General features: G+C 41.0%; 11 protein-coding genes and 1 non-coding gene across 18 annotated transcripts; 4 read left to right on the forward strand and 8 right to left on the reverse strand.

Annotated features, from left to right (window-relative positions):
• Window positions 1–658: 658 nt before the first annotated feature.
• rab30 (RAB30, member RAS oncogene family) lies at window positions 659–6,830 on the reverse strand. The gene is made up of 5 exons (XM_086216472.1): window positions 6,672–6,830; window positions 4,085–4,183; window positions 3,913–3,996; window positions 3,602–3,785; window positions 659–2,286 (listed from the first exon to the last, which is right to left on the reverse strand). The coding sequence occupies exons 2-5, from the start codon at window positions 4,175–4,177 to the stop codon at window positions 2,036–2,038; spliced, it is 612 nt and encodes a 203-aa protein (XP_086072598.1). The 5' UTR covers window positions 4,178–4,183; window positions 6,672–6,830; the 3' UTR covers window positions 659–2,035.
• A 340-nt stretch (window positions 6,831–7,170) lies between these two features.
• On the forward strand, window positions 7,171–8,675 carry ndufc2 (NADH:ubiquinone oxidoreductase subunit C2). Its single transcript, XM_086216474.1, has 3 exons — window positions 7,171–7,426; window positions 8,003–8,146; window positions 8,484–8,675. The coding sequence occupies exons 1-3, from the start codon at window positions 7,288–7,290 to the stop codon at window positions 8,531–8,533; spliced, it is 333 nt and encodes a 110-aa protein (XP_086072600.1). The 5' UTR covers window positions 7,171–7,287; the 3' UTR covers window positions 8,534–8,675.
• Window positions 8,676–8,758: 83 nt separating this feature from the next.
• On the reverse strand, window positions 8,759–9,368 carry thrsp (thyroid hormone responsive). Its single transcript, XM_086216473.1, has one exon. The coding sequence runs from the start codon at window positions 9,296–9,298 to the stop codon at window positions 8,888–8,890; it is 411 nt and encodes a 136-aa protein (XP_086072599.1). The 5' UTR covers window positions 9,299–9,368; the 3' UTR covers window positions 8,759–8,887.
• A 521-nt stretch (window positions 9,369–9,889) lies between these two features.
• On the reverse strand, window positions 9,890–12,767 carry guca1c (guanylate cyclase activator 1C). The gene is made up of 4 exons (XM_086215244.1): window positions 12,448–12,767; window positions 11,885–12,034; window positions 11,390–11,477; window positions 9,890–11,247 (listed from the first exon to the last, which is right to left on the reverse strand). Exons 1-4 carry the CDS (start codon window positions 12,640–12,642, stop codon window positions 11,111–11,113), a joined length of 570 nt encoding a protein of 189 aa, XP_086071370.1. The 5' UTR covers window positions 12,643–12,767; the 3' UTR covers window positions 9,890–11,110.
• A 5,680-nt stretch (window positions 12,768–18,447) lies between these two features.
• Window positions 18,448–22,068, reverse strand: c15h3orf52 (chromosome 15 C3orf52 homolog). The gene is made up of 7 exons (XM_086216475.1): window positions 21,719–22,068; window positions 20,838–20,921; window positions 20,537–20,620; window positions 20,126–20,258; window positions 19,509–19,669; window positions 19,037–19,107; window positions 18,448–18,960 (listed from the first exon to the last, which is right to left on the reverse strand). Exons 1-7 carry the CDS (start codon window positions 21,776–21,778, stop codon window positions 18,780–18,782), a joined length of 774 nt encoding a protein of 257 aa, XP_086072601.1. The 5' UTR covers window positions 21,779–22,068; the 3' UTR covers window positions 18,448–18,779.
• Window positions 22,069–24,327: 2,259 nt separating this feature from the next.
• LOC147254904 (capZ-interacting protein) lies at window positions 24,328–39,284 on the reverse strand. 2 transcript variants are annotated; one of them, XM_086216478.1, is made up of 6 exons: window positions 39,064–39,284; window positions 27,446–27,529; window positions 26,973–27,044; window positions 26,602–26,670; window positions 25,586–25,789; window positions 24,328–25,055 (listed from the first exon to the last, which is right to left on the reverse strand). In XM_086216478.1, the coding sequence occupies exons 1-6, from the start codon at window positions 39,067–39,069 to the stop codon at window positions 24,642–24,644; spliced, it is 849 nt and encodes a 282-aa protein (XP_086072604.1). In that variant the 5' UTR covers window positions 39,070–39,284; the 3' UTR covers window positions 24,328–24,641. The 2 variants fall into 2 exon arrangements, with proteins under 2 accessions (XP_086072604.1, XP_086072603.1); XM_086216477.1 differs by having other exon boundaries at window positions 27,446–27,532.
• Window positions 39,285–45,780: 6,496 nt separating this feature from the next.
• Window positions 45,781–50,007, reverse strand: mlnr (motilin receptor). Its single transcript, XM_086216476.1, has 3 exons — window positions 49,947–50,007; window positions 48,554–49,338; window positions 45,781–46,088 (listed from the first exon to the last, which is right to left on the reverse strand). Exons 2-3 carry the CDS (start codon window positions 49,335–49,337, stop codon window positions 45,781–45,783), a joined length of 1,092 nt encoding a protein of 363 aa, XP_086072602.1. The 5' UTR covers window position 49,338; window positions 49,947–50,007.
• Window positions 50,008–52,721: 2,714 nt separating this feature from the next.
• fndc3a (fibronectin type III domain containing 3A) lies at window positions 52,722–103,120 on the reverse strand. 3 transcript variants are annotated; one of them, XM_086216479.1, is made up of 26 exons: window positions 102,666–103,120; window positions 97,077–97,220; window positions 85,285–85,360; window positions 74,594–74,670; window positions 74,158–74,404; window positions 73,722–74,018; window positions 72,961–73,019; window positions 71,075–71,241; window positions 70,927–70,986; window positions 70,701–70,839; window positions 70,190–70,243; window positions 69,978–70,102; window positions 69,578–69,752; window positions 67,781–67,867; window positions 65,424–65,562; window positions 64,771–64,839; window positions 64,549–64,667; window positions 62,762–62,867; window positions 62,416–62,591; window positions 62,157–62,270; window positions 61,315–61,464; window positions 59,237–59,580; window positions 58,543–58,755; window positions 57,521–57,687; window positions 56,433–56,557; window positions 52,722–55,140 (listed from the first exon to the last, which is right to left on the reverse strand). In XM_086216479.1, exons 2-26 carry the CDS (start codon window positions 97,185–97,187, stop codon window positions 54,817–54,819), a joined length of 3,720 nt encoding a protein of 1,239 aa, XP_086072605.1. In that variant the 5' UTR covers window positions 97,188–97,220; window positions 102,666–103,120; the 3' UTR covers window positions 52,722–54,816. The 3 variants fall into 3 exon arrangements, with proteins under 3 accessions (XP_086072605.1, XP_086072606.1, XP_086072607.1); XM_086216480.1 differs by lacking the exons at window positions 97,077–97,220; window positions 102,666–103,120 and adding an exon at window positions 87,969–88,033; XM_086216481.1 differs by lacking the exons at window positions 97,077–97,220; window positions 102,666–103,120 and adding an exon at window positions 87,472–87,603.
• Window positions 103,121–104,889: 1,769 nt separating this feature from the next.
• On the forward strand, window positions 104,890–114,532 carry rcbtb2 (regulator of chromosome condensation (RCC1) and BTB (POZ) domain containing protein 2). 2 transcript variants are annotated; one of them, XM_086216483.1, is made up of 12 exons: window positions 104,890–105,099; window positions 105,790–105,977; window positions 106,988–107,138; window positions 107,717–107,883; window positions 107,959–108,117; window positions 108,662–108,769; window positions 108,850–108,992; window positions 109,599–109,789; window positions 110,393–110,519; window positions 112,064–112,203; window positions 112,317–112,447; window positions 112,561–114,532. In XM_086216483.1, the coding sequence occupies exons 2-12, from the start codon at window positions 105,852–105,854 to the stop codon at window positions 112,699–112,701; spliced, it is 1,584 nt and encodes a 527-aa protein (XP_086072609.1). In that variant the 5' UTR covers window positions 104,890–105,099; window positions 105,790–105,851; the 3' UTR covers window positions 112,702–114,532. The 2 variants fall into 2 exon arrangements, with proteins under 2 accessions (XP_086072609.1, XP_086072608.1); XM_086216482.1 differs by having other exon boundaries at window positions 105,844–105,977.
• A 3,756-nt stretch (window positions 114,533–118,288) lies between these two features.
• On the forward strand, window positions 118,289–121,172 carry lpar6a (lysophosphatidic acid receptor 6a). Its single transcript, XM_086215245.1, has one exon. The coding sequence runs from the start codon at window positions 119,033–119,035 to the stop codon at window positions 120,131–120,133; it is 1,101 nt and encodes a 366-aa protein (XP_086071371.1). The 5' UTR covers window positions 118,289–119,032; the 3' UTR covers window positions 120,134–121,172.
• A 7,569-nt stretch (window positions 121,173–128,741) lies between these two features.
• On the reverse strand, window positions 128,742–135,702 carry nek3 (NIMA related kinase 3). 3 transcript variants are annotated; one of them, XM_086216485.1, is made up of 15 exons: window positions 135,421–135,702; window positions 135,018–135,111; window positions 134,835–134,932; window positions 134,658–134,741; window positions 134,295–134,362; window positions 134,119–134,205; window positions 133,338–133,392; window positions 132,985–133,185; window positions 132,598–132,712; window positions 132,352–132,504; window positions 132,150–132,281; window positions 132,001–132,036; window positions 131,460–131,577; window positions 130,869–130,959; window positions 128,742–130,414 (listed from the first exon to the last, which is right to left on the reverse strand). In XM_086216485.1, exons 1-14 carry the CDS (start codon window positions 135,535–135,537, stop codon window positions 130,899–130,901), a joined length of 1,419 nt encoding a protein of 472 aa, XP_086072611.1. In that variant the 5' UTR covers window positions 135,538–135,702; the 3' UTR covers window positions 128,742–130,414; window positions 130,869–130,898. The 3 variants fall into 3 exon arrangements, with proteins under 3 accessions (XP_086072611.1, XP_086072610.1, XP_086072612.1); XM_086216484.1 differs by lacking the exon at window positions 128,742–130,414 and having other exon boundaries at window positions 130,709–130,959; XM_086216486.1 differs by lacking the exons at window positions 128,742–130,414; window positions 132,001–132,036 and having other exon boundaries at window positions 130,709–130,959.
• Window positions 135,703–136,147: 445 nt separating this feature from the next.
• Window positions 136,148–136,220, forward strand: trnak-uuu (transfer RNA lysine (anticodon UUU)). The gene has a single exon. It is a non-coding gene; the product is annotated as a tRNA-Lys (tRNA).
• The last annotated feature ends 5,594 nt before the right edge of the window (window positions 136,221–141,814 follow it).

Raw genomic sequence — 141,814 nt, forward strand, 5'->3', positions numbered from 1 at the left:
TGTGACGTCTGCTTTGTAGTTCAGTAGGTTTAGTGAGCCTCTGTCAAAATGAAAACGAATGTGACTGTGTATATTTTTATTTAACACGGTTAATGTAATCACGTTGTCCACTGAGCTGAGAAACAAGTGTAAGGTGATCAATTACCTTGAGAGCAAACATAAATGAGTGCACTTTTTACATTACTCCAGTAGCAGAGTGTTTAAACTTGGGTGCAACCGCTAGTTATCCATAATAGTTCATTAAGATACCTTCACCCAGAAGGCCTCCATCCGGACCAGGGATGGGCAGCCATGTACCATGGAGGGCCGTGTGTATGCAGGTTTTCCTTCCAAACAAACACTTTAACAGGTGATTCCACTGATTAACACTCCTCTGTAGCTGAAGGAGTGTTAATCAGTGGAATCACCTGTTAAAGTGTTTGGTTGGAAGGAAAAAACCTGCATACACACGGCCCTCCATGGCACATGGCTGCCCATCCCTGCCTTATAGGATTCTGGTGAAAATAATCATTTTCATATATAACAATGATGCAGTTACACAATGTGACCACTAGGAGGAACCGCACATCCAGGGTTACAATGCCCTCTAATCATGGAAAAACCCTGCTAGTCAGACAATTAACGAGACCAGTTGAAAGAAATAAGAACATTGGACGATATGTTTAGTGTAATTATTTAATATTATAGAGTAATTTTAGGGAATATTTTGTACACATAAAGGAAAAGGAACATGTCCATAGGATTTGCCTATTGCGTTAACAGGAAGATCCGATAGATTCATAAAAATGAGTAGTAACAGTTGTTGAATCTAAGATTAGAGGTCAAACAAACAGCTCGCCTGCTTACAAAGGAATTACTGAAAACAAACCCATGTAAAAGCAAAGTGCCATGATGTACTTAGAGTCACTACAACAAAAGACAAAATGTTACATTAAAAATAAGTCTGCAGTATATGGCATTGTGCAATACAGTACATTACAGTTATGGTAAATATATTAAGGTTAGACCACTACAAATGATGGCAAAACATGCTGGACAATCAAGAGATTTCACAATAAAAGCATATGAAATACAACAACTTCTATATGAAACTACATGAACAGACCCCCTTCTATTAAATCAGAAGTGATACAGTTTCATGGCTAGGCAGCGACAACAAAGGCAGATCTCTTCACGTCAACGGGTAAAAGAAGCACCTGACAGTCAAAGAAAAAGGTCAGTCGATTAAGTTTAGAATATCTACTTTTAAATGATCATTTCAGAGGCAATCTCAACTGCATCATACTAATCGCAAGCACTGCAAATATGCTAAAGGAAAAAAAAGAACAGAATACGATTCGAATGTAGTATTTATATGTGTGTTTCAGTTTGCCTTTTCTGACATAAAAACATATTGTAGCAGCAAGTAAAAATCTCTAAATGGGAACAAATATTTCACAGTTTGTAATGACTGGTGCAAAGAACTACTCAGAAATGACATACTGAAGGTCAATAAGATGACGAGCAACTCTCAGAGCATCAGAATTAGTGGGGAAGAAGTGATTGTGCGACAGATTTTGCAGCTGGATCACATTTAATTAGTTGAAAAATGTGTTGTAGGCAAAACAATTTGTCACCTTTGACTGACAATATCTGGTTATCTCGACACTTTTGGTCAGTTTTACTTAGTCGACTGTAACAAAATACCTGGTTAAGCATCATAATGGCATAATACTGCTGGTGAATATTAATGAAAACGGATGTCATCTCACTATGAAGAGGGAGCCCTGTGCAGATTCCTGGATGCATTAGGCCAACATACTTTACATCCTGTTGCACCGAGGACAGCGTTCTCCATAATGGCAGCATCTGACCATGCTTGTTCATGGAAGGACGGCCAAACTAAGGCCAAACCCTTGCACAGCTTAAAAAAGGCATGGAACTTGAAATGAAAGGACTACGAAGTGGCTTCGCGCCACCTTAGAGGGACGGAGGCATTGGGGCTCAGCCATCTGCCATCTACAGTCCATCGCTACTGAGTAACCGTGAGCTCTCTCTAATTGAGGCTACAGCAGCTCAAGTAGCTGATGGTTTTACCCTCGCCAGGCATCGGGGCAGTGTCATTGTTATCCAGCTTGTTCTGCTTGGCCTCTCGAATGAGTTCGCAGGCCAGATCAAGGAAAAGTTTCTCGACATTGTCTGACTCTTTGGCTGAGGTCTCCAGGTACAGCATGCTCTGAGCTTCGGCAAAGTCTTCAGCCCTCTGTCGGAGAACCTCTCTCTTCTCTGCCAGATCGATTTTATTACCTGTGAGACACACGGAGGAATGTTTAAATGTCATGATGTAGGATTCATGTGTCTTGCCACGCATTCTCTCCGAACAGTGGTGTGTGGGTGTATGTGGAGGAAACAGAAGGAAGTGTGTGTGTGTGTGTGTGTGTGTGTGTGGGATCGGTGTTATTTCATCTCCTGACAAACAAGAATTTCACAGAAATCCCAACAATAAGACAGATACCAACAAAAGAGAAACAGCTTCTTTTTATTGCTAATCCTTTCAAAAACTACTTCAATTACGAGGCATTCAATTCATTTGAAATCACATTTTTTCATTTACTCTTGTGTACATATCTGCCCTGTAAATCACAAGTCCTGTGTGCTGCTAATACCGTTATCTCACTGCGCACACACTCACACAAACACACACGTTTGCGCAGGTTTTATAAACCATGAGCCTATATTGGTCCTTTCCCCATTGCAAGAAAGGAATGAGCTGCCTGCCTGTTTTTTTGTTGTTGTTTTTTTTTCTGGTGCATCACTACCACAGTCAACACACCGTAGAGAAGTAAACGGTGTTGAAACAGCACTGGAGTGTTGTATCTAGTTCCAGCCAATTACTGTGCGCGTCTGACACCAGAAGCCCCTGAAACAGGCCGCGAATTACCACGGTCACCTAGATTTTGTGTTCCCATCAATGCAGATCAGCACTGTAACCAACAAACATGCTACAGAGCCATGTGACCTGGGAGTGAATGCTGACTAAAGCTGTTCCTGCTGCAGACAAAAGCCAGATGTTGTTGGGTGTTGGCAGGTTGTTTTTTTTTGGTTTTTGTTTTTTCTGGCCAGTGAGAAAAGAGCTTAAGAGGAGAGATCGCTTACCAAACTTCCATCAAAGTAAATTCTCTCATTTTTTCTCTACAATTGAATAATTCTGTGAAAATCCTGTTCTGTGATACATCTGCACACATGAAAACCTAATACAAATATACAAACTAGTCAATAACAATGTGTTTTACACAAGATCTGCAGACGCTAAACAACAAGTTTCCTGCTTATCTAACGGACAAACGTGCCTTCGCTGGTTGAACATGACACAAAACAAACATTTAACAAGTAAACACGCAGAAAGTGCTCTCCTAACGTCTGTTTAAAGAAAAAGGTAGCTAATTTGTTGCATTTTAACAGAATTTAGATATTTTAAAAAGCTGGTGACATTGCTTCTGCTCACAACCTCTGTTAGCAACAGGCTGTGCTTAGCTACGATCGCTTCGCTCCAACAGGGAGGAATGGCAGGATGACATGAGAAAATACAGGAGTTACTGTAGAAGGAATAAAGGCTTCTTACCGACTAATATAGTCACCACCTGGTTGTTGGCATACTGCTCGATCTCCCTCAGCCACTCGGGAAGGCACCTGAAGGAGTCCTCACACGTAATGTCATACGTAAGAATGAGAGCATTGGCACTACGGTAATAACTCTGAGTGATGGAGCGAAACCTCTCCTGTCCAGCCGTGTCCCATATCTGAAGCTGGAGAAACAAAACATCTAAAATTGACATTCAAGTAATTAACAGACAACAAGTGACGCACATTTTCTGTGTCTGAAAATTAAAACAAAACAAAACAAAACAAAACAGTAGTTGAGTCTTTGCACACCTTGACCTTCTCCCCCTTGATTTCCACTGTTTTAATCATGAAATCTACACCAATTGTAGCCCCCTGTCCAGGTGGGAAAAGGCCCTAAAATAAGCAAAAACATATATAAACTGATACACAAATATTTTTTAATTCAATAATTACAAACATTTAAGCAGAGGCATATACAAACCTGAGTAAAGCGGCGGACAAGACATGTCTTCCCTACTCCAGCATTTCCAATCAGAACTATTTTGAACAGGTAGTCATAATCTTCCATACTCATGCTAATCTGGGAATATAAAAAAAAAAGCAAAAGTATATTTATCACCACCACATTACTTCATTTTACTACATTACCGCTGTCAAAACTGCAGTTCAAATCACCCAAAATGCACTCGGATATATTTGTTGTTGAGGAGGAACGTGGAATAATGTGAACTTTTCACCCACGTTCAAACAAATGTTCAAGCTTCTAATAAAAAGTGACAGTCCTATTGTATACACACGCATGCACACACGCATGCATGCACACACACACACACACACACACACACACACGCACACACACCTTTCCTTCTCTTTCATTAAACCTGCTCTCTAGGTGTGGGCACCTCTTTTTCTGCACTCACCATAGAGATTTGGTGAAAATGACTTTAAGACGTTCACGTTAGCTCACGGGCACATCCCGAGCTGCTGATATCAGCCAGCAAAGTTGGCTGATTTAATCAATAAATAATTAAGAAGGCATTACGGCTGCAGCAGAGAGGAGAGTCTCTAAACTTAAGCTTATTAAGATTTTCCTGAGGTCGACCATGACACTGAATCCCCTCAGTGGTCTTGCAGCGCATTAATATCAACGACGCGGTTGCTGGGTAGATCATGATGAGGTCATCGATGATTTAGCATGAAGGAAGAGCAGGAGGTTTCAGGCTAGGAGAAGAATCTCCAGCTGGCTCCTGAGTGTTCACTTTGATATTTGATTTGTATTTTTATTCATACCAGGAATGTTCATGCTGGTAAAAAAAATACATAAATCTATACACAACCTCAGGTTCAATACTAACATGGACCACCTTTTTCTTTTGGTTCAAGGAAGCAAAAGTTATACTCAATTGTGTGTATCTGCTGACACAGGCTCACGCGCATGGATGACTCATTAGCTCCGCCCTCGCCGAGAAAGTGCATAGAGGAGCACAGGCCCTCGCGTTTAGCGACCATAAATGACAATAGAACACACGAGAGGCTTTATTTGTGTTATTGATTCATTTCAGCTCATGCTGGGGATGTTGTAGCATTTTAACCTACAATAAAAGTGGTGTATAATACTGCATGTTAAATCACAGGTAAATCATCTGATCAGGTATGAGATTGATTCAGTTTGGTAAAATGAAATAAAATAAAATAAAATACACAAGAAGCACAAAAACACATCAAAAACTACTCTTTTTTTATACTTTAAAATCAAGTTTTCTATCTGTGTTTAATGTTTTGGGGGGAAGTGATCGGGAAAAAAAATCATTTCGGTTTTCATTCACTCAAGGTTCTTTTTAATACTACTAATAATAACTGTGTAATTGCGTAAGAGCAGAAATCTGATCAGAGGAAGGACTGAGGAGACATCTTGTGCCCTGCAGTTAAACATGTGATTTTTTTTAAAAAAATTCAGATATTCATGTAATCTGGAATTGGATAAGGAACAAAAGCAGATGACTTTCTAAAAAAAAATTATGTGGCGAATATAATTTTTTTTAAGCACAATTAATGTCACACATAGTAGCATTTGCTACGAGTATTTCCTGTATACCTTATTGTGTGTGTGTGTGTGGGGGGGGGCTTTAAGTATACAAACAGCACTGACAGCAATAAAGCTGAACATCTTAAAGTCTCTTCTCCTGAAAACTCAGTTTAATAGACTGTTTTATCAACGCTGCAAAACCATTTTTGAATCTCTGGCACTGATATTGAAAACTGGCTGGTCCTCAGTGATACATCTCCAGGGCTTCAACAGCAGACTGAAGTGTGAACCATTAGAAGACAATTTTTTTTTAAAAATATAATCACAGAAAAGTGGACGAGGGGTGTTCCCTAATATTGCTGCAGTTTAAGGGGCCCCTGCATCTCGTTGGGTGGATTTTCTTGACATAGAGCCTCGAAACAGTGCGGGACATTGCTGGATAATCTTCTGAATTATCAACCCCCCAAAAAAGGAGCTGATTACTTTGTTGTCAATGAACACACACGACACATCTGTGTGGGATACATGTAAACACGGATTATAAGATTCCCTTCTCTCTCTGCAGCACCGTTATATCTGCTCTGACTCCAGCAGAGTGAATCGGGCCTTCATGTGCGTGATTCCAAGATATCGCATTGTTAAATCAATTTTAAGAAATCAAACTGTTACTTGAACAATGCAGCAATCGCTTTCAATCAGCCAGGACGAGATTAACCATGTTCGCGGGCTACATTAAACAGGAATGTTATAATGCAAATTTATTTTCGCCGTGTCGCATTTAATTTTCCGCCCCTTTACCCTAATTAGAAATGCAAAGCAGCACTGTTGCATGCAGTTCTAACTTAATCAGGTCCAATGTTAGATTTCGCCTCTGCGATATTTGATGATTGGACATAGTTGGAGCCATTAGGGCGAAGCTAGCAGCGGTAGCAACTAGCAGCTACCGTGTGACTCTATAGCCATTTTGGCTGAATCTGGAGATGCAGGGCGCAGAAATCAAAGTCAGCGAACCGATCAAGCCTGAAAAAAAGTTTGCACTTACCCCAAAAACCGGGGATATCCCCGGACTTACTACTACTTGGTATGCATAGGTCACCTCATCAAATAAGCAAAGCTACTACTGGGCAGGGCATAATTCCTCTGGCTGTGTATCCTCAGCAGCCTGTGTGGTAGAGGAGGAGGAGGAGGTGGAGGAGGAGGACTGCACTTCAATGATGTCACCGGTTTACTTTCAAATTAAATCAGTAACGTTACTCTCAATATATTTTTCATTATTTTATCTTCATAAAAATCCCCTTCCTATGCCGTCATAACTGCAATAAAATGTGCATAACTCAGTAAAATAATGCTATAATGTTACCACTGTTTCAAAGCTAAAAGTACACAAGAAAAATACCTCATGTAGCTACGAATTTTCCAGTAATATTTACGTTTCTACATGAGACAAGTAGCGTTTGTTATCTCTTTAATGTGAAATAAAAAAAAATGAACCCAGTTTGAGGTGGAACTAAAGCGCTTGTAGTGTGTTGTTCTTGGTCGAATGTTTCACGCGGTTGCACACCACGTCCTTGGCTTCCTCCAAGAGGTTACAGCCGATGAGCAGAGTTCAGTAGCGGGCACTGCAGAACCTTTCAGGATATAACGCGAATCTTCTCAGCATGGGGATGCTACCCGACGAGGCAAAGGGTCTCCCTCCTCCGGGGATTGTAAACCGGTGCTCGGTGTGGCTTGCCGGTGTAGGTTGGGCGTCCGCGATGCTCCACAACGCCCTCATTCACAGGCCGGCGCTAAAATCAGGTTAGCATGTTTGTTAGCTACTAACAAAACACCACAGTATCTGCTTTGATTTATTACACATTCGCTGAATAAAAAAACATTTTGCATCTGTATTAAATACACCATAACCTACATTCATATTGTCCACGCAGTTTCAGAAACTTGAACCATGACGGAGTAATACAATACTTCTAATGAAGCATTTATCGCTCGTAAGTTATTCCTCGGCTCATTGATGGGTAGGCTGATGCACAGATGGTCCAGTCACAGAGCATGCAACTTAAGTATTAGTATCTGTAGTATTGACTGCTGTTGGACACTGACAGTCTCCAGGCTATCGTCTCTCCTTTAGTGTAACTCTTCTACTACACCTTAGTTATGTCTTTATTCTATTTTAGTCTATTCCCATTTTAAGTTTTGCTGGTTCCATTACAAAATCTAAGATTGGATTTTCTGAAACATGTTGCTCTTCCCCATGAAAAGTGAATCGAGCACTACATTCGTCCTTCATATTTTTTTCTAGAAACTTTACAAACGATACAATCTGCCTGACAGTCGAATCAAAACACATTCTCTGACCTCTTTTTCCTCTTTTAGGTGTTCATCGACAGGTTCTGCTGGCAACAATTGGATGGTTCCTGGGCTACCATCTGACAAAGAATGAAAATTACAGATACGCTAAACTAGATCGAGACATGAGGGAGTATGTGAAACTCCACCCAGATGATTTTCAACCAAAGGGTACGTGCTGCTGCTTTTTGTTATATATTCAGCTTTGTGTTACTTGATGAATTGTTTCAACATTTGTCCACTGCCTTTGACCACTATACAAATTTCTAAGGGTTTTAGAAGGACAAGGATTATCCCTCCTCCATCCCCCCATTTCTTTAAGGGTTGAGCTTTCACGCTGTTCAAGTGCCCTGTAGTAGATTTGAACACAGATGACTCACTAATAATCTTTATGTGTGTCTTGTCTCATTCTTCACATATTTCTGAAATAAGTTATTGCTGGGATTTAAGACGTGATGTCCCTCGTTTGACTCTTCAAGTTGTTTTTCTTTGTCTTCTGTCTCACCAGAGCGAAAGACTTTTGCAGAGATTGTCGAACCTTTCTATCCTGCTCGCTAAGGATCAAAAACTTCCGTCTTGGAAGAAGGACGAGACAGAAACAGCTTGCAGACTATGACCTGTCTTCAGTTGTCTTTGTGGGAGTTCTTCCTGTCAGCTGTGTGATATGTTTCCATGTATATAATAAAGATATCTTAAATGATTGAGTGAAATTGCTCAGATTCCTCCTGATCGAGAGTTTTTCTTTTACCTACCGTGAATTAAAAAACAAAAAAATACCAATAGTATTTTTTCACACTTTTATTACGTTAAAAGCATTGGATCAATAAATGCAAGTTTTTTTTCAAGCAGATATTCAGGTGACAGCTACTGAACGCTGTTTTTTCACGATGTCTCAGAAGTGTCACATTTTATCTAGTTTACACCACGGATGATTTCCATATATTTCTCTGTCAGGCTCTGCGTCTTGTCAGTGAGATTGCTTATCAGTGAAAACAGTCCCCTCAGGTGGAAGTGGAAAAGGGCTTCCGGATCCGAGTCCAACAGAGGCTCCAACGTCTTGTTGAGGTCAATGTTCTTCTGATCCTCCAGAGGAACCAAACCGTTCTCCACTGCGTTTCTGAGGGCTTTGAGCATCAAATAGCTGCTGTACAGGTCTCTGCAGGACTCCTCTGCTGCTTCGGAGTCGTACACCTCATCAGTCGGCACGTCTCGCAGCAGGCTCGGCAGGAGGATGGTCTGCTCCATGTGACTGATGGCTAAGCTGTATTTTCTCAGAGTCAACAGCAGGTTGTTTCTGTTGAATTTGGCATCTGCGGTCTGCATGGTTCCAGTTGGCTGTGGGCTGTACTGTGGTGGAAGACAGTCTGTGGCAGAGCAAAGCCATGACAGCAAGCACCAGTGAATTTATACCATGTGGTGTAGGTGGGTTGATCACTGCACTTGCGCAAGTGCATCATCCGATGAATTTAGGATTGGAGTGCTATGTCGAGTCAAATCCTTATCTTTGTTGAATTTACATAACCATTGACTTCTCTTTCATAATATTGTCTAACTGGTGGACACCAAAATGAACCTGTGGTATATGATTCACCAACCGTACACACCACTATCTTTGTCAGACCTGGAATAACATGGTTTAATATTGATTATGAACTTGAGAAATGAGCTGAGGGATGTACTGAAGCGTTTATATCAAGGCAAGGTCTCCTGTGTTGAATTTGCAGGGTATCTTACAACAGTGGGGCGAAAAAGAAATATGTTGAAATAATCTGATGTGTGCAGGAAGAATCATCAGTCTGACCCGCAAAAGCGTGGGGGGAAAAAAACAGTAATGTAAGTGTTGCAGTAAAATAAACAGAAATACATTAACATGTAAAGTGATGTTCAAGCAGTACCAAATAAAAGGGACTGACAATATTTCAGACAAAAAAAAACAGCAAAGCACTTTTTTCTAATAACGTTATAAAATAGATGAGTTTTTGTGCTTATTGTGAAACGTTTTGATATTTTTGGGATGGGTTATATGCTACGTGACCAAAGGACTCCAAAACAGCAGACATATGAATTTATTAAAGTAGATTTCTTCTTTTGATATTAGATCTAAAAAAAAAAAAAAAACCTCCCCATAGCCTCCAGGTTTTATGACCTATAGCAACTTCAAATCAACACCTGATATTAGCACTAGACTTGAATAATAGGACTCATCTCTTATAAACATTTTATTGCCTCCAATATTTTTTACGAATATTTTAATTCAAATTTCTTCCAACAATATTTGATAGGAGGAAAAATCAAAGACAAATGTTTCAAGAGCAAAGTCACAGTTAAATGTATTCTAAATTATTTATTTGTACTCCTGCAACTTTGGATGAACAAAGATGAATCATACAGGAAAGTGTACCAGTGTAAAAACTTTTTTTTTTCTTGTAGAAACAATTGCATTCACATTAAGGCAACACTGTAATTAAGCAATAAAGCAAAATACAGGAAAACATGGCAAACATTTTTACACTCAGTCACCATATGGGCTCAGTTGTCACCGAGTTTTTCCAAGTAGATTTTACAAGAACCAAAGACCAGTGTTGTAGATATCAGCAAGCGTTTGCATGTAAAAGCCCAAATTCTCTAATCACCCAACAAACCACAGAAGGAAATGGCCGCAGTGCATTATTTTCTATTATTTCTACTCTGTCTGATGCTATGTAACTGTTACTTCAACGCGCTCATTTATACATCTCTTCAAATAATATCCAAAATAGTGCCAAAGCCACCGAAGAGACTTTGGACTGAAGTATTTCTACTGTTGTGGCTCAGTTAGATCCAGATCCATCTTTGAGCCATCTCCTCCATCCACAATGGCAATGCGAGGTGGATTTCCCTTCTCCGCTCCGTTGATTTAGGGCCATCCCGCAGGGGATGTGAGAACGCAAGAGGCAGGAAGAGGAGAACTCTCTGCTTCCCTCAGGGCGACACAGCCCATGTCTGCATGGTGGGACTGCTCGCTCAGGTATTTCGGTTCACCGAGGTGGGATTATCACCGAGTGCATACACTTGTTTCCCAACACTGCTGCACTCCTTAAAAATCCACTAAAAATTATCTCAAGTCCTCAGACAGTCCACTTGTTGATGTCAGATTCAGTTCAAGCCTTTTCTTTGTTGACCCCTTATGATGATCTCCAGCACGTTGGTAAGGTCCATCATCTTGCCGAGCATTTCCATGATGTCAGGATGTTCCCTTGCTCCACTGATGAATTCCTCCAATGTCAGCTCACCTGAGAGAGCGAGTAACAAAGATGAAAATGACCTTTTATAAAATAAGGTTTGTCATCATGCATTGGTTCCGCTAACCATTCGTCTGAGCCGGCACAGTTCCCAAGTTGAGGGTTTATCAATCACCACAATGAAATTTGTTACCTTCTCGGTTGACGTCAATCCTATCATATATAAGAGTCACAATCTCCTCCGGGGGGATGTCGTAGCTCCTGGTGATATCTTGAATAGCCTGATGGAAAATATTACACATACAATTGTTATGCAACAACATTTATCCGTTCAATTTTTTTCTGTAAATGTAAATGTGTGAGTTTTTACATTAATATATAACTGTAAACCTGCTCCAACTACTTTTGCGCCGTATAATGCAAGACACAACTCAAAATACAATCACACCGATTTACTTTAAATGTATGTTGGTGAAATGGCGCTATGTAATCTTTAGTATGCATGTGCACTTCTTTAGTGAGAGAATTAGGTATGAACAAGGCCATATATAGACTCAGGTTAGATAAGAAGCCTTGGATTATATGTTATGTCTTAATGTAAACTCAGTCCTAAGCCTTATGGTTCAGAGACCTATGAGCTGACCTTTTCTTTGTCATTATTTTTTCCGAAAAAAAAAAAAAGATATACCTTAAATATGGTCTCCATTTCCTCCTTGTCAATTTTGCCATTTCCATCTTGATCAAAGAGCTTGAAGTACCATTTTAGCTTCTGGTTAATTTCTCCTTTCAGTAGTAAACTTATCGCTGCAATATATTCGACAAAGTCTATGTAGCCATCCTGCAATAGAGCAAATAAAACATACAGTTAAGATATGATGCCCACAACCAGTTTTTACAAAAAGTTTTACTATTTGCATCATTTATCATTGTATTATTTATAACTACTTATTATTTGGATTGAAGCAATTTTGAAGAAATAGTAGCAGATATTTGCAGATAGTTATACAGATACTAAATATTTCAATGTACATGTACATGACTTGCTCATCCTGAGCTTTGTGAGACAACTAAGGATTCACCAAGTAGATCACTACGGATCTGCTCTCTTACTTATGATTCCATGGTATCGATCTAATCTGTTCATCAAGGGAGATTCCTCAAGCAGCTGAAATCACTGGATCGTTCACCTCTTTTTGAAGGAAATGTAGAGTTTCTCCTTCATACAAGCCAACATGTTGTGTGTTTTCTTACCCCGTCCATGTCAAAGGTGAAGAAGACCTGGTCCACATAGCTGCTGGCCTCTTCTGTCATGCCATTCATTTCAAGCATCGTCTTGAGCTCAAAGAGCGTGATGAGCCCTGAAGGAGACTCCTTCATGAATTTGGTGTACCAGTGATGCATGTCCTCCTCCAGGATGTCATCCAGGTTGGAGCTGTGTGCACCCATTATTCCTACGGATCCAGTCCAGTATCCTGCAGAGCTGGAGGTGCGGCTGACAGGAGCAAGGACAGCAGTGCACTGGCAGTACTTTGTTCTGGCTGAAAGTCCATGCGATGACAACCTTAATCTCTTAAGTCTTGAAGAAGAGCCAAAATGGGACATAACCCTTTAATGGGATAACTGCTGAGTTCTTCCAAGAACATCAGAACACTGCATGCACTCTTCACGACTGATAAGAAGTGCTACTGGATGCCAATGACCAGGGACTTGGCACTCAGCCCAACAAAGGAATCTCAACTAAACTGACTCCCGTCTCAAAAACAAGATTAATTAAACAATTCGATAAATGGCTTTAGAGCCATGGGGACAAAGCAGCTTTTGTGACTATGTCAGAATTTATTTGCTATTTCTTTTTTATGTTGTTCATTTGTCAAATATGTCCACAAGTATTTCTTTTTTTTTTTTTTGTATTCTCACCTGCTTAAAAATATTCTATATATGGAAGCAAATATTCTAAAAGGGGTCCAGGAGCTAAAGCAGGGATTTCTCTGGGAACAGACAGTCTGTTTATAGTACAGAGAGACCACATTAAGCCTCTTAAAGTACAGAATATTACATAAACGTTGTCATTCATAATATAATAATCAATATAATGCACACATATATACATAAGCAATGCATACATGTGAATACAAACTTTTTGTACTTAAAATTTGTGCAATAATTCCTGCAATATTTATAATACAGCATGTCTTGATGGGTCAAACTATGTCAAGTATTTTAATAAACTATAAATAGACTTATATTAAAAAAAAAAGGTAAATGCTCAGGGAAAAAAACTAAAGGAATGAAAAATAAATAAAAAAAATTGCATGAATGATAAACACTGAATCTTCCTTTAAATTTTAATTCCCAGAATATGCTATCATGATATCTGAATTATACAAGACGCAATGTATTTAAGAGCTTGTGTGCATATCTTTAAATGGATAAATACAAGTTTAACCAGCGCTGTTGACCTATGACTGACCTACAGTAAATGCGGGTTTTAAGATCTCAGGTTATCAAAGCTTGCCATGCTTATTATAGTAAATCTGGCTTTAAAATGATTATCGCTCTCAAAAAAGGGTCGAGAAGATGGATCTCCAGACGGCTGAAACCTCGTAGTTCGACAAAGCACCACCCTTGCTGCTGCTACTGCTGCTCACATGATATTTACTGTGGAAAATACTGCTGGGATAAAAATAGACCGGGCTAAAGATGCCCCGTCTGAATCAATAAATCGAGACTGAAATGTGCATCTTTACTCTGACTGAACCTGACTTTTGCAATATCAGGGAGTTGCAGGGAGCAGCTGGGGTGAGTTGGTTTTATGTACATTAATAATCTGTTGAAATCACTTGGATGCTGCACATGTACAGCTGGTTAAACATGGCCTTTTGACCAGCATGTGACAGTCAAGTAGCATGGATGTTTGAAAGTTGCACACTTTGATGTACACACATTTTAAAAGGAATAAAGCCCATTTAAAATCCCAAAATATTTGAATTATTTAGTCCTCTAATGTGGATTAATTCACTTTTAAGTGTTATCAATGACCAATAACTTAAATGTAAGCAGCAATGAAAAATTGTACATAGAAAAAGAACTTTAATTCACAAATAACAGGCTTTTCACATTTCTCAGATCAGATTATTTGAATTAAAGCAATACCTGATTGCCAGCCTTACTACCAGAACAATACAAATTCTAATTAGTGTTGTAGCTCACTCACCGTTCATGATGAGAGGACAAATAATACACACCTGGCAGAAGGGTGACTCTTCATTACTCACAGCAAGAATCTAATTAGAGACCAGTCATTTTGACATAATTGCTGCATGAAAATAGACTGCAACCTGACATACTTGCACTGCGCCAGCGGTATTCTCTGCAACCACCTGCTGCTCAGAAATATAAATGAAACACTTAAGTCACACATCCCAGATCTTGATGAGTAAAATATTCTTGTTGAAAATCTTTATTGAGTATATAATGTAATTCTTTTGAGAACAAAATAACAAAGAAGGATCAATAGAAACCAAAATCATTGACCTCTTGAGGACCGGATTCAGGATCATACTCAAAATGAAAGAGGAAGAACGAGACCACATGCTGATCCAACTTCTGAGAATTTCCACAAGACAACTCATAATGTGGCTCAGTGGCGTGTACGACCTCCACATGCCTCCATACCACGGCTGGGCTGACACGTCGGATTGTCTCCTGGGAGATCTCCTCCTAGACCTGGATCAGGGCATTATCAGCTCCTGGACAATGTGATGACCCCTATTGCAGGGGAAGTAGCATGCAGCCAACGCAGAGTCCTAATCAGTGCCATTGGTGACCCCTGGGCCCGGTGTCACCAGCCTATAAAACCCGGCCTCACTAACACTCTGTCTCTCTCTCCTTGCAGATAAGACATCCTGTCTGGTGATGTGCCATCCTTTGTTCTTAATGAAGTCCTTCTGATAATTGAATGCACCTCACACACCTCAGGTTTATGTATGAACACACAATCCATGTTTTCCTTTGTTGTACTTATCCTTTCAATAAGTAAAGTCAAACACTTGTTGACACAGTATCCTTGACTCTATTCTTGTTATGGCTGTAGCAAGTGAAGGCTCATCCAGCATCCAAAGACAACTGTTTAGGACAGCTAATACCAACATGCTACACGGTGCCAAGCCCCACTTGTGGATGCCAGGCCCTCATGTCCCCTTCATGTAGTCTCTTTCTGACAACAGAATCATGCGCACGAGTAGCACACTGGCCACTCTCTTGGGAGGGACAGCAAACCTTCTGACTACAGCATATCGGAATGTGCCATCCCGTAGGAGTTGCACTTCTTCAGCAACTTCTGTGGGCTGCAGATACCACCTTGTGCTACCACTAGTGGCAAGGGCACTGGAAAAAATGCTCAACTAGCTAAGAAGTAGCCAGAAATGATAAGAGGGAAATGGTCTGTGGTCAACACCTGCATAACCATTCCTTAGTAGGGGTTGTCTTGCTAATTGCCTATCTTTCCCACCTGTGGTCTGTCCCATTCGTACAACAGCAGGTGAAATTGATAATCAGTCATTACAGTTCCTAACTGGACAGGCTGATACCTCAGAAGTGTGACTGACCTGGGGTGACAGTCTCATGATTATGTAAGCTCTTTATTTTTTTGAGCAATGTATAAATGGGAACTCTCAGTGGTGCACAGTGACAAGAGAAAGGGGAAGCAAGTCAGGGAGCATATGAGGGACATGCTGTCTCTGCTGGTCAGCCAGAGAGAATGTTGCAAATCCAGCAGGTTAATAAAACTGAGTGAGGGAATCCAGTATATTTCATTTTTTTTCTCTATGCCCAGAAAAATAATTTTTAATTTTTTTTAAATGTATCCTTTATTTAACCAGGTAAGAAACCCATTGAGATCAGGATCTCTTTCACAAGTGTGACCTGACCCAGAGGTCAGCTGCTCATGTCAAAAAGAACAGTTTTAGGACAGTATAAATTAACAACATAGCATTTACAGCTAACAAAGAAAAAAGTGGGGAAGCTGTAACACAACAATAAAACAACAATTTAAGATTTCAAAAACACAGGCACTGTTCAATGGTCTTTCTCTGTCTAACCCTTAGGACAGAAAGGAAGGCTCCAAGTGTAATAACGTCAGGGAGTTTCAGTTCAGTCTGTAGCGTATTCCATGCCGAGCTAAGCTAACAGTTGTTTTTTTTTTACCTAATTCATTTCTTACCTGAGGAACAGATAAAACAAATGTAGTACAAGAACTCAAGGCATAGTGGATGCTTGTTCCCTGCAATAAAGCAAACAAGGTGGAATCAAGCATTAAAGAGCCTTATAAATTAGGGTCAGCCAATGTGCGTATCTGCGTGCACTCAAAGAAGGCAAGTTTGATCTCATATACAATTCACAGTAGTAGACGGGTACAGCCAGTGACAAAACTCAGTACAAAATGAAAAACAGCATCCAGGGACTTGAGACATTTAGATGACGCACTCAAATAAAGCACGTCCGTAGAGTCAAGGCAAGAAGGTTGCAGTCACTAATTTCTTTCTGACCCTGAGAGAAAAGCAGGTTCTATTCCTGAAAAAGAACCCAAGCTTCACCCAACGTTTAGTGACCAAAATATAAATCCATCCATCGTCATCTTCCGCTTATTCCTACACATTAGGAGCCTATCCCAGCGTCAACGGGCGAGAGGCGGGGTTCACCCTGGACAGGTCGCCAGTCCATCGCAGGGCCAACATAGAGAGACGAACAACCATTCACATTCAAACCTACGGTCAATTTATAGTATTCAATCAGCCTAGTCCCCAATTGCATGTGTTTGGACTGTGGGAGGAAGCCGGAGTACCCGGAGAGAACCCACACAGGAACGGGGAGAACATGCAAACTCCACACAGAAAGATCCCGTGCCCGAGCCGGGACTCGAACCCGTAACCTTCTTGCTGTGAGGCCACAGTGCTAACCACTGCACCACCGTGCAGCCTCAAAATATTAATATGGGCTTTAAATGAAAGCTTCTGATCTAGGATAAAACCCAAGTATGTGTAATTTAAAACCTGCTCTACAGGTTGTCATTTAGAGGTTACAGTATTTTTAGTGTTTTAATATTTTTAATTTTTAATGATAGGGCCTTTGTATGCGGGAAAACCATGAGCTTGATTTTATCTGTTTAAAACCAATCTGAGATCAAATCAACGAGACTGGACAACATTAAAAGCAGCTTGTACAAACTCAAAAGCCTGAGTGAGTGAGTGAGTTTGAACAGCAATAAAAAATGGTGTCGTCTGCATAAAAATGATACAGTGCATTTGACAAGTTATTACAGAGACTGTCTACATAGATTGAAAATAAAATGGGTCCCAGCACTGAACCTTGGGGCACTCCTTTGGTAATGTCCAGAAAAGGAGCGGTTGTTCCATCTACCCATTGTGTTCTGTGGGATAGATAGTTGGCAAACCAGGCAGCTACGTTCTTAGATAAGCCAATGTGATGTCAGGCTTGTATCAGCAGGCTGTGGGCTGCCGTGTCAAATGCTTTTGACAAATCAATAAAAAGAGTGACACTATTTCTTGGCCATCCAGAGTCTCAATTAAATAATTTCAGACCTTCAGCACAGCTGTAACAGTGCTGTGCTCTTTTCAAAAGCCAGATCGGAGTGGCTTTTAAATTTTATTTGATTCTAAAAACTCCTTTAGTTGGTCACTGATGTACCTCTCAAAAAATTGAATTAAAATACACAATTTAGAAATTGGTCTGCTGTTGTTTACATTTGTGATTTGATCAATTGAGTTAAATTTCGTGAGTCACAGACAACTTTAAGATTATCAGACGAGGCAGTCAGCAAATCAAGATTTAAATCACCAACCAAAAGAAGCTTCCTGGAATTAAACCCGGTCACACAAGATGCAAGAGAGGCGAGGGCTTTGGGGGAGGCAGAAGGAGGTCTAAAACAACCCATAATTGTGAGGGATTGGCCATGGAAGAATTCAAGCTTCAGGGCAAGGAGTTCAAATTGTTTGGTGATGAAGAGTGAGGATAACAGTTTAATAAAACTAATAGCTATCATCTCTCTATGGCTATAGTTTTCATTGACTGGTCTTTTTTGTCTTTTTAATCTATTATTTCTATTTACACTGTGTAGTCACAATTCCTGTTTTGCAAAGATTACATTGACTGTTAGAGCATGAATATAGATAATTACAACACTGACATTCATATAAATACATTTAGAAATAAAACATTTGCAGATATACACACTTCAAAATCTGAAAATGAAATATATTGCATTTCATATACTCAAACATATCTTCGATCTCTGGTGGCACGCAGTGCATTTCTGTCATTGATGTTGCGAAAACTACTTGACAGATAATGATGTCATCATATGACTAAGCCATAATAATTCCATGGCTGTGGTGACTTTAGTTCCCTGTGGTAAAGGTGCATGATACGTCTCATGAGAGAATCACACACACATAATGGTCAACTCATATGCTTCACACACAAACTCGTCTCCTGGATTTGGTGTTTTCAGTCCCACAGTCCCACAAGTTACACTGGTTTACCAGGTTGTTTGTTGCCACTTGCGTTCAAAACAATTTCAGGGAAACAGGATCAATGTGCATGGGTGCTGACTCGTCTTGATCGTATAGGAACTGCCTGAACACGTTGTAAACCATCTCCCTGCTCAGGGTAAACATCTTCAGCTGGTTCTGCTGGTCTGCAGGCATTAGAAATGTCAGCTGGTACTCTGCGATGACTGACCCGTTCCTGTGGGCAAAAAGAAGCTGTGAAGTGTATATGACAGATTTCCTATCTGTAACTTCTGAGTGGGATGTCTGCTTACCTGAGAGCAAAGATCTCAGCTTCAGAGAAGTAACGTCCCAGAGCAGGGGAGGAGCTGTAGAGATCAGTCAGCTGGGTAGGGCAAGTTAAAGCATGCAAAAGCAAACAATGTGACAGAAATGTTCAGCTGATACTGAGAGCTTAGTTCTTCTGTTGAAGCACTTTTACTGCACCTTATCTTTCAGTGAGAAATAAAAAAAAAACTCCTCTTGATGGGTTTCAGCTCTTGATACCAAATGTTTTATTTAGTGAAGTTTGTGGCTTGTCAACCAAAATGTGCCTTACAACACACTCGACTGATAACATTAAATGCTCTTACATAACCCACCTGGGACTTTCCCAAGGTTGTTAAACTGTATATTACACCTAACTGCATGCAATATGCATTAAAGGGCTGAATAGAGCAAAATAAAAGAATGATTACATGCACAACATTCTGTATCTTTATACTGTGACATACAGATCCTACTAACCTTTTCTTGGAGGTCTGCAGTGAGAGCTTTGCTTTCATTGGAGGAAATGGCAAGAAACTCCTCTGTGAAGACCAGACTTGGCAGTCGGAAGCTCCCATTGAAAAATCGAGGAACCTTAAATGATGAACGATCAAACTTCTCGTCCTTATCCTCGTGTATCACTGTTCAGAGAGAAAGGAGTTTAAAAACTCCAAACAAAGAAAGTACCTGCTGTTTTTAGAAAGCTAATGTTAAAAAAAAATTGGGGCTGGTCAATAAAATCCATACAATACATGTTTTTTTTAAACAATTTTATAATGATATCCCAACCAATACTAGCGCAATACATCATCATAAAAGTAATGTATACGCATCGTATTGTGAGGTTCTTGTAGATATCCAGCTCTATTCAACATGTAGCTATAAGTTGTTATGGTTTTGTACGACTGAAACAGTCCTCGGGCTCATACCACAAAGCATTGCAACCGTATATCACATTTTCTTGATGATGACATTTTGATATTTCTGCTTTAAAGAATCATAGATTGTTGCACAAAAAAACCCAACTTTGTTGTATTTATTCATAAATACATTTCCCAAGCACTCATAAATATTCAAAAGTCTTTGTTAAACCATACCTGAGCACAAAGCCAAAGAGATCGAAGTCACTACAACGATGAGCAGAAAGATTAAAATGATGACCACCCATAGTTGAACTCCCCAACAGACCTTCTCCTTCAGCTCTTTCCTTGCCCTGCATACAGCGCTCATCTACAAGCGTAGAAAATATGATAGAATTCAGATTGTATGTTCAAGGAACCATTGTCCTCTCAAGTAATGGCTTGGTGATAGAAAAGGAGTACTGTTTTAATGGCACATACATCTAGAAATGCTGTTAAAAGGGTAAAATAAAAACTAATATGAAGTGTTTCACTTGAAGGGTGGATAAGAAACTAACACAGTAAACTGTCACCAGTTATACTTCCTTTTTGGTGAGTGTGGAAGGAAATACCCTTGACAACCACATGTTGTTATTTTAATGATCACACCTGTGGAGGAGTATGCGTATGTCCCTGATTCCTTCCTATTTCTTGTGCATGTCCAGGGGTCATCAAGTCCTGACTTCCACGAATCTGATGAAACACAAAACATCAAGAAGTCACGTTGCACTGCATCTTCTCCCTTTACTTTAAATGGACTGTTCAAGAATACTGAAAGTAAGTGACACCGTTGCTACAGAGATAAGAGCTCCTCTGTTGACTTTAACGGCAGCACAGAAACTTCCCACCAGGCAGAAAAAAAATGACTAACCGGATACTTCTGAAGATCTCAAGCGTAAAGGAAGCTCACCTGCTGCTCACCAAGTAATTTGCTCCCTTCAGGTATCATGTATGCCTGGCCACCTCCGTTTTCTGCAGTCACCTGGGAGTAGGGCTGGACAAAAACAACAATAACAATAATATCAATATTAATAATAATAATAATAATATAAAAAATAAGATTTTAGGTCTTTTTTACACTGGGAAAAAAAAAAACAATATAGCATTTGTGATCAAGCAAGCAAATACTGAATTTCACTCTTTTTCTGCACGTAGAAGCAGGGATGATGGAAAGTAATACAACTTTTTGTAACATTCTTGCATAACTGAGTTACAATGTCAAGGAAAAAGAAAAATATGATAAACACTAAGGGATGGGAAATCATTTACAGATAGTAACAAAACGGTAGAACATTTCATAATTTATGTGACAAGTAGTTTCCTTAGGTAGATTTTAAAGCCCCTCTTTTTTTTTTTTTAATAGTGACACTGTTTAGTAGAAATAAATTAAAAGGAAGTGGAGTCATCGGAAGCACTGGTGTGGGTTTTTCCCGGGGGGTGGGGGGCAAATTCACTATCAGAGGACAGCAGAGGAGATGAAGCTGCTGGACTCAAAACCCACCAAAAAAAAAAAAAAAAAATCTACCAGCTAAGATTAATGCAAAAATATTGAATATAACTTATATGCCAGTGACGTTCCACACACGTGTGACAACCAGCCCTGGTCTCCCCTACTAGTACAATACAGAGTTTAAATATTAAATTAAATGTATAAATATAAGTATCTACTTATTATTTCCTCACTATTGGTGATATCTAAAAAAAAATGGGACAGATGAATTCTTTTTGTCCGCTGGTAATATATATTTCGTTGCAGGCTGTATTTTTCATTGGAAAATCCCACAAACTCACGCCGTCATGAGCTGCTCCACCGTTTCCATACGTCTCAAGAATCGTCATCTCCGTGTCCATGCTTGCGTGTCGCTCCACAGAAAAGTTTTTTTTTATATAATTACGAGTCCAAACGCGGAAGTGTTTAAAGTTCTGCGAAAGAAACCGCACTGTCCGCGGGGCCCTGAACGTCCCAATCAGGGATCAGCAACAAACAAACAAAACAAAACAAAACCAAAAAATCCAGAAAAACAGCAGAACCCGGCGATTTCACTCGACAACTAGAGGGAAAGTTTCTTTCCACACGGAAACTCTGTTTTCTTCTCCGACCTCCTCCCCCCAGGCTGACAGGTGAGTTCCTTCAGGTTTCGGCTGCAGTGACGTCATAAGGCGCCGAGTGACTGTACTGCTTGCACGGGGGGCAGGATGAAGTCACTCTATCACGTTGCGACACACAGCGAAGCGAAATCGATGTTCACTTTATCACGACATGGGAATTCGAAAACAATGGAAATTCATACTTAGAATATTTACTGAATTAATGTAACCATTGACTTCTACCTAAAACATGGTTTGATCGTTTCCATTCAGGAGCTGTTGCTTTTACTCGATAGAAACTGGCCAGTGGTTCATTTCCATCCATGCATTTCATTTCCAGTGTTCGTGAAGTTTGCGTGGATTGAAATGCAGTTCCTTCTGTAAACGTATGTTTTCTGGGCTTCTGGTCCCTGAGCACAACCTATGCAGTGAGTTTTCTTTCCAAAATCCCTCCTTTACATGTATGAAAGACGACAAATATATCTTACAAACGTTTTGCACACAAAAAATTACAATTACCTAATTAAAAAGAAAACACCACCTATTCCTTTGACAAGGTTTGCTAGCTTTGTTTATTCATCAGGATTATGAACTTTTCCAGGCCTTGAAGTTCTTTTCATATTTCATGACTTTTCCAGGTTGATCACGTCCGTCTGAAGTCAAAGGGTTCCTGGTTCAATCTTGAGCAAGAAACCAACCCCTGAATTTCCCCTGATGAGGACCAGGCATGGTCACTGGCCATCTGTGTGTGTGTGTGTGTGTGTATGTGTGTGTGTGTGTGTGAGTATCATTTCCCTGTTGAATACAGGTCCAGGTTTTGCTTTCGCACAATTAGTCGCAAATCATGCTCTCCTCAGTTTCAAAATTCCAGTGAGCACAGAAAATTTGCAATTTTCATTTCATCATTCCACACACATTCATAAAGCGTGGAAAAAATGTTTCTTTGTAAGGATTTTTGGGTTTGTTCCTTTGTATCAAATCAGCGTTTGCACAGCACCATTATTACTCATCAGGGATTCCTAACCACTCAAATGTGTTTTAGCTTCATCTGACTGAAAACTGTCGCTTGCATTCAGTGTTGATGGCACACAGACGACCGACAGGTGAGTTTAAACAGCCTGTATTTCTACTCAAGGTTAATTTGACTTCTAATGAATAAGAACACAAGTCTTTTCTTTTTTTACACAAGAAAGTAGCTGTTTATTTTCCTTTAGAATTCTGTGCATGACCTCCAAGGACCTGAGCCCACGTCACAGTGGCATTGCGATTTAGATATTTTGTAAGAAAATAAAAGACAAAGAGGGGGGGAAAAAAAACTAGGTGAGCAAAGAATATAATTTCAGTGATCTGATATGACATCGTACTATTTTATATACCAACTAATATATCTAACAAGTCCATCATGGTTTTACTGTGCATCATCCCAGCATTCAGTGTTTTAAGATCCTAGTAAAAGATAAATAAAGCTCTAAGTCATCAAACTTGGACCTGCATATTTGGCAGGATATGAAGCAAATGTTTTCCTGGTTGTGCATCTACAGTGGTGCTTATCTTCATTTTGCAAAGAACAGCTGTTGCTTTTCATGCAATTTGCATAACTATCCAGTGTTAACTGACCTGTTCTCTAGAGTGCTGCATGCGCAACGTATTTCTGTCTACCAAACCCAGAAGTTAGCATCGCCATGGAGTCCCTCCAACAAACCTGTTAGCATTTTTCACATTGGTTTTTGGATAATTATATGAAAATAAGCTCTGTAGCAAACAAAAGTTTGAGACACATCTTTCTCCACAAGATGATCATCATAAGTGAACATAAATTTTAGCTTTTCGCTAATATTATTTATACAAGTTACACAGCAGACTGGTTCTTCTGCATGTTCAGCATGAGGATGTTTAATGTTCTTGACAACCTCTATAGTTTAGCCAGTTTTTGGCAACTGATAGTTTTAAACACTTTAAAGGCTTCGGAATTCATGAGACCAGTGTCACTGATGGAATTTCTGCAAAGATGGGATAGCGAATCAGAAACCTTGACTGATGTCATGCACAGGCTGGATATCGGAATGATGGTCACAATTACATTCCATAGCTTGCATCAGATGGTGAAACTGCTCTAGTGTAACATGAGACACGTCATCCATCCATGAATGGCTCCAGTTAATTTCTCCAGATTACATTTAAAATCATCAGAAGTGCTTAAGATTTATCACTGCCTAACGTTGTGACACTGAACAACAAAAAAATAAAAACAAATGTGTATCAGAATAAAAAAAAAAAAAAGTGTATTAAAATATGAACTGGTGAATCTCTAATTTTATGTCGTAGAAAAACAATTTGGAATATCTAAAGCTTGTGATGACTTCATTTCAGGTGTTTAGGTAAAAACCCACAGACTGTGGGGTGCACTGATGCGAGCTCCTTTCCAGGTCTCAGGACTTACTCCTGCACCACTCTACATGGCCTGCAGAGGGTGACAGAGGGACTTAAAAAAAAAAAAAAAAGGAGCAGGTAATTTAAAAAGATGAACTCTTTGAGGAGTAAAGTGTTCTCGTATTCAGAGCACAAAATAACTTATTTATACATTTTCTTTTTTCTCCGGATAAAAAGTTACAATTCTTGAGGTTTTTCACCCTGGTATCTCCTCCTGCTCCTCTTCAGTCTGAAAGAGGCCCTCTGTCTGCTGGACAGGACAGGGCTCTGACGGCTCCTTCTCCAATGCTTCTGAGGTCTGGACTTGTTCTGTTGCCTGTTTCTCCTCTGGATCTCCACATTCACTTGGATCAGTCTCTTTCTCTGTCTTTTCAGAGTCTCTGACCTCCTCCTTCTTCTCTTCCTCCTCGGCTTCTTTCAGACTGACCGACTGATTGTATTCAGCCTCCTCTCCAAGGCTGACAAAAACCTGGTCCCTGTCCCCATTCTCTTTGGGGCTGTAAAGTTCACATGGGGACAAACCACTTCCACATGCTCTTGCCTCTTCTCCAGCTGACCGTCTGTGCTGTCTCGTGGGTGGGCGCCTCTTGAACGACAGCCGTGCACGAGTCTGTGATTCAGATTCGAGATGAGAGGAGGTGAGTCAGCGGAGACTTTAGAACATCATTTTCAACAACCAATATTTATTCAATTATTTGTGGGGACAGACCAAATCTTACAGGCATATGCGTGAGAACACAACATAAATGCTACCCAGGGGCACGAACTAGGCTAAGGGGATTACGTCTTCAATCCTGTCAATAGCTCTCATGCACTACAGGGCAATCTTCCTCAGCTTATTTGAAGACTGCTTAAACTGAGGACACATAACACCTGCTGAGAAACACGTCAGCTGGGACGAGCACCGTGTGTCCGGCTGTGACATCACGGCTCATTCAGCGAATGGTGTGGGAAACACTTCAGGAGCACCAATGTGCCAACAGCTCATGCTGTGTGACGTAAAACCCACGCAAATGAAATATCGGTGTATAAATCTGTCCAAGAATCAATGCAAATGATCTGGAAAATATGATTGTAAAGGGACATGCTGACATTAACTGCCCAAATGCATCCTCCATAGATAGATTGACCATATGTTACCTTGTTGATGCTCAGCAGCGGGGCGCCATCAGGAGGGCTGTCGAAGCTGACAGGGTCCTCGTCTTCGCTGGACAGCTGTGAGGGCCGCAGGGTGGGGCTCAGGGGGCTGCGGGGAGTGGTGGGAGACAGCGGTCCTGGCTGCAGCTTCACTTCGCTACTCTTGGGTGAAGGCAGAAGAGCAGTTGGTGACAGAGCAAGGTTGGCCTGCAGGGGGAAGGGAAGATCCTGAAGCCATTAATCTCTTTAGTCCTTTGTGTTCAAGTGTTCAACTTCATTCTAAAACACTAAGGTTTTATATTGGTAACGTCTGCAACTTCAAACAAGATTTACATACAAAGACTGAAGGAATAAAACAATGAACAGTAGGTTCTATTTGAAAGGATGGAAAGAGCTGAAGAGCTACAGCTGGGAGGATTTACACTCACAATTAATGCATTATCGCTTCCTCGGCCTACTCTGCTCATTATACATACATACATATATATATATATATATATACACACACACGCACACATACATATCCTACTGGTACAAACATTGCCCTGCTTGTATTGTGCCAGCCATCTTCCTAATTTGAAAAGACAAAATTTGCCAGAACTTCATTCTAAAATCTACCCCCCAGAGAGTCAGAATCAAAGTCCTGAGCAAGTTCAGAGGAGCAGGTCCTACCTGTACTGGGGAGAAGAGGAAGAGGGAGAAGCGGCAGCCTTTTTGTCCCATGGCTGCCCTCCGTGTGAATTACTAGAGGAGTGAGGGTGGCAGGTTCGCCTCATTAGAGGCTGAGTGGCCCATGATCCTATTAGCTTGTTAATCTGAGCTGATTGTGCCTTTGTGGACAAGAGGACCTTCCCCTTTTTTCTAATTGAACATCTCAGGTGCCACCTTCAACTATCCAGTAGGTGGCAGTAATGCTTTAAATATCTCCCAACTCTGTGGTAAAGTTAAGTGATCAGCTTTTGCAGCGGTTGGTGAGTTTCTATTTATCTCAGCTTTCAAATGCTGCAAGATGCACAAACCTGCAGTTTCTCAATGACGGATGAGTTCTTCATTTTAATTTTGAAGGGATTCGGCGAGACGATGGTTTTCTGTGGAGAACACAATCAGACCGGACAAAAAAATGTATGCCTGATTGCATCAAAGTCTCTCTATGAAAACTAATTTTTATATTCAGTGATGCTGCCTTCTTACAAGCACATAATATAACTGAAGAGAATAACTTGTGCATATTTGCAGTGTTCACAGTGGTGCACACAGCAACAAACCCAACTTGAACAAAGCCTTAGCCAAAGAAAAATAAGACATGGACTGAGTATTTGGCAACAGTGTTTTGAAATCGTGTGGTCGCAATGGAACTGTACAGTAAACAAGTTTGAGTCTATTTACTTACATCTGATTCCTCAAGGTCATCTTTTTGGTTTTGCAGCTTAAGGGAACATGGAGGCTTTCTTCGAAACGGCAACTACAAATGAAAAGGAGAAATAGATCAAATCTGCAGTTTCAACCAAAAACTATTACTATTACCACTTAAAAAAAATTGTGCTATTACTATTACTACTACTATTACTAATATAACTGCAAAAATATTACTATTTGTGCTGGGGAGGTTTTGTACACAAAAGGGAGTCCTCTAGTTCCTGAGAAAGGAAGGAACTAGAAATATTATATATACATTCTATATGAGTTGGCCCTGCAATGGACTGGTGACCTGTCCAGGGTGAACCCCGCCTCTCCCCGAACGCTGCTGGGATAGGCTCCAGCCCCCCGTGACCCTTAACAGGATAAGCAGTAGAAAATGGATGGATGGATAGATGGAAGGTTAGCTGCACACTTACGACAGTAAGACAGGAATACATGTGTTACCTCGTCATTTGTGTTGGGCATCGGTAGAATATGACCTTTGAACCTTCCAGCCAGCTCAGCCACAGAAGGCTTGGATGGAGAATCCTTCTGGAAGAGAAATATATTCCATAAAACTCCCAAATTAAAAAAAAACAACAAAAAAAACTGTTGGTACATTCAGACATACAGTTTGGGCATGAATGGCACATATTCAAAATATACAGTGTGGCTAGTCTCATCAGATGGATTTCTTGCATTTTTTTCATTTCCTTCAATCACGTTCACACAGTATAGGTTCCTTCATTCATCATTTAAACTACTGTCATCTACTTGTACTGTGCAGACTCACAGGGAGCTGCAGTCATGTTCATGTAGTTACCTCTGTGGAGGTGTAAAGCTTTGACAGCTGGGTTTGAATGAAAAGTAATACTTCATGGTGTGCATTGCCCTGTTAGATGAACCACAAATATGGAAAAATATTATTTCAGGGGTGTGGCCTGCTGAGCAAGGAGAGCCAGCATAAAACCCCCTGGTATTGAGCGTTTGTAAATGAGGGCATGTGCTAAGAGCCATTTCACAGCAAAAAGAGATATTTTTAAGATAAAAACGTGTTTCACTTCCGTCACCTCAACAGGAAAAGGGTTGGAAACACAGCAGGGAGGGTGAACATGCAAAACAAAAACAAAAGTAGTGTGATCAGCACTTAATGCAGGAACTCATCACTGCTGCAGTTAAAGAGCTGATTTTGTGGGTTTGCAAACACAAAAAGAGCCCGTCTCCCTTCCCACCACAGCTGTTCAATATCACTGCCTGTGACAGGAAGGCCGTGTCCTGACAGCCTCACTCTGTTATCACTTTTGGCCCCTTCACTTTCAGGCTCTCCCACTATTGCTGAGCTGATTGCCAAACGTCCCTCCTCCATCCTGTCTTTTGATGACCATTACCTCACTCCTCATATCTCTGCTTGAAGTGATAAGTTGGCTGATTACTCCAGGCTGGAAAGTACAAGCGAGTCTAAAAACGCCAGTCTCTCTCTGTTTTCCAGGGTCTTTTTGTGTCTGGAGAGTTGATGGGAAGCTGTTTAATACATGCAAGCAGCCAGAGAGGACTGTTTCTCATGCATCGTATCACCATTTAAAAGAATGCGCCAACTTTTTAGAAAATACCCTTGTTGTCTATTATTTTTAGAGCCTAACAAGCCAATACCCTTCCCTCTATATATTACAGCACTCTGAACCTCACAGATAATTAGCTTGGGTACATTAATGCCAGCAGCTGGGCAATAAAGAGAAAGCATCTCCAAAGTCATTAAACAGTTATTTTCATAGAGAACAAAAGCACATCCCTAATTCACTGCTAGTATTCATTGTAGCTAAGCTAACTGGCAGTAAGCTGCCCAGTGGTGGTCTGTAGCTCTGTAATGCACCCAGAGAGGGTTGCTAGTCTTTGCCCTACTCTAAAAATGATGAATAATATGTATTTCCCATAAAAGCTGAAGTGTTCCTGTCTTGATTTGAGTTGTTTAATTGCTTGTAGTTCCCATTCTGACTCTGGCTTTCCTACCACATCTCAACTCCATTTTATTGACCACTAAAAAGCTCAGGCTTCTCCTCACATCTGCCAATTCTGTCACATTTCCTAGGTGTGCACTCACAATTCTCTCCCTCAGGGCCGGGGCCGTAACCCATGGAAATGTAAACATCAACAATCTCCCAAAGCTTCACAGATGCACACTTTCCAAATTTTAATCACATGCTTTAATTTCCTTTTTCCCCCCTTGTTCTCACCATGAGCTCATCACCTTGCTCCCTCCACCCAAATGTATTCCAGTATCAGCGAGCTCTACAGAGCCTCAGCTAATGCTCTCTCTGTGTCCTAATCCACAACCCCAGCCTTTTTCCTGAGCTCTTTTCTCATCCGTGATAAACAATAATCACCAGGGACCACCCAACCACCGTGCTATTATTTTATAACCTCGAATTGTTTAACCCTTTCCTGTCCCTCAAAAACAAATGGCTCATTCAGCACAGGCGAAGGAAGTTGAGCTTTGGCTGTTCACCACTCATGTTTTGGGTGTAGATTTAAATGACACATCATAGGAACCTCTCCCAGCACTCGGACAGACATTCAGTTGTTTTTTTTTCTCAAGGATGAACCTCAATAAAGCAGTCAAAATTGCTATAACTTAATAGACTTGATTCCAACATACAGTATCTGTTTCCAGAACTACTGCATATTGCATGGGAGCAGAGCCTGTCAGTCAGAATGCGGTGATACTACACACCATCATTTACTATATGTTTACCATCATTAAATGCACACTACACTAGGCTGTTACAAAATACACACACACACACACACACACACATACACACATACACAAACAGACTGGTTGTTTTAATATTCTGCAAGTTTATATAGAGGATATCGAGTTAGCATGGCTCATTGTAGCCATTTTTAAAAGTACTGTTATATATTTCGTTCTTGAAATGTGTTATAATGACAGTACTATTGCTTCACATCCAAAACAATATGGCCAATCACAAATGGAAGATATACTTGACACTCAGGATTTCAGACAAATCAGACCTCCACCAACATCCATAATACAGTACACAGTTTAAGGGATTTTTCCTCAGGCAGAGCAACAATCCTTGACCAAGTGTACTGAAAAATGGTTGAGTAATTTTGCTATTATCCTGCTAACATACAAACCGCACCGAAAACAGAAATTGCGTCAGTTCAATGGAACTGAAAAGGTTCTGATAGTCTCTCTGCATGCATCTCTTGGCTCACACTGTGCAGCCATTCAGAATTGCAGACAAATCATCCGGGCGCTGGAATTCTGGGTACTGTGACCTTCAAACTGCATGAACACCACAGATCAATCAAGCAATGGAAAATCTGGCCCAGTTACAAAAAAAGTGCTACCATGTTAAATGAACATACAGTAAAGATACAATGTGTACAGTAGATTAAGTAGTAAATGCAATTACTGGTGTTTAAAAAATGGAAAATGTAGGTTGAATCGTCATCTCTGACCCTTGCATCATGCACAGATGTGAAAAAACATAAATATGTAAATAAAAGCACACAAAATGTTTGTATGTACTTTAACAACAATGTCCTTAATTTATTTTGCTTGATTTTGTTTTTTTTTCACCACAGATTCCATAGCAAACGTCTTTTTTCACGATGAACCAAACAAGGGCTTAATGTGGTTATCAGTTATGTGTATGTTTTAGTCAGCTGGGACCCCCAGTTCTCTGGAAGAGTGGGAAGCTGTGGTTCACTACAAAGCAGAGGAGGGCAAACTATTTCTGGGGCTCTAGTCCTGGGAAAAGCCATGCAGGCAGCCCTGGATCACAGTTCAGCTCTGCTCCTGGGAGAGAGTGTCCCTGGATATGCTAGCCCACATCTGAAACATACTGTAATCTTGAGTACAGCACAATGGAGCATGTCTAAACAAGGAAACTATGAAAAAGAGCTTCTTAGAGCATGACTTACCCATGTGACTGAAGCTCTTCAAAACTGGCCTGGGGAAACGCCAAAAAAAAACAAAAAAAAAAACAGCCATGCATGAACTGACTTCTTCTTCACTTATACACTTCTCTGTAAATCCAAGCTTGGATGGCGCTTATATTAGCTACATAAAGAGACTATACTAGAGAAAAGACTAGAAACATCAGACTTTTACCACTATTTCATAAAACAATCAAAAAAGCTAAATATTTAATATACTTAGAAAAATCTGGTATCAAAGAGAACCCAGTATAGTGAAGTGTAATGAATTGGAGGTTTGAATCCCCAGGCCATTGGTGAACTGGTTGGGCAAACAGACCTCACTGCATCATGTTACATGTAGACACGACTCATGGATGACTGTGGTTGCCAGGGACAACCTGCTGCCCTGCCTCCCGAGGTTGAAAAGCTGCTCTAGATCTGTACCAAAATTTAGCAGCATCCTCCTTGAGTTAAGATGCAATTTTGCTCATACTTGGGAATATCATCCATTATGCATAATCCTGCTGAAAGACCGACAAACAAACAATAAAACAAACCCATGGAGGAGGTATGAACAAAATCCACAACGGACCTTCAAGACCAGAGATGTAAAGGGGCCCCAGAAGCCTTTTTTCAGAGGTGAGCATAAATGCTATTTTTGATGCGATGCTATAAAAGGCAGCAGTTCAACTCTGGGTAAAATGCTGCACTCATCCAATCATAGTGGAGGAAGGGCAGGACAAAGGCTAATTTTTTTTCTTGCCCCACAAAAGTTTCATGAACTCACAGACCAGCAGGTCCATCATGTGTTGTTCATTCTTTATTTCATCCAGAGCAAAGAGTGTACTGTACCTTGTAATCCCTCATAAACTAAACTAAACTTTGCGGTGTTAGCATAGCAACCCCAGGGTCTCAGCTGCAAAACTGCTGCACCTTCAGAAAAACACCTGGCATTTCCAGCTAGAAAAAAAATACGCTTCAGGAAGCCTTTGAAGTGACTTATACAGTACCTCGCAATATTCCTCTTTCAATAGTACATGCATATATTAGTATTCTTACTAAAGATGACTGTCCCAGTGAAGCAGGTATTTGACCCACTACTACCAAAAGCCTCCAGTATGACTGACAGTGCAAATTATCATATCTAAAAGTGAAGTAAAATGTTGCGTGTAAAACAAGTGCATCTGCGGTGAACTCAGTTTGGTTCAGAAACAGTTAATCCCCAAACAACACCCTATTGATCTGTGGATTAAGACACGAGGTTTTCTGTATGACCAGCAGATGTGGAACAAGAACATAGAGACTAACAGATCATACAAAGCCCGCTATTGTCTCTGTCCTGTCAGTCCCATTTCCAGAGGTAGAGGCAAAGAAGCACATGATACAACTTCATAAACCCAAACATATCTGCTGGATATAAAAGGGGCAGTCAGAGAGCAACAGGCCATGTAATGTACCATGGAGCTGATAAAGATGATGCCTGGCCCTGGATCTTTAACCCTTCTCTAGGAACGACTCTGCTTTAATCCTCATAAGCTCTTGCCGGTCAGCCTCACATCTTACAAATCGGTGCAAGTGAAGACCAATAAAACACGTGAAAGAACAGCTGTTGCAGGGATGAGCCATGCGTGGACACTGTTTTCAGTCTACAAATCTTGTGCCTACAAAGTGGGAAGAAAGCGCCCACTGATTGTCTGCCAACATGGTTTGGCTAGACTTTCTCACCTCCCCACTGTCCTCATGGCACTGTGTTTAAATGTTTTCTCACAGTGTGTATGATGTAGTAGAAATGAACACGCTCCTCTACTTAGCTGCTGCTGACTCGGGGGAAAGAGAGGTCCAGCAGACATGGTCTAGTGCCCCGGAGCGGGGAAATAAATATGAAATAAAGTAATAAGCCTGCAGAGAAGACAAATAAATCAAAATGACCCAGGATCAGCAACCTACTGATAAAGGGGCAGCCCTCCACAGAGATTATATAAATGCCTTTTCCTCATATTTGATGAGTGCACCACAGATTCTATTGTAATTTGACTGACAAATAATGATGAAATTTTACTGCGGGCCGCTGAAGATAATCTGAGCCACGGTGCGATGGGATGGCAGAGTACTGGCGAGTGAATAATGACTATGAAAAGATATCAGAAAAATGTAAACAGCTCAGAGAACACTTCCTGTGAAAGTTCCTGCACGACATCATGTGGATGCAATTTATTCATCTGAGCTGAATAAAAACAGAAAACAATGCTGAGACTCAACTGTGATGTCATTTACCACTCTTTCATTGAGGGTGGGGCTCAGCTCACACACACACACACACACACACACACACACAGCAGCCATCAGAGAGGCTGTAATGGATAGAGTGAATCATTTTCTCTCTCCACTGTGAGCACAATGAGTGAAGAGCCATTAAAAGCAATGTATACACCATGTAAAAAAAAGCCATATTTTTATTTTACATGAATGTTTTTAGATAGTTTTTTCTTTTGTTTTGTTGCTGTAGCTGTAGTTAGCCACCAGTTGCTATTACCTTCAAGCTAAGTATACCTGGCTGCCTCTTTCTGCATTCTTGAGGCCCACAGACGTGATGCAATTCTGAAAAAAATGTCTATGTGAGATGAAGACACCAACCAGTCACCAGTTTCAGTTTATGTCGGACAAGACAAGAACAGTGATTTCAGCTCAATAGTCAGAAACATATATGACACAATCAGTAGTCACTAAGTTAGACCCAGTATCATATCCATGTCCGAAAGGGAATAGGAAGAAGCAATTGCTGATCAAGTCCTATCCCCAATCACACAGAAAAATAACACTTTAATACACCTATGTACGAGTACTTGACAATCCGATATTTGCTGGGCTTTAATCATTAAAAACACAGATAAAATTACAACAGCAACTGGAATCTGGGAAAAATTCAAGCAGATTTAATAGGGCTCTGCATCACTGAGAAGACTCACTTTGATACAAGAATCTGTTGGGGATTGTTATGGTGTTCTGGTATTCTCATCCACTCTGATCGGGCGAAACATCTGGACAGTGGATCATATGGCTGGTGTGGAGGCTGAACAGCAGACGATAGATGACTTCATGGTGTTTTGCTTTATATATCTTCCAGGTCCTGCAGAGCATCAATGCCACTGTGTTTGGCATCTGTTTATCCGAGGAGGGCTTGGGACGCTCCATCCTCTGGGATCATCTGTTAGTGATGGGAATTGTGGGAAGGTCATGGTCCTCACATAGGGGGTTGACAGAGTGGCCTTGTATTTACAATCACCGCTCAAGCACTGTGACATCTGTTGCTCCGGTGCGTTTAACTCAATAAAACTCCCCTTTCGACGTTTCTTTAAGCATCGTTGTGAAAAAATGAAGCACGCTCACATTTACAGTTCGCATTCTAGCATCCACTTACAACCCTGCAGGATTTTTTTCGCAGTGGTTCTAAGGCAATTTTTAGCAGAGATATTTCCCATCAACAAAGTTCACTCAAATTACAAATCAAACTGCAATTCATTTTTTTTAAAATTTTATTTTCATTAGCTTCAAGCTAAATATATGTAACTGGCTCTTTCTGCATTCTGAAGTCACAAGCAATGCAGGAAGGGGACAAAAACACTTTTGTGAGCTCAAGAAACCAATTTGTGGGTGAAATACACCTTTTGCATTGAAATATCGCATTTATTATGGCGGACAGGACTTTTACTTTTACTTGACTTTTTACTTGGAGAGGTTGCAATCCCGTTCATAAGTCATCTAAATCAACGCAGCACCAGCCAATGACCTAAAGTCCGTGCCTCTAAAAATATCAATTCCTTTTCAAAGTGAGTCATTTTTGCTTCAGTGCAATAATGTTAAATGAGGAAACACCACACTGCTCACTTAGGTTAAAAAAAACAACAACAATAATCTTGACATTGACAAAATGGCACTTGGAGACTCCACACAGCTCGTAGGAAGGATTGTTTGCTCTCCTTTCTGCCAAAAAAGGAAATAAAGAACATGGCCAAATGCCAGAAATAGAGGCGGGTGGTTGAGGAGGCGTGGCAGTGAGAGCTCTGCAGGGAGATGTGAAAGTGATAAAGTCATGATAATATTGATTTTTGTAGTTCCACTTTCAGTACCTGGCTTATCTTGCATTTTTGCAACCAAAAAATGCAATATGCTTGACCTCTCAGGCTGCCTCTACAACTTCTTCAAACTTTATCAGTTTTCCTTTCATATTTGAAGAAATTGGCCTTTGTCTACATCCATCCATTGATGCCATATGCTTCTTGAAAAGCTTGTGTGTTTCTCTTTGCGAGATCATAGTGTTCACTTTTCTGATCTCAGTGGTTCCCACCCTGGCTATCTCCTCGCCCCACTCAGGGGGTCAGCGTCTGACATAGCCTCTTCCCTGATAGCAAAGAGAAAACACATTGTACGCGTAGTTGGAGGGCTGCAAGTAATCTTTGTCAATTAGATAAAAAACAAGGTTAAAAAAACAACAACAACCAGCACACTGTAGTAAAAAACAGCTATAAGATTTTATGAACCATTTGAGCAGCCATAAAGGTACAGTGAGCCGTGCTGTCGCGCTAGCACACTCCGAGAGAAGTCAGTGAGGAGATGTAAATACAGACAACAAAGGAGAAAATAAAACTTTCCCACATGGCACCAAAAACATTCATCTACTGCAAAACGAATGCTTCAGCCATACTGTCGACTCTACAGAACATGCTTGAGCTGTTACGTCATATTTTAGCTTTGAGGTCACACATGACTGCATTACATGAAAGGAACATAGCTGCATTTTCGCTGTGAAGGAATGCAGTTTTATTTACATTGAAAAGATGTTCAACACATTGTGAAAACTCTCCAGGCCTGACAAAAATGCCAAATGCATTTCACGGTTTTTGTTTTGAACCCTAAACAGTTTACAGAGACTGCCGACAGAAAAAAGTCTCGTTAAAGATGCATATGACATCATCAGGCTTGTTTTTATCGGACTCTGGAAAACTCGCACCAGAGCCGGGGAGTGAAATTTACACCTGTTTTCACAGGTTGTGTATGTAATTCTCCTCAGGACTCCTTCACTGAACCCTTGGTGTAGTCGCCCTCTAACCACAAAATCAGCTCAGTTCTTGATACATCGTCCAACTGTTGTCCACCAAGAGTCGTTGGCTGCGTTTTTGTTTTTTCGTTTTTTTTTTTTTTTATGCAAGGCTGAATGCAGCTTTACCACACATCACCAGCTGTGGATACGCACTATCACTCTCTGTAATTCACAGGTTTGATATAATGATGTCAACAGTTGCCTTTCTCACATGCTGCAAAGATATTTTTGTCCTAAACCACTAAATGTTCCACTTCCAACTACATGTAATTATGGTGCAAAACAGCGACCTGATTTCACCTCTGATTAGAGGAGCAGCTGCTTCCTGAGGAGCCAATAAGACGCAAACGCTAAAGCCTCACTCAAGCTTGTGCGTTGGGTCTTCCCATACCTTACGCCATAGCTGCATATGACCTTTATGTGGCGTAAATGCAACTGTTGGAAGTACAATGCTAACGTTATGCTATTTGCCACGGACACGTGACTTCATCATAATTAGCTTTGTGTTTCTGCTTTATTCCATAGAACAAAATTAAAAAAAAAAAACAACTCTTAAGCTTGTGTGAACCACTGACCTTATTCCATTGACAGTAACTGAAAAAAACCTGAAAAAAAAACCTGTTGACTTTAAGACAAAGGAACAGGAAGTTCAAAAGTGCTGAATTATTTTCGGGTGAAGGGTCATTCCTTCTCTGCTCTATACTTGGTACTAATTGTCATGATATGGACCTGCATCTAACTCAATTAAATACACAAATAAATTGGTTTTCAGGTGGGAAATATGGTTTGTGGATGAGCTACACCTTATTATGCAGTAAAAGTTGTTGTAGGAGTATAATTATTTTTCATATTTGTCATAATTACAGTGCAACATTGCTTAATGATATACTGTTGTGAGGGAAACTCATTAAACATCTGGCTGGTTCAGGCTGTGTTATTGGTTTCTTTACTTTATATGCATTACATCATAAATGTGCTCAGCACATGCTTGGCAAGGCAATACCAAATAACCACTCCTGGAGCCGTGTTGCTGTTTTCCCAGAGGGAGACCCCGACCACCTCTCTACTCCCACATCCCGACACGTTAAACCCTAACGTGCGTGTTCACACACTCTCATACAAGCGTGCGTGTGAGGAGCCAGAGATTTCAACACAGTCAACAAAATTTCTCAGAATTTCCGCATTTTAACCCACACAGACGAGGAAGTTCTGGGGATTTTGCACAATGTTCTCTCAAGACCTTTTCCAACACTTGGGGGAAAAAAAACTACTCCAGCAGTTTAAAGTATCCTGCGATGCTAGGACTTGTTCCATTTTGGTTCCATTTTTTGTTCACAATGAGGCATAACTGAGAGATTATGGTAAATCTCTATACGATTCTCTATCAGCTATATGAAAACATTCCCCTTAGGATTTTGCCGCAACTCCAAAGCCAATTGGAACATCACATGTATACATTGCTAAATGTTCCCAGACCACCTTGAATATGACCTGAACGTTACTGAGCTACGCCTCCCTAATCTCTGAAGCACTCTGCACATCCAGGAATGTTCCCGGAAAGTTACAATACAGCATCCCTTACACCAACTGAGAGATCTTCCCAGAACGTTCAGGAAATGGAAAGTTTTGAGCTAAAAGTTGTTGTTTTTTAAGTAACCTTTGTAAACTAGTAAGCTGATTCATGGTGTTATCGATGCAACGTGAGCACAAAAAGAGGAGAGGAGAGGAGAGGAGAGGAGGAGACACTAATGTACTGTTTTGCTCTACAGATGGAACATATCCAGGTCGTTTCCCACATCCTTGAGAAAATACATCAAGAAACTTTGAGCTGACCACTGTAACATTACAACAACTTTAACTACAAGTGCCAGGTAGATGTCAACAATGACACGTGAGGGAGCGAGAGAGAGAGAGAGAGTGAGAGGGAGAAGTTGAGTGTTTGTTGGACTTTGTCAAGGTCACATGTCTTGTTCCGTTAGCGATCCACAAATTCATCCCAGAAGCATTCAACTGATCAGCTGATCAGTTCCTCTATAGCTGCTTCACATGACTAACGGGTCTTATCTTTCCACACAGCAACATTACAGCAAAGCTGATGTGATAAGACCATACGTCAGCGAAATGCAACAAAAATCCCTTTTGACACAAAGACAGTGGATATTCTACATGTACCAACTGTTTTCGTCTTCCCGGCTTTATTATTCATGAGGTGATGAGCAAAAGCTGCCACCTGATTTGTAAAGACAATTGAAACATTCCGTCCGAAAAGAAAAAGCTTCATGTGAGAAAAAAATGTGAGTTACATGACAACTGAACTTGTTTATTCTACAAAAAAATATATTCAATATACACATTTATTTAGAACTGCTTTCCTCATTTTGGCAACAGAAGAACTTCTGAGTTTCAAGGGTGTGGGTGATTTAAGTATAAGTGTGGCACATTACTAACGTGCTCCATTGCGTGCTGCAAGGGGAAAATGGGCGTTCCTCTCTTCCTTTTCCCCACATGACTTTAAATACTTGAGAATGATGTAAAGAAGGAGCTGCTTTATATTGCAGGGAGGAGGCCACAAACCTGTGAGGAAAAGCTTGCAGGAAGACTGGGTGGAAAGACTCAGGGAGGCCTTCAAACCCAGTCCAGAGGAGAGTTTGGGGCTTAGAGAGGAAAACTGCATGGGTGGGGAACCGCTGATGATCTAAATTATAGACTTGAAAGTAAACAGATAATTTAAATGAAACACACTGAAAGTACTTGTTCCTAACATGCATCTCAACAAACTCATGACAGATGCTTCCTTTCCATCTTTCTTCTTAGACAACCACAAACCTACTTTTAAACCACAAAGTGAGCCACACGCTGTCGTGAAAATGTGCTTTTGATCAATCTGATGTTAAAAGAATAAAGGCACTTCCAGGACAGAGGAGTCAACCACCTCATACCTGTACATGTACACATCACATGCACAAACTTCATGAAATGATGACAACATCTGCGCGAGTGATGTAAAAGTAGAGAAAACCGAGTTCAGAGTTGTTACCTCCATCCTGGGGAATGTGCCAGACTTCTTCCCCTCCTGCCTCTCTCTGTTTGTCGGCCTCTCGGAGTAAACTGTGAGGAGACGGAGGAGCTCAGTGGAGACAGACAGCAGATCTGTGTTTATATCTGGAGCCAAATCAGCCTCATGGACGCGGAGGAGGAGGAGGGGGAGGAGGAGGAGGAGTGGACGACTTTTACGCGCTTGTTGTGTCCTCTGAGCCGTCAAGCTTTCCAGATTAAAATACGATTGCTTCTTCTGAAGACTTTCAAAATAAAATGAAGATTAAAAAAAAAAAATCCTGGCAGACAGAGAATAAGAAAGTCAAACACCCTAAACAGTCTTGCTCATAGTTTCTAACTCATTCTCCAGAAAGCAAAATTACTGTATCTTACTCGCATTTTTTTTTTATAGAATTTCTTCCTTATTGGTTGGGTCACCAGTCCATCACAGGGCCAACACATATAGACAGACAACCATTCACACTCACAGCCACACCTACAGTCAATTTAGAGTATCAATCAGCCTCGTCCTCTCTTGATGTCTTTGGACTGTTGGACGAAGCTGGAGTACCAGAGAGAACCCACACAGGAACAGGGAGAACATGCAGACTCCACACAGAAAGACCCCGTGCCCGAGCGGGGCCTCAAACCCAGAACTTTCTTGCTGTGAGGTGACAGTGCTCACCACTGCCCCACCGTGCCACCCTGTTGAGTTGATAATTATGCTAAAATCCAATCAAACATCAACATTAAAAGACAACACCGTGTGGACTTTTATATTTATATATGACACTACAACCCACATGTTCAACCAAATATAAATGTCTGAACAAATAGATGATCTGCAGGAACCTTTTGCACACCAAAAACATCGGAGTCTCAGGGTTTTCTGTCCGGTGTATTTTTTTATTGATGGGATTTTTCCACCCATTTCACATCCTCCTGAATAACAACCAGGACAGACGTCCCCCTGACTCTGATCCTTTGACTGATATTGACCTTCAAGTGATTGACATGTGAATAATTAGTCCTCTGTGTCTGAGGACAAGTTTAGAACTTTTCAGTCATCGCTTAAACTTTTACAGGGGTACGGATTCATTTGTAGTACTGAGTTAGTTGTGGATGGTTGTAATATTGTATTGAAGTTCTCGTTTTTTTGCCTGTATGTCCATCTGTCCATCCATCCATCCATCCATCCATTTTCTACTGCTTATCCTGTTAAGGGTCATGGGGGGGGTGGAGCCTATCCCAGCAGCCTTCAGGCAACAGGCGGGCTTCATCCTGGACAGGTCACCAGTCCATCACAGGGCCAACACATAGAGACAGACAACCATTCACACTCACAGCCACACCTACGGTCAATTTAGAGTATCAATCAGCCTCGTCCCCACTTGATGTCTTTGGACTGTGGGAGGAAGCTGGAGTACCAGAGAGAACCCACACAGGAACAGGGAGAACATGGAGACTCCACACAGAAAGATCCCGTGCCCGAGCCGGGGCTCAAACCTGGAACCTTCTTGCTGTGAGGCGACAGTGCTGACCACTGCACCACCGTGCTGCCTTGCCTTTATGTATTAGACATAAAATTATTCCTCTGTGACAGTGTCAGTCAACATTGAACCCTGTTATCTTGGCACTGGAAGCATTGACGACAGAGATGGATCGCATTAGATGGTAATATATTAATGTGAGGGGATTGCACACGCACACACTCACACACATATGCACACACACACACACACACACACACACACAACTGAATGAACAACATCTTTACATTCTTTTCTCTATAAATTTGGCCTGAGAACCACAGCAAGATAATATTTACCAATTAGAGCACGACACCACCGGGGGCAGGGGTTCTGTTGTTGTTGTTGTTTCGTTTTTTTTACTGTGACCAAATGTGACGTCACCGCGTTCTGCTGAGCTAGATTGGAAACACCTGCTCTTACATCAGCCACTGAAACATGAGCAGATGTGCTGGTGAGACATATTTGAAATTTCAGACTGCAGAGCGTAGCGGTGTCGTTTTCTGCCCCATGAAACCTCAGAACGCTTAACAAACCCTTCGAATGACACTCCGGAGGAAACCCACCTGGGACCTGAATTACAGTCAGACGCCGGCCTAAACATGTTTATTTCTGAAATTCTATTTGGTGACACTATCCTGGCATTGTTCAAACTGTCTAGTGTTACCAATCAGCATAATAATTAGATAATGATAATAGAGTTTCGTTTTGTAGTGGTGCTCCATCATCACTATGTCCACGCTTATAAAAGTTTAGGGAATTATGTGAGTGTAGAAGAGTTGCTATGGCAACATTCTACATGTTATTAAAACTAAATTATGAGGCAATTATAAATGGATAATATAACCTGTGTGTTTCTGAATGATCGCAAAGTCTTGCTTAAGATCTGTTAGGCAGTATACATCTGGATTCTTTCCCAATATATTCGTTATTGCATGAAAAACGATTAAAAACGTTGCTAATCTCATCTTCCATAGAAGACTGTGCAACACTTTATTCATATGACTTCTTTTTATACGATTTTCATCCCAGATCATCCCATTCTTTCAGGTAAACCAAAGCGAAACGATTTTCTCGTGTGAATGCACTACACTTCTTCCAGTGCGGCACATCTCTCACGTTGCTCCATCTTTCCTGCATTTCCTGGGATGCAAGCCCATAAAATTCATAGCTGACAAGCATATAAATGCTACTTTATATGTTTCAGTCATTTTTTTTTCTCCTTCGGAGTTCTTATGTAAGACTGCCAGGAAGGAGGAGGAGCGGAAGGGTTTGTAGCACAGAGAGAAACCATCTAATGTTTCTCCTGGTGGCATATTGATCACACAATATTGCTCACTTTAGCTTTCGGCCACAGCACAGTGGAGGAAAACGGCATGAGAAATGAATTCTAACCACCGTCAAAACCTGAATTATTGATTTTTACCTACACAGTGCTTTGTTTATTTGTGGAAAAAAAACAAAAAACAAAACAAAAGCAAGTTTTCACATAGACAGACAAACATCTTATTATATGTAGAGGAGGTGTATTTTCTCTCCATTGGCTTTAAATATTGACACTGGTCATGGACAAGTCTTCGTGGCTGTTAGGTGTAAATTAGCTTCTTGATTTCAGGGAATTTGGAGAAAGACTTGCTTCATTAAACAATGGGGATTGTTGACTAAAAGCTTTCGAGGATGAGGTGATTAGAGCATTATGGATGAAGCTTATTATCATTCTTACTTCCATTAGGATTCGCTGTGGGAGTTCCTGCTGGGTTGTAAGTGTTTGTTATCTCACTGTCATCCAGCTGAGACAACAAGACTGAAAGTGAGGCAGGCCACAGCAGCTGCAGGGGTGAATTCGATTAACCATATCAGCCTTTCATGTGCACGGCATAAATTGATGCGCACCTTTCAGTATCATCTTTCCTCTCTATCATCACGGCTGAAACATCTCAGTACTACATTCAGGTGGAGGAGAACAGGGTTGTTTTTTTTTTTTGAGAAGCGGGAAGAAGGCACAAGGCGAAGATGGCCAACAGAGCCTACAGATTTACTCTCCTACATAACAGCAGCTTCCTGTGACAGCATGCATAGACCAGCAGGCAAGGAGCCAAACAGGAAGTGAATGTGTGTTGCTGATAATTTGTGGAAATGGGCTGCAAAGGGAAGTTGATAAGGATTTCTTACAGAGGAAAACAAGCAGAGGAATTTAATAGAAGTAAACATTTGCGTGAAATAAAAGAAGATCAGGAAATGTAAGATATTGTATAATTTGTCATTAAGTCTTAATATGCTGCCCATACTAACACGTGACCTTCACAGTTTTCTCTTGACAAGAGTACACTTTGGCTCCCCCCTCTGGTGAAAAAAATAATTACATCAATTTCCGAGGGAGCCATAAACTCAATTTTATTTTTACAGCACCTTTCACACAAACATTCAACTTGAAGTGTGTCACATGCCAAAATAAACAACAGTGAATAAATTGTTGTAGTTTTTTTTTTTAAACTGAAACAAATCGATGATTAAATATCAATGGAATAAAAAAAATTGTGTAAAAAAATAAATGGCTTGACATTACATTAAACGCCCACTTAAATATATAAGTCTTGAATTTCCTCTTAAAAGGCTGAAAGTGTTGGTCATTGTAATATCCAGAAGATTCAGGGGCATAAAAATAGAAAGCGGCTTGAACGATTCTTTTATGAGACACATCCGGAACATTTGAAGGTAAAGGGGTGGAGGACCTTTGTGAACCGTCTGGGACATAAAATGAAAGGAAATGTCCGACGCAGGGTGGAGCAAGGTCACTTCATGCTTTCTAAACATGTAATGAAACTTGAAGCTGTAGTGCATCATATATTTCATAGGTGAGCATCTATTAAAATTCAAGCCCTTGCTAAACAAGCTCTCACCATAAGCTCATCACCGACGGGTAAATCTCTGCATTTACATGAAGTTTGTGTCTGAATCCATCACCAGTTACTTGTAATACTTTTTTCTGCCAGAAGACGGAGACAAAAATGCTGCATTCCAACTTTAAGACTTCACAATAATCGTCAGTAAGAGATTAATACAAATGAAAACAAGCTGTAAAACCAGGCAGCCATTATAGTTCAAGGGAATATGCATATGAATGTCATACTTTGTAATTGCAATGTCATGTTTGGGCTTGAATTATAAATGAAGCATGATTTTATCAGGTGTAATTCTTTAATGATACAGAGTCATCATTAACAGCTCCAAAATGAAACAGACAAAACTATGACATAACATTATTATTGTAAACAGATATTCACCTAAATATGGCGAAAACAGCTTTTCATCTATCTAGAATAGCATTGCAAGTACGCATGGGATATAATGGTGCAACAATTCCGTTTTTACTTCGGATGAATCAGTAGACTGAGGCACTCTGAGAACTCAAAACAGAGTCAAGAGAAGCAAACTACATATTTTAATGTTGAAGGATTTGAGGAGGCGCAAAGGTCTGAGGAAGGTGCCGACAGCTCGAGACACAGTCCACTCTCTTCATTATCAGTATAGAAAATAAGCAACAGAGGAGTGGTGCTGCTTGTTGATCTTTCCCCGAGTGATGGCAGGATGGTCTGTGGGATATGAGCTTGTACTCATAGATTCAGCTCATCTGGCAAAGATGAATGGCTCGATGAGAAAAGTGTCAGGAGGATGAGTCAGCCCAATGTGACTGACTGTCTCTTTGTATTTGTGCAAACCAAGGCCTAGTGATTCATGGCCAAGATCATGACAGTTCCTTTTAAAGAACAAGATGTATGGGCAGACAGAAACTGAAAATATTGAGGTTATTTTAGGATTGGACATTGTTCACTATGAATAATTCTATAGCTTTACTTACCAGAGAGCAAAAAGGGCACAATTTCTAATCCGAAAACATCAAAGAAGAATTGTACACTGGTGTCAAGAATATGCAACAACAGCAATACGCTCTTGCCTCTGCTGACAACCTCATAGCTTTTTTTTTTCTTTTTTTTTTTGCCTCTTTGAAATTCACTTAGAGCAGCCATTACTTTGAATATGGTGATGCAGGGATGTGGGCTGCCAGCGTAAATCCAACTCAGAGCCCAGGTAATATAATAACCGTGTCAGATTATGTGTGATTGCTGGCACGTACGAAGCCCCAAAACCTGAGGGCTCAGGTGGCCTCTGGATAACACGTACACACCAAAACAGCCCCATTTTCATACTGATCTGCTTTTATCAAGGTCACGTTCAATCTGTTCCCGGGGAACATGCAAATGTATACGCACACACAAACAAACAAACACACACACACACACACACACACACACGCGCACCACTGCAGTATCACATCTGCCCAACCAATGGCCCACAACAAATTGGTTTGCTTGGTTTTTTTCTTGATTCGTAAAACCAGCAAACCTTGTGTTAACAATTCTCATCGGAATAAATTCAATCTCACACTAAAATTCAGTCTCACACTGGGAAGTATCGTAGACAATTAAACACTTCCAATGAGCCGTAATTCAATCTGTCGTAGACGCTGAGGTTTTCAATCCAAGCTGCAGATAGATGCGCTTGAGCCCCACAACAGTCGTAGAGGACAAAAACAATTATTTTAAAGCCACAAGATGCAACTTTTTCCCACAATTTGATTAAACTTGTTCCCGCACTTCGATTAACCTGTGCTCATGAGATTGAGCTTGTTAATTAGTGGCCATTTAATCCTTAGATAGGGAACAATTAGCTCTCTCATGTGGTTCAAAGGTGTACAGCAGGTATATAAATGCTAATTTACAAGAATGGAAGAAAATCACTGTGACAGACTGGCTATCTGTCCAGGGTGAACCTTGCCTCTTGCCCAATGTCGGCTAGGATAGGCTCCCCCCCCCCCCCCCCCAATGGATGGATGGATTGAAAAGGAGCACACAGAGAATAAGTACTGTAAACAAATCCTGAAAAGCACATTTTTACTTCATTAATATTTTCATGACACAAAAACTGAGCATGAAATGGTTAAAATTCCCGTCCTGTCTCTGTGAACGAAGTGCAACAGAAGCTCAGCACTGCTTTCCCTCCTCAACGATCAAAAGCAACATTCCTTCTCTGCACATCTTCAACAATGTCTCAGTTTCTCCTTGAGCTCCTCAACTTTGGGTGGAGGTGGGCCCATCAAACCTCAGCTCAGAGGGCTGGGGCGATGCCCCTCACACCCCCGTCAGGCTTTCATTCAGGGTGGAGATGTGGTCGATGACGCAGAGCTGTCTCTGGCTGCGGTGGGCTTGTCTGGGTCGCTGATGCAGCAGGAAGAGGCGTTTGGCTGCAGCTCTGTATTTACGAGACATGAGGTTGTAGACGACTGGGTTGATGGAGGCGCTGAGGTAGCAAAGAACCATGGAGGCCATATTGAAGTTCTGGCTCAGCATGGCGGTTTCGTAGTCATCCACCTGGGCGAAGAGGTTCCTACCGATGTGGTAGGGCAGCCAGCAGATGATGAAGGCCAGGACCACCACCACTGAAGGAGACACAGCCAGGAGAGGAGAAGGGGCTCAGTTACATTGAAATTTAAGGAATTGTCAGATATTTTTATAAATTTACTTGATTTAGATGAGATGAATTGACATGTGTGAATAATAAAGGGTCTGTTCAGATGTCCCCTCTTTTGTTAGATGCATGAGAACGTGGATTAAAATAAGGTTTAAACTGATGAAACTGTTCCCTCTGCCATTTTTTGTGTAAATCCTCCTCTTGACCACATGACTCAATTTTTAAATATACTGTATATCGTTGAAACTTTGATTGTGTAACTACCTGACATCAAGGATCAATACACAAAAACATACAGGATGTTTTGGGGAAATTTTGACATGTTACACTGGTTAGGTTTATTACTCCATCATACTGAGTGGCTGATTACTTTCCAGGCTCTTTAAGTAACTTATGGTCTATTATTAGTTTTGACATTCATTAACAACCTCCAGCAATTACTGTAACATCAAAACAACTTCCCACGCACGAACACACACACGCATGCACAACACACACACACACACACACACACACACACACACACACACACACACACACAGAGTGATTTTCTTCCATGTTTCTAAAATAGCATTTATATACCTGCTGTACACCTTTAAACCACATGAGAGAGTTAATTGTTTTTCTAACCCTTAAGATTTGCAATAATTTATTCACAAAATACAAAACTGGAGAGCACTGTAAATCCATCAAAATGCTTGTGATCTAAATTCAATAGCATGTACAGTGTGTGCAGTATGTAAGGGTATGTTTTTGAATATACAGCATTATATAGTATTATGTAATCAGGCCTCCTGGGAACTGGGCCCCTCAAGAATTGGACCACGTTGGTTTGAAAACTGACGACAACCTCCAATCAGAGAAGTCCCATTCTCATAAGTGAGAGAGCTAATTAGCGCTTCTAGCCAGCATAAACCTCCACTGATGGGAAAACATTTGCAAAGAACAAAGCTTTACTTAGCCTTTGAATGCCAAAAACCTCCGTCACCCAGTCACCGGTATTGATCACAAAGCCACAGCTGATAAAATTATCATCCATTTGTGTGATGGGGGCAGCTCTCTGTAAGGCTAATACATCTTAATTCAATCATTAAAAGAGAGTCATAGCTGTTCTAATTATTTGTGAAAAGTTAATTGTAAATGGGAGGAGCTGCATTGTGGCTTCCCAGATGTCCCAGAGTTTTGTCCAGCATTGATTAGGTCTTGCCCCACGGGAGGAGCCTCATTCACTGACTCTTGAGCTGTGGAAGTGGAAGATTAAAAAGGCATTGGACTACGAGAGCATGTAAATTTCCATTAGTCTTGATTTATGACTCCTCTGATGACAATCCAATTTAGGATGTAACAAATGTGGGTACAAAGTCTGACAGCGTGAGCTCTGTGCAGTGTGTGTTCAGGTAATGAATGTCATTAATATCCCAATAGAAGCTCCATGATTAGATATTTTGATGGTAAATATAATCATAATAATATCGTGATAAATATTGGCCTGACTGCAGGCTTCTACTGTTAAACAGGGTTTCCAGCATGATCTCCCTGAGCTGCAAATGAAGCCAGGACATAATTAACAAAAGAGTCATGAACCAGCTGATATCAACAACAACAACAGACACATTTCTCCTCTTCATACGTGCAAAACTAAATTCAATAATGAGCTATAAAGGCTCACAGAATGATGAGAACAACTGTTGAATTTGCGATCGAAGACCTCAAAATCATAATTTTTGCTTGTGAAAAGCAAGTGTTTATGTACGAAGTTTGGTTTGTCTGAATTTGGTGGCGAGTCAAAACCGATAAAAATTATTCCCGATGTGTTGAAATGTCTTCAAGCTGTCATGAATGTTCAGAGATGATCATTGTGAACAAGTTAAACTGAAAATTGAAAATGTCAGACGCTGAGTCACAGCTGCTGCTAACAGTACATACATGCGTTCTGGAAATATGTACCTTTGCTGAGAAATGAACGGTTTGTCAATCTGAACTCAAAAGAGCATTAAGAAAAGAACGGAACGTGTAAGATAGACACAGAGGTTAGAGAGAGAGAGAGAGAGAGAGAGAGAGAGAGAAGAAAAAACTGTGTCCACAAGACAAATGTTCTTCAAAACTCGACTGCCTCAAATTAACCAAAGCATAGGAAAGACTTATATCTTGTTGCCACAGATTCATTCAATTGTGTGAACAAATCACCACAAATTGGAGTTAGAAACATCTGATGACCAGAAATTGTGAAAACTGTATCAAATTACATTGTCAGATCAAGTTCCATCTTGTGGCCTCTATATACATTTTCTCTCTCTACGGCCTCTCCAGGGCGTTGTACTATTAGTGCTTACATGTGGTTTTCTATTATAGATCAGCACGAGTCCTGGTTTCTGTCTGAGAGTCACATGAAATGCATCTTCTGAACTGGAAGTGTGAAAAAAGTCTGCTCACCCAGGATCTTGACGGTCTGCCTGTGTGACCTCTCTCTTGCCAATGCACATGGGCCTTGTAGGTCATTCTTGCTTTTCCACAGCTTGCAGCCGATGGAACCGTACAGAAAGATGAGACAGAGCATCGGACAGAAAAAGTAGGTGGTGGACACCCACAGCATGATGTGCAGCTGTCCGGATATGATGGCGTAGTTGGTGTGTTTGCATTGACCCGTGTTGTAGTCTGGATGCGTGTCATTGTCGTACTCCACTCCAACCAGGAAGAGCGTGGGTGCTGCAGACACCAGGGCAAAAATCCACAGAGCCAGGATGATGTACTGCACCCTGCGTTTGGTCACCACCACCTTGCTCCTGAGGGGGAAGCTGATGGCCAGGTAACGCTCAATGCTCAGAGCCGTGATGTGGAGGATGGTGGCCGAGGTGCAACCCTCAAAAATGTAGTGATAAAAGCGACACACCGCCTCCCCAAATAGCCAGGGCACATACTTCCACAGACGGTAGAGGTCAAAGGGCAGGCAGAGGAAGATGATGAGGTCAGAAACTGCCATGCTGGACAGGTAGAGATTAGTAGTGGTCTTCATGTCCTTGAAGTGCTGGATGATGAGGATGGTCATAGTGTTGCCTGTCACCCCGACAATGAAGATGAGGATGCAGATGACGGTGACGGGGATGAGGGTGGAGGTGGGGAACAGGGAGCCTTCGTAGTGATGGTCGTCTATATTGTAGTGCTCCATGGCCTCTGCCCCACCGGCGTGGAGCTCCACCTGGGGTCTGGTCCAGGGCATGCTGCCACACCAAGAATGAAAGTCTCAACAAGCAGCGGCAGATGGAGAAAAGTCATCACAGACCCGACCTGCGGGATTTTCTCCTGAATTATAAATAATCTCATAGTAGGTTTGTTTGACATCTGCAGTTTACAATTATGAGCATATTTCAGCAACATGTTTTGCAGCAAAAATCACTGATCGGCCATTTAAAAGAAATCCATCACAATATCACTCGTGTTTCAATAATCAATTCATCACCTTAGTCTTCTGACCTCAAGACACTGGAATGCTTGAGAAGAGCATTTTTCAAATGTTCTTAGTTTATTGACTTAATGATGAATAAATTAATAATGAAAATAATGAGCAGATGAAGCGATGATGAAAATAACAGTTAGTTGCAGTGCTAACATTGACAGGGAAGTTTAACTCTGCGTTACTGCCGCAAGATTATTAAAAAGGACACTAATTTTAAAGTATATGTTTTCTTAGGTGTAATCAAACTGTTACACTTCAACAAAAATGTTTTTTAATGACAAATAAATATGGGATCCCGTGAAACATGGAAAAAAGCAGATAGAATATCCTGCTGTAAGAAAAAAAAAAGAAAAGAAAAGACAACAACTTTACCTTGTGAGGGAACTGGATGTCTCGACCTTTCAGCTTGTTCTGTTCCCGTGTGGCGGTAAAGGGCAGCAGCAGGAGAGGCACATGAAGTGGCAGAGCCGGTCCCTGACGTTCAATACCCAGTCAGGCAATGGTGAGAGATGAAGAAAAGAGCACCTCCTCCACAGCACCCTGAGGAGTCAGGGAGCAGGGGGGGGGGGGGGGGGGGGTCTGTTAAATTCAACTAGTCTTTGTAATCAAATGATGACAGGGCAGATGATGGCACAAGATGTGAGAGAACAATAACTGAGAAGACACCCACCAGCAGCAGCAGCAGCCAGCAGCCTGACGATGGTGCTAATCTGGATTACATAAATAAGAAATACATCTTAAACAAGCCTGAACTTTTTGAATTTAATCATCAATCACTGAGCTTGTTTGCAGAGCTGTCTGGGAGTCACTAAAAAATGAGTTGAGTGTTTGCTTCATTGTCCGCCATCACTCAACACATCTCTTCTGCTTCAGCCTCAGGTTACCCATCCAACTTGTTACAACAAACCCAGCCTCGGCTTTATTTATCCTTCATTTAAGCAACGAAGATCTATATCTCTTCAGATGGAGAGTTTTAGTCAAGATGGAAGGGAAAAAAATGAAAATAAATGAGGAAAAATGTATTTGAAATTAATATATGAAGAGAAATGATATCATAATGGAAAAAAGGGCATATAAAAATAATAATTAACCTGAGTTTTTCTCCTAAAAGACAGTAGAGCTGATAGTTGTTTTAGGTTTGTCCCTGTTCATTCTTCAATATTTTACAACTGATTTAGCCGATAGCAGATATCTACCAGTGGCCATTACCCGTGACGAAAAACATGTTTTGAATATTTATATTTTGTTTACTGCAAAGTAGTGTTTTCTTTCTTTCTGAAACATTGTGTGTGGATTATAAATCAACAGAACAGCAATAATTGAGCGACGTAGAGACTTGACCAAAACTGACCTCAGACCAGTACTGATATATTCTTTAAAACTGACCAATTTCTGCCAATACGAAGGACACGCCGATGTTGTCATGCATCTCTATTCAATCAGTGCTTTGCCTAAATTGGTCTAAAGATATCAAATTATTTTCGAGTCAAATCCTCCAAAGCTTTATAAGTAACCATTGAATGAGAAATTAAATTGATAATTTGTCGAAAATTGAAATTTTTTTTACAGCTTTAAATGATTATATTTTCAGTTTTGTGACATTTTGGAAAAACTAGAGGAGCTGTAAAATTAAATCACTCATCCAAGTTAGCAGACGGCTAACTGGACGTAGCTTGCCAAGCCTGAGTAGGTGTCTGGTGCAGATGCTCTGCCCAGTCTGCATCCTCAGGATGGGAACGTCGCCATAGACACAAACTATTCTGTACTCTACTATGAGGTGAAGATTTACCAGGAGACGACAGGTTTTGTTTGTGAACTCATTTGTCAAGGCCTTGACTTCTCTTGTATGAAAATATGCTGTAGCTTTGCTGTGACTTTAAATCTTGAACTTCTAAACCTCGGCAGAGTTGATGTCGTGACGTCAGAGTGCTCCGCTGAGTCACAAATTCAAATGCTTTGTCTGATTTTAAGCTTCAGAGGGAGAAAGAAAGAGTGATGCAATCTCTGCAGATCAGGGAATTGCATCTGTGTTGATTTACCATCATGTAATCACAGGCCCGCGTCATGAGCACGTCCCTGAATTTGTCTGTTTTGTATCCGAATGAACACGAATCAGAGGATGACCTGCTGCTGCATGAGCAGAGGTGTTTTTTGGTTCAGACTCACTGTATCCATTCAAATCTAAATGACCCTTTCAGGCAAGAGTCACACCGACATCAGAGTGTGTTTTTTTGTGTGTTTACACTGAGCTGACCCCAGGACAGATGCACCACTCAAACCCCAGAGGAAAAGCAGGAATGTCCCTCGATCATTGTTTACTCCCCTCAAGGCAACATGACAGGAAAAGCTTGTTTGCTCTTTTTTTTAAAAAATCGTCTCTCAACATGAGTCAATATTGTACACAGAGCGTTGACGGAGACGAGCAAGCCTACTTTCACCCTCATTAATCACGGCTCTCCCTAGCAAACACTGCCAGGACAGGGTGCTCCGACAGGAACTCAACAGGACGAAAGAGGAGAGGAGCAATATATTTCCAGATCAGGTCCAGTCATCATTGCTGATGGAGGGAGTAGACAGGCATATATCTTACTCACTGATACCTTGATTAGCCAGATGGATGTTTGTCAGGGTTGACTCATCATTCCCATTCAGCTTTGGGCCTCCAGTTTTATCTCTTTGGTATTCTGATCCTGTTTTAGAAGACCGTCATTGTGACTGCCTGTTTGTTGTCGTCAGAACTGTTCAATACACAACAGCAGAATTTCCTTTGAAACTGATGAGGATGAACAAATCTCACAGCACCACAAAGTAAGGATGATTCGCTAATATGACTCATTAGCATGATGTGTTTGTTTACGACCTGTGCCTTTGATTGAATACGAAGGTTTTGAAGGCAAATGATATTCCTGGTCATTTGGGTTTATGCTAATTAGATAAAGAGGTCGTTTCTTAGGATAGAGGAAGAATAGATGAAGGCATTCAACAGGAAGAGGCCTGGTTAAGCATTTTACATATCAGGGTTTTCTGCTCATATGTGTACGACTGTGAAATTTATATCATGAAGAAGTCCCACCAGAGTAATTCAATGACACAACAGTACAGAAAATTCAAACACAAATAAGAATTATAAATCTTTTATTGTGCATGGATCCTTTTGTAGATATCATGGCTATACAGATACACTTTAAATACATTTCTATGATTATACATTTTTCCCATAACGAACATTTTAAAGTGATATGTCTGGTAGTATGTATAGTATAACAAATTTTCATTTTGGAATGTACGGTGTATGAGGTAACTGCAAACATTAAAATTACATAAAAATGGTCTTTCCATTTTTGTGCATATTTTACTTTTTTTTTGTAGCATTTTCTGAATCTTCCCAGCCCCAGGTGAAGACGTGTTAAAATGGCACACATTGCAATCGCTATCAAAAATAGGAATTTGAATTCTTCAAATGACAAAGAGAAGACGTTTGTCTGAAAGACCAAATCATGTAATTATCCAAGACGTTATGCAAGGTACCTGTATTTCATTTTTACAGTTGCAACAGCAGCTCTCTGCCACCCCCCCCCCCCCAAAACAAAAACCAAATGACTCCAGACCTTTCAGTCAGGCCACTGACATCTGTTAGCAAACTCTTCTCAATACTTGACACAGAAAAAAGTTACATTTCGATTCACAGGAAGTACATGATATAACACATTGTATCTGCCATTGACGTTCCATGATTCATGAGTGCTCAGGATTTATTATTTTCTCTGGAGAGTATTAACTTATATTACTTCAATATTATAAAAAAATATACTTCACACATGAAACCCCTGACATAAGAAATCATACACAATACACAGAATACATAGAACTACTTTTTTCCATTTCTCTCATGATTATGTACGTTTACTAACATCAAATAAATGTTGCAAAAAAATAAAAGGAAATAAAATACATTTTAGTGTTTCTAATACTAAAAAAGAAACAAAACAAAACAAAAAAAAAACAAAAAAAATAAAACAAGGAGAAATTAAGAAAAATTCTCCCGAGATTTTTTTCCCTCTCCAATTAAGGCCTCTGAAACAACTGGTACATACTTTTTTTTTCCTTTTTTTCCTTTCATCTCTCTCTCTCTCTCTCTCTTTTTGCTGAGATAGATCAGCTGTTTCAGTGACACTTCACGTGGTACTACAACTTTTAAAACACCCAAAACACAAGTAGGACTTGCACAATCTCAAAAGTGTGTTCTATAAAATGCATCACAAGACCAAGACGCCATTTGTCAAGGTTTCCTTTCACTAAGGTGCAAAATCAATTACTGGGGAAAAATAAAAATAAAACAGAAACATACTGGTAAGCATACATATTTGTGCTGAACAATATTTCAGAGTAAAGCAGCTGCATGATTGTAAAAACAAGCTACAGTATAACTATATGATAGTAAAAATAATTAGAATTCACTGTTAGTTTGGTTTTTGTTATTTTCTAACATTATACCGAGCACCCCCCCACCCTCTAACAGAACAGGTCCTCACGTCTTCACTGTACAAAAATATACTAACATTTCTCCAGTCATTTTTGCATCCTTTAACATTCTGAACATCAAAAAGTTTGGAAAGTGCTAAACGTACTTTCTATTATGTGAATTTCATTTCTGTTTCTTCTCTCACTAGACCCCTTAAAATCCAGCAGGGGGTTAAGTCCCTTCATCTGGTCCTGAAGTTCTAACAGCCGTGTACCTCTGTGGCACAAACTACATATATGATACGCATCGGGACACACATCCCCATCCCCATCCCTCCCCCCACTGTGCAAACACTGGCCGAACAGGTCCCAGGGTCAAATAGCAGATAGGCTAATGACATACCTACATACTATTTTTAGAACACATCTATCAAAAACAGTTTCATACTGAACACATAACTGGAAATATAAATAAGGACTAAAGATTTCTATACACATATATACTTAAGTTCCTTTTGTGCAGGAAGCAGAAATCTCAACTGAACAACAGATGCCACCGAGTAGAGACAGGGTAACAGAGGCAGGAAGGTATCGCAGGTGCCACATAATCTGTCATTCAGCCAGCACACATCAGCCCTCCAGCTTCATGCACCCCGATGCCGCTAATGCGATTAACTCTGTACTTTTTTTTTTTCCGTTGTTGACAAACTGAAGAATACAAAAGAACACAGAGAGAGGGAAAGAATAAAGCTATAACCCTGCAGCTTGGGGTGCACACTGCTCATTTAATGACAAAATACTGGATGACAAAAGCAATGAGGATGGCGATGATGGCGAAAACCATGAGGAGGAGGAAAGCGCACTGCTCGTCTGTCAGGCTGCGTCTGGCACGGCCCGACTCGGTGCCGGCTCTTGGCCCTGAACCTGCTGCAGAACTGCCCACGGCCACCTCGTTCCTCTGTGGGGAGAGGGTCACTGTGGGGCTGTAGGGGCCGCTCAGCTCCGGAGCATCCTGGCACTGCCTGATGGCACACACCCGGAAACGGTAGTCGCTGTTGGGCTGCAGGTTCTGTACATGGAAGGATGTGGCCGAGCCTTTGTAGGCCTGAGGACGAGAGAGAAAGGAGGAGGAAGAGGGGCAGAGAATAAACACATTTGTATGATGATGTTTTTTTTTCCATCAATTTCTTCTCCATTTACATTACATGTGTTAAAGGGTTAACTCAAACATGAAAGACGTGTTTGAGGAGATTTCTGAATATCGAGCCATAAAGCCTAAATATATCCCAAAGGTGAGTCCTGGCTTGGTGGCTGGAACAGTGGGGGCGGTTCTGGGCAAGTTTGAGGATGATTCTGCTCTTGATCTGATGAGGGTGTTGCTGTCTAGTTGGCTGAAGAAATTCAGAGAGTCTCAAATTTAAAAGATTTACAATTAGGCAGTAGCACAGGCTCTGGTTCTGACAGTACCAAACCTAAACCAGCTCACAGGGAGGAAATGATAGTAGTTCAGACCAAGTTAATAAAATCACTTCGTTTTTCTGAGGCTCTCTTAAAAGCCTTTAAGCATCATCTTCTTTAATCTCACCTTGTTCTCAACTTGCAGCCTACTTGGTGCTATACTTCCTCCGGTTACGTTGCTTGTGGCCTCGGATCAAGAGGGAGGCCATCTGTCTCAGCTGTTTACCCAGCTTGCTTGTGGAGTGTGAGTCAGATGTGTTTAGAGAGATCGGACTCTCTTTACCGAGAGATCCAAGTTTTGTTTAAATTAGAAATGTAGAACTACAAAAAAAAAAAAAACAACAATCTGATTTTTCTATTTTTACACTGCAGTCCAATTAAAAGCACTTTTGGATACAACACTAGAAAAAGAGAGTATGCAACAATCAGAAGTATACACTTCTGATCTGAATTCTGATCAGCGCTCACAAAATGAGCGCTGTGAAACAGTGAAAACTCCCCTCATGTTTTTGGTGCAGAGGCTGAAATAACCTCCACAGACTAAATAGTTAACATCAAGCTGGCAGAGATTGAAGAAAAACGGACGGAAACAACATGTAGAACGGAAGCCGCATATTGAGGGTCTCTGATTTACTTGTGATATCTGATGCGGTGAGATTAGCATAAGCCTGCAGTGGCCATTATTCTATGTTAACATAGCTGGAGGCAACTGAGAGGGATGAATGAGCTGGCGGGGGTCGGACACCTGGGATACCTCACGGATCAATGACCTTTGCATAATGGGCGATTCAAAGCTGGCGGTAACTAATCCAGGACTCTTCAGTGCTGGAGGGAAAACGTTAAGGCCTCCAGTCCATCTGAATCCTGATCTGCATAAAGAGGGCCCCCTGTGATGATCGACACCTAATAAAAAAGACAGGAACCTTCACGGGTGAATACCTGTTTAAACTCAGAGTTTCCCATCATGAACTGCAAAGAGTAGATGACGGGGTCCCCCTTCATGGGCAACAGGGCCTCCCATGTGACTTCGCAGGAGTTGTCATCCAGGCGCTCCACTTTAGGGGCTGGACGGAGAGAGGGAAGGGAGTGCAGATGGAATGAGAGGTAGAAATACAGGGAGGAACCAATCACACAAGGACCAGTCATTGTGAGAGTCCTCGAGAATAAATGTAGAAACAAGGTAGTTTGGGGAGACTTTGGATTGATGTGCTACGTTACCTGCAAACACTCAAAATTGGAGTTTAGAACAGCCAGAGACAAAAATGTGAGAAGGGAGATGGGGGTCCATCATAGTCCAAGCTTTGTCTAAGGGGAGGCCCCCATCTCGTAGCATTTGGAAGCAGATAGGAGACACGTTTGCATTTACACCTCCGTCAGATGCCTGACCACCTCCGACTGTGGTTTGCCTTTAAAATCCCAGCACAAGCGCAACGTGTCTTGGGTGTTATTTACAACTGCATTTTCACGTGTTCAAGAGCTATCTGACTGCAATCTGAACACAGACAACACATTTTACTGCCAGGTGCAAAGGGGGTCGATGAGTCATGCTGTACTTTAGCTGCGTGGCATTTTAATTATAAACCAATAAAATGAGGCTGCATTCAATTTTACAATAAAACAATTCACGTTGAAAGGCTTTGCCCGAAATCAAACACTTGAGCGATGAGGATCCACTTCACTTTACTCTGTGTTCAGTAACACATTAGCGGATGGATTCTAACCAGTAAGAATAAACCTCATGACTGACTTCAGCATGTAGGATGAAAGGAGGCTCTGCAAACGCTGGTTGAGATTTATTGCCAAAGAGCTGAACAACAACTCATGAAGGCAGCCGGCAAGTGAATCTCTGGCGGCCAGGTCTTAATCAAATGCAAGTCAAACTCTGGTCAGCTGGGGTTAAGAGCTGAGCACACTGGCCGTCTGGGTGTCAGCAGTGAGTGTTTGTTAAGATAACAGATGATCCATATACGGGAGGGATGGAGAGAAAGAGGGGAGAAAAAAAAAACATAAGCAAGCTGCCACTATACCTTTCACCGGAGCTGGAGGAGATCGCGGGGTAGTGAAAGTGTAAACACTGGAGAAGGGCCCTTCGCCCGCCTCATTAAAGGCCTGTATGCGGAACGTGTAAGAGGTAGACTCATTAAGCCTCTGGACTTTGTGAGTGTGGCATGGCCCTTTATACAAGGATATAAATCTGCAATGACAAGGAACATGTAAAAAAAAAAAAAAGAAAAGAAAAGAAGAAGACAGCAAGTGAGTGACAAAGAGAGAGAGAGAAAAAGGATTTAATGAACGATAAGTGCATCCTGAGCATTAGTTCCTGTCTCCATATGGAGGGAGTTTGTCATGGCAGGAACATACAAGCCATGATAGGGTGGCTCGCACCTTTGTTTGTTGTGACCACAGGAACAACCCCTGACGACCTCTTTCAGGGCCAAAAAAAAAAGAAATGGGGCAGTTAACAGGCCCATGTACTGGAGGACTGTTTTAGGGCAGCGTGCACCTTTTTGTGTCATCCCACCACAGGAACTCTATGGCTTCTGTTCAGGGCATTTTCGGGGGAGGAATTCAGCGGAACATAATTTGGAGTGTGTGCTTCACAAAGGCCCCGACAGACGGCAGGGAGGGCCTCGACACTGATTCCAACCAGACGCTGTTAACTTAATTTTGCGATGGCAGCAACACTGAGGGTAATTCAGAGCAGGCAAAAACAAGGACAACAAATAAATATCAACAGGGAAGAAACTATATCTGTTACCACACTGAAGTGCGCTTGTTCCTCTGCGTATTATTTCATCATTGTTTCAATGAGCTTGGAATTTACATCGCAGTCAAAGATGTGGCAAACTGATCTTACAGTTCCTACTGGACCACTGAAACAGAAATGCTGACAGGGACGATTATGTTCCTGCAAATGCTCTCGCCACCTGAAGTTACCCCAAGTTCCTGCAGTGGAAAACCACTTCCAGCCGTTCTGTCAAATGCAGTCGAGTTTTTGCTTTGTCTTTGACCAGATCGCTTTCGCTCAGCTAGCGAACAAGCCGCTGACCTGCCGCTCTTGTCCCCCATCTGCAACTGATACTGGAGGGCATCTGACGTGGCGGCTTTGGCTGGACCATCACCCCACTTGAGCCTGAGGGTCTGGTGGCTGAAGGCGGTGCACTCCAGGCGGGGTGGATGTGGGGGGAGGGGCTTCGTCTTCAGCTTAAAGGTGTGACTAAAGGGGCCTGCACCCAGGCTGTTCAGGGCCTGGATTCGAATCCTGAGGAACAAGAAGAAGCGATGACACACTGCAGGGAAAGTTGAAGTGATATCAACTGCATTTAACTAGCAGACTTTTATGCCCTGCCTGTGTTTGTAATATCTGTTCGTCATAGTCATATGACACAATTTATGTTTTTGCCTCTAAACTGTGTCCAACCCTAAAATTCAGCATCTTGACTTAACCTCAGTCACTGATGATCACAGAAGGGTATTATACCAAAAACAAAAAAATCTAAAATAAAAATCCTAAAGAAGAAAGAGAAAAAACAAGTGGAAATCCCCTTGGATTGCTGTCTTCTTGTATTGCGCATCCCACACCAAGCTGAGTGTTGTGAGTGGAAGTGATTTGTGTCACATTCAGCTTGTGAGTCTAACAGTTTTGATATTTCTCACCAGCATCTCAAAAGTGCAAAGTTCTGTGATACAACTGTTATTGAACAGTTCATAACCCTGAGGTTGTACAGAGAGGAAACTCCAACCTGTAGCTGGTGTCAGGCTGCAGATGCTGGATGATGTGTTTAGTGACGGGACCGACAACGATGGGCTGGCGCTCTCCAAGGTCAATCAGGTAGGAAGTGATCTCAGAGCCGTGATCACATGGGGGATCCCAGCATATACCCACGCAGGTGGATGGGGAGTAGAGCAGTGGTGCAGGGGCGTTATCTTCCTCTTCCTCATCTTCTTCCGCATCCACTGGAGACTCGTTCCCGCGCAGCTCTGACTCCTTCAGCGTGTAGATGTTGCTGATGGCTGCGGGCACAGAGCACGGCGTCTGGCACAGCACTGCCTCGCTGAAGGGCCCCACACCAGCCACGTTCACAGCCTGCACAATAATAACACACCCAGGTCATCCCTTACAGGACACATGTAATGATCACGTTTGACCACAAGGGGGAGGTCAGACGTAAATAGATCATGACATAAGGTTAACAGGCCCAAACACATATGTGAGTTTTCCAGTTGAGTCAAGTGATAACTAAAAACAAGCTAATATCAGGCATCAGGAAAATATCAGGCATCAGGAAAACAAAGGTCATGCAGGTTATGATTTTCATAGACTAAACAATTCTTTTTATGCTCAGTGTGCGAGTCACATCCTCCTCTTCTTGTCCTACAGGACCACTAAGAGGCTACTTGAGTACATTTTAGCTACAAACTTCAGCCTGGGGATGACCCGAAGGACGGAGACAGTGTCATAATCTCTTCTTTTTACACAAACGCTGGCATTGGTTGCACTCCAAAAGTGCTTTCACAGTAACGGCACCGTGGAGACAAGAGCTAAGCTGCTGATGTGTCAGCCTGTTCATCATGAAGGAGGAAATGGTGAGCCAGCTGTGCACAAGACAAACACATATCAGCGACTTGATGACATGCAAGCAAATCAAATTCAGCCTTTTCTCGCCAATACAACAAAGAGTAAAAAAAAAAAAAAAAAGAGACAATAATATAACACCAAAGACGAAAACAAAAAAGACCAACAAAGAAGCAGAGGATCTTGTACACCCCAATAAAAATTGAGACTGATGGTATGAAGCAGGAAAGTGGGAACACACTACACTACGGTGTTGCACTTGAGAATTAAATTCAGAAAGTAAAAATGTTCAAACTTAATGATTTTTTGGAGAGATATACACTGATTCCTTCCTTTATAAGAGACCTTTTACAGGCCAGAAGTGGCCTGCAGGCTGCCGATTTATGATCCATTGTCTATACTATGGAAGATGTTGTGCACCTACATTGTGCTGTAAGCTTTTTCCCATTTATTAAATAAAACTGTAAAAATACGTGAATAAAAGTTTAAACAAATGCATTGGGGGGAATAATTCAACTTGTTACACTTGGGCCATATTTTAGCATCCGAAGCTGGCACATCTGGGGGGCCGTGTGTTTCCACACATCTGCTCTCCAACTGTTGATCACAAACATATCAACCTTGTCCAAGCAGTCACTCACGCAGCACATCACTGGGAACCTGATATGTCTCATTTGAAACAAGCCGGTGAGTCTTTAAGCTCCCGTGTGTCACTGGCACACACCGACGGAGTGTGACTGACTCAGTGAAATCGTAACAGGCTTGAGATTAGCATGGCGTCATGCTAATGGTTAACATTTTAAGGTCTGCGTAATCATTAATTCTTCATTGTTCACACTCAGGCTCCTAAGTATGAAGTGCCGCGTTCATACGGGGACAATTTGAGATGTATCACCCCTAGAAAACACCATCATTTGATTAAATTCATTCCTACAGATCCACACTGGAATCTATTTGTAGTTTCACTGCAGTTCCTGTTGGGGAAACTTTAGCTGAACTACTAATCAAATTAGTGTGAAGCCAGCCTATTGTTTTTCTCTGAGCCCACTGGATCTTTAGTCTCCATCTCTGCAGAAATGATCACACTGAAATGACTCAAACTGGGCTTGTCAGGTGATATTCATTATTCATTCATTGTAAGCTGAGATATGAATCTATTTAAAGGGTGTAATTTTTACATGGCTGGGTGTGATGGATGAAAATAAGCCCAGGCAAGAACAACGAGGTATTTGTTGGTAACCTCACCTGGACCCTGCAGAAGTAGTTGGTGGCAGGCAGCAGGCCCTTCATCTCATGGCTGAGCCCCGGTCCGCTGTAACACACTTGCATACTGCCCTCAGCAGCTCCCCACTCCAGACGAAACTCTGTCACCGGGGCTCCGTTGCAGGGTGGGGCCTGGTAGATGAAAAACAAGTGTGGTTGTGTAATATTAATGATGCGGTTATGTTTAAAGATCCCCTAGAGACACCTCAAGTGGTACTAGTCAGTCTTGTGAGTCTCAGGTTGTGTCAGAGGTCGCGTTACACTTTCTTGAAGACAATCTGTTGTTTAAATCTTGAATTAGGTTTCAATTGTATTTAATAGCATTCATTAATTAAATAACAACTAAAAAGAATAAATGTACAGATTTACAAAAGTATGTACAGTAAACAGAGATTATTGTCATTCGGTTTTGTGTCTTTGCCTCAGATGGATGACTTGAAATGTCTGTTTCAATTTTGTTCTGAGGACTGAAGCGGTGATCTGCTGCCATTGGAGACTAGAATGACAAAATCCTCTCCCCCTGTCCTCAATGCAAACAACCAAAAACAAAACAAAACAACACTTTCTGTAATGGGATCTACCATGCAGATGATGTCGAGAACTTTGGCAGGCTGTTAATTGTTTGTCCATCTTATAACTTGGTACTTGTATCATTTAAGGGGAGTTTATTAATGACAGCCTTCTTGTGTCAAACTCTACATATAAAGACTCCATCCACGTCCAAATGAAGGAACAAACAGGAACAAGCTTTGCGGGAGGCATTTTACAACTTATTTTCTGGATGAAGTGTGTGATACCAGAATTTATGTTCAGTGAAATCTTACCTCCCAGCTCACTACAACACAGCTGGGGGATTTGCATGTGGTGAGAGGAACCTTGCACTGTTCAGGGGCTCCGGGGCCGGTTGTAACCTCATACCGCTCAGAAAGTGGTCCGAACTAGAAGTACAAAAGACCAAAATAATGACATTAATTCAAGACTACTCTTTTAAATGATAAAGATGAAAGAGGAATGAAATAACACTGCAGCAGAAACATTCCCTCCCCCTGTTATTGATGGATCAGTTTTGACAGTCATTCTCACCCCAGCCTTGTTTGCTGCTTTGAGCTGGAAGCCATAGGTTCTGCCAGGCATTAAACCGCCCACGGAGCAGTCCAGCTCTGGACCCTGGTAAACCTCCCTGCTCTCCTCAGACTGTGGGCCGCTTACTTCTATGCTGTAGCAGGACACAGGGCTGCCTCCGTCCACCTGGGGCGGCCCTGGAAGTGTTCGCAGCCAGTGTTTATAATAGGGTAAAGGGGGAAAAAAGGTTCTCAACTAAATGAATTCAAAAGGTATCAAAGCTGAGGTGGTTCACTAAACAAGTAAGTTCATCAACACAAGCTAGAATACATCCCACACGAATCTGAGTTAGAGCAGAATGACTCACCCCAGCGCAGTTGCACCTCCCTTGCTTTGGGCTTGCCCACCAGTCGAGGGGGCTGGCAGGGCCCTGGGGGCACTGCGGGAGTTTGGACCTGCAAGGTCTCTGACAGCTTGCAAGGAAAGACAACACACCAATTAAAAGCCAGAAAAAACTAAATTGATCATCTCAGCCCAGCCAACACACTCTCTCACACACACACACACACACACACACACACACACACACACACACACACACACACACACACACACACCAAATTGACCAGCTTTATGAGATCCATTCAGGATCCAACATAGAAGACAGGAAATAAATTGAAACTCATTTTTCAAAACCACATATGGGTTATTTCTCCCATAAAATTCTCAAAATCTGTGAAAAATGGCAAACATGTGAGTGTGATGTCACATGGTGCTGCACCCGAGAGGCAGGAGTGGGCCACCATGAGTCATATTTCTTTACAAGCCCCATCATGAATAAATGCATGCACCAACAGCTGATAGGGAAATAAATGAAGAGCATCCATGAACTGGACTAAACAACAACAACAACAACAAAAAAACCATCCTGCAGGATACAGGGAGGGTTAATCAATGAACGGCCTTTATTTTGTGCTTAGACAATGAGAGGAAGAATACATCTCTCCACGTACGAGACCAGCAACATTACAATTTTAGAGTAAAACTAATTCTCGAACGCATATCCAGATTTATCTGATCAGATACGCCGTGGAATGTGGTGAGTTTCATGGCATTATATGAAGCAGTTGAAAGAAGAATCAATAGTAAAGAGGGCAAACAAGAAAACAATCAGGTTTTTTTTATATGGCTAAATTGTTGTGCAAACTTCAGAGGCCAACATAAGTGTGTGAAACGTTTGCGGCGATTGTGCTATGTCATTACAAGTCCATTTAATTAATTTTTTTTTTTTTTTAAAAAGGGCAGGGTTGTTTTTCCCCAAAAATGTCTCGGTCCTTTATTGGACTGCTGAGAGGAAAGAGGTGGACGACAAACACGTGGGCAGAGAAGCTTTTACAAGCGGCAAACACCTCCAGCTGGAATCAGACCACAGATGCTGTGCTTATGTGGCATCATACACAAGTGTTCGGTGGGGGCTGTGTAGGTTCGCATTTGGGAAAAAAAAAACAAAATAAAACAAACAAAAACAAAAACTTGTCATCCAAGCTGGCTTACATCAGAGTTGGGCCGCAACTTCTACTGATCCGTCCCATCTCCTAATACCACCCCTCACCTCAAATGATGACAGTGACTCACTTTAGTGAGCAGGAGCGGCGGCTCTACTCTGAGCTCCCTCCACATGTCTGAGCTCCTCATTATCTCTAAGGCCAAAACCAGCCACCTTGCACAGGAAAGTCATTTCAGCTGCTTGTGTCTCGTTCTCTCAGTCATGTGACACCGGGTGAGGGCTGGAGGCTAAATCAACTGATAAACAGAGAGCTTTGCCTTGCGCTCCACACACATTAGGTGCCTGCATTACTGCTGATGCGGCTCCATCATTACACATTGCTGACACACACGTTCACGGAGTTAGCGTTCCCTTGTTGCTAACAGCAGGGGTGGACACCCAACCTTTTGGAAATATGCTGTGGCCGTATTTATTTGGGATTTGGAGCAGGGATTTCAAAATGAAAGACAAATCTTGTACAGGGCAAATTAATTAAAAGAAAGGTGTATCTATCTGGAAATAAAATCAAATAAGTGATCAGCAAATATGAATTCCCGTGAAAATTCAGAAGACGGAGTGTCCGTGTATGCTGGTGCCGAATGACTCACCGGGCTCTGCCCCCCCTCACTCATGCAGTAAACTCGTGTCTGGTAGGAGGAGCCGGGCTTCAAGCCTTCACATACGTACTCCATAGCTGGACCAGAATACACCAGCTCCCATGACAAACCTGTGTACAAATACGTTAAGATGTTTATTGAGAATGGTCAAAACATATATATTTTTTTGGTATTATACTTTAAATGTTTTCTTCATCCCTCTTTGTAACTTACCACTTAAGCTTTCAGACAGCTCCACAATATACTTTGTGACTTCTGCTCCGCCGTCATCTTTTGGGGATTCTTTGGGGGGGGGGGGGAGTTGAACAAAAACAATATTTAGAAAAATAAAATTCGGAGTTCCTTTGACATGCAACATCAATTTTTAAAAATATATATTTTATAATCCTTTGTCTGAAAATTTTCCAATCGGCCATCAATTAATAAATTCATTAACAGGCTAAAAATGCCCACAGAAATATGGGAAATGGTTTGATAATATATGTTGTTCCATCTTGAAAGTTTCAAAAGTCTTCAATAGGTAAATGTGGTATCACCATCCCAAAGCCTGCTCAATGATGGTCTGAGCCACTTTACCTGTCTGTGTTCAGAAAGGACATTTTAGTTTCATTTTTGAACCTGGGAGCAAAGGCATGTACAGCGGGGAGTGATACGTTTGTTCGGTGAGTTGCAAAAGGGGTTCGTGCTGAAATAAGGAGAAAACTGGCATTCATCAATAGCACAGACTTCTCAGAATGTCACCTTTCTCATGCAGATTAATGTGTTGTCTCACCAGAGTGTAATTGTAAATTCGGCGCGCCAGGCTGTCAACAACATGTAAGACTGTGTTTTGATAAGGGAAAGGGCAACTGGAATAAGATGCTCACCCCAGGCCATCTTGAAGCTGTTCGGCAGGACTCTTCCCTTGATGACAGGCTTGCAGGGACAACTAGGTCTGTCTGGGTGTGTGAGGAACTCCACTACTTGGCTTGGATTACTCTTCCCTTCAGAGTTGTATGCAGCAACCTGTGCATGAAGAAGCAGGGAGGAGTCAAACATTTCCTGGCTCAAGTTTGCTCTGAGAGTCAATGAGGGCAAGTGTGTAAATGTCAGATCCGTTCATTACCCAGTGTTTGTTATCAGGAAACATACTGAGAACACAGTGAGTCAAAAATGACCTCAGACAAAAAAAAAAAAGATCAAAATGATTTGCCATATGTTGGTTTTAGAACGCATTGCAACAAAGCCTGACATTTGAAAGAAAAAAAAAAAAGTAAAAATCTACCTCCAAACAATGTTAAATAATAAAAAACAACATCTAAAAACCCAACCCAACACTGCTGTTCTCCTAACCTGATAGGGTGGACGTAGAGAACCCAAGTCTCTACAGAATATTTTTTTCTAAACCAAACAGTTGAGACGCCACAAACGCTGCAATCAAAATACAAGGCCAAAAAGCTTAAGTGGCATTTGCATTTGAGGTTGGAACATCTGCAATAATGTGGGAATCTGTGTGAGCCTGCCGAGAGCAGCTCATCCACATAAACCCGCTCAACACAGAGCCTCCCTTCACTCAGTGCAGCTGGATAATTGCAAATGAGGAAGGGAGGGAGTCTTGACAATGACTAATGTACATTTCTAATATTAGCCGTTGCAGCTGTTTGTTTAGGTAATGGAATGTTTAGAATTGCTATGATTTCATTTTTTACGGCTGTGTTGATACAAAGCTGCTTAAAATAAAAACAAAAACAACAACAAAAAAAACAGCAAAAAACAAGTTATCGTTCTCCTTTGTCGATATAATTATAAAATAACTAGACACAGTCAGCTGCCCGTAACTACCAGGGGTATCTTTCCACCGCGCTGAGTAAATCCATCCTCACAGCATTATTCACCTGTCTCTCCCAAGTCATCAGGAAAACAAAATGTCATTTTATACGCTATCCATCAAGGCACGTAAGAGATAGGAGAGATTTTTTCAAAATCAATAATACATTGTGGTTCGCACATAAAGCAAACAGTTCCAAGGGGGGGAAAAAAACAACAACATGAGAGTTGAACAAAAGACGAAACTATGATGCAAATCGATTGAGGTTTATACAAGATATTCAAGAATGCGTAAAAATCAATAACCCAAGATGGCTGCCACAGGAAGTTAGCAGCTGAGATAGAAAAAGTAGTGATACAGCTGAGATGATACTGAAAATGTGATTGTTTAATTGAGTCCTACAAAACTAGTTTGTTTGTTTTTTTAAAGGGGGAGGGAGGTTCTGTTATTTCCTCAAAGACTTTGTTCAGCTGTGGATTCATGCAAATTTGGGGTGACTTCAAATATGACGGTACTGGAGCTCCGCAGCACAGAGGAAAAATCTCGACTACGCTGCCGTCACAAGGACATAAATGTATTGTTTTTCTTTAAGGGATTTTCTGATGATATGATAAAAAAAAATGGTTCGAAAGGGTATGATAAGTGTATATGAATCAAGCATGAGTTTGTGGAAGTTTAACCCCTGACCCCTGCAGTGTAACAATCACATGTCATGCAATCATTAAGAAATAACATTTGTAAATAACAGGGGGAGGGGGCAAATAAAGCGGGACGGAAAGACAAACTAATCCATCCCCAAAAAACATGAGCCTAAAGTCCACTGGGGCTCTAACGCTTGACCGGCATCCTACTGAAGCCCCTCGTGATGAGCAGCGAAGTCCTGCTTGTGCCTCCGCTTGGCATGGATGAGTCATAGGTTCACTGTGGGCCGCGGCACCCTCCCCGTCTGAAATCTGTCCCCTCCACACACACACACACACACATCCTTGGACTTATATTTTTACTCATTGACATTATGCATTCCCTAGGCCTTTGCCCAAACCTGAGTAATAACAACTGAGTGCCTGAGCCTGACTCGAACCCAACTATAACCTATTTCTAACCCTGATCCTAAAACCAAGTTTAGACCTTCAAACAGTCCTTTGAAGATGTGAGGACCGGCCGAAATCTCCTCACTCTGTTGGTTAAATACATATTTTGTTGCAGACTATGTCGCAAGTACACACAGTGACATATATTCGTATACCTCAAGTATCACCGTATAACCCTATTCTCTTCATCCCAAAAGTATAATGGTTTACATATCAGGGACTTATTTTTTTTTGCCACCTGGTGCGTACACGTACACACACACACACACACACGCAGTTTAATTTAACTCCAGCATCGACTGCAGTCACCACAGGACAAGCTTACCCGAAACTTGTACTTGGTACTCCTGTGAAGGTTCCTGACGGTGCAGGAGAGTTCCTCCCCGTCGTAGCTTGGCTGGAAGCCATACCCCTGGGACAGAGACAAACAGCAAAAGAAAACCACCAGGTGAGCAACGACTTACAAGACAACCAGTCAACACGGTAAAACAAACGACGTCTGCAAATCAGTTCCCCTACTCCCTGCACCTCTGAGCTGCTTGAGTCATCGCAGGCAGTGGTAAAATTAGTTATATTTTATACATTGATATGAATTTTTTTTTAAAAATGACTGAAGTATAGCAAAAAATATTATGTAAAACAGATATTCCCTTTAACTTGGATTGAATTTAATAATTGGTTTCTGAATGTATCGATTAGTCTTTGATGAATTATTGATTGAGGATACCGCCTGCAGCAAGCAGGTTACATGAACCTCTTTCAAACCAGTGTTCAACCAGGGTTGCAATGACATTGACTTTGTCTTACAGAGGCTCAGCCGCAGTAACAACGTCTGACTCAGATTGAAAGACAATAGATTTCAACGTGAACAGCGACGCCTGTGTTGCTAATAACCGGGGGAGACCGATAAATCTCAATGATTGTAGCTGTGGCTCGGATTACCATTGCTCATAAACAAATGCTGTGTGCTGCCAGTAAGTTGTCAAATACATTAGTGGTGAATGGCAATTGAATCAATATGGATCTGGTAAGATGTGCCAGGGGTGTTACTGCAACGGCATGTCTATACACAGATATCAGGTGCATTCCAATGTATTTTATGGATTGTTCACAGCTATCAAATACTACAGTGATGTCAACGGTTTGGTGTGACTGTGTGTGTGTTGTAATGATGATGATGCCGATGCTTCATTTATCTGCAATTGTATGTTTTAATAGCAGTGTCCAAAATGCCGTACAAGCCTGCTACTCCATACACTAAAACTTCTGAAGCTTTTATGCTAGCATTAAGATCACACAATGCAATGCAGTAGTGACAACAATAAAAAGAACATAAAGACGATGTCGGACAGTGACCAAGACTGCTCTGGCTGATAGCGCCTTGATAGCGCTACTTGTCAGGTACTGCTTAGGTTTCATTCCCGAGTAATGTTAGAGGAGTAACATAATGTAAAATATTAAAGTCTCAAGAACAAAAACAGCATCACCCATAGCACTTCTGTTGCTGTGACTGACATCACCTCCACCGTCCTCTGGAACCTGCATAATGTTTTAAGCAAGACCTGACCTGTTGGCGGTTTGTCAAGTTTTACTAGTCCTCTGACAAAGCAGCCGCGATGATTTATTGAACTATGATTTTCTAACCCAACCAGACCATCCTTATAGACAAGCATTTCATGTAATATAATCCCAGAATTATGAAGTTGCGTGATATACAAGATTGTTTATTTACTATTACTCTTGCTGGGCATGAAGTGTGTGATTTAGGACACAGCAAGAGTTGTTTTTTGGGGGTTTCTGTGTATGCAGGAACTTCAGCGTATGAGGTGGGTGTTTTGGATCCCTCCCTGGTTGTGTTTCGTGTGAATAGTCATGAGCAGGGACTAACCTGTGTTAACTGACTTGGATTGACAAAGTAAGGTTTAAACATCAGTCTTAAACATCAGTCAAAAAAATAAAACACACGAATAAGCCTGGTCATTGGTTTGAAAGAGGAAATAGAAGACCCACGATGATCATTATCAAAGAAAACTGCAGATACTAATGTGTTAAGGCATTTCAATCTAAACTGACGACTGACTTCTTCATTCAAAAGAGGTAGTGATAAGGCTGTGAGTCATACCGAGCCTTCCTCCTCCATCTCCAAACTATAGTAGATGTCATCCTCCTTTGGAGAGCTAGTGGGCCTCTGCCACTTCAGACACAGCCAGGTCACCCCTGCCATCTCCAGCTCTGGAGGGAAGGGTGGCAATGGCACACTGCATGAGGTGAACAGGTCCACCACTTCACTGAACTCGCTGGGGAGGGCAGAGATAGACAAAGGATGGGAGAGAGAGAGAGAAAGAGAGAGAGAACGAGAGGTAGAGAAAAAGAGAGGGAGAGAGACAGAGATAGAGAGAAAGACAGGAGAGAACAGAGATGCAAACACAGATGGAGACAGTGAATGGAAGAAACAGTAACATCAACATGGACAACAGGGTGGGTGCCATCCAAGAAATAAGCTAGCACGTAAAAGGATCTACCTGACACCCATGTCATTTTTGGCTGCAAGGCGGAAAGAGTATCTTGATGCAGGCGAGAGCTTGGTCACCCTGTACTGCTTCTGAGGTCCATAGTAGCACTGTTCATATATCCCAGTGCCCTTCCCCTACAAGGAAGAAAATACATTATTAAGAATTGAAAAAACTGTGGAGAACACCAGAAAGCAAGTTTTTCTGTTACATTAAAAAAATACCTCATCCCACTGGAGAATGTAATTTTGGATCTTGGAACCATTGTCACATGGAGCCTGTAGACAAACCATTCATAAGGATTATAAGCCACCGCGCTTTAGAATCACTTTCTGTAACTGACAATTCCTGGCTGTACTAACAACATATGGGAGACTGCACTCTTAATAAAAAACCAAAAACCTGACCCCCCGACCTGGGAGGCAATCTCTTTAACCACAACAGCTAGCAATTGAGAAACTGAAACCCACAGGTTCCACATTGAATAATATCTTTACGTCTTTCCTGGATCTATTAGTCGCTGCCCAATGTCTCCTACATTTATGCAACTGAAGAGCACTAATATGAGAGTGTCAAGTAACTGTCAGGTTAATTGTAACACTTTAGTATAAGTGCTGTACACAAAAAAGGTCCATATCATTTCCGGTGACTCATACTTATAATCATGAATCCTCTTTAGTTCTGCCCTTTTGTTCCTTGTGCTTTTATGTCCTAGTTCCATAGATCTTCCTTTACCTTCCACTGAAGAACGAGTGTGTTCTTGGTCCCACTGGCCTTCCTGGGAGGATTGGGAGGCTCTGGCTCACAACTTAATGTGGTGAAGCTCACAGCCTCAGATGGGTTTCCTTGTAAACAGTTACACATGGCCTGGACCCTGAGGAAAGAAGATAAACTTGGTTACCAAAGGATCCTCTGTGCGTCGACACTGGAGCTAAAACTGTAGATCCACGGTCATGCTGACCTGACATGGTAGTCTGTTGCTGGTCGAAGGTTTTCTAAAGATGCACTTAGTTCTTCACCACTGCATTGAAGAACAGGAAAGGTTAACTCAAATGATTTCTCGATGAAATCCCAATCATCTGTTGTACCACAAGCTTCAAGAGACTTACCAATACATGCTCTTGTACTTCCCGTCCTTGCCGCTAAATGAGACGGACACCTCGTAGCTGAAGAGCCCCTGAGGGCTGCAGTCATCCTCCAAAATGTTCTCATCACTGTCTGGCCTGGTGGGTGCAATCCAGCCCACTACTGCTCCTCTGGCCTGGATGTCTGACACCTATCATAAAAACGGTTATGAGCAACATTAAAACTAGTGACAAAAAGAAAAGCCTTTTTCTAACCACAGCACTTGCTGAATCACTTTTCTAAGCTCAAGCCAAAAGGATAATTCCTTGTAATGACGCTTGTACTAAGACTTAAAGTCTTATAAACAAGGCAGGAATTTCACCCTTTCGTCCTGCATGACTGCTTTAATTTTACCCCCCTTTCCTTAATCTGCTTAACTGTGAGTTTTACCTGCCTACTTAACTCAAAGAGAGGAATTAACACTGGGCCATAAATTCATTTCATTAATTCACTTGAATTTAGGGTTTAGAGGGATTTTTAAAAACTTAACATCATTTTTCAGTTTAATTTGGGTAATAAAAGCTAGGAACCGCGACCGCTTCCCGGGGCTGTGCGAGTTCACAGCAACACTCTTCACTCAAAGTTCTTAAAAAAAAAAAAAAAAGCAAGGAAAATTTCAACACAGCATGTTCATTCACAAATTTATAAAAAAAAAAAAAAAGGTTCGTCTCCCATAGTGTCAGTCTTTTAATATTAGTGGAATCAAATTTTGCAAAGTATCCCATGTGACAAGAAAGGGCCCTTGCAGAAAGTCACTACAGATATCACAGTGTTTCTTATAAAAAAAAAATAAAAAAAATGCGGTGCCTACAAATATAGTGGAATGTTAGTATTTTCTCGATGGTGCACAATCAAGTCCTTTCTTGTATAATTTTTTTTTTTTTTAAATCAATGACTATCTTTGATTGTGTGAAAAGAAAACTAAATAAGTAAATGAAATTAAGTGAATCAAACTGATAAAATTCAAAGTTTTCCACATGAATATATCCCGATGTTTTATATGCTTGAAAAATGTGCAAAGTCACGAGAGCAAGAGATCAAACCATTTGCTGATGCGGCTTTAGGGAAGAGGTATTCCACACTTGGCAGGGGTCTGCTGTGATTTCTGACTCTGTTTTGAGGAGGTTTAAAATTAACCTGTGCTACACGGCAGGGATTCAGACATGGAAGAACTCAATCCGGCCAAGTCTGTACCTGCTCCTTCCCTCTGCCCCAGGGGCCCACCTTACTCCTTTATTTCCCACACTTTGCTCCTCAGCCTGTTTAAAAAAAAAAAAAAAAAAAGAAAACTGGTGTGGCAGCAAAGAGGGAAAAATCCACTTACCACTGAAGCTCAGGTTTCTCTAGATCATACATCCTCTTTTACAGTTTATCCATCCACTTTTGCACCTTTGAAAGTTTTTGGAGCGTTGTGTTTGATGAACCCAATCTTGTACGGGGTCAAAGAAATTCAATTACTAGTTACTCAAATGCAGGTACCTTAAAAGAGAACATTTTCCTTTTGATTTATCTAGCCCAAACTCTGCACCATTAGATCGCAGAAGACCTTTCCCACAATTAAAAAAAAGGGATAAAAAAAAAAAAGATTAAGAATGCGGTTCAAAGAAAAGCTCATACCTTTTAGTACCTGCTGGCATAAATTTCAGGGGGCACATTTGGGAATGGAAATCCCACAAGGATGCTAGTCAGCAGGTCTGACTCTCTTAACAAGATGTCAGCAAGAATTCATCATGAACGTTAATAAATGTTTAATGACACAACGCATCGGCATAATTACCCATCTTCATGCTGATACTCATAAAAAATCATGCAAATGGAGGTATTTCAAGAAGAGACAAAACACAACAAGACAGCAGAAGTGAATACTAACCACTGGTTTACCGATGGTACTCAACAGAACTTGCAGGGCCTGAGCTTCTTCATCCAGCTCTGAAGAGATGAAGGATAAAAAGCATCACCCACTTCATGACAGTGAGAAAGAAGGGACGACATTATTTCACCAGTGCAAGTTTGGAATCTAAATATATGTCTTTGAAGTGTATCCCTGTGTGCACTGAAATATTTATCTTGCCATTTCAAAATGCCACTTCTGTGCATTTATTTGGAGGTAATGGGTATGAAAAAAAAGGCAATTTTCAGTAATAACTGTAATACTACAGCAGTAACTGTATGGCAGGTTAAAATTGGACAAAGGTGCCAAAGACTGATGTCAACCCAGGATCCAATGTATTGCAGTTAAGAGAACTGATAGTGTGAAGGGTGCAGTCATAAATTCAGACATTTCTAATTTGTACAAACATCTTTTTAGGTTGGCAATACTCCAGTTTTCCTAGATTTCAATGATTTTCATGGGAGAAAAACGTCTGTCACTTTCAAAATTGACAGTAATTCTTTAAACATGTGCTGGTGTTGCCAAGTCACAGTGTAAAATTCCATGATTAATGAGCAGTCAGGAGTTCATGCAATCAAGAATAATGTTGGCAGTGTTTCTGATCCCTCGCTGCCACCAGCTGCTGTAGCTAATGAGGCACTATTCTCAGCGCCTAAACATCACACTCAACATCCGGAAAGCACATCGCGTGTCAATTCAATTGTAAACCTTGACAATCCTCTACCCTTTAACCCACTTACCTCCTGACTCGCCATTTTTCCCCCTGCCTGTTTGCTTTTCGGGGCTGACCATCGCATGGCTGGGCTGACTCTGCTCCGCCTCCAGCCCTTTCCCTCCCACGCCGTTGTGAATATCTGGTGTTGGAGGGCAGCTGCAAGTTTTCTGTGGCGAAGGAGGAGGACTGTCCTTCACCTGCCCTCCTCCAACTCCCTGACGGTCCTTAAGCTTCTTCTGAAGACGCTCGTGCATTTTGCTAGTTCTATCATCTCTGTGAACAAACGTCGTGCGTCCGTGTTGGGAGTGAGAATCTGTAGAGACTGAATGGACAGAAGCGCAACATTTGTAGGTCTGTACCGACATAAACAGAAGTACAAATAACAGCAACTACGGACTACACGATGTGACTCCTGACAAATTTTAATATAATCAACCCGAACACTGGTAGCTCCAACTCACCCTGCTCTGAGTAGATATGAGCTGGATGGTACTGGGGGATGTACTGAGAGCCCATGTCGCCCACGCCACCTGCCATGCCAGAGTACAGGTGTGGTGGCGGGGGAATCATGGCAGGATGTGGGATGAAGGCAGGCAGGTGGGCATGGGGTGGTGGTGGAGGATGGTGGAGTGGGGAGTGGCCCCCTGGGTGGAACTCTGGTTGCTGGGGGACAACCAGAACCCGCCGCACTCCGTTTTCTTCAATGATCTGAGAGAGAGAGAGAGAAAAAGAGGGGTGGTGGTCAGAAAACAGATATCAAAGCTTCTCTGAGTTCAACAATATGCTCCTCAGACACACAGGATTAGACCTGGATTGATGAAAAAATTAAAAATCCTGCCCTACTGGTGAGCCGACCTGTGCACAATCATGAATAAGCAAATATCACAGAACACTTACCTGTGGAATGTATCCAGGAGGCACATAGATTGGAGGCACTGAACCATTGGGAGACATCATGGGAACCTGAGCAGGACCTATAGGGCAGGATGAAGAACATCAAACTCTCTCCCTCAGGGAAAAACACCTGTTTCATCTATGGGATCAAAGAGAGAAGAGCCGCATGCTGGGCTGAAAATGCAACGCCAATCCATTCAACTTCCAGCCTCAGCCCAACTGCTAAGAAATGTTTCCATCATGAACCTTAATTATTCAATATGACACACACACACACACACAAAAAAACAGTCATCAAAAGTGCTTTTTAAATGACTATGTCCAGGTGCCACACATGGCAGATGTGTGAATAATAACTGTCACTACTATGTTTACGTTATACAGACAGTTTCAGATAGGCACTCCGGGGCGAAGACCCTATTAAGTTTTTAGAAATGTTTTTCAACATGCGTTTGGAATGACATGATGATGCAATACCAACGCTGCCCACAGTTTGGGATTTTTGCATCTGGTTGGTTTACAGGTGCAGCAGAATTGATTAATGGTTTCAATCGGGAGAAGACCACCGCCACATATTTATTGAATCAAAATGGATTAAAAATCCTGAGGCTGTCACAAGTCTTGGTTTAATTATCTCTGGAGATTTAGTTGAAATGCAGTTTCAACTTTTTAATATCAGAGATTTATTCAACACAGCTGTTTATTGTTTGCACAGCAACACTATCCATCCACACCAGGTGCCATCTGCCAGCCGCCTAAAACAAAGATAAATTAACTTCTCCATAACCTTGGAAACAAAAAATATCTAATGATTCCCCTACCCAATGGCCTAGCACCATTGATAGCTTCCACTGTAGAGATCAGAATTTATATTCATAATCTCAATATTTTCCTTTCTTAAAACCTTTTGAGTCATAAAAGGCCAAGAAATGCATTTTTTAAATCTGGCAAATGCAAGAAGACTATTTTACAAAAGTGCTGAGAAACAACAAAGTTCCCTGTGTGACTGTTTTAAGGGGCTAGTGCAGTGGCTTAGCTCAGCTCGGAGGAGTAACAGCTCAGCAGAAAACTTGAGAGAGACACAGAGAGAGGGAGGGAGGGCCTTAGCGCCAAGTCACACATTTCTCCTCCTTTTACGAATGTGAGACATAAACACACGACGGGGCCAACTACAGATGTCATGTAGGCGAGCAAAAAGATCCACAACAACACACCGACCTCCCAGCAGCCCACTTGATGAAGAGTTTGCCTCCATGTTGTCAAAGCTGGGATCAGAAGATAGAGAATTTCTAATTGAACAGCCATGCTGGCCCCCGTCAATACACATGTTGGCCTTCTCCGAGTGCAGCCCCCTTAGGTGCTTAGGTCCAGGCTCCACATCACAGGGAAGACTTGGCATATTATTTCAGTCGCCAGTTTGTTATTTGTATTGTGCTAAAACTAACAGTCAAGTGCAACCCTGCAATAAATCTGACTTTCAGGAAGCTTGAAATGTTTGGTGCTTTTATTTTTTTCCTTAAGACTGCTGCTGGTGTTCATTCAACTCCAAAATGAATCCTGCAAACTATAGATGTGAACTGCAAGTAATCATATTAGATATTCAGCCAGTTTACTGTGGCAAAAAACTGTTGTAACACCTCTCTATAACTCTAAGTTTAACCTTCTCTGGAAAAAAAAAAAAAAAAAGAGCAGGGAACCTGAAAACATCAAAATCTTTGTGGAGGTGGGATTTATTGCAGGGCAGGTGGATTAAACCAATATTAGTTTTAACTTAGTTCAATAAACTGATAAACAGTGGAAAGTACAGCACAGAATGATAGGAGGTCCAGAGTTCATGGCTGCACTCAACCAGCTAGCTACAAAGCAACAAAAGTTTGTATTCAGCTGTGGAGTATTGTCATATGATGTCGTAAACATTCTAAATTGGTACTGCTTTTTTGAGTTTTTTTTTTTTTTTGAAAAATATGTTAAATCGTTTGATTCATTATCACCTTATTTGAATCACGCCGTCAAGATCTGTATCTAGATGATGAATGTTTCACAGAACGTTGCAGCAGCTAACACAGAGAACATACCCATGCACAAAAAGGGAGGGGATGTATAAAAATGTTTGAAATCAATTTTATGCTTGCTATCTTTATTTTGTAGTCCCTCCTTAGTTTCCAATGTTTAGGAGCTTTGCTCATACATTGCTGTGATAGGATTGTGTCAATCCAGTCATAGCTGCAGTTCAGTGTGGTACAGCTTTCACTGCGAAGACATTACAGGAAATACGTCTTTATTTGAATACTTAATTTTAATTTAACAAACGAGAACCCAATGTTTAAGAAACTCAAAAAGAAAAGGGGACAAGGTGGCACAGGCGTAGGCCAAATAATCAGATAATGAACACACAACTACAAAATACCATCATATGTGCCGGTCACGGTGACCTTGACCTTTGACCGCCAAAATTTGTTCAGGTCATCACTGAGTCTTAGTGGACATGAGTATAATATTTGAGGGAATTTTCTCCAAGCATTCCTAAGATACTGTTCATGAGAGTTAACACTGACCTTTGACCACCAAAATCTTTTCCAATTCATCCCTTTGAGCCAAATGTGGGGGAAAAAAACAAAAACAAAATGCTTACAGGTGTTCCAGGGATATGTTGATGAATTCTAGTTGTACATTATGACAAACCGAAAAATGAGACTGTACATTTCAAAATAAAGTACAGGTACTTCGAGTGGATACAATTATTTCCCGAAAGTGTATTTTGAGTGCTCCTAACACTGAGCAATGTTGCCTATTTGGTGCTCTCTTCTTGAAACTTGTTTAATTATTACCATTGGATCCCAAATGGTCTCACAATTTATAACTCTGCTTGGGAGGAAAATGAGTGAGAATATTTTGCATTAATCTACCTGCTAACGTAATTGGACGAGAAAGACAGATAGCAGACAAAAAAAAAAAAAAAAAAAAAATCGAAAGGACAAAGTGCTCCAGAGCCTCTCTCAGTACACTAAGCAGGCAGACTGGTAGGCAGTGAGTCATTTTCCTACCTAAGTACACAGGATGTGCAAGAACAAAAATCTCACATAAGGAGCCTGGGAGAGCTCAGCCTGAATGAAGGCAGTCACACTGACTCAGTCCTCATTGATTTCAGATTACAATATCGTTTGAGTGGGGGTTTAGATTGTGGATTCTTCACTCACTTTGAACACTTAGAAATGATGTTGTGCCTATGCCACAAAGCCTGTAGCTGTGACCTGCCTGAGGACTGATAAAGGCACCGCCAGTGCCGCCAATATGGACTAATGGGACATAGGATGAATCACATCAGCATTCTGGGTGGCATTTTTGTTTTCTTTTTAAGAAAAATTTAGAATGCTAGGCTGTGCGTGCATGACTTAAGAAGCGTACCTACAGTACACAGCATACGGATGGTTAATGGAGGAAGAGTGAGAGGGCCACACACATTGAAGTGAGGGACAGAAAAAAAAGATAGTAGGGCGGAGGGGAGGGCGGCACTAGTTTACATCAGACTGACGCACGAGTGCTGACAGAGATCAGATAGAAAAGGCCACATCCCCCTCCCCTGAGTCAACTGGAGCATTGGTTGTGCTGACGTGGCCGTGGAGCCAGCCCTCCAGAGGAAGCAGCCACGGGAAAAACCATTGGCCCTCCTCCACAAAACAGCAGATTGCCACTCAGCCAAGAATAGCCAAAAAACACGCTGTTCATTCTGGCAGTGTAAACAGAGGCTCAGCAACACTTTTGGAACACCATCATTTCGTATCAACATCACATAACCTGTCTTCACTTTCCTTCCTCCTAGGGTGTGAGGGGAGAGGGGACAAAAGGTTATGGGTGGGGGAGTCGGAGTTACTCAGGATGGGTGAAAAAGCAGGGTGAGACATTTCTCAATGGCCAGGCACATGTCCACGTGCACACAGATATAGATGCGCAAGGGCGGTACAGACACTTGCCCATTTTGCCTTTGTCTGAAAATGGATTAAGATCTTATCCACGCAAACAAACAAACCTCAAGTGAGACTCAACAGACATGGCAATGAAATAAAAGCAACAATCCAAGCAAACTGTCAGAGTTAATCAGATTGACACCCTCAATTAGAAACGGGGAAAAACAAGCGGAGACGGCAAACTAGATAGAGGCTCACCGGGTAAAGGAAAGGCACAGAGATAAAAGGGAAGACAGACAGGAGAAGAAAGAGGGGTTTCACATAGGGTCTAAATGGTAATGTGCTGAATTACAAAGGTGAGGCAGTCTTAATTATTAATCAGCACTAATAGTCCCCAATAATGAGGAGAGGTAATCCTGCTATCTGAGAGTGGCTATTATTTAAAAAAAAAAAAAAAAGGTAGAAGCTGAACAGTCAAAACAACAGATAAGTGGCAACTGAAACACAAAACTGTACCACTGATTATGAATTAGTACAATATAGAAAATGGCTCCTCTTCATGCAGAGCAGAAAAGATCGACCATCAATTGTGACGGCTGTAATTTCTGATAAAATAAAGTAGCATACTATTAACAGACTGCAACAGATGGGAATGTTTATCCTTGACCTAGCTTTTCAACAACATTCCCATCAGCTTCCAACCACAAGCAAATAGGCAGAGAGAGGATGGGTGCAAAAAGAAAAAGGGCACACTGTGTTGCTCCATGTGAAAACCAGAACCTGGAGGAGGCGAAACAAAAAACAGAGAAATTTCACAAGAGTTAGCAACATTTGTCTGGATTCCCCAATACTTCATCTGCATGGTTCTTGCAGCCCCACTGTAATAAATGATGTTTTCAAAAGAGATAGGCCATCTATAACCTTGATGGCTGTGCTTATTACGCAGCATCACACAGCCAAAATGCGAGAGGGGCCATATTCACGGGGGTCAGGTTTTCTTTTCAATAGAAATTATCCGGATATCAAGATTCTACTCTAAATAGACCGTCCCCTACAAAAATAGGCTGACCCCACAGGTGCAGAGAGAACATGCAGACTCCAAACAGAAAGATCCCGTGCCCAAGATCGAACTCGGAACCTACTTGCTGCGTGGCGACAGTGCTAACCACGGCGCCGCCCGACGATGATAACTCCACAAATGCAAAAAAAAAGAAAAAATGAAAACGGACATGGCATCACCCAGCAATGGTGAATGAGTCACAAGATCAGTCATCCTTAGAGCTACTCACTGTAGAAGCTGTGAATGAATGGATGTTTGTGTACGTCTTTGGAGCTGGGTGGGGGTTATTAAAAATGTCATGCGCATACACCAATGTGTTTGATGTTTGCCACTTAATTGAGAGCTTTGTGCACATGAGCTTTAATCCTAATAGATATTGTGATTATCCAAGCCACCCTGTGAAAAGGGTGGTGTAGGAGTGAGTCTTAAAGACAAGGGAAGGGACATCCAACAATGCCAGATTTTAAGTCAATGACATTTCGAAACCCCTTTTCAAATAAGCTCTGACGTGGCAAATCTTTACCTTACGTCACTGACCAGCTGGCGTCTTCCCGGATATCCCTTAAAGTTTACCTTCATATCCAGACAGCACGCTACTTCCCAAACTGGCTGGCACAAGGGGACAGTGACAACTCGCCCAACTGTAAGCGATTCCTTCTTTTCTACTCTGTCAGACCCAGGCATAATATTGCCTATACAATACTACCATTTGATCATCACTGGACGAAACTAAGATGCATAGCTTGGTTTATTTGTTCCAAACCAGATGATGGAAACATGCCTAGCTCGCAGCTGACTTTGTGACATTTCCAAAGTTTGCAGATGACAATGAGTTGTGAAGTTTCTGTCTTTGCTACTGCAGAAAAAAAAAGTTCATCCAGTGTTGCGTTACAGGTAAACCACTTCAGATCACAATATTCAAATACAAAATTACAGACATCACTTTGGCTACCAAACACAGTTGTCAAGGTTTTCCTGCCACCATCTTGTTCAAACACAGGAATACACAGTCTCCAACATGTTGCTTACATTTACCTTAATCCTAACTCCAAAACTGAAAAATTCAGGTTATGACTATATGAATGAGCCCACACACACAATCACTTAAGTGTTATGTCAGATGTTCAACAGCACATGACCTGGCTGCTCAGTTTAAGCCACAGGGGACATGACACCCTCAAGTTCATCCGACATTAAACAGACTAAGCACATCTGCAGCACCATCAGGAAAGATATGAGGTGTTTCACAACTATGGCATTGGATGTCATGAGGAGTAGACAGATGGGTTGGCTGACTGACAACTACCAAACAACGTGAGAGGGAAGAGGACACTTGCAACATGGCTACGAACTGAGTCAGGTGGAGGGGGGTGGGAATTGTCAATGGCCTCGTGATTTGATTCAGATAATGGTTCAAATTTCAGGGATTCTTGATGCATCTCAATGCCTCAAATCCTCATCCATTTCATTATTTGAAACAAGGAGCTACATCAGAACACCCTTTTTTTCCCAGAACAGGCTTTCAAAAAGAAAAAGAAAAAAAAAGCATGGTCAGTTTTCCAGTATCAACTTCACATTTTTTCACACCACCATTTAATGTGCTTAGGGTTGACCACTCCTGTAGTTCCCCTACCAAGGCAGTGATTGGTCACCCTGCACTAATTCCAGTTTGTGTATAGTGACTTATATACATTTATTCATTTATTTCATCACAAACCAATTTCAAAGGGCTCAAATTAAACTATGAAGGTCCTGTTGGCTAGCGAAGACAGGAGCCTTTATGACAAGGACGACAACGAGTAAGAAGAAGCTAAATGGCCTCTTTAATTAGCCTCCATTACAATACTCCTACCCCCGCCTCCACCCCAAGGCACATGAAGTCAAATGCCCTTTATAAACTGCAATTTACAAGCTTGTCAGTTCCTATTAAGCAGTCAGTCATTGCTAATATGTAGCATTTCTACTTATCTAGCAGCTAAAAATACATGACTGAATACACAAATTAGTCAAGGGTGGAAAAATCCTGAAAGACACATAAAACTGATCACCCTGGGTTTCCAAGTGTGTCACACTGCCCCTGTACAAACAAGGGTTAAAGGTGAAAGCACGCATTTGCGCTACACACACTTAACAGAGGTGGTGAGAATATGCAACAAACAAAACCAAGCAAATACACGCATGCATGCAGACCCACATGCACAAACACACCCGCTCTTCTTTCTCCCTCCTTGCAACGCAAGCGGTGAGTCATCCCTCTATTCGCGTCACTGAGATGAGTGCACCCTGTGACAAGCCAGTTAGTAGCAATCACACCGATCTATGTGGCACCTCTCAGCGCTTTGTTTCTCCTCTGATGGACAGACTATGTATGCTCGCTCCGCATTAGGAAGGTTTGCTCAGCTTGTAATGGGGGACAGTGCAAGAGCAGTGCAGTCAAATAGGAGTACGGAGAAGAACCCCTGTGTGAGCAAGATGATTGCTTTCCATGTAGACGGCATCACTTTATATCCCTGCTTTTGCTCCTTCGTCATCTAAACCTGGATGCCTGGGGCATACCGAACAGACCTTTAGTCACACCTTTATTCATATACGTGTCAAGGGTTGGTCAAGGGCTGCACACAAGAAATATCATTGTCTATCACCGAGAGAACAAAGACATTCATTGGTCAGTGGTTCCCATACTGGGGTGGCAGTGGAGATGTGAAAAGAGTGTTGCGAGATGAAATATAAGATGGTTTTAAGAAAAACTAGTGTATGCTGCATTTTCAAATATATCAAAAGGTGGAAAAAAACAACAACAAAATAAACATAACATTAAATACTGAAATTAGCTGATATGCTGCGGCTAATCAAATTAGAACCCACTGTTGCTGGTTGTTATAGTAACGCAACAGGCTTTCCACCCCAGTGATCATTTAGAGCAAGCTTTTCGTAAACTTCAACAAGGTAAGTCAACCTCGAAGAAATACTGCTACATCAAAACATCTGAACACGGTGACAAATGCTTTTCTATTGTGTCTGATTCCCTGTGACGAGCCTTGAAATGCTCGTGAAGAGAAGTCAGTTAGATACTGTAGCAAGTGGGTCGATGGGTGTAATAATAGCCTATCTCAGAATAAGTCGACTCTACGCCAGATCAATTAAGAAATCCAGCATTTTTCCTCACTGATTATCTGTGTTTTTCTCTAACAGTCTCCAGACTGCACAAAGCTGAAAAGTGTCAATACGTATTGTATGTTGGAGGCTCAGATCAATGATATGTTTCGTCCCTTGATACAGCTATTATTTATGATGCAAGCCACGCCATAATGTAGCCTGGTCTAATGCGCGTAGACACAAGAACTTCTGTCATTTGTGTTGGTTTGCCAAGATGTTGCTGAGTTCATAAAATAATGATTCAATCAGCAGTGCAGCAGTTATGAATGAATAGTGCTGACTGGCAGTAAATGTTAATGGGCCACAAATAAAACCGTGTTTTGTTTTGTTTTTAAATTCATGTGTAATGGGCAAAGTTTTCCTTTTCATTTGAGTAGAAATTCAAATCTGTAGAGACAATACACTCGTTCATACTCTATCAGTTATCTGATGACAGAAATGTGAAATTGAGACTAACGATGTAGTAAGTTCCGCTGCATCACCACAGTGATAGTAATAAGTGATAACGGAGAGCAGGCGCGTGGATGGGGTATGATTGACTGTGGCTGCAGCAGGCGCACTATGTGGCGGCAAAGGCGACGACTTTGTGTCGACCCAAGCAGTCTCTGACCACTGGTTTTTGATTCGAATGCATGAGTATTATTAGCTTGTATGTGTGTGGCCGGATTTGTCAGACGACATTTCACCCAGTCAAAACAGCTGTCTTTACATGACAAGTACCGTGAAGAAACAAAAACAAAACAAAACACACTGGTGTAGATGCAAATCATTTCCCCTCAAAAATGGCATTTTTTTTTACTAGTTGGAGTTCTGTTGATGTACGATAATAGAGTGGGTCGCTGGTGTCTCATTAACTACATTTCTGTCATTAGCAAACATACAGTATCAGCTTCTTCAGACTTAAGCTCATCCAGCCTTCGAGCAGACTTGATTTCACCGATTCCTTTAAGGTAAACATTGGGCCTTAAGTGGTTGGCCTTTACTCTGGGTGACTGAGGCCTAACACTGAATGTAAAAACAATGATAAGCATCACACATAATACATACTCAGGGGTTTGGTGGCTGATGGCACCTTGACAAAGAAAAAAAAAAAAAAACCTCTGAAGAGATACCATGATTTAAAAGAAGTTTGGGAATCACTGTGCTTGTCCAAACAAGGATCATTAAATTACTCCTGAAGTATGTGAGTGTCTGCCTGCTGTGGTTACAAAGGGTTGAAAACATTAATTAGATAGGCAGAAGAGAAAGCAGGCCAGGGCGGAGAAGAGGAAACCACAGAAAGTGCAAAATATATTTTACTATAGATGATGACAACAGTGCTCATTTACTCTGAGTGCAATGCAATCTTTAAAAGTAAAAAGCCAATAATGTTTCTAATCACTCATTCGGCAGCCCTGAAGTTGCTGAAAGGTTTTATTTTCAACTGCTCTTTCACTCCTTGCAGAAAAATATTTGTATCATCCTGACTGCAACTTAACGGACAGGCCATTGCATTAGGAACACTAAATATGTAAGATATCAGATCTGCCCTGAATTATACTTTCACAAAGCTTGCTCTAATATCATAAATATGCTGTTTGTTGTCAGAAAGAAAAGATGAAGGTAAAGAAGGTAATGATTCTACTTTATGGGGCTGTGGTAGGTAATGGTGTTACGGTCGGATACTTTAACTTTCACTAGAATCTAATCAGGAAAGTTATAGGATATACAGGAGGTGCTTCTAGTCAGACACACACAGAAGAATGCCACAAGACTTTTGGCGTTATTGTGGACACAGGCCAACATCTCTCCACTGCAGCAGCCAGCTTTCTCTGCAAAGTTGTCAGACATGCGCCGGCCAGAGAGGCGCTAAGTGACAATCACACTGGACTGCATCTCCCACTCAGCGTTGACAAAGTGACAGGAAGCTGTGATGCAGTTTGTAGGTTGGTGGTCAGAGTGCGCTGGTCTGCCCTCGCTAATTTTGCGTGTAACTCATCCTTCTTTTCATTGTGTATTTGATGTGTTAAGTCACAGAAGCTCTTGCTACTATGGTGTACTGGTACTGGCAGGTACTGATTTAGATCTCAGAGTCCTTCATACTTCGTGACAATTATTAGAAGCTTCCACTACTAAGCCAAAAATTCAAGACGAGAAAAGAAACTCCTTGTGTCTTCACCATGGGAACAGGATCAATCAACTCTGATGGCAAAGCTGGTGTCCTGGATCGCGTTCAATAGTACAAGCGTGCATTGCCTTGATACTGTTGATGCTAGCTGCATTAATTTAGCCAAGTCTTTGATTTTCATACATGTCGGTACATTTAAGGAACTAAGAATTTTAAACGAGGCATACGCATTTTTGACAGCCCACGGCAGATGGTAGCCAAGTGGGTGTTTTTGTTCTGTAACCTTGTTTGTTACTGTCTCTCATGGAAACCCTGTCTGCTTTGCTTAGCATTAGCATGCAAGGATATAGAAGATCATATCTTCACAATCTCCCTGATCTTCACTCAAGGGAAATGTGAGGCTTCCATCATGTTTATCAAACTGAAAACAGAAGCATGCATAGTATTAAGAGAATTGCTTTCATACCTGTGATACACTGAAACTGACCATCCTCTCGTCGAATAGTGAAGGCCTCACCTGGGTTTACCTGCACCAGGATTACCTGTGGATAAACAAAGAGATGATTTGTTTACTTTCTAAGACAAGCGCTACATGTCTTATTTAGCAACAAGTACCTACAATCAGAAGCAGCTACTTCCTCAAAGTACCAACTCAAGATTTTGTAACATTTCTGACGCTATGAAGCACAGCTCTACTATGACCAAAAGGACCAGTATCAGTATAGTAATATCACAAACCCCAAGGACAACAATAAACAAGCAAGCCCGAAAATGATGCCATGTTAGAATGCAGGTTTAAGGCTTGGTTGTAAATATTTGTTCCTCATCTGATGCACTAAAGGCAACTCCACATATTGGTTCACTGTTAGGAACAGAGGTAGTCAGAAGCAGATGACCTGAGAAGTCTGCTCGGTTCATACTGGGTCATAACCTATATGTAGGACCTAAGCCGTTCAATGGTTAAGTGCTGTGGTAGAAACCAAGCAAGAGGTCCAAGCATTTAGCCACACAGTATTCCACATGTTGTTGGGAGATGCTCGGATGTACAACTACCAATTGATACTCCAAAATAAACTCTGGGTTGGTTTCTCTAAATGGTCCTGCGTGTCTATTGAAGTAGTCAGCTCTCATTAACTGTATCAAATGCAGCAGGTCAGCTCAACAGCTAAAGGACAGAGACTTTCCTAGATTAATGTCATTCAGAAAACTGATGAAAGCAGTCCTAAATGCTGAAGGATCCAGATTACCTTATTTAAAAAGTGGCTTTGAGAAAAACCCCTGAAAGCAGGAAACCGTTATCTGTAATACATCTGTTACCAGGCAACTTAAAACCTTTTTTTTTTTTTTTTAATACAAAACTGAAACAAGACAGCGTGTGGAGGACTTAAAGATGTAAAACCATGTCTTCAAGAGTTAAGAGGTTTAGGACCTCCAAAATGACAACCCTTACCAGATTAGTTCTAGTCTATCCCTCACGAGTTTTATTTTACCGGTAGAAGAACTGATGATTTGAACATCACCTTTTCAGTTTTGACTTTGATTTATCTGTCTGACGTGAAAAAAAAGAAAAGTTTGCAATGCTAGGACGTAATTTAGGCAGAATTTGAACACGTGTGAGTTTCATTATAGTGAAAAGGACATTGAGTGTGGCATTATAGAATAAGCTCATCTGAAAATGATTGTGGGGGAAAAAAAAATAGATCTCATCTTTCCTGTTCTGTGTTGTATTACAATTGTGCTGGATGCAGGTGCTAAAAGCAAGTTACAATTTTCAAGCGGTAGAAATAAAAGCATGAACATGAAGTGGGACGAGTTCTTCAGAATGCTAAAAATATTTCACAAAAAAAAAGGTTGAACAAAAACAGTAGGAAACCAGGAACCCCTGGCCTAATTTAAATAACCTGTTGAAGGTGGAACTGTTGTGTCATTACCACGCTTCACCATTCTGTACAAAAAAAGAAGAGATGCGACAAACCAAGAGTCCGCCATACAGAAACAGTACAAGCAGCGTGGGAAAAAAATACAGCTTTTGATTATAAATCACATATTATATTCAGCCGTATAAGCCACATCAAAGCATGACAATGGTCAATGACAATACGAGACCAAAAAAACCCAGAAGATCCGTTTAGTGTGAAAGCTTCGCCTATTCAAAAAAGACAATGTTTCCCTTTTGTGGATGACATAAGAACTGCAAGCTGTGAAATCACTCCCCACACGACGCCTACAAAATCAACTAAAAATTAATGATGTGTTCACCTCCCGTCACTCTGACTTGCACAAATCCAACTACATGTGTCAAAAGAAAATACATCTCCCTCTACTGAATTTATTGAGGCTACAAATGTGTTTTTTGGATTCAACCACAGATCAAACAATTCTAAAATCTAATTCCAATTTAAAGACAGGAAATGGAGTTGTATCTGTCACATTGAGAAGCACGAAAATCAAGAAAATCAAAAGATTTTAAAAAGACCTAAAGCCAAGACTATCCATTTCAACTCCCATAACAGACTTGTGATAAACTCAAAATATACTTAAACAAAACACCCACAACATCCATCTACAATTCATCATTCTTTTAAGTTGATCTTAGAATTTTTTTTTTTTTTTTTTTTTTTTTTGCCCGGCACATTGTGTGGGCGCCATTTACCTCACTGTTGTGGAAAACGCTGTCATAGAATTTATACTCCCCTGGCAGAGGGCTTTGGCTACGGTTCTCTTCAAGCACAGAAATCATCAGCACCTCCATCTCCGACACTGCTGCCATTCATGTGCTCGGGAGTGAGAGGAAAGAGCCTTATGACTGCCAGACACAAAACCTCATATGTTCATACACACCCACACAGGCAGCGTCAGCTAGAGTAGATAGTGGTGGGAGGGGGTGGGTGAGAGGCTGGGGAGGTGGGTGCAGGGAGAGGGGGAGGTCTAATTGAATCAAAGCTAAGGCACTTCACTCAGGTGCATGTGCACATTTTGTTGTCCCTTCCTTTCTGTATGAACCAAAAACTCCTCCTTGGATAATTTTTCTTCTCTCAAATGTAATTGTTTACCTTGGAAGTTCGACTTGAAATCAATACTGTGACATTTACTGCATGTTGATAACATTAACAGGATATATTACTTGCAAAATACACAGCTGCTACTTACTGTTGCCCGCATTGCTTTTTCTCATTCAGGCGTTGCTATTCACGTAGTCACAGAAAGAGGAAAATATGCTCCAGGGTCTACCAGACCCTCCACCACTTCACCCAACCTTCCTGAGAAATCACATGACCTGCGACGCTAATACATCTGGCTGGGCTGATCCTTTACACCATTCTCATCCACTAACCCCTGCACAAAATCCAGGAAAAGGCGAGGAGTGCAGCAGTCAGTGTAGGCGTATGGGGCTTAGTCTCGCTGGATGAAGCCTTCACAGAAAGTGCAGCGTAAATCTCATATTTGCTTAGCGTGGTTCAGCCTCATCTGCTCCATAGCGGCACTCTCTGCAGCATGCAGCTTGATCACTCCTGCCGCTGGCTCCAGCACAGCCTCCCTGCCGTTGGTATCCAGAGCAACCCCTTCAACAAATAAGCCACAGCGATGTCCGAGCCAAACCTTCAGACAAGGGACTGAAACATTATCGGCAGTGGCCACTATCCGAAAAGGAGGAGGATGAACCCCAGAAAACCAAAAATGAGAAGGACTTAGGATGATGCCTGCTTTTCTGTTTCCTTCTTGCCTCTGTCACTAACAGTGTGCCAGCTCAGTTAATGCCTGCTGTGCTCCTTAATATGATTAATTTCAACAGCATTCCATCAGGGTGTGATCATAATACAGCTGAGCCGGTAAAGGTATAAGAGTTCCATAGCGTGGGGAAGTCCTTTGTTCTGCCTTTTAACAACAACGACGGCATGGAGGAGCTAAACCGACCCACGCAGCTTCCGAGGCTGACATATACGACTACGCTACAGTCCCTCTGCCTCCTTCCCTTCTCTCCCTCCTCCTCATACTAGTCTGACTCTCTCTCCCATTCACAGAGCGACATGCCATACACCCTCTCTTAATACTCTGATCAATACGAGAAGAGACGAAGTGGTGGGAGTTCAATCGCAGAGCGCTAGCTCCGGCGACAATTGCAGCCTTGAGTTCTCTGCTGTTTTCAAAGATCACAAAGCAGCTCGTTGACAGTCAAAACAGAGACAGTATTTCTACAGCCACACATTAAACACAGCTTGCAAGTATTCAGTGCTACTTTAACCATTGCCCAAATTCATTCTAAATGAATCATTCCTTGAAGTGACAGAGCTTATAACTTGATCACTATATGCCAGGTTAACAGATACTGTGGATCACTGGTACTTCTAGGAATGGGGTGCATTTAAATCTTTCAATGAAAACCCCTCAGTTCATTTGACTGTTTATGAAAAGGGAAAAACGGTGGATTTAAGGACTTAGACAAATGCCAATGCCTCCAGTAATGGTCAAATACAATAGGCTTATGAAGGAATATGACTTTAGGGGAAGATGAACTATTATTAATTGAGAAGAAGATGAATTGGAAGAACGAAAAAAGTGTGATAAAGTAAGACTTTCTACATAGTCATCAATAGAATTTTGCAATACTCAAATCAGATGGATGTGTGAGAATGATTTTTAAAGATTTAAAGGGAATTGTCAGCGTAGGAGTTATGGTCCAAAGCACACAGGGGGTCAGACAGTGCCCCCTTAAGGCCAATGATTTTTTTTTGGTTTCCTTTGTTACAATAGAACAGGCATTTTTTTTTTTCCCCCTTTCAGATGTGCTGGGTTTTGTAATTTTAGTATCAACCTAGTAATTATGTGCAAATGCATTATGATTAACCAGCAACTAAAAAAAAAAAAACGCAGCAAAGCCTTGCTAAATCAACTGCAGACAATTAAGATAGCTTTCAGCAGGCTCAGTGATTGAACAAAACAACAAGACTAGGGAATGAGGGTAATAATGCTTTAATGTCCGGTTACATTCAGCTTTAAAATAAGTCACACTGTGATCATTATTCCTGGTAAGTGGGCAATAGCAGTGCTCAATTTGTTCAAATATTTAATCTCAGGCTATCTTATAGCCAACCTCACGTTAATCAACTGGCCGTGGAGAGTGGTCACAGCTGCTGATGTTTGCTGAGGCTTGCTGGTTAGCTTAGCCGTCCCCACTTGTAGAAGATCACATTTCTGACAACATCTTGTGTTTAACCACTACAGAGACATCCAGGCCAGCGGTAAACCTTCCAGTGAAGACTGAAACCAGTCTCTTCACCACCAGGTCAATACCAGGCTGCTGCACTCCTGACATGGGGAGATTGCTAGCATGTTCCATCTGTTTCATGCTTCCGTTCACTGGACAGACAGCACTCCCCACCCCCCCACCCCAGTCAGGGCCACCAAGCTCGTTCCCACATCACCAAAAGAATCTACCACTAGGGTGAATGTTTTTGTGGTGGTTAAGCATATCAGCTGTGTGTACAAACACCAGGAACAGCAATGATCTGTACACCCTCCTATGTCTGACTAAACAGGATGCCGGCATCCTGCTCGCTAGTACCAGCTACAGGTCTGGAGTGTGAATTGCTCTGCTGTTTGACACATTTATTAAGATTCTCTTCCTCCAGGACTGGTCAAAAATACCAGGAGGTAATACAGAAGTCATAAGCTCATTTTGTTCCTTGGTACCATCAATGCCAATGGAAGCTGTTGTACCAGAACATTCTGTATTAAATAGCCTGGAATTGGTAGATACTTATTCTAAGACAGTTGGGCTAAGTCACAAATGGTAATAATGAGCTGTGTTGTGTGGTCATCATATAAACAGGTATTACCAGGTAACAGTCCCAGGAAAAATACTTTGTAACTAGGGTTAGGAAATATGCCAACATTTTCTAACTGGCCTTTGTCGATCCAACAATAACCAACCAGCTGCCTCTTTCGTTACACTGTTGGCAATTTCAAACACATGCCTTGGTTTTATGTGCACTACTTTAAAAATGCTATATCATTCATAGATGATGTCAGTGTGTTGTGTGATAGAGAATAGGACAGAGTGAGCAAAAAACTAACCACGATGGAATACATTTTTTGGATACTTTAAACTGAATACCCACTAAGGTGGTAATGATGGGAAATTGATGGCATCACACTCACGGGTCCATCCTTGCAAAGACATAATAAATATTTGTTAAGGGTGCACCAATTGTGAAATTCTGGGTCAATTATATAGATGCTTAAAATAGTAATTTGATGGTGAGAGTTTTAACTGATCTTTATTTCCCCTTTCGCACAAGGAAGACAAAAAAAATCAGCTATTGTAAATTCTTTTGGCCTTTTATCATGCTGAGGACAAATTTAGATACATCCAGATACATATTTCTGACAAAATGTTTAACATAGCCTTTCACATCAACAAATAAACATCCCCACTGCCATCTGTCAATGCAATCTTATTGAAGATGTTCAATGGTAGTAAACAAAGCCAAATATCAGCAGAAACCTTTTCATTGCCAGATGGTATTAAATCTGTCAAGCCTCATATGATCACTTCATGGTTTAGCAGTTAATCGAGAACATCCCTGCTCTGATATAGTGCTGGGATACTGCAAAGGTTACCTTTCGCACAAGAGATTGACCATTGATCTGCACCAGTTTCTTGCTCGCATTCATTGTGATTTTAAAAGGACAGACCATGCATTAAGAAGACAGGAACATGAGAAATTTGACACACTTGCTTAGATTCATAAAACAGTTCAATTTAAAAATATATATTTTGTTCCCAGCTTTGTAAAGATGTCCTATGCAAATACAGAGTGGCTCAATTAGCACAGACTGTCACGCAGGTGGCCATCACTGTTTTATTACCCAGGAGGATGGGCCTGCTCCATTCATTCATGGCTGTTATCTCTGACGTTTCTCTGCCGTGACTCAGAGTTCGGGTTTCTCTTAACTGTGCATTGATGTAACAAAGCAGCTGGGTGGACAGGAAACAAGCCAAATGACACAAGCAAAATCCTGCCAGTGTTGGTACTAGCCGGCGACTAACATTCTCCCCTGCAGCTGAGGGCATATGCTTGCGTGTGCAATGATAATTCCGGGCAATTTGATGATCCTACCTCCAGTATTATCTGGAAATATCACAGGGTGAAATAGTATGATAGAAACAGATAGGAAATATTCAAAATAAAATGGGTTAATGCTGGAACAATTTCTTGTAAATATGTGTTATCTTGTATTACATCACTGGAGATAATCATGTAATTTGTACCGGAACATTATCAAAGAATGGCTGAGCATATATTTACAAATTCATGGAAAGTGACCAAAGAGAGGACCATCTGCAGCTGAAATATGACTGAAAATACACCGGGAATATTCTTAAAAGTTTCCTTCCCCAAGTCGACCCACACGCAGACTGAGCGACATTCACAATTTCTGATCTTGTTTACTTTGGAAATGCCTGTCTGAATGAGGTTAAATCCACAACAGAAAAAAATAAAACCCTTAAACCGAAAAATATGGTTTAAGGAATTGGGAATTTGATAATCATGACCCGTGTATTTTCCCAAACACATTAGACACTGTGAGGTAGTGATTTACATTAGTATAAATTAATTCATTTGTACTTAGGGTATCAGTTTAAGAGGGTCACCATTTGACTTAATTGGGCTCACGTACAACAAACAAGAATCCTGATTCAGTTTGCAACCCCATGAACACTTGCTTTTCTGGCTGCACCTTGTTACTCTACACAACTTTGTTCCTTCATGTTCCTTACACAGTTTACGTTCAGTATGTGTAAGATGGCTGATGTCTTATACTGCAACCACAAAATTATTGTTCTGGTTAAGTTGCTGTCCTGCTAAATGTCAACTCATCACCAGCATGAAGAAAGATGATACTGTGACGACGGTTTTACACACGCCTTTGTCTAAATTTGCTTTTATTCTAATTCCTCAGTATTTTCTTGAGTCTGTTTCCTCCAAGCTATTCACTGGGGAGAAAAACAAACTTGCCATCGTCATACTTAATTTGTCTTTTATTGTGGTATTCCTGATCCTCATCTCTACCACTGAAGACAAGGTAAATCAGGCCACGTTAATAGCTGATAATGTTGTAGGCTGTTACAACCAAATACAGGGACTTTGCTGAAGAAAGTTCCCTGAGCAAGCAGACATTCCATGAACAGGGAGTTGGGGAGTGCTGTTTATGTATACTGGACTGGAATTCAGCTTATGTTTTACTCTTTTCCACAGTTTTATTCGAGTAGTTTCCCCTCTATCCAGCCAATCAGTATTACAAGTTAAACACTGGTGAAGTATTTAAGGCACACCCACCTGATGAACTGACATGCTTAAGAACTCAAAAACATTTGCATGCATATCAGGTCTGATGAAAATCTCCTCCAAATCACCCCCAAGTTCCATCTATGTGCACGATATTCATGAGTCACAACGAAAAAATGTATGTCACTTGTCATTTCAGAGGAAAAAAAGAGAAATGATTCAGTTATGCTCAATTCATAATTGGTCATAGACTTGAGTGAAGCATTTCGTGTATGAATGTGATGCATTAAAAAGGGCAGAGTTTGTGTCACTGGCTTGGAGGGAGTGTACAAAAACACTGTTGAGTCACGAACTGCCCACCTCCTCACAATAGTTGACCATAAGTGCCTCAGACGGATCTCCACCGATGATTCAGTGACTGCCCAGGAGACAAGTAGAGACGGCTACATTTTTGTCACATCTCAAGCACTCTGGCAACATGTGAGGGACACCGATCCATGACCTGGCCTCTTGTGTTAGCACAGAGGATTAGTAGGGACTGGAGAGATATCTCAATAACCCAAAGTGATGGAGCCCCCCCCCCCCACATACACACACACAAACACGATGGACTTTTGATGGGACACTGGGGAATGGGACATTGGAAGGAAAAAAGGAAGATCGAACCACATGGATAATTGACATTCAATAGTTTTCTGGCTCTCATAATCAAATTGAATCGTGAAATGCCTGAATTGTCACAACCTTACTAGACAGTAATAAAAAAAAAAGAAAAAAGTAAAGGTAGTATCTTGGGGGGGGGGGGGGGGGCTGCTAATGAACCATTTCTCCTGAGAGCTTATCAAAGCTGTTTCTATCACACATCTTGTCAGGTTACAAAAACAGACTTAAAAACCGTCAAGAAAAGAAGCATAAAAACACAAGAACAAAGGACGTGGTCCAAGGAAACATCAAATGGAAGGTCTAATGAAAACAGCAAAAAGGCAGAAAAGATAACCTTCAATACAGAAAACATCAAACAAGTACATAAGCCATTAGCTGGGCTTCAAAATTTCGAGAAACAGACAGATTCATCCGTTACCTTCTTAGCTACCCCCAAACAGCAAAAGAAGAAAAAAAAAAATCTGTGTTTGTGGATGGACAGGGGGACGGGGGGGGGGGACGGGGGGGGGTTAATGGATGGAATCAGTGAATCATACTGTAGCCAAAGTCATCTCTGAAAACAAATCTCAGGTAATGACCCCCAGACAACAGCTTCCTCTCTGACTCAGAATAATTGGTCCAACAGAGCGTTAATACCAAGCCAAGACTGTGACAAAGAATCCAAGAACGAACAATGAGGTGTCCTAGCAGATTCCCAGAGTAAAAGGTCAAAAACAGACGGGGCAGCCATCGCTGTGAATCCTCCTCAACGTCACCTCAGGCCTGCTTCGCTCTGTCAGAGCCAGACCCCTCTAGTGTTTCCGGCTCCTCACTCAGTAGCTGTCATGATATCCACACACACCTCCTCAGATATACAATATATTCATAAACAGTATCCAAGCAACAATCTCTAGAAGGAGTGATGCAAAATTTAAGTCCTCATTTACAAGCTAGGTGTTCAGTAGTTTTACTCCACAAAAACCAGTCATGTGGTACTGAATTAATTCCAGTTCAAAATGAGAACCGTAACTTAATGGAATGAAAAAGGTTCTAATTGAAGTAACCACTTCTGTTGCAGTTCATCCTGGGTCAAATCTCATTTCTGCCTGGACTCCATCCAGTAATAATCAGTTGAAAACCCAAACATCTAATCCATGTTAAGAAATAATTTTTGAACAGATGACAAAATACCAGTGAAAATAATCGTGCTCGGTTCTGTCTGACCCATGGCTCATCTGTTGATTCTTTCAGTCAACTGCCTATTTCACCACAAATCTACAGCAAAACAAACCTCCAAACTAAAAGATTTTAAGAGGTTTTAACAGATTTTCCTTTAAATTTAAGGTGGTTCTTCTTATCCCCATGCTTTTAAATATTTTTCCTGAAAATCAGCCAGGTGCAAAATCCTGCTGAAGGATACACACACACACACAAACCAACAGACAACATTATCACCATGGCATCTGCAGTATAGTTGAAAATGATTGATCCTGAGACCACGGTACATATTATCTAGTTCAGGATAGTATTTTAGTTGTTGGGGCATTGATAGACATACTACCACTGAGTCATTAATATTACTGACAATGTTGTTTTCTTGACCTTCCACCAACATCAGATCTCACAACAGATTTCATCTGAATCGGGTGAGCAGTCAGACAATACTGGATTGTAACAAATACCTGTTGTTGTAATCTAATTGTAAACTGTTCTTTGGGGTACTGATTTCTTGGAAGGACACACAAACCCTGGTGCAAAAACAGTTTATATTAGAAAAAAAACACAGTAAATGCACTTTGTTATCTGACACTTGTTATTCCTCCACATGAGAACACATTTCAATGATCTTGGACATGCAGTGACACAAATTGTTCTGAACAGGAGGGTGGTAATGATGTAAGCCAGGAGAGAACAACAGTATTTTGTTTGTCCAGCTCAATGAAAACATTATAAACATGGACAGGGGACGTGCACAGGTAATCAGGTAACCTTTGTGAGGGTCAATAAGGCAACTGAATTCCGTGAGAACACCACCCTCACAGTCCAATACAACTACCAAAATTTGATCTCTATGTGAACAAAGCCTTATTCAGGAAAGGGTTTTTCCACTGTGGAAAAAGACAAGATGGTTGGAAAGGCATGGTTGTGGGGCAGTGCTAATATTAGCAAGCCTTATCTAGACAAACTGCATGAGACCTAGGAAATGACGGAATCGCAGTGGGTGCTCCACGCTATCCCCCAGGAGGTCACAGAAACTAAGCATATCAAACTGATGATCATCAAAATGACAGGGAAATCGCAGGGTCTTGTCATGGCCTCTCAATCTCAATCCAATACCGACAATATACGATGAGGAACATCAACCAATACGCAGTAGCCATGAGGGCTGCCATCAAGGCTGGGAGAGATACAGTTGGTAACTACAACACACCTGTTGCTTTCTAAGTGTGTTCTTGAGCCGCTGAGGGACAGCGAAACTGTTTCTGTGGTTTCAATACTTTTTTGGGTCAACCAAACGATATCTGCATATTGTTTTCCATTTGAAACCAGTCACAAAAAGCAAGTTTCACAAGAATTAGAAACTGTGCGTCGCCTGCTGCCAATCAAAATGGTTGCAGAAAACATGTTCGTAATTATTATTCTGTATCTGATTAGAAGCAACACGTCAGGGTGAAATCTGTCTGGAAATTGTGTTTGTCGTAGAGCATAACCTTCATTATCTCGTTTAAAAAAAGATGCGAGCAAAAAAATTAACCAGCTCACAACGTGACATCTCTCTTTTTTTCTCCAATTCTTTTACTCCACAGGTCTGAATGCTGAGGCTTGAGACAGATTTTGTTCCTGTTTGATGCACATCACCGCTGCACCAGCTGCTGCTTGACACCACATCTGGCCAAAAACCACATTAATGTTTCTCTTCTGTTAAACCATATACTATTGCATTACTTATAGTGCTGCGACTTAAATAAGCTTATAAAAATAAGCTTACAAAAAAATTCCTAACTTTGTGTATTTACTTAGGTAGAATTGAAGTCATTTCAACTCCTGGCTCTGCAGTATAGCACAATGTTGTGGATACATTGTACAAACATTTCTGCCACATGTCAAGGTATGAGCCAGAAATTCAAGCGGAATGCAACACATGGAATTGTGCTTTTTCCGAGGATAATCTAAATCCAACAACAACAAACAGTTTTAACAGCTGGATATTTAAGGCAGAGATCAAACAATTAGCCAGAAGCACCACTTCCTCAACTGTAATTACAAAGGCAGATTACTAAAAAGACAGCACAGAGAAACAAAGACGAGAGCGTTCCAAGTGTACCTGCTGGGGGCCCTCCCCGTTAACCATGGCTGGGGGTGGCGGTGACGTCAGGATTGGGAGTTCAGGGCTGAGAAGCTGGCCGGACTCCAGAGGTGGGGTGTGGTCTGCCATGTCTCCCTCATTCACACCACTGAACAGGTTCTCCTGCAAAGACAAAGTGATTGGTGGATCAGGTAGGAGTTGTAACATCATCATGAGTCTTCCAGCCACGCATCCCATTTCTATGCACTAGGACTGAGTAAATATTGGGAACACCCATCAGTATCCTGTACATTCCAACAGCTACACAAGTTACTGCCTCTAAAATGACTGTCGACAATGGCAAACGCCTACAGACAAAAAGAATGGTTACACTTTACTTAAATATAACTACATAAGAGTGACGTTACACTGTCATTAACTTGACATAAAACTGCCACGAACCTGTCATAAATATAACTAAACAAGTCGTGGACGTTTATGACCTGTCATTAAGTGTCATTTGTTTTTTTTTTGTCATGACAAGCTGACATTGTTGAAGTTGTCAAGATTATGACAACTTGACGTGAATAAAAGTGACATTACCAGAAGTTGTCCCGGTTTTGACAAGTTGATATTAGGGTTAGGGTTAATGGTAAGTTGTCATCACAAAAGACATCACGAACCATTTCGATGTCAACTTGGCATGTTACCAAAGAACAGTAAAAGGCATATGCAGGGTGAATTTATGAATGGATGGTGATGTAGGCAAGGCAATGCCTTCGCCTTCATCACAGGATGCATAAGCTATTCCTGACCAAGGAAAAAAACAAGCAGTCTAACAACCAGCTCCCTGAAGGATGGAAGTCCCAAATTACGCAGGCATGCATGCGTCAGGATGACTGAGCAGAACAAACAGTGACGTGAGAAATTTACTATCACAATAAAATCTGCCGTCGCAACTACGTTAGTTTTTCCTAATAAACCTGCAGGGGAGTGTGTATCAACTCCGTCAGTGTTCCAAATGTATGAATCTCTGTTTGGACGTAGTCAACTGATAAGATAGGGTCACCCTTCCTGATCACGCATGCGAAAGAGAACAACCATAAATAAAGGATGAATTTGATTATTTTCATTCGTGCCTTCTCTCCATGACAACGACGTCAGGCGTAAGAAAAAAAAAAACACCTTCAAACGCATGACTGTTTTGAATTAGGATGCTGTGATCGACTGAATGGCAACATCAAAAATTTCCCAAAAAATCCACTGCTCTCTATTGCCAGTCATGCCTTTGCATCACAGGCACTTCTGTGTTTTAAATGTTCCCCTGCCCACACACTGCCTTGCCCCCTCTAATTCAAATCCGTCAAAACTCCAGAGTTGACTCACATTTTATCAGTTGAATCACTGCCTTACTTTGTCTGTTTGTTTGTTGTTTTTATGCTGCATCAGTGTACACAGAGAGGTGCCGAATTACAGTATGACATGCTGTTAACTTTCAGTCTTGTCTCAAAATTATTGTACAGCATACTGTTGGACACAGAGAAGACTGATGGAGGCACACCTGGTTGTAGATTCCAAGGGAGTCCACTGTTCAATTAAATTGAGGAGGTAGGAGCTAGGCTTTTTTGGTGGTGCTGCTTGGGATGCTGCAGTCTTGTTCTTTTCGTAGGTAGTAACCCCTTTCCCACTCAGCAACATGCCTCTGTTTGAGACGCTGCCGTAAATTGGTAGTGCTGCTACCTTTGGTAGCAAAAGCCTTTAAACACACATTGCAGCAAGGTGCTGTTTGTTCTGTGTCTGACGCCACAAACCCGAACCAATTCCAAATAACTGAGTATACTTTTCCTTTCTTGGGAATAAAATCTTCACTACTCGCCACCATGTTCTTTGTATCAAGCACGCATGGGGCACGCACTCTAAACTGCATGAGCCTAAAAAGGGAGCGTTGGTGGGGGATGTTGAAGAGAAAATCAATTTTCATTAAAACAAATCAATGTAAAGTACAAATTCGAATTAATCAATAAAATCAAGTTATTGCCCAGCCCTACAAACATGCTTATGATGGTAGTTCATCACCTGCTATGGAAAACAGTACATCTGAAGCTTTTCACTGCGTCCTTACTGCAAAGAGTTGATTTTAGAGGTTATTTGCCGCACACATGATGTACAACGGATTGAGAACCAGAATTGCTATGAGATGAGGTATCGTTTTATCTGAAAATCATCATTGTTTGCCTTACATGTAAGCTAATAAATTCCTTATTGCAATTTAACTCAATGGAAAAGGAAAAGATAAGGAGCAGTGTGCGTAATTTGTTTTAACGTGCAAATGTTTTGTGCATATATGCATATTTTCTCTTTATCTACAGTGATTCTCCACTGTTCAAACATCATAGAACACCTGTGTAACTGCTAAATAAAATCATTAAAGCAGACAACACGTGTATCGAAAGTATAATGGAACAGGAATTACTTCTAAAAATGCAGAAATTAGTCGTTTCCCTTGTCTCAAAGTCTGGGGGTTTTTGAGAATGGGGGTTTTTGTGAATGGGTTTTCAGTTAAATGCTAAATGTTAACACCAAACATGTCAATTTTGAAGCTTTCTGTGTGTCTTCAAATCAGCAGTTGCTAATAGTGGCTAAACATGACTACAGCGTTTGGAGCAGACGAAACATCATCACACTGAAAAAACAAAACTAGTTGCGGTAGCATTTGATTCATGCGTCCATGGTTTAGTTTGTACGTATAACGTCAAGCTTTTTGCCCATCAATGACTGCATTTACACATCAAAATAACAGAGATAAAAAGATTATCTTGTTAAAACATGTTCGTCTTAACGTCTTTATGTTGCCATACACAGACAACACTATGCTGCTCGGCAAAAAGCACACAAGGAACTTGAAAGCAAAGTAAAAATTCTGTCTCTGCAGTGTGACTTTCCCAAAGTACCAGCCACTGACACAATACATTAGAATTAAACTATGACCAGTATCCATTCTTATCATTTCTTCTTCTCTGGAAATCTGACATCATGATATCAAACCTAATGAGTAAAGCGTGAATCACATTCATGCTGATAATGATGCTTCCCATAATAACAGGAAATGTTACTGAGAAAAGGATGTGAGGGGAAAAAAAAAAAAAACCTTTTTTTTTGCTGTAGTACTTCTCTCCTGAGTCCAAAGCGATGGGTTGACACACACCAGGGAACGTCTAAGATGCAATGCAACAGTTGTTGCCGATTGCTTCCATTATGTCTAATTGGAGCTGCTACACTGACCATGGGAGTCACAGCTCCACACAAAAGAACTCTTAATCTTAAAAAGATATTACATTAATATATATATATATATGTATACGGTATATGTTTCCGTATATGTTCATGCCCCTGTCAGGGGCAATGTGGAAGAATGGCAGACAAGCAACATTGTGTATTTTGTTCCCTTTACAATAGATTGAAATGTATTTGTACATAATCCTGTGGTTGGAATGATCAATATGGTGCATGCTGAGCAGCTGACAGTGTCTGTGAAAACTACTGGTGATCTAAACAGCAGGAGAACACTGAGTATTCTGCTTAAATTCTGCTTTTGAAAACAACAAACACATGGCTGCATGCAGCTTCACAGACCAAGCCAGTGGGGCAAGTGAAATGTAACGGGCATGCCAAGAATACTTTAAGTGTAAGGCCACCGTGAATATCCTCAGATAGGTCTAGCTCTTTCATAATACCAATTCAGGCTTCAGTCGCTTGAACCATTTAAAGCTAATAATTTTCAACACTTTTTTTTTTGTTCCAGCCGCTTGTGAAAACCGTAGTAGTAAGAGGAGACAAGCTGACATCAGGTGACATTACGTCCATGAGTGTTAGGTGACAGGTATCAAGCAGAACTGTGGTTTGTGTTTATACTCCATTTAAGTGAAACAGGCATTTGAAAAGAAAGACCGAATATGTTCGTTGTGCTATATGGGAAAGCATTAACTCACCCTGGTCAAACTGATATTTTCTTAGGCCCTAGTAACAGCTTCTCAGCAGAACAAGTACCAACTCCTGAGTGGTCACACATATAAATACACACTGACACCTAAAAGCTGACTATGAAGGGGGTATGTAAGTTCAAGCAAATAAAACACACATCCACCAGGAGGGATTATACACAAGCTCTCTCCTACAAGACAATCCTGGAATGACTTCACTTTCAAAACACTGCTATAAAATAAGATGGAAAAAAAATGTGCCTGTCACAATAGGAATGACCACGTGACATAAACAGTGTACATGATGATTACAAATTCTGTCACAAAAACCCCAGAACACCATGAGAGAAATGCAACATGTGTCCTTGAACCTAATTACAATCAAGCGCATGCGCTTCTAAACCTCACAGTGATCTGGCTTATCTGTTTGCTTTAGCCCCTCCCCTCCTTAAGCTTAAACAGCAAAGTCAATTCACAGTGTGATGGTCAATGAACTGGATTTGAGGGCATTATTTCTACACTGGAGGACCCACATTAGTTAGGCCATGTACTGGAATTACATCTCAAAGGCAGGCTCCTTCAGGCCGGGAATCACTTGGCATTTTCATTAAACATGTTTATATTAATTTGCCAACAATAAACGCAACAGCAAGTCTGTTGGGTGGGGGGGTCTGTAAGCTTGCAAAGCAACAAGGGGGGGTTCTGATCTTAAACACTACCCTACTTTCAATGTACATGTACAATGTCCACACAATTCCTTGTACCTGGTAAAGCTCAAGAGTGTGTTCTTGAGTAGGAAAGGCAGATCTGAGTGCAAACTGATCATTTCCCAATTCTACTTTTATTAGACTGGATTGGCGCTCCTAGTAAAATGTATTCATTTTTGCATTATTCATCTATTCACTTGTGGTGAATGGAAGAGTGGTTTTACTGACTCTCCCTGTAGGATGTAACTATAAAGTTGGTGATAAATCACCAGAAATTAAAACAGACTGCTATCTTTTATGAAGTAGAAAAAACTCCCAAAAAAAGTCAACTCTTCACAAGTGTGGTTATATTACACGAGAACCTGTGCAAGGCCCTTCCAGGAAAAGCCCAATAAATTTACCTCGATACCGAAATTGTGGTAACATCTGTTGTAGCCCTGGCTGTACTCTCCATATTTGACTATGGCTAAGGCTAAAAGTAGATAAGAAAAAAAGCAGCTGTTTTTCAGTTGCAGTTTTGATGGTCCTCACCTGGGATGAGAAGAAAAAAATATGCTGTTCTACGAGCCAAGCATATAGTACAAGGCACTAAGAAAGAGCATGTGTCACAGCCTGGTTTTACGCTAGCATCAACGCCAACATTTTATGGAGCAGTTTATCTTGAACACCTGTAGAATTATTCGGTGCAAGCCTGCCACACAGCTGGCGATCCATTTAGTGCATTAACGACACCCAAGCTAAAGCACGGACTCTAAGGAAAATATTTAATTATTAATTTTGTTAAATTGCTAGCGATACAACTTTAGCGCAACACGGTAGGTGGCTAATCAAAATACGTCATACGAATTGGGGGTTTATTTCCTGTTTCCCTCGGTAGAAATGGTAAGCAGTGTCGGTAAATACTCAGAAATCTGGTGATAAAAGATAATGCAGCTACTCACTCAGTCAGTCAGCACAGCAGTAGCAGTCTTGACACGTCGATGTACAGTGGTGTCTTTTATACAGCTCTTCCCGAAATGTTTAGCGTTTACGTCAGCAAGCTCCGATGACCGGCCACTTTCAGAACCCGTTATAGTAACTTGCTACGTACCTTGACATACACAAAACAAGGCGAAATGTGACATGCTAACGCTAGCTTCCTAATGCTAACGTTACCTAGCTAATAGTTAGCGAAACGAAGATGTGCTTTCCTCGTAATATCAACGGCAATCGCTCGCGTTAACTGGGTCTCAAACAGCTCGAAGTAGCCGGCGAGCGACAACGACGCTGCTTAGTATCGATAATGTTAGCCTAGATGCCAATTCTATCGAGATAACTTTCCATCTAACTCAGGTCCTCGCTTAAAAGGCAAGAATTTCGCCATCGCTTACAGAGCACTCTGCTGCGCCTGCGCAGTACATTAAATCGTGACGAATCCTAAATTTATAGAAAGCAAATTGAAGCATTTGTATTGTTTACATTATTTTAGCATGATCAAAATATGTATTTTTAAGCATTTATGATGAATTATATTTGTGCTCATTTTTAAGATCAAAAAGTTGACGTGTCAGCGTGTACGTCCATCATTCTGTTGGCAGTGAAAGGAAAAAACATGAGTAACAGAAAAATGAGACATACGTATTTAAATCACCAACTTACTCCCAAAATTTCTAATAATCATTTAATGGCCTAAGTGTCTGTGTCACTTATAACAAAATAGTCTTGTATTATCAAAAAATCTCCATGAAAGTTTAATGTATTTGTTTCGGAGGGGTAAGCTATACTTCCCATATAGTCAAGAAAAATTTGAACAAAGAACATACTGAACTGTAGATCTTTAACACAAAAACGTACAATTGCAAACTATTTATTTCCCCAAAGACTAGGTTAGTCATAGCTCCACCTGCTGGAGCTAATGGAGAAGTATCTTTGATCAGTGCACACATTCAAATCATCCAATCATTCAAAAAAAGCCGAAAAGTGACTACAATGTCATCAAAGTTGCAGTTCCAGAGATAGTTCAGACTAAGGGTAAAAATAAATAAACCTAACTAATATAAACGTTAAAATAACTACTATAAACAATTACTTTAAAGAGACACTGCAATGGGGAGGAATGCAAATACTACTACATAACAAATACAGCAGTTAAACAGTACCAACATATTATTAACATAAGGTGCTCGGTTACAGGGTTATTGTACTGGGATTGTTCCTGACTCTATGTGACTTGTTAAGTTCATCACTGTGACAGCCTATTGGGAGGACACTGTTCTTGTGTCTGGATGTTTTGGTGTACTGTGCTCTGTAGCGCCGACTGGAGGGGAGAAGCTGGAAAAGGTTGTGTCAAGGGTCTGCAGAGATGTTGCCAACCTATTTCCTGACTCTTGAGGCGTATAGATCTTGGATGGAGGGCAAGCTGATGTTGATTTTTTTTTTCTGCAGCCCTGACTGATCATTAAAGTCTGTTGTTGTCCTGTTTGGTGGCTAATCCAAACCACACAGCGATCCCTGAACAGCGGATAGATTAAATTGTTGCAGGTTGAACTTCTTGAGCTGGAATAGAAACAACAGCTTATGCTGGGTCTTTTTCCTGATGGTATCTATGTTAGAAGTTCACATCAAATCCTGGGGGATGGTGGTTCCCAAGAACTTGCATGCGTCCACCACAGACACAGTACTGTTCATATTGGAAATGGGGGCAACTCCTCCTCCTCCTCCTCCTCCTCCTCCTACTACTACTGCTACTACTCCTCCTCCTCCTACTACTACTACTACTACAAGAGATTCATGCTGTTTTCTTAGCCTTTTTGACTATTTTCAAACACTATCACAGATAAATGTGACACATCCAAGAGCAAAATGCAAAGGGACCCCAATAAGCACAGGACCACCACGAGCATCACTAGCAAGTTCTGTAATGTGTGGCATTGTGTTGATCTTCAGTAAAACAATACATGTGCATAGAATTTGAATAAGCACGACCTCTCTTCAGTATTATTAACCAAACAGATCAAAATCCCTAATTAGGAAAGTAAATAATGAGGAAAGTAATCCCTTGTGTTTTAAAATGATATAATCAGTAACATAAACTAGGAAATGATGTTTGCCTTTAATGTATGGTAAACAATAGTTTATCCTAGCTCCGATTGTCATGGAACGCACCACCTGCTTACAGGAAGTAAAGCGACGTCTTTCCCTCACTCCGTAGTGTAGCCGCCTAGCCGGCTAAGCTAACGCCAATCAGCGGGCGGATGGGAACCGGATTTCACTCTTTCTATACTGCTGTGATGATTCCTCCAGCGACCAAAAATGTTTTCTGATAAAATTCTGGTGCCACTGTCGATTCGAGTACGACGTCATTAACGATTTACTATCGAAGACAACAATAACAAGGTAACGTCACCAATTTGTACTGTTAGCACGTAAGTCCTACACTCATTACGCTAATTAGCTCAATAGTTTTTGTTAGAGATTGTCACTAGCACTGCTTTTAGCTCATGCTAACGGCAGATGCTGCTTGAATGTTGCTAGCTGGAAAACTTGCACTGTCTGTAGCTATTATCATTTTGGATATTTTAAGGCATTGTCCGTTGAAGTTTTGAGGCTTTTACGTATCGTAATGTGAGTTGAACCATGTTTATACGAGAAGACAAAGATGCGACTTTTTATTTTTTTTAAACTCTCTCTCTCTCAGTCACTTTGCATGGATTTAAACATCACTCGTCCCGGATTTCACTGATCATTGTAGTTAATGTGTAACGGGCACATGTTTTAATCCGTCTACCAAACTGTCCTCATATCCCAGTGTTGTTGTTTTTTTGTGCTGCTGAACTCGTTTTAAACATGTCAAATGCAATTGATTATCTATCGTCTTAGCGTAGATTTTGTACATGATTTCCTTCAGATTGTTTTATGTTTTGTCTCCTGTTAGCGTACTTATTTGTGCCCCATCAGACATGTTTAGCAACTGCACCAGAAGACACAGTAACTGCAGTTGTGATTTGTTTTGCAACCAAGATTTTACAGATGTTGCCCGTAACCCAGCGTCTGATGGTGTCTTATGAATTCATTCTCTCCCTTTAGGATATTTTTAATGACTACTTCTTACACGGGACTGTTTTTCCTGTGGTGTCTCAGAGAGTAGCATGCTGGACGTGGGGAAGTGGCCGGTGTTTGCACTCCTTCCTCCTGAGGAACTACGGCTTATCCGACAGGCTTGTGTCTTTGGCAGTGCTGCAAACGAAGCCCTCTATGTCACAGTTAATGATGAGGTAATGCCGTTGCAACAACAATAACACAAGGCTGTTTTAAGCACTGGTGCTCCAGTCCTCTTTACTTTAAGCTGTGTAATAAGAATTGATTATCTTCTATTTGAAGTGGGTACATGAATACCACAAGCCTGTTGTTGATACAAGGTGCTGCTTCAGGCAGAGCCATAAGCAGATATAGAGTGAAGTTATCTTTAGCCATACAGGCCTAATACCAGAGCGAGCTCCATTTTTATCCTCTGGGAAGGTGCAATGCATGTCTCATCCTTTAATTCTCACTCTTTTGTTTGTACTTTTTTGCCGAAACAGTTGTGTCTTATGAATAAAACTATTTAATCTGGTTGATTTCACAATAAAACGGCTCGTGCAGGGACCAATTCAGGTTCATGTGGTGAAGAAAAACTTGGAAAAAGTAATTGTTTTGAAAGACATTTCCAGTTCCAGGCCTGGAAAGTTTTGGGAAAATAAAGAGGTTAAAGACATTTTGTCATTAACTGTAGTAAAATATACTGTGGTACATTTTGACACGGACTTGTTTGTTTTAGATGTTTAAAAGATATGATTATGAAAATTGTCCTTGAAGGTGTGGGAAATCCTAGGAATTTATTAATATAAAAATGTGTAGAACCCTGTTAATTACTTTGGCCTGAGATAAAATTATTCCTGAAGGTGTTTTTAATTTCATGCAGCTTACACCAATTTTGGAGGCTAAAGTACAATTGAAAACCAAACATGAAGCCACTAAAGATGATGTATTCTTTGAAGTAGTAGTTGATTTTGAATGTGAACGGAACACCGGGTGTCCAGACATGTATAAACTGAAGTGCAAATATATTTTAATTATTTTAAACATTTAAAGAAGGTGCTGATTTTTAGATTATTGAGTGTCCTTTCTTTAGTTTGTCCTCTCTCACCACATATTTAGATTTCACTAGGTAATTTGGAAATGTCACGCTGTCATTTCTAAAATGCTGAAGCATTTAAGGAGGATTTTTTTTAATATATCTTTGCAGGTTTTTGCTCTGGGCACCAACTGTAGTGGCTGTTTAGGCCTCGGAGACCTTCAAAGTACTATTGAGCCACGCAGGATTGATGTCTTGTGTGGAAAGAAGATTGTGTCCCTAAGCTATGGAACAGGGCCGCATGTGGTTGTCGCTACTTCAGGTAATCGTCTTGAGAAAAAATTCAAATATCTTCAGGATACAGTAGAATGATGCTGCAAACAAATGGGAGGCTGGATGCAATGTCATATGCTTCTATGATCCACCTTAAATTGTGCAAAAATTAGCGAATGAATAAAAGATGCATGTCTGGTTTGTTTTTGTTTGGTTTTTTACGAAAAGTTACCCTCGTGGTGTTTGTGAAATAAATAAAATTGCAGTATTTGTAACAAGGAGGAAAAGGAGACATGTAGTGACCCAACAAATCAGATTTTAAAATTCAGAGCATCTCAAACATGGTTCTGCTTTTTGTCCACCATTTCTCACTAATAATGATGAACCAACTCATCAGAATTGATCATAAAAGGAATTTGTAGCTGTTAGCCTTCATATTGTATGCCTTCCAAGTTTACTTCAGTAAGTAACATGATAAATAAATGTATTTTTTCCATATAATTATCTGTGCCTCTTGATTTCTAGTGACAGTGGCACTGAGCAATAAATTATGAGACTGCTTTTTTCTCTTCATGAAGCATTAACTGCTGAGACAACATGAATGAAAGTTTGCCCGCCGCTCTGTAGATGGAGAGGTGTTTGCTTGGGGCCATAATGGCTACAGTCAACTTGGCAATGGGACCACCAACCATGGACTGACCCCCGCCCTGGTGTCCACTAACCTCCTCAGCAAGAGAGTGACAGAGGTGGCCTGCGGCTCCCACCACACTATCGCCCTCACAACTGATGGAGATGTAAGTGATCTTTAGCAGCAGTCAGCTTCTTGCATGTCTTGCTCTTGTCAGCCGACGCTTGATCTCTGCATCCAGGTGTACGCGTGGGGTTACAACAACTCAGGCCAAGTAGGTTCAGGTTCTACTGCCAACCAGCCGACGCCACGCCGGGTCAGCAGCTGTCTGCAGAACAAAGTCGTGGTCAACATAGCCTGTGGTCAGCTCTGCTCTATGGCTGTACTGGACAATGGAGAGGTAATGACTAACATCAATCTGTCAATGTTTAACATGAATAAATGAATCACTGCCTCAGAATGATGCAATTCTGACATTCAGGTCTGCATGAGTTTAGAAAACACTAGCCTCATACGGACCATTAGCAACAGTAAAACTATAGAAGGTATCCATTTCCAAACTCTCAAAAGCATCATCCACAAAAATCTTTCAGTGTCAGTGACACTTGTTACCTGTCAATATAAAATTGTACTTTTTAGTGTCAGTGACCAATTAACTGTACTTTCAATGCGTCAAATGTCAGTTGTTTTTTTTCTACCCATGAGAAGGGATTCTTTCTTTTTTTTTATGTGCTCACAGCAGCACAAACATCAAAAGAGCCTGTAGCTTAGTGAACTTAATGAAACGGACCGAATTTGTTTTAGCTGTTTAAGTGATTGCACTTATCAGTCTCTGTTAATCATGAGCATTGCTAACAGTTTGCACTGAAAATATCACTTTAAGCAGTTTGTCTCTCAGCTGTCCTCATGAATGTAATTGCCACGTCTTCCTGCTTCCCTCAAAGATCTACGGTTGGGGCTACAATTGCAATGGACAGTTGGGATTAGGGAACAATGGAAATCAGCAGACTCCGTGCCGGATCGCTGCTCTCCAAGGTGTCAACATTGTCCAGGTGAGAGGCTTATCTCCAGAAGCTCTGCTAATTATTTCAGTGACCAGTCGGTATAATCGGAGTGTTTCCTGTGTGTGCAGGTGGCATGTGGATATGCACACACACTGGCACTTACAGATGAGGGGTTTGTTTACGCTTGGGGAGCCAACTCGTACGGGCAGTTGGGAACAGGCAACAAGAGTAACCAAGCTCTTCCTACCCTGATCAACACAGACAAGGAGAGGTTAGCAATTGAGCCATGTTCCATGGCATCGTATCACCTCGACACATCTCAATTTAGCTTGCCTCTTTTTCCACAGCACATTTGGTACCCCTTCAACATGGCTGGTTGTCATAGCGATGCTGCATGAAACTACTGTGGTGTCATTTTCATACTGAAAAATAGGGGAACATGCAAATTATTTTTTCATAACTTTTTAACATCACTATCTGCTTCTTGTGACACTGAAAACTGTCAGTCTGGAGTCTAAAATAAAACTCTTTTCAGCGGATCGTTCGCATCAAATTCCACTAATAAAAGACACGATTCAAAAGAGTCGTCAGAGAGTCTCAATTAAGCACCTTTTCGTTGGGACTTCTCTTTGACTGTTTAAAAAAAAAAAAAGGTTTAATGCCATGCCCCTCGTTCAGACTTCCTTTGGGAAATCAATGATTTTACTGCAGCAGCCTGCTTGCTCAGGCTGGGTCCTGGAGTCTCGTCCATCCAGCAGGCCCGGCAGTACAGCCTCCGTATCAGAAACATAGCTCTCACTATTTTACTTTCTAAACATAATCTACACAAGAAGTTAAAACATATGTAGTTTGAGGTCTGAATTCTGTTTCTCCACAGAATCGTGGAGGTGGCTGCATGTCACACCAGCCACACGTCTGCTGCCAAGACCCAGAGCGGACAGGTTCTGATGTGGGGTCAGTGCCGAGGTCAGGCGGTGGCCAGCCCTCATGTCACCCATTTCAGTGGTACAGATGATGTGTTTGCGTGCTTCGCCACGCCAGCAGTCACATGGCACCTCCTTTCAGTAGGTACGAGTATTTAAGTGATTTAAAAAAAAAAACAGAAGAAGCAAAACTTTAAGTATATATAAATGATAGACTGAATGCATTTCTTAAAATCTTGGCCTTCTTGAAATAGCCAGTGTCTAAGAATAGGTAAAGAGTGTCCATTTAAAAGTCCTCAGCTCAAGTATAAAACATGTAACTGTGAATGTTAAGCAGTCCCACCAGTGGGTTCACATTGATGTTACATAGGTACAAATTCTTGGAAGCAGTCTAAGAAATAAACAGGAAATTCTGTTTCCTGTTCGTGACAAACAGACCTGAACTCAAACTAAGAAGGACAGTGATGTCACTTTCACATCTCCATTCTTCGGTGAGATTTAAGTTCAGTATAATATTCTGAAATCCCAAGCTCTTTTCTAAGTGCCGTCAGGTCTCTCTTGTTACACATTCAAACAATCTCTCCAATGAAAAATGATTTCCTTCCAATTATGTCTAACGTGGATAGTCATATCTGGAGTGATTTTTGTTATTGTCTTGACAGTCATAAAGTGTTTTGAATCTAATAAAATGAAGATGAACTCTAAAAGTGGGGTAAGAATAACAAAGACGTATAACTCTGCATTTCAGACGGTGACGATTACCTCACTGTTGCTCAGTCTTTGAAGAAGGAGTTTGACAGCCCGGAGATCTCCGACCTGAAGTTCTTGGTTGATGGGAAGTGTATCCATGTTCACAAAGCTCTGCTGAAAATAAGGTCACTCCCTCCAAGTTATCTGGAAAATATGCATAGATTAAAAATGTTCAGCGAAACACCCTGTTGAATGTGTCGTGCAATTAACTTTTTACCTGGGGAAAAAATGAGCCAGAATATCATCGTTACAGAAATTTCATGTATAACAAATAATCATTCCTGGGTGCAGTTGTTAATCCTCCAAGACTGCAAAGTGACTTTTTTGGAAAGATGGTTTTCTTTTCCTCACAAGCACAGCCTGCTTCCCCATCCTCACTTTCATTTCAGTCATGACCTTTTTTTTTTTTTTAACATTCAGTGGTTGTGCTGGTTCATTAGTCATGAAGTCGCTTTGTATGTAGCTCAGTGGGATTTTCAAGGGAACACAGAGTCACTTTGATGTTGCAGAATTGTGTGCTTGTTAATTACAGAAACATAAATTCAAAATGATTTAGTTAACTGTGCAGCCAGCATGGCGGCAAACCCACTGAGCCATTTTCTCTGTGATAATGAATGCAACACGGTGTTCACGTCTCAGCTTCCTCGCTGGCCCGCACTTGTTAAACTTCTCACACTGGTGCTGTGGCATATAGTTTTCATTTTGGTTAGTTCTGTTTGTTTTTTTAAAAGTTAAAATCAAGTTGCTCTTTCAAGTCCATCTAAACAACAGTTTTTCCTGTTAATCTTATGGGGAAACAAAGACATTCCTATTGTTTCCAGTTTGTCTTTTTATAACCACACCAGGAGTATCGCCTTCCAGTCCCTCACTCTTTTTGCATCATCAGTAGGAAGGAGCCAGACTGCCTCCAACTGCAACTTTGCTGCAGACACTCACATGACTATAGTATTGTGCAAACTTTGCTGCACACGCTCACATGAATATACAGCTTTGCAAAACACCTGCTATGCTCGGATCACATGCAAATGATACATTTGAGATGCACTTAGACCAGATGTTCTTACACCTTTTTGAGTCGGGGCCTCCACAGAATAATTAGTTTGGTGTTCATGAGCCCCTCTCCTACCTGCTCTTTGCTCTTTTTTACCCTCAGGGAGAATAGTTTGTACTGTTTTGTTCTGTCTTGTTTTTTGTAAAAGAACAAAAAAAAAAACAGTAAAAGTTTAGACTTCATACTAGTTCTCAGGGTTTTCAAGTGCAGGCACACTAATAGTTACAATAAAATTTACTTGTATAGCATCTGTCAGACAAAATTGCTGCTCAAAAGTGCTTTACAACAAAGGAAGAAGAACATTAAAAACATGGTAAAAGAACATTGAAATTATGAGAATATTAAAAAAAGAATAAAAATCTAAATGTGTATCCCAAGATGAAAATTGGAAATATATTTATAATCAAAGTGTTTCAGTGCATTAGAATGGTGTAGCAAAGTGCAAGGCTAGCTTAAAGCTAAACTGAAGAGATAAGTTGTTAACTTTCACACAGTCAACTATGTAGAGATAAATTACATCGGTTAAAGTCGGCAGATTGGAAAGTTTCCAGTCACGTGTTTGATATACTGAAGAATGATCTTGCTGTAGTGCAACGTCTTCTTCTCTCCTCTTTCCAGGTGTGAACATTTTCGTGCACTGCTGAATGAAAATGATGAGGATGCCATAGAGATCCACCAGTTCTCATTCCTGGTGTACCGAGCCTTCCTGGAGTACCTCTACACCGACACTATTAACCTGCCACCAGAGGATGCTGTTGGTAAGCTCAGCCATGCGCCGTGGTCCATTAACACACTGAGAGCTCAAGTAGAGAGTGAAACAAGTCAGCAGAAATTCCAAACATGCCCTTAGTGTTGTGCTCATGTTATGCAGGCTTGCTAGACTTGGCTACATTCTACAGAGAGAGCAGATTAAAAAGGCTCTGCCAGGAAACCATCAAGCGAGGCATCTCTGAGGAGAACGCCATCACTCTTCTCTCTGCTGCTGTCAAGTATGAGGCCCGGGTAAGCGTAGAGCCACTGGCACACATCACTCCACACAACATGGTGGTGAGTGAGGACTTTCTCAGTAGCTAGACAGCTGTACCCCTTGACCAGACAGCCCTCTTATTTTGTAGGACCTGGAGGAGTTCTGCTTCAAGTTTTGTGTCAACCATCTAACAGCTGTCACGCAGACCCAGGCCTTTGCAGACATGGACCATGAGCTGCTTAAGAACTTCATTAGCAAAGCAAGCCGCTATGGGGCCTTCAAAAACTGACTAGAGTGCATCAGTGGTGATGAAATCAACCCGATGTGCTTGAAAATATCAGAGGTCCTCAGAGTCAACTTCAGACCAAAGTAAATAGCAGGCTGATCACTACTTCAAAGCCCTATGTGTCTGCATGTAAACATCAGAGAGGCAATTGGTTTGTGGCTTCACCCTCTGATGCTTCTGTGTTGCTGTGCTGCTAAGTCGAGCACAAACACAGCAGTTGGTGGGAGATATGGTTATGCAGTTACACCGTTCGTCAGTTGAATTGTACAGAAAGCTGTGCCACAGTTGTCATCTTTGTGCAACTGATAATAAGCTTAGCTGATTTGTTGATCAAGCTAATATTGAGATGCAGAGGCTGCAATCTCCATGACCACCGGGATGCCTAAAAATGTTGTAGGTAAAACATTCCTGCAATTCAAAGGTTTGGCATTGATTCTGGCTGCGCAATTAAACAAAATTAAGCGCCATTTGGTCTAATTGTGTGTCCAAATACAGTTTTTGGCTAAATGTAGTGATGTTGCAGAGACGTCCTGCCTACACATCACATTCTACAAACTTAAGAAAGTATCTTTGACCATAATGATGTAGATCGGTTTCATTGAAAATGAGGGCTAATGATGTAAAAATGAACATTCCCACTAATATCGCACATCATATCCCAATCATCATCAAAATAAATGCAAATGTATTTTTCATAATTGTGCAACCCTAGCATTGAAGTATGAGTATTTTGTTGCCCTCTGTTAGTAAAATCAATGTGAATTAAATGCATACAGCATATTGTAAATTTTTGTGTCACAGGAAGTGATCAGCAATGCCTGATGTATTGTCGCTTTGACTGTCAAACATTCTAGTATGAGAGTTAAATTTGCTATTGGCGATAAGGGGGGAAAAAAGAATGATATTCAGGGATAAAAAAAACAAAACCTCATGATCTTCTTTGGTATGGAACTGTCACTGTTGATGCTGCATGAGAAGTGAGGCACAATCAATAGAAACTCTTAATTTTCCCACATTTCATAAGTCATCTTTTGAGAAATCTGAATATTTGCCTTTTAGCACTGATCTAGGCCACAGAAATATCCCAGTCCTTGATATTTGAAAAAGCTGAAAACATGAGCCTGCTTTGGAGAATTGCAGCTTTATGCTTCTTTTTTTTGTAACTGCTTTATGAACATTTGTGTCCTATCAAAGCTAAATTTTGCCACTTGTTCCTTCATATACTTTGACTAGCATAGTTCTTGATCTTTGCCATCCAAAGCTACGGTTACTGTTTGATATTTGTGTTGTACAGCTTCTCCATAGACTTCAGCCAATGCCAGCAAACCGATAAAAAGAGGTGCAACAACCAGTTATTCTTTGAGAGATAAGAACAAACTGTCTCTGTGCAGCTGCAACCACCGTTACACAAGCATGTCGGTTCCTGTGTCGCCTGACTGTGATGTTACATTATAGATGCAGCTGTTGTTTTCTTCCAATTTATGTTTACAATAGTTTTGGTTACTTCTTTTTTTTTTTTTTTTTAAATATGCCGAATACAGACTTCTGGTTAATGTTTGTGTCACTTTGTATCTCTCCCCCGGTGGCATCTTGTAGTAATGGAACAAAGAAGGTCTTACGTGTAGTTACTTGACAATTGCACATCAAATCCCTTCATCCAGCTTAATATAATTTAATGAAATGCTCTTACTTTTTTAACAAGCCAATTATTGTAGTTTTTGGAACATTGTGATAATTAAGGAATCTGCCTGTGTGGTCATGTTTTATAAGCTGCTCCTGGTGGTTACATTTGAATCTAAAATGTATTGAAATAAATAAGTGGTTGTTTGTGTGATTTATCGTCTGTTACAGGAAAAGCACCAACAAACACGTATACACGATGTGACACGCTGATAAACCTCAAACCACACATCACATACAGTCAATTTATCAGTACTTGTACTCCTAACATTTCCAAAACATGATTGTTACTACACTCCATATATATTGAAGCAGAATTATCTCTTTTTTTTTTTTATTGTCGCATCTTTTCCTAATTCCACATCAAGACTGATTCTGCTCAAAATGGATGAGACTAACACCTTTCATAGATGGACACGCCGTCATTTTTACCCGAGTGGTTTTAGGACATGTTAACTGTTATTCTTAAGAATATGCAGCCTCAGTTAATGTGAATACTCTCATCCATCCATCGTCTTACGCTTATTCCTGTTAAGGATCGCGGGGGGGGGGGCTGGAGCCTATCCCAGCAGCCTTCAGGCGACAGGTGGGGTTCACCAGTCCATCACAGGGCCAAGACATAGAGACAGACAACCATTCACACTCACAGTCACACCTTCGGTCAGTTTAGAGTATCAATCAGCCTCGTCCCCAATTGCATGTCTTTGGACTGTGGTAGGAAGCTGGAGTACCAGAGAGAACCCACACAGGAACAGGGAGAACATGGAGACTCCACACAGAAAGATCCCGTTGCCGAGCGGGACTCGAACCCGGAACCTTCTTGCTGTGAGGCGACAGCGCTGACCACCTTGAATACTCTGATCTTGATTAAAAACATCACATAGATAAATTATTTTTTTCATCTCAACTTTAATTAAACATACAAAGTAACGCAAGATTACTAATTTAAAAGTGAGATAAACACTTCCTCTTTCAAATTGAGGGTTTATGTGACTTTAATTTGTCCACAATTACCATTAATATGATCTTGGTTAAATGAATTAATAAGAAATGTAAAACAGCAAATTCTGTATTTCAAAATGTACGCGCTCGTTAAAGGAGAAGTAGAAGGCAGATGTAAAAATTTGACTTCATAAAACAGCTGGTCAGTGTAGAGCTGACAGTTTAGTCTGAGCTTAAAATAAAGCCTTTGTGTTTATACTGTCGGCGGCAGAAATGTGATCGTTTGATACGGGAGTTCTGCACGTAGTTGTCTGGAGACTCAGTCACTGTGGCTTTTCTCACTAACACACAGTGCTCCATAATCATGACCCTTGTAGATGAAAATCAGGTGACGTTCCCTCAGAAATACCTTCAATATCACTTTTCCTCCAGCATGAAGCGCAGCCTGTTTTCTCCTTGAGTAGGCTGTGAAACATGCAAATCAACAGGGGGAAAAAAAGAGATTTAGCTTTTTTCTTTTCCATTTTATCTTGGCTTGAAAGTCCTGCACGCATTTTATTTGCTTCTTCATACATAACGCTGTGCTAAAAGTTGTAAAAAGTTGATAAGGTGAGGTAAAGTGAAAGTAATGTCCCCTCACAACAGTGCATGCAGTTGACAGTTGCGGTGGGGAGGGTTGTGGGTTAGAATTATTAGTTTTACAAAACAGAAGTTTATTAGGCAGTGTGGGGGGGGGGGGGGGGTAGACCACATTTTTCAGATAGACCAGTTTGGTTTTGAACTGAAGGAGCAATTAAAATGTTTTTGATATTGAGAAGAACCTTTTTGCTATCCTTAAGCTATTTGAGTCATGTCAGGTTTCTTTGAGTTAAAAGTGGGTGTTGTCACAGATTTTTGTTTATTTGATATAGCACAGACGGTAAGGCAAAGGCTCATCATTTGACGTACAAGCATGAAGTCAAAGGTTTTCTTTTCTTTGTGGTTTTCATTTCATATTTATATCTGCAACTGAGGTGGAGAAATAACATCTTTAAAGGTTAACAGTACTTTTTTTTGCATAAAATGTGAGTGATATGTGAAAATAAAGCTCAAACACACACACACACACACACACACACACACACACACACAACAAGGCAAGGATGACACATTGTCAGCCATAAAGATACAACTACATAGGAAATATAAAAAGTCAATAATAGGATGTCTAAGTCTTAATCACATAAACTAAATCCCTATCCATGCAGTGCCTTAGAAAATTCATAATACTGCTGAATCATGAAAAATAACACCAAATATTAAGACAAATTTTCATATCATTGAATCAGTTACTAAATATGCATCCAACTGTCTGACAGCCTCTGAACATCATTATGCAATAATATGTCACTATACAATATTTCCTGCACATTTTGCACTTGTCTTTGAGGGCCCTCATTCTTGGCCTTCGGGGTGCCAGACAGTTTCCTGGCATTGTGAGATATTTAACAGTCCAGGGATTTCAACTGCATGTTTTTGTTTAGCAACCGCATACTTGCATGTGAAGAGCTTGTTTTTATGTGCTGGATGGAACTATTTTGTGAGTGAAGGACAATAGCACCATTTCGTTTTGTTTTTTTCTATTTTCTTGAACATTTCTCTCTGTAGCCTTGATGGTGTTTATTTTGCGGTGGCCTGACAAAGAGAGGCACACTGACCATAAATTTCCCGCTGTCCCTTTGATTCTCCGCAAGATGTTCCTTCATTTGTTTGACAAGTCTGTGAAGTCAAAATAACCCATTGATAGACTCGCTCCCAAATAGTTAAGTATTATTGTAATCACTTAAAAAATCTTTCAATACTTCCTCCAATTTTGCCTGAACATCACTGCTTTTATCTGCTTGACAGGGAGTTGTTTACAGAGAGGAATCCAGCCAGGTACGACACTTCCTGTTTGACAAAATACATTCAAAGTTCACACTCCCCATCAAGAAGCTGACAGGACTTTCAAGTTGTCTGAGACGAATTATTTATATACTTCACATTCCTCCCTTCTAAGCTGCTTCACTCGCAACAAAAGCCCTAATGTTTTTACTGACTGCCAAGTGGAGAGTCTCTAGTGAAGGAAAAATTGCCATTTCACAGAGCAATAATGAGGGAAAACCGTGGCTATAGACTGATGAGGGCAGCTGAAACACCACAGAATAGAGGAATCTCTACTTTCAGAGTTCTTTCATTTCCTTTTCAGCGTCTCTCTGAGAACAAACCAGTGTTCTTCTTTTAAAACGATTACACCCGCACGCAGGCTGTGAAAACCACCCAGGTCAATCATCTGTAACTGTCCTCTTCCACACCTTTAACATCCCAATTTTATGATGACAAAAAGAAACTAAAACTAAAGCCAAAAAAAAAAGATTTTTTTTTAAAATTTATTTCAGTAAGGATACGTGCATTCCAGAAACCTATAAATGCAACAAAAAAGGTCAATAATGATATGGAAAAGAAAAAAAGAACTTCATATCCAGGACACTTTAATGTAACAGTACATAATCTGTCTCTATTAACTGTTACATGTTAGAGGGACAGTGCAAGCATAGGAGACACCTTAAATAATCTAATATTTCATAATAAATATCAAAAAGCAGCACCAAAAATACCAAAAAAATGTTCTTTACATTTATTCCAAAACTGCTCAGAAATAGCACAATGTTAGCATGGTCCTAATATGACTGCATAATTTTAATTGTCTTTGTTTTCACAATTAATTCACAGGGACTCTCAGATCAGATTAGACCAGTGCATCAGTTTTTGTTGCTTTAATTCTTATACATACGCAAATGTAAAGTCCCGTTTAATTCCCTCATTGTTTTGGTTGATTCAGACTTCAACTGTAGAGGAAGACAAAGAAGTAGGAGGAGTTGGAGGCCAGTCAGTGGGAGGAGTTACTACAGCTCCCTTCTACTCAAAGTACAAAAACTGTCTGAGGTACTGGCACAAAGGAGAAGTTGCAACAACAGACTGAGTTTCATGCAGAGCAGGGGCCCAGAAGCTGTTAGAGGAGGACTGAGACCAACTGAGCAAAGAGAGAAGTAGATGGTGGGTGACTGTGAATGAAAGAAGGGGACAGGAAATAGACCCTCAAGACACACTGAAACGACAAAGACAGACTGAGAAGAGGAGCTACACTCAAGTCTTGTGAAGAGGCCCGGTAGATCGTGGTCACGTCCTTGTGAGAAATGATGACACCGTTGCCTGTTTTGACAAAGCGAGGGAATTTTACCACGAGGACATCCTCCCAATGGACCTGGACGTGGATATGCCATCATTTCATGTGAGGACCTGTGACATCCAGGGACTTCTTTGATTGAACTGGAGACACATTTCTGTGACAAATTCATTTGAGTTAATCTCAGGCATCCATTTGTGGGGTGCTGCTCAGTGGAGAGACCGGGCAGGGGGAGGGGAGGAGGACACTCCAGCCTCACTCTGTCCTCTGGGAGGGGACTTTTCAACATGAGGTAACCCACAAAATAACTACATAAGGATGAGGGGAGGGATGGCCATTTGCAACAGACATGTTTGAAAGAATCCTTTGTGCTGTGAGATCTCAGTGCCTGTCAGTCTATTCTGGTCTCCTCTGTGCTGTACTTGCCATTCATGTTGGATTCTTTATGCAAGGCAGCTCTTTCTTTATGTAGCTATTGAATAACAGACACCCGCATCACTCCTCAGAATGTTCAACACTACCCTCCTGACTGACAATTTCACCCTGCAAGGAGCTGAAAATCTCTCCTCCAACAGCTCTTCCTGCTCCAAGAATGACGGATTCAAATACCCGCTGTACAGTACAGTCTTCAGCATCGTGTTTATGGTGGGACTGATCACCAACGTTGTGGCTATTTACATATTCATGTGTTCTCTGAAGCTGAGAAATGAAACCACCACTTATATGATGAACTTAGTGGTGTCAGACCTGTTGTTTGTCTGCACGCTTCCCTTAAGAGTCTTTTACTTCATCAACCGGCACTGGCCGTTTGGAAGCATGCTCTGCAAAGTCTCTGTCTCATTGTTTTATACAAACATGTATGGCAGCATACTTTTTCTCACCTGTATAAGTGTGGATCGCTTCTTGGCCATTGTGCACCCTCTTAGCTCAAGGACGCTGAGGACCAAGCGCAATGCTAAGATAGTGTGTAGTGCTGTATGGGTGCTGGTGCTTTCAGGGAGCCTCCCCACAGGGTTCATGTTGGAGACCACCTCCAGAGAGAACAGGAACTCAAACGCTACATTCTGCTTCGAGAACTTTTCCTCCAAGCAGTGGAAATCTCACCTCTCCAAGGTAGTGATCTTCATAGAGACAGTGGGTTTCGTCATCCCGCTACTACTCAACGTGTGTTGCTCCATCATGGTGCTGCAGACGTTGCGACGCCCCCACACCATCAGTCAGGGAGGGAAGCTTAACAAAACAAAGATCCTACGAATGATAATCGTGCACCTTTCCATTTTCTGCTTTTGCTTCATTCCCTACAATGTCAACCTGGTTTTCTATGCACTGGTCCGCACTAAAACCTTGAAAGGCTGTTTTGTGGAGTCGGTGGTCCGAACCATCTACCCAATAGCCCTCTGCATCGCTGTGTCCAACTGCTGCTTTGATCCTATCGTGTACTACTTCACCTCAGAGACCATTCAGAACTCCATCAAGAGGAAGTCTCAGGTCAGCCGTTTGTATGATGTCAAGTTCTCAGAGGCCCTGCAGTCAGAAACCAGCTCCAACCTCCAGTGCAGTTTCAGGAATCTTAAAGTGAAAGTGTTCCACAATGAGTCTTCAGTGTGATTGTGGGGTAGCAACTTGATCAGTATCAAAATCAAAACATTGGAATTATCCTGATGTTTGGAGTGGTTTTACAACCTGCCAAAGAAGTATTAATGTCAGTCTTCATCTCAGGGCAAACACGGACCTGTCACCAACAGCCCCCCATCTGCACTATTCCCGCTACAAGCCCCTTTGTTCACATCTGTGGATTTATTATTACTACTCACTAATTATCCCTGTGGAATATACTGTAATTGTGTTAAGCACAATGACTGTGCCAGTGACCTGGAAAGGAATGTGATTACTGAACAGCAGGACGATAATTAAAGCTGCGTGTGCATTTATAGCTGCGCATTTCAGTGATAAGTTGTGGCACTAACTTTTGAAGAGTATCAATTAAATTAAACTTATACCAAGTTATAGATTGAACAGGTCATATTTGCTTTTTTCTTCTTTTTTTTTTTTACAAATCCTAGAAGTGCCTTTTCTGTTTTTGTTTTGGGCGTTTCATTGTAGACTCTTGGCAATAAAATGCACTGACATAGAATTTCAGAAACTGCACACGTGCCACAGTAATGAATAAAAGTAATGTGCCTGCTGTCTAAAATAAAGCGATTGCACCTAAAACCATAAATTGGAATGTAAATTATTTTAAATGTTTAAATGTTGTCTTTTCATTTATGGGGATTTTAAAGTGATATTTCACCAAAAAAAAATGGATGTTGTCCTTCAAGTTCTCCTTGTTTCTTTAGCTTAGGAGGACATTTTTCCCTCTTACTAGTTTATGACTCCTAAATACATGAAGAGCTAGCATGTTATGTTTAGCTTGAAGCTAATGATGAATGACAGCAAACAACAGCAAAATATAATCACTGCCAAATTTTTTTTAAAAATGGCTCATAGAAAATATGCTTGAAATGAAGTTTTTGGACAGTTTTGCTGTTGCTATTAGTTTCAGGTTGAAAATATGTAGTTGGCATTTCTGCATTTTGTAGTCACAACATGACTTTGTGCGCTTAAGACACCTATTTGTTAGTATTTGGATAATAAAAGCACTTTTTGGGAGAAGTATTGCTTTGATCTCTACGTTGCTCGTGTCATGTGAAAAGGGGAATTAGCAGGCGGCAGGAAGTCAAATGTTATTTTTCACCATTTAGCTTCGCAACTTAAGGTTAAGAAGTGGAAGTAGAAATTATGACATCTGACTCACTGGGTAGTGCCAGCTATGGCAACTGGTGTTGAAAGTGTGTCAATAGAGAGAAACATACCTACTCCCCTTTTATAACAATTCAATAACATTCATATACCGTAAATGTGGTTGCTATAATAATGTCTTTGCGGGCATCCTGAGTGGATCAGTGGGAAGTACAAAGCGGTGGAGTGTCTTTTATGTTTGAATTAACCTAGATAGGAATTCCATTTATCATCCTGTAACATCTTGTTTTCCTCCTCTGCTAGGACATGTTGTTTAAAGCCATCACTGAAAAGACTAGACCGGAACAGTAGAGTCCTTACGATAAATGACATACTATTTTCAGTCAGAGACAATTTACCAGTAAAACATGTAGACATGAAATGTTTATCCAGCTGTAGACAAATGCATGAGTAACATGGATCAGTGAGAAGTCAACCCAGCGTGAGAGTGGTAAGAGGAAGCATGTGGTTTTCGAACCTTATAGTCGTAGCCTGGGGGTCGCCTGGCGACACCTATAACTCAAGGACAGCCTTAATGACCTGAGCTGTTATGAAAACAAACAAGCACAGCGTGTCACCGAGGTAGTTGATGTCGTCTGGACAAAGTTGTCTTCAATTTTAAGAACTGCAATTTGGACACGTTGACTAAGTATCCTGAATTTACTTTAGAAACACAGTTTTCCATAAATAATTATACACAAGAATGCCTCAGACAGAGTTAAGGTTGTGTATTTGGGCAGACACAATCACTGTCAGACCTACAAGTGATCCTGAGTAGTCGTCTGGGTCAAAGGTCAGGACAGACAGGAATAAACAAGAGATTTAAATGAATTGATCTGTTTTATCTCTACTTTTTCAGAAAGAGCAAATGAATACGGGAAGCAAACACTGCCTTTACATGACATTTACAGATGTCCTCAGAGGACAAGCTAGCATCCTCTTTCAATCATGTAACCGGTAGAGGTGTCTTAACAAAGATTAATGCAAAAACGTGAAGTTTTTGTAAGTCTCATGGCTGTCAGCTGTCTGTATCAGAGATCTGATCCCTCACATGAGCCCAGCAGGCTTCTTTGCATACACAAGAGTTATCTAATCAGCCTGACCTCTCCCTCCCAGCAGGGTGCAGGGTGAGAAAACACAGACATGGCACTGCCTGTCATCACATACATTCTGCTCTTGTAATTTTAGATAAACGCATGCATTAAATCCTAAAGAGGGGGGGGTAAAATATTATCATCAAGTAAGTAAATATTTCAACTTCTGTGGGAGGGGATTCCCACTGAAATCCACCACCTGTTATCTTTTTTTTTTTTTCTTTCAGGAATCTTGGCGAGGTTGCAGAAAACAAAACCAATGTTTTGGCTAAGAAGCTTTCTTGATCAGGGTCATCCCAGTCAGTACCACCTCCCAAGTCGTAGCGGAGACAAAAACAAGGCTGCATCTAGCTTCCTATTCCCTTGTGGTAAATCCAGCATGTTTTCTCCAATGAACTTTTTAAACAAGGGGGGGCTTTGAAGTTCTGTCCGCCCCAGCTAACTGTTATCTTGAGAACTTGTATCAGAGGTCATTTTTGCAGAGGCACTGACAGGGACTTCAGTGAGCTTGGGTCAGGTAAGGGTGAGGTCCTCGTCCCTCAGAGTCACTCCACAGCTCCAGATCACATGTCAAGGGAAGGGCCACTTAATAGATCTTGAGGGAAGGGGATAATTTTCCCTGCCTGGCTCACAGAATGAATTAATGAGGAAATGTCTGTTATTACCCCACTCATTTCGATATTTACATTATTATCGCGTAATTACACCACATCTCTGGTATTTGCAACCCCACCTTGGTTTTAGAGAAAACAACCATTATTATCGCTCTATAAAATGTTTGTCACCCTCTTGGGGGGGGGGGGGGGGCACATTTACTTGCTCACGAGGCAGCTTTCTTGACTGACCAGGAAGACGACTGCAATAAAAACACACAATGCTGGAGACAGAACATCCATTTATGTAATCATTTGTCAGGATGTGGTTTGACAAAAAAGAAGGATCTTGCTTGTGTTAGCACAACAGTCTCACTTAGTCCACAATCAGGGGCAGCACTGAACTAATAACCAGCAGGGGAACAGGCTCAGTGTCTGTGAGAAGGGTGATCTGGCTGCATCCAGTCACATGTAATCCTCCTTAACTCCCTGTTGGAGACCATAAGCAGCCCTTATCAACCACTGGAAGAGTTATTTGACAAGATAAACTTTTAGTAGCATAACATCTTTGGAATGAGACAGAATGCATAATGTTGATAAAACACTCCCTGCACCAGGGCGCTGGGCTGTTTAATGCAAATAACAGGAAAATTCATGTTGGTCTTCTATAGATTGCAAGCCAGGAAGAGCATGCTGAGGGCATTTCAACCACATCCCCCCCCCCCCCTTGAAAAATACTCAGTGCCTGTTCTTCTCTCTCTTAAGATGTATTATGTATTAAAAGCACTCACAAATAGGTGTCTTGAATTCACAAAGATGTTTAAAGGAGGGGTAGGCGCCGCCTGTTTTTGGGCTTTTTTTCCTTCTTTTCACGTATTCTTTTCTTTTCTTTTTTTATTTAACAAAAGAAACACGATATACAAACAATATGTTAACTTTATTAATTTAACAAAACAAACACGATATGCAAACAATATGGCATAAATCTGTCTCAATTATTTTTTTCAATTATACTCTGATCATGAACTCTTCCTCCTCGCTCCCACTGGCCCTCCCCCTAAAACCCTTTAGTGAACCAGAATAGGAAGCCATGGCATTGCTACAGATATATGGTCATGGTCCTTCCTCTAGCAACCCATTCCATAACACGTATCAAACATAACATACCAAGCTACAGAAGACACCGCTAGTTCCCCTGTATCATGAGCAAAGTTATGGTCAATAACTGCAGCGGCGTTTCTAGCAGTGCTACGAAATATGAAAAATAGGTAAACTATGACACTAAATAGATTAGCAAATGTTACGTCGCATTTTGTTCTAGCTCACAACCTTCATTGACAATAAATTACCGCCAATATGGCCTCTAGAGCTCGCTAGCAAAGTTGGCAAATGGATTTTTTTGTCCATAAGAAGGGCTGCTACTTGCTAAACCTTTTGATTCTTATAGACTCCTCCAGCAAGCAAATGAATCCCCAAGAATCACTCGCGTTGCACCGAGCCTTTCATCCTTCTCCCTCTCAAGACCTTTGATCAAGACTGTGTTTTCTTCTGGAGCCATGCTCGTCCTCCTTGATGCTGCTCACCCAACACCTATCCAACAAGGCCTTGATACCCACTGTAGGCTTCCTGGTCTCGGCTATTTGACGGACAGCTAAGCTGCCCAATCAGGTGCTGTCTGGTTTCAGCTGTTGATGGACAGCTAAACAGGCCGACCAGAAATCTGGGAGCCTACCCCTTCTTTAGTTCCCACTGGTTTACAACTTTGTGACTCCGAAATGCAGAAAGAGTCAGCTCTGAATGCTACATTATCAGCTAATGGAGACTGACGTCTAAACCTTTCCCTCATTGCTTGCGCCAGGACAGAGGAAATGATGAAGCTAAATGGTGCATAGTCAGATCTATTTCCTGTTGTGTGTTAACTTCCCTCAACACATGATGTTGCCAATACCTGGACATGAATCAGTAGTCACCTGACAAAGATATTTAAATTTTAATTTTCACAAATATATAGTCTTAGCTCTCAAAGTTGTCCCCCCCCCCCCCACTTTAATTCTTTGAGACTCCAGAAGTTAGAAAAGCCAGTTACATATATGTAGCTCAAAGCTAATAGCCTAGGCTATGGCTAACAGTGGCAAAACTGTCCAAAAATGTCTGTTTTCAAACTCTCAAGCACATCGTCTGGTATAATCCACACAGTTGTTCAAGGCACGACCAGCTGATGCAGGCAGTTGAACCAACTTGTCCAGTGTTCTGGTTCATAGGTTTTTAGCCAAATCCAAGTGTGTGTAGGTTACTGAAATTAGAGAACTAAAGAAGACATAAACTGGATGATGCTCCTGAGAGTCTGAAAACTTGTTGAATCATTTTTTTCTGTTGTTAGCCATCATCTGCCATTAGTGTCAAGCTAAATATACATGGCTGGCTCTTTCTGCATGGTGGAGACACGAAAAAGCAGTGTGAGTAAGAAAAATGTATTTATATAGCACTTTTCACAGACATAAGTCACATAGTTGTTTTTTTAAAGACTAATTAAACGACAGAAAAATTAACGGGAACATTATAAAAAATGCAGAAGGAAAAAAAAACATTATTGTAAGTTTAAGGCAAATATTTATGAGTACCTCAAAGGCAGAAAACACTCAAAATTCACACTGGGTGAAGTGTTCAAATACGTTTGAGGAAGTTTATGCACGTAACAGGACTTGTAAGGAAAGTTCTGGGAATCCACACTGCACTCTCAGATTCTATTCTCTGGAAATCCAATATCCTTCCCATGTGCTTCGTTTAACCTGTGTGTTTCAACCTAAATGAACATCCTCTTTCAGTAAATCTTCATGTTAGGTGTTTTCTGCTTGGTGGGACAGGTTTGGTTTCCCGTGCTGGGAGTCTTTCCTCTGGAAACTCTTGAAGATTTAAACAATGTCTATCCAGCCAATGTGGAGACATTAATCCTTCCCAGTAGCCTCTAGCCTGAGCCCAGTGGTCCGACTGACAGTCTCTGAGAGGAAGGAAAGGTTACCGAGTCAAAATTCACAAAAGCTTCATGTCCTACATGGCCTGTCAAAGGGCTGTTGTGGTAAAAGATCATTTTAAAACTCAAATAAATATGAAATTTATCAGGAAATCTGCTATGCTGTAACATTACATTATTATACTCAGTCTGTGTGTAAGTGTACTTGTAAGCATTAGCAAAACAAAAAGAAGTTTCCAAAAATGTGAAAGCTCACAACAATGATATCATAATTAATTTAGCAGTATATTTCTAAATATATTGGTTACATAACTAATGTGGGCTTGGTTTTTGAGCTGGAAAGTCAGTAGGACATACTGTGGACTGGAACCGAAAGCTCTGCATTCGTTTGCTTGTTCATATCTGTAGATAAATCCAATAATCAAATTTTGTACTGAAGCTCTAAAGTTTTCCTCTGAATAGCCGTCCAACACATGACAGGATTAGCGAAACCCGGCTCCACTAATAGTAAAGCACAGAGAAACAAACAAGCCTACAGCACAAGCACACAGAAAACCTGACGCTTACAAGGCAGACTTGAGGTCATTGTGTTTTCAATGAGGAATTTCCACAGAACCTCTCAGATATTCCCCCCGTCTCCCCTGACTACAGAAAATTACAGTCTAATTACAGATGGAGGTGATTTTCTCATCGACTCTGCAAGCCTTGCTAAGATTTTATCACGTTTGTGGTTTACACTGTAGTTTCCTGTTTTAGATTCCACTGTAATTTAATTGATTTAGATTCCGCTGTAATTTTTGAACAGTCAAAATAGAAGACGGCTTATTTTGAAGTGGAGCGATCTTTTTATTGACAACCTGGCCTTTGGTTGTGAAGGACACGGCTGATTGATACCTTGTGACGTTATCTGCCCCTAAACACCACTTGACAATTAGTCCCACAGATAAGACCGAGATAAGTCCAATGGTCGCAGAAGTGGGCCACCACCTCTCCAGCACCATATTGTAATGTCTGATCGTCGTAAATAGGCTGTTATTACACAGATATTTCAGGAGTTGCAGCTACTTTGAAGTAACTACAACAGTTTTCTTGTGTAACCCATCCCGGTGATTATCTAGACATCTTTTTTTTCCCTCTTTTGCTACCTCACAGTTGTTGTAACTTTCAAATAACTACACACTTACTGTTTCGAAGTGATGGATTGCACAAGTTAAGGACAAATGTCAAGGCTTCAAGAGTCTGCTCAATTATTTTCACGCCAACGTATGAAGCACCGTTGCACCCAGTGACATGGATTATTTAGGTGTGATCACACCTCCGGTTTGAGTATGAGCTTCTGCTATTTTGGTATGATACAGCGCAGCCTTTAGGCTGTGCGGAATCTGGGTTTCTCCACTGTGAATCTTCACAAGAAATGAAAGCTTTACAACCGCAATGCCAGGTGTCACTTCCTGCAGTAAATAGTGGCGGGGTTGACTGCAGAAAGCTGTCAACTTAATTGAATTATGTTTCTGAGAAATAATATTCTTACTTCATTCAAACAGTAGAAAGCATAACTGACTAGTTTTAGCCATGAATGTATGGTTTCAGTATATTGCAGCCTTAAGAAAAAAACTCTTGAAGGCTCTTCAAACCCTTGGCTGCCCTTGAACTATTATTGGCTAGAAAGACGGACCTTGAGGGGACAGTCCACTAGTAGCCATGACCTCGTCTAAAGGTTAGTGAGCCCTTCGAAGTGGCTAAAACTGCAAGTGAGCCAACACCATCTCACTTAACACAACCCTGGGTCCAAATTTAACAACTCCTGACCTTTTTACTTTGAGCGTCTGATGAGCATTTCCATGAAAACTCCTGCTTGGCCATGCCAATTCCTATTGTCTGATACAGAGAGGCAAAACACTGGCGGCAGACAATGGAGGGTCACTGCAGAGGGCTTGAAATAATCATAACAATGACAGCTCCTATATTTATAGTTGCAAAGAGACTCCCAGCTGCCATGCCTAAGTGCTTTGTTATTAACAGGAAGAGCTGCTCCCCGTGACGGATAAACAGCACTTCTCTTTACTGTGTGAGTCATAGTAGAGGGTTTTATTGTTTCCTTCTCTGTATTTGGATACCAGGGTGACTGAAAAATCAACTAAATAAGCAAATTTAGTAGAGAAAGTAGCGTAAACGAATGCTGCGCTTTGATTTAGAACAACATAAGAAAAAGAAAATGCCTTTCTAAGCATTGGTAGCCAGACAAAGATCATTGGGTCATCTTACATCTGCAGAGCTCTTCCTGAGGACGCTCAGAGAAACAGGCCCGGCAATGTGGCAAAGTGACAGGCCAAATAAGAAGAGCGGAGATCGTCATCGATAGCAGTGGTTGATATTTCATCAAGGGGGACAAGAGTTGTTGAGAAGTCCAACTAAAAGACTAAATGAAAAGGTCTTTGTGTGTCGCTTGATAAGAGGGGAAATAACTTGATTGTGTGCTATCAGGTCACCAGGATGAACAGGAAGAAAATCAATGAAGCACTTCGGAGAAGATATACAACGAGTGGCTGTGTGCAACCTCAGTGACTCTCGGAGGAGATGCTGAAATACAGGATGTGACACATTTTTAGGTTGTTTTTGTTTTATTCAACTTGTATTATATTCAAAAGTACTGGTTTCTTCTGAAAGAAAACTTGAATCTCCAATAAAGTACTGGAATAAAGCCCCCCCCCCCCCCAAAAAAAAAACCCCAACAACACGATAACAAAAGAATATGACCGAATATTAGAACATTTCAATATTTATTGATGCGGTTGACAGCAAGTTTTTCATCTGGAGACAAAACTTTTTGAAAATATTCCATATTGTATCTGTTATTTGGTTGAAAAGGAATAGCTAAAGGTTGTTTTGAGGTACACAAGAAGTTATTCCACCATGTTCATCATAGTTATAAACATAAAATCACAAATATGTATGCCAGGTAATTGCAGGCAAACATTCCGCAATTAAGTCATGTTGTAGTTAAGAAATATGAACTTTTTTTGTACTATGGACCTGAAAGTTTACGATGCATGCTGTCTGTTCTTATGAGATAATGTCAGACAAGTCTAGCAGCTCTGCTCTGGGAAATATGTAATATTCATATTGTGCTTTTGAATGCAGGTGATCACACAGTAGAACAATAGTCTTGGTGCTTAGGAATTAAAGATTTAACTGCCTGAATGTTTTCAGGAACGTAAAGAAGATATTTTTCTGCGACTGGGACACATTTGACTTAAAATTGAGTACCGGTAAATATGTTCAGCCTATGATAGTGAACTATTCATGACAATATTTAATGTAAATGTGATCTACTTAACTTTAGTCTGACCAGGTTGGAGACACACAAATCTGTTTACAGTTGTTTTCTGTCCAATCTTTTTAACACCACATTTCTTCTTAATTTACATTTGGCACAAACATCCACTAGATTCGACAATGCGGTATTTCAAGCCCATGAACCTGACTGGGGATTCGATCTTAATAGTCTTTTCACAATTCCGTGAGTCCAAAAGTAAAACCCCTCTTTCCATTTCCATCCCTTGATAACGCATTTCTTCTGTTACCATCCAAACACCCCGGATTCCTCGTTAATATTTGATGACAGGGCTGTAAAGACAATGTATCATGGCCACCAATGAGCGACCCTTCTATCTACAGGACACACACACACATATGGTCTTGTTTGATCATTTTGTCTATAAAGAAAAAGCAGGGGGGCTGGGGAACAAGGCCTGAAGGGGGGATTCAGTGTGGCTTCAAGATAAGGAGCGAGCTGCAGCGCTGGGCTTCCTCAATAAAACACATCGTTTGGAAGATATCTGGTGTATAATAGAGGAGTCTCGTTAGCCAACGGGAGGCTTCCGTCACTTGAGGAGCAGGATAATCCATCCCTCATGTTAGTGGTGAATCAGCACCATTATGGTTTGTTAACTCAAGGGTGAGTAATATCTATATCCTGTTGAGCTTAAAATGTCAAGGGCGAGGTTTTCTTTCTGTATTGTTGCTAATTATGTGTCTCCTTTTAGTTCATTCTGACAAGCTTTTAATTTGGCGAAACAAAGACAGGAACTGTCCCTATTGTTCCCTTCTCTTCAATGTCACAATAATCTTGAGGATACTAGCATCTAAGAATCTTTTGAATTATGTGATAAAACCCACTTGATGAGTGAGGCAATATGAATTAAAAAAAAAAAATCCAAGTTTATTAGTGTAACAAAAACATCAGTGCCAATCCATCTGAGAGGGCATCAAAAGGATTTAATCAAAGGCTTGAATAAATCTTTTACTCTTCCCACTTTTCATATCAGAGAACTCCACCTAGTGGTTCATCAACATGGGAAACCAGCACTGGGGATCCGCCTGCACCATTGTGGTCGCAGCAAATGTAAAATAGTAGGGAGAAGTTAAAGAGGCCACGTTTACACACGACCTGCCAAGAGAATAAAAGACAAGGAATATCAATAGCAGAACATGTTTAGATGGATTTTAATACTGCAGAGGAAATGGATATCAAAATGTTCAGGCAGCGGTGTGACCCTCTGAAGACCCAGCTGCTCTGGGACTAACATTTCCTGCCCCCCAACCCCCCAACCCATCCCCCGACAAGCCAGACGGCCTCAATCTTCTGGGAATGTTATCATTAATAAACTGATCAGAACCCAGCAGATGTTCCAATCAAACGAGAGACAGACCACACACACAAAACCACACACACACGCACATCTTTACAGAAAAAAAGATTTTATAACAACATGTTGAACAGTATCCAGTTTAATTTTTTTTTTTTTTTTGTCAACCATGATATGAAAAACCTGGATCTCAACTAATGGCGGTCCTTTTACAACCCTTTGAGTGAATGTAAACATTGATGACTTCCTTGAGACCTTCGGCTCGGCGGGAGAGCAGCTTCATTCTTATGAAAACATTTTCTCAACTTCATCTATCCAGTCACATGGAGATTCCTCCTCGAAATCCCTGAAGAGAGAACACAGTTAAACCCTGTTTTATATGAGGTCAGATATTCCACCTATAGACGATCGGAACATTCTCTGCCTTCTTATAACACTCCCTGATGACAAGACATGGCGTTTCATGGGAATTCAGTTTATTTTGCCATGTTCTATTATTTTTAATTCGCCTGACAAGTGAGTTGCAAGTTTTTATTATTATTTGCCGTTCTATTTTTTACTGAGAAAAAATACTGACCAAGGAGGAAAAGAAAATTGCTGCTAAGCACATGCATATATGAACACAAAAGTCTTTTCTGTATTATAAAGGTAAGATTGATTGTAGAATTAGCAGGTGCAGTGGGAGGGACAGTGATATTAGGGTGGTGGGATGTTAAAATGTGTTTTTTTTTTTTTTACTCTGTAGACCCCAGGAAGGTGAGTTGCAACCACTGTAGCAGTGAATTCTGCCCATCCAGGGTAAAGCAGCAATGTGGCAGACATAGTAAAAAAGTCAGTGATACGTACGTGTCCTCATCATCAGAGCGTGGCTTCAGGCGGTCCTCGTTTGTAGACACTCCCTGTTCTGGACCGTCTGTGTCATCACCTTGTAGTTGGGGGAGGGGTCCCACCAGAGGATCGTTGCCTGGAAACAGAAACCACAGAGGGTTGCTATATCTTCTATTACCATCCACAAGATTAACAGAACATCCTCTGAATTGAGTATGTGTGGAACGCAGACCTCATCTCATGCCAAATGTTTTTCTCTACGCTGAAAGGATCCAGCTCATAGCTGAATGGCTTCCGTCTCGACTCCAGCTGCACCTCTCCGCCAAGGATGAGCAGTTTTTACATCATCCTGCTGACACACTTTCTATAAACTAGAATCACCTCGTGGGTGTATGCTGTCACCAACCACTCGAGCTGCCACGGACATGAACGTCCAGATTCATATGATAAACTGTATGTGGTGCAGACTTTAAAGGACGGTTGGGCCTTGTGTTGGTGCTTTTCGATAAGCTCAATGTTATTATTTCATGCAGCAACAATAACTTTGACCTGCACTTACTGTAAAAAAACGGATGGGTTTCTTCTTCCGCTCCACCTAATTTGTTAAAAATTTGTTATTTTTCCATCGTGTTTTTTTCATTTCTTTTTTGCCTTTTCCCCCAAATTTCTCTCCACAATCATTTGCAGCTGTATATTCAGTTAACAGACCTGCCCTGTGGATTAGAAATGTGCTGGAGGCTCTGTTAAGCTCTGCTTTTTCCAACAGACTCAGAAGCCTCAGGGGAGGATCCCTCTCCCACCGTCTCCTGGGCCTGCTGTCCTCTGGTTCCTCTGACACATCTGCACCAACAAAAACACAACCGTTACACTCTCGAGCAAGTATCAGAGCTTGGGCTCGCGTACTACGAACCTGTGATGCTCAGGCTGGTCGATGCCATGCTGTCAGATGACATGACGCTGGCATGAGTCAACATCTGCAGCAAAGTATCTGGGGGTTTCTGGGACCAGTGCTTTCGGGGGCCGGGCTCCGTGCTTTCACAGCTCGCCTCAGCAAAATTTGCGCCTTTGTTTGAAAAAAATATGAAAGAGATGCGCATTTTATCTCAGAATTACAGCAGACTATCAATTTTGTTCCTGTTTGCTGACTTTGATTTACCTTCACACGTTGTTGTTTTCATGAGACTTTTCTCTCCCAGCATTTTAACGATCTTCTTCCCCTCCCCTCTATTCCATCGGCCAGTACGCCTCCCCCCTTCCTCCGTCTCTATCGCCTGTAGAACATCAGTGCAGTAAATCAAACACATAGCGTGAACTTTGTGGCCATCTGAACTAACAACAGCCTGTCAGAGGTCAAATTCCACATTGGGTCCTCACAGCTTGGGGGGTGGGGGGGTGGGCATTATGTTGTGTAAATCCTCACTTTGACACCATGTTGTGACAGTGTCGTTTCTGATGGGCCACCATAAAAATCAAGTCAGGTTTGACCGCATGAGAGAAGATCACCATGTGATTTGCACAGCACAGGCAGTGAGAGTGTATTTACCTGCGGGGGCAGATGAGCACGCAGGAGTTTGGAAACCCGGTGGGAGGTCAGGATGGTGTGCAGAGACGGCCTGTCTTTTGGGTTTATCTTAAACATCTGTTTCACTAAATACTGCAGTTCGTAGGGCAGGTGGCTGGGAAGGGGAGGATACGCACCCCGACACACCTTCAGGATCAGGCTCCTCCAGCTGGATGCCTGGAACTGAAAACAAGATGGGAAAATAATGAGCCTCCATCATTTCACAAGAATGATCCTGCAGTAACAGACACATTCCTGACAACACAAGTGCATGATTCAGTGATTCACTGGTGGTATTTGGTCCACAGCATGGGGAGAGCAGGGAGGAGAAGTACCGGGTGTCGCAGGGTGCAGAGCTCATAGAGAACACAGCCCAGAGACCACACATCACTGCAGAACATATAAACAGACAGTAATTCAGTCACAGCAGACATTCGTCATGATCTGGCACAGAGATACAGGAGTCACAGCTGAGCTGAGAACTCAGCTGAGACTGTTTTCAAAACTTTGCTTTGTTTGCAACAAGTTTTGACTGAGGATCTTTGTGAAACAGCTGGCTACTGAATGGCATTGACCAGTTATGTCGTAGGACAAATCAAGTCTGGAAACTGGGAGCAAACACATATCGATGTTTTGGTTCATTAAAACTTTTGTCTTGTTCTCATTGTAAGATTTTGTGTAATTTGCTGCACCCGTTCCACCTTATTGATTGTACAATTAAAAAATGATCCTATTATGACAAGGTGCGACCTCCTAAATGTTTCAATATAAATCTATAAATGAAGCATAGTGCTGCAGGCCTGGCAGACTAAAGTGAGGGTTAAGAACAGTGTGTAAGAACAAGAACATTTAATGAATGAGGTTCAGTTACTGTGGAAATAATAGATATGAAGTTTTTGCATGTCATTTCAAATCCATCTCCAAAATATGAATTCTAGTTACACTATATATCATTCTTTAATTCTCATTTATCTATAACTGGCAAATGAGAATATGGAAACAAGAACAACATTCTTTTGAGCCTGGCAATGATGTGTTCTCATGCTTTATCTCGTTACTTCCTACAAGTTCATCTGACACTGAGGAGCCAGCCCAGCAAACATGATGTCAGCGTACCTCTTATTGTTGTATGGTTTGTTGTCCCAGATTTCTGGAGCGACATAATAAGGGGTCCCAACATAAGAGCGAGCGTAAGCCTTTGAGCTACGACACAAAGTCAAAGAAAATTCAAACTGCAGCACATCAATAAAAGTAAATTCACTTAAACTGTGCTGCCTTTTTTCTTCCACTACCTGTTGAGAATACAAGCTGAGCCAAAGTCCCCGAGCTTGATTGTCCCATTATCTGTTAAGAAAATGTTCTGGGCACAGAAATGAGACACGAGGTGAGATGATGAAACAATAAAACCATGAATAAATGAGACATAATGTCATGATCTCATCGTGATCGGGGAGATTTTCCTCCTTATTAAGTTCATTCCACCATGTCAAGCTGAGATTTCATCAACATGGAAGCAACCAATAAACAACAGAATCAACCTCTTGTTTTGAATCATACACAGGAGTCGGTAAAGCTTGTTATAATCGAATACATCCAAATGGAACATAAACACATAAATAAACATGTAAAACAAATATATTATGGGATTACTGTACCTTGGATTTAAGGTCTCTATGCAAAACGTGCTTATCATGGATATGCTTTGCCCCCGCACACATTTGAGCAAACCATGTTAAGATCTGTGAAGAGAGATTCATAATATAGCACATTTTATAGGGGAACAAAAAAGGGACATAAAATTGTGAAGACTGTTATTGATAATGGAGTCTTACATCATCAACACAGAACTGCGTGGTTTTCTGTTTGCAAATCCTCTGAAGCATGTCTCCTCCGCCGCAGTACTCCATAACAATACACAGGAGGTCATCAGCTGAACAAACACAGTCACATTACACATTTTCACAATCCAAAATGTCCCATAATGAGTTTTATTAGCAAAGTATGTGTATGAATACCTTCAAATGCCTCCCTGAAGGCAACAATATTAGGATGTTTCATTCTGGACAGCAAGATGGCTTCTCTCCTTGAATTCTCCAATTTGGACTGATTCTATAAAAATGCAAATAGAAGTGTGTCTATTATGCAAAAGAAAAAAAACATCCACGTCCCTGAGCAGGCGCCAATCTGGTATGTTATCAGCACAGTGCAAACATTTCCATATCCAACCCCGGGGCTATAACATAACAAAACAGGCTGGATTCAAATGTAGTCTACGACTGTCTGTTTCTTCTCTGGTGCAAATATGTGTAATTCATCATTTCATTGTCTGAATTTTAAGGGGATATAGCAACCTGTTCCACTACACATGTGAGGTACAATATATGTACAATGCAGCACAATCTTAGTTTGCATACCCACCTTTGGAAGCAGAATTTCCTTGGCCACATACTTCTCCTGAGTGCTTTTACACTGAACCAACAAAGCCCGACCAAAAGACCCCTCACCTATGACTTTCTGCAGTGAGTATCTCTCCATAGATTCATAAAACACATAGATATAAAATACTATAAAAAGCTACCGCATCTATTGAACTGAGAAAGCTCCTATTTTGTTACAACATAATATTGCAAGTCTCCAATGTTAATATTTGCCTCAAAAGGCACCAGACATGCATCGAGACTCGTACTGTTAGTCGGCCACACTTCCGTGTTATTGAATGACGTAAGCATGACGCCAATGTACCACCCCACGTAACCGCTGGATGGCGGTAGAGTATAATGTCAAAACAAAAATGAGTCTGTTTTACCTTACCACGATGAGTGGATTAGTGTGTTCTACCTCGCCCTGTTATTCAAGTGTTTGCCAATCGACCCTTACATTGTTTAGGTTTAATAAATGTTCAAAATCTAAATGTACTGACACGAGTGCATAGACTCCATCTTAATGTCAATGCAAGGTTGTTGTTTTTTTTAACACGAATTTATAAGAAGAATCCTGGAATACCGACTTTGGTAGTGGAGACAGCGAGATGGGTTATCATGTTGGTTACATAGCTGTATTTTAAAGGTTTCCCAAACTTAACATACGTAACTGAAACGATGTGTTTCTGATATAAATAATTTTTGCACATGGTGATCTTGCAGGAGCCCGGATAGCTCAGTCGGTAGAGCATCAGACTTTTAATCTGAGGGTCCAGGGTTCAAGTCCCTGTTCGGGCGATGCTTGTTTTTGAACTGTGAATTAGGTTTTTACTGAATTACACGTCCTGTTTCGTAACCACCGTAGGAGGCGACATTAAAATACACTCACCACAAAGAGCCCTTCACCCCCGGGGCCTGTTGTGGAGCACCTCGCAGCTTCACCAATAACTACTTATCTGAGCCAAGCAACCAAGAAAGTAGAGGATTGAACTATGAAATTGAAGAGACACAATATGTATATGAATGGAATAATGACATAACTGCATGTAAAATCTTGATTGTTTTGCGTAAAATACACTGGGTTGGTAACATTTTTTTTTAGTTGATAGACGATATTCACCGATGATCATGGTATCTGTTTAAAATCAAATTTGTTTGGAATTCACATTTTTTTTACTTGCTGGATAAAACGTGACAAAAAAGACTTGGAAAAGCTTATGAACTATATTAAATATTCTCAAATCACTGATGACGCACATCTGAAAAAACCTCGCTATGTCGCTTGCGGCTGTGTGCGAATATGTAAATTTAAGTGTGCCGTCTCCGGGAGCTGATTGGTCCACCCACGGAACGATCACAACGTGGCTCCGCCCCTTTCTTCACTTACGTCCGCTTCTCACCAGGCTGATAACGCACAGCAGCCCTGCTGTAGGGGTATTTTCGAAAAGAAATTGAGGAATTAAATGGTGGCGACCGTGATTTAATGTACTTAGCCAATTAACGTACCACTACATTTCAATACCTCTGTATTTTAGATCTTTATAGCTTGTATTCTAGTACTTTTAGCTTACAGTTTCTTATGAGTACAGCTCAGTGGACAAGGGCAGGTAATTAGACATTGCACAAATACTAAAATCCCACACCTACAAACAGTTTGCTGTTATTTTAGTTTGTCAATTTATCTTTAGAGTAGGTTTGTGTTCATTGATTTAGTCCTTACATTTGATACATGAAGATTAACTTTTTGTTTTGTTAGAATTGGTCTTTTGAGCTCACAGACATCTTTTACCATGAGTTCTAAGTGAGTTACTTCATGGATTCATTTTATATGAATAGTTTCTCTACTATCTCACTCCGTCTTGGTTATTTGTAATCATTAATCTGATTAATCCCAACTTTATTCCCAAAGTTATGAAACAGCACGAATATATTTATCACGGCTGAAGGTCTTTTTTTTATTTTTTAAACCACCAGATCATTTGAATTCAGAATCCCAGCATATGGTATCAGTCAGATGCTGTGACAAGTTTCATCTAGTTGTGTTGCCTCAATCGTGACACATGACTGACATGAAGCAGCTGCGGGGCAATAAAAATTAAACATGGATGACATTAAGGGGTCTCTGGTGGATGTGAGGGGTGGGGTCCCCATATGGAGCTGCTTGATCTACAGGCAGAGTCAAGACAGGATTTTCACAACAACTTTGGGAGCAAAAATCAGCGTAAACAAGCAAAAAAATAAAATAAAATAAAATCTCAGGAGCTCTCAACTAATGACTGTTATTGAGAAATGTTTTGGAAGAAATTCAGCCTTTTAAAAGCTGTCGTTTTTTTTTTTTTTTTGCTTCACTTTGAAGTCATTGGCTGTTATAAATTTCTAAAACTGCTCTCATTTTCTTCCATCTTGGTCAACCTATGGCTCCTATCTTTCCATTCAAAACAGACAGAGCAGAATTAAACAATATAGATATGTAATATTATCAGCAACTCATCAGTTTTGACAAATATTGGTGTCTTTTTGTATCATTTAAATATTTTATTATCTGGAAACTGTATATGATTTATGGCCTTTTCAACGTGTTTTGAAATAAGGAAAATCAGTCTTTTTTTTTCTTTTCTCGAGTCATAGTGTTTGCATGTGCTTTACAGTATGCACAAAATATTTCTGTACAAATAATCCCAACATCTGTAAGTACTGGATATCTGAAAAAACATCCAGTCTCGTGCATCTCTGGTAAATATCTAAAAGATTTGTTCTGTGAGCTCAAAAATGTCATTTCTCTGTAATTTTACCCACAAATGTATAAATAGTCAACGTTTCTCCTTTTCAACGATAATTCCAGTCTTAAGCAATCGTGGAATATCAGGATGTTGATTGACGGCCGGCTCTGCGCAGATGTTCCTCACAATGGGGTCAATAATTTCAACAGATGTAAATCGTGGGTTCCAGAGTGGATAAATGAACTGACACAAAGACACAGTCGGGCTATCACGCCGTTAAAAACGTCCATCGACGAGACAAATCCATCCTGTCATGCCCGTGAAGCTGTTTAATGGATGATGAATGTCACTTTGTTGGTTGATCCAAACTTTTTCCACATCAATTTGAGCTTTATATAGTCAAGGTCCTCTCCATGTCCTCAACCTGAGAGCATGTGTTGATCCACAGATAAATTATCTTATCGTCTGCTGTCACCCTGTCACCGTCTCAGGTCATTTATTGGTTTGTCCCTCACAGGGACGGGGTGGATCCAACTGTCTTTGTGTCTTCTCTTCAAAGGCACAAAAGTAAGTTGATTCAGAGGAAACGACTTCTGCAGCAATATCAAGCCCCTTTTACACAACCTGTTCAAGAATATTGCAGCTCGCCATTCTGTCTAAACTGCACATGACATGGGGAGCGCCGTTGAAGGAACACGCCAATGCGTTGGAAATACCCTTATTGTCCGTCAGCTCTGGAGTCATACAAGCTGCAGAGCTAGGGTTGTGCAATATTCACAATGAAATTAATATTTATTAGATTGTTTTGATATTATTACCATAATTCTAGAATCAGATCTATTGCTGGAAGTACTTTCCTAACAGTTATTTGATGCAGCGCCTGACAAACAGAGGAGGACTATCTCTTCTAATCGTGATGATGGTTACATCTTGACTTACCAACAACCTCAACCTTTTAACGTTTTAGCCATCATACACAGAGGAGGGGCTGCAGGGAAGATGGAGGCATGCTAACCTGCCCATCCACTAGTATTCATGGTGCTTGGTTAACTTGAAGTCAGCTGGTCTGCGTGGGTCTCGGCTCACTGATGCCCACACAGTCCAGAAGGGTATCCAACAACTTATCTGAGGATGATGGACAGTTAAGTGTATTTTTTTAAAACCAAGTGCGTGTTTCTTCAAAACATGCCGTGTTGTAGATGAAGTCATCTGAGAAATTAGCCCATTAAAAATAAATGCAGCACTCTCGTGGCTCCGAACATTTGGTTTGGAATTTTCAGTGTATACTTTTGGCTGCTGCTCAAGGTTCTTTCTTCCCGCCAGCAGCACACGATGCCCATGAAACAGAGCCAGCATAACTCTGGTTTTTATCTGGTTGTAAAGGCTCAGATTACTTCTGCAAACAGGATACTTTGGTCATTCATTAAAAAAAAAAACATTTATAAACCCGTTTTTTTTTTTTTGTCATTGTGTGTATTGATGGGGAAAAATAGTTTATTCCATTCCAAGATGACAAAATATGGAGGATTTTTCCGTTCTCTATGTGCATCTAACCTCTAATTGTTCATCCTTTTGTGAATTATTATCACTCTGAGGTGGCGGCTTTGTTTAAGAAACACATTCTAGTTCAGGTGACTCAACGGTATTTTTGCTGTCTCATGCTCCCTCGCCTTTACATTCATCTTTACGACACAACATCAGCGATGTCTGGTGGCAGCAGGCCGACGCGTGAGTACGGGCTCTCTGTTGTCATGGCACGCTGTGACGACATCAGTGATGCAATGTCTGTTTGGGGGCTGGTGTTTAGTAGCACAAATCCCTTTTTAAGCGGAGTTGCTCTTAAGGCCAGTAATTATCTCGTTATGGTTCTGTCGGGGAATGATTAATTCGAAAAAATTAATTGATGTATTAAACTGGCAGCCAAGGTAGAATTCTCTAAACTCAGATAATCTTTACACTAGAAAAACATTAAGAATCCTGCACATTTTGGATATTTTCATCCAAATTCATGCTATGGATAACCCTGCTGGTCACACTTCAGTATCGGCTGATATTCACTTTATCTGATAAAAAAAAGAAAGAAAAAGAAATAGTTCCTGTACTATTTTGAATCATTTTGTCATTTCTCTGGCACAAAATGGAAACTAAACCAGCTGACGACGGCTTGCCGGTTGTAGCTCGCATCTGATACTTGTGAGTCCTTCGGTGACTTCATACTGTACTCTCTCCCATCGTGAGTATTCCTCTTTTGCAGGTTTCTGTTCTGCCAGTTTTCCACATGCATCACGCTTCTCTTCAGAGTGAGAGTCTTCATTTGATCTCTGAACCTCTTCTTCTGTCCGCCGGCAGATGAGGACTTTGCGTAGGAGTCTGTGGTTAGACACGTGAATAGTTGATGGCGGTTGAGGGTGGATTTCGATGCTGCAACCACCCGCTGTTCCACTACCTTTACATGTCACTCTGTCCTTCAGAATGATGCCAGTTATCATGATTGGTTGTCAGATTGTTTATGCAGTAACATGCAAATGCGGACCTCAACACAGTCTTTGGCGTGGACATTGATGATCCAGCCAAATCCAAGTACACTAACAAAAACACCCCATTAGCATCTGTATCTGCTGTCCGCTAATTTATTACATCCACTAAGTGTGGTTTCGCCAATACGGTCTAAGCTGGTTCTCTCTTATTTTCGGTTTGCCTGAAGTTTCTCCCTCTAATCCAGCACCCATGAGGTAAGTAGAACTTCAAGTGTGATTCTTACAGCACTGAAAAATTACACTGTTAAGCATACTTATCTGTGAACAAGCGTCCTTCACAGAAAACAAGCTCTGGGCTCTCCGATTCAAAATTTTTACTTGTGCTGCAGCTAAACTTTCCAGTTACTACACACACATTTTGCGAGTTTTAATACCACCTGCCGCCTGCAACTATCGAAACCTCGGAGTGCATAGATGTGCAGGTGCGACCTGTCAATCTCAAGATGTGCTGTAAAGGAGGGAACGCTCCTACTTGACACCAATGTGTCAGCCCTCGCTGATGAAGCATCTGGTTGACACTGTAACAATCGCTGGTGATATCAATCAGCGCAGCAGATCAGAGAGAGAGAGAACACAATGCAGAGGAGTCATGCTAACACAAGCAGAAAGCTGGGGAGGGAGGGGCTGCCATTATCAGGGGGATGCCACGCATTGTGAGAAAATGTGCATGCTAATGAGGGCCAAATACATCCAGAGCAGCTGCATAGCAAACGAGCTGAGTTTGTACTCTCGGGCTCAGATGAATCTCTGAAGTGTTGTTTGTTAATCAAAGGAGGAGAAACGGAGAGGAAAAGATTGCTAAAAATAGTAGCTGAAAAGCTGCCATGACACACTTACAACAGTGGTAATGTCTGTGAAAAGGTTACCATTATTTTGATTCACACAACCACAGGAGGCACTAAGAGAGACCCCTCGACATCAATCTGATGAATGCAGCTATTCGGTGTCCCGGGTTATGATTGTATCTGCGTCTGGAGGAATTGAAGCTTCTAAGTTGAGTAATCTAATCAAAAGGTAATAAAACTGACTATAGAGGTCACAGGATTTAACTTGTCGATGGTAGGGAAAAGTTAAGTTCACAACAACGCCCCGTCTTATCCTCTGTATCGATCGGAAAAAGTCCCACATGTACCCG

Source organism: Aulostomus chinensis, chromosome 10, assembly GCF_037954235.1.
Source record: "Aulostomus chinensis isolate RoL2024-O1b breed Wild chromosome 10, RoL_Achi_v1.0, whole genome shotgun sequence".
NCBI classification, from domain to species: domain Eukaryota; kingdom Metazoa; phylum Chordata; class Actinopteri; order Syngnathiformes; family Aulostomidae; genus Aulostomus; species Aulostomus chinensis.

Bases quoted from the DNA above. Each gene is read 5' to 3' on its own strand.
- rab30 (XM_086216472.1), bottom strand. From the start codon at position 4,177: ATGAGTATGGAAGATTATGACTACCTGTTCAAAATAGTTCTGATTGGA. The intron at 3,997-4,084 runs GTTTGTATATGC...TGCTTATTTTAG, and splicing joins TTGTCCGCCGCTTTACTCAG to GGCCTTTTCCCACCTGGACA. The intron at 2,287-3,601 runs GTAAGAAGCCTT...TGTGTCTCACAG, and splicing joins GGTGGTGACTATATTAGTCG to GTAATAAAATCGATCTGGCA.
- ndufc2 (XM_086216474.1), top strand. From the start codon at position 7,288: ATGGGGATGCTACCCGACGAGGCAAAGGGTCTCCCTCCTCCGGGGATT. The intron at 7,427-8,002 runs GTTAGCATGTTT...TTCCTCTTTTAG, and splicing joins CAGGCCGGCGCTAAAATCAG to GTGTTCATCGACAGGTTCTG. The intron at 8,147-8,483 runs GTACGTGCTGCT...CTGTCTCACCAG, and splicing joins AGATGATTTTCAACCAAAGG to AGCGAAAGACTTTTGCAGAG.
- thrsp (XM_086216473.1), bottom strand. From the start codon at position 9,298: ATGCAGACCGCAGATGCCAAATTCAACAGAAACAACCTGCTGTTGACT.
- guca1c (XM_086215244.1), bottom strand. From the start codon at position 12,642: ATGGGTGCACACAGCTCCAACCTGGATGACATCCTGGAGGAGGACATG. The intron at 12,035-12,447 runs GTAAGAAAACAC...GCTCTATTGCAG, and splicing joins TCACCTTTGACATGGACGGG to GATGGCTACATAGACTTTGT. The intron at 11,248-11,389 runs GTAACAAATTTC...TCGCTCTCTCAG, and splicing joins GATTGACGTCAACCGAGAAG to GTGAGCTGACATTGGAGGAA.
- c15h3orf52 (XM_086216475.1), bottom strand. From the start codon at position 21,778: ATGGACACGGAGATGACGATTCTTGAGACGTATGGAAACGGTGGAGCA. The intron at 20,259-20,536 runs GTGTGATCATTA...CTACGCTTGTAG, and splicing joins ATACGCATACTCCTCCACAG to ATGAGCGCTGTATGCAGGGC. The intron at 19,108-19,508 runs GTTAGTAGGATC...TGCCCTACCCAG, and splicing joins CTGCAGACCTCCAAGAAAAG to CTGACTGATCTCTACAGCTC.
- LOC147254904 (XM_086216477.1), bottom strand. The intron at 27,045-27,445 runs GTAACACATGTA...TTTCATTTGTAG, and splicing joins TGCCCAACACAAATGACGAG to TTGCCGTTTCGAAGAAAGCC. The intron at 25,056-25,585 runs GTAACATATGGT...TCTGAATCACAG, and splicing joins CGCTGCTGAGCATCAACAAG to ACTCGTGCACGGCTGTCGTT.
- mlnr (XM_086216476.1), bottom strand. From the start codon at position 49,337: ATGCCCTGGACCAGACCCCAGGTGGAGCTCCACGCCGGTGGGGCAGAG. The intron at 46,089-48,553 runs GTGAGCAGACTT...TGTCTCCTTCAG, and splicing joins GCAGACCGTCAAGATCCTGG to TGGTGGTGGTCCTGGCCTTC.
- fndc3a (XM_086216481.1), bottom strand. From the start codon at position 87,588: ATGGCAGCAGTGTCGGAGATGGAGGTGCTGATGATTTCTGTGCTTGAA. The intron at 74,671-85,284 runs GTATGAAAGCAA...CCTGCCCTATAG, and splicing joins TCAGTTTCAGTGTATCACAG to GTCCTGCTCAGGTTCCCATG. The intron at 65,563-67,780 runs GTAAGCTTGTCC...CTTCATGCACAG, and splicing joins GTACCAAGTACAAGTTTCGG to GTTGCTGCATACAACTCTGA.
- rcbtb2 (XM_086216483.1), top strand. From the start codon at position 105,852: ATGCTGGACGTGGGGAAGTGGCCGGTGTTTGCACTCCTTCCTCCTGAG. The intron at 107,884-107,958 runs GTAAGTGATCTT...CTCTGCATCCAG, and splicing joins CCCTCACAACTGATGGAGAT to GTGTACGCGTGGGGTTACAA. The intron at 108,118-108,661 runs GTAATGACTAAC...CTTCCCTCAAAG, and splicing joins CTGTACTGGACAATGGAGAG to ATCTACGGTTGGGGCTACAA.
- lpar6a (XM_086215245.1), top strand. From the start codon at position 119,033: ATGTTCAACACTACCCTCCTGACTGACAATTTCACCCTGCAAGGAGCT.
- nek3 (XM_086216485.1), bottom strand. From the start codon at position 135,537: ATGGAGAGATACTCACTGCAGAAAGTCATAGGTGAGGGGTCTTTTGGT. The intron at 134,933-135,017 runs GTATTCATACAC...GTGTTTGTTCAG, and splicing joins CTTCAGGGAGGCATTTGAAG to CTGATGACCTCCTGTGTATT. The intron at 131,578-132,000 runs GTAAGTGCAGGT...TTCTGTTTCCAG, and splicing joins AACCCATCCGTTTTTTTACA to GCAACGATCCTCTGGTGGGA.